Source organism: Nuphar pumila, chromosome 14 (genome assembly GCF_984573655.1).
Source record: "Nuphar pumila chromosome 14, dmNupPumi1.hap1.1, whole genome shotgun sequence".
NCBI classification, from domain to species: Eukaryota; Viridiplantae; Streptophyta; class Magnoliopsida; order Nymphaeales; family Nymphaeaceae; genus Nuphar; species Nuphar pumila.
In genome coordinates, this window is record NC_143262.1 from 70924334 (window position 1) to 71068512 (window position 144179).

A 144179-nucleotide genomic window follows, 5' to 3' on the forward strand; every position below is an offset into this window, starting at 1 on the left:
GGTTGTTGACTTGAAAGGATCACTCAATCACAAGTTTAGCGTAGTATCACTCAATCCCTTTCCTGTATTTCTTATTGTGCTAAGCTGCTAAAAGTCTTTTTTCATCTAAGAGATCCAGTTTCTAAGGTTGCGACTATACTAAGGGAAGGTAATTGCACTTGCAAAGGCAAGAGACGTGGGTTTCATATACTAACTCAAATGAGATTGAGTTGGTAGGGATATGAATGGTGGTGTGATACTCAAGCAATGCATCATGCAATTTTTAATGCCAATCATGACCTCTTTTGATTGTTCTCTCAATGATGCAAATGATAGTCTATTGGTGGTTTTGGCTTGACCGTTATCCTGATGGTAATAAGAAATCGAAAAATGTTGGGTGATGCCAAACCTTTTACGCATCCTCTTAATCTTTTTTATTTTAAATGAGAGTCACTATTGCTTACTTGGTTCTTAGGTACACCAAAAAAACATGCGATATTTTCATAGAAGAATGCTCCTACCTTAGATTCTAGCCAATGAGATGCTTCCACCCACTTGGTAAAATACTCAGTGACACCTAAGATGTACACATCTACATGGTTGGATTTGAAAAAAAATGTTGGAAATGCCCAATTCACACGTTTCTAGTTCTCATATTTTAGTGAATATATATATGGTTGATATTTGCTACCCTCATGTGTAAGGAACTCTTAGTAAAAAAACATAACATTTCTAACTTTTTAATGTTTTTTACACATCAGACCCGGATGTGATCTACATGTTTGAATTAATAGAAATCAGTGTTTTGATCATGTTATTCCAACATTTATATTAGATTTTGCATGGTTTAAAAAATCAACAGTTTATAATATACCAATTTTTTAACCCTCAAAAAATATATTTTTGCATCTAAAAATGCGATACTAGAGTCAATTCCTACTATATTTGGTCAAAACAACCTCTCACTATAAGTTTTAACAAGCTGCTTCCTTACCCACGAGGTTACGTGTGTGTGTCACTAGTATTCTCCTCAATAATCCATACAAGCAGCTTGTTTTGTGAGCTTAGATGAGCTCTTTATGTCCCCAATCACAAACTGCTTGGTTGATTTTCCCAACTTTTAACTACCTGCATCACATGGTATGTTTTGGATCAGGTTCAGATTAAGATCTGGATCCGACTCACTTGCACCCCTCAATTCCGAAAGACAAAAAAAAAAAAAAGGAAAAGAAGAAAGAAAAGTCAAAAGTTTTGGCTGGGTACCCCTACGTGGACCAGATGCCCGAACTCAACCAGGCGGTCATAAGAGTCCGAGGAAGTAAACCCCCCGGTCCACCGAGAGAGAGAGAGAGAGAGAGAGAGAGAGAGACGGCCACCGTCGGCCTCCCCCTCGTCTATTTAACGACCCGCACCAATCGTGGGCGTCCGCGCAGCCACCGAATATTCGGCGATCTCACTCCTACAATCCCTCGCCGTCCGACCCTCCCGATCGCGGCCAATTACGGTACGCCTCTCCCCCTTCCGACCTCCCCCCCCCTCCCTTCTTCCCCATCCTCCCACCTAGGGTTTCGTGATCCCGTCGGTTCTCCCCCTTTCCCCGAAACTCTAATACTCTCTCCGCGCTAGGGTTTCAGCGTCCAGGTTTTTCTCCGAGCTCTTCGGCCGGAATTCGACCGATTTCCGGTGAGTTTGATCCTTCCGCGAAGAAATACTCGTTTCCCGATTAATTCTCCATCTCCGCGTCGGGCCTTTTTAGGGTTTTCGCGTGCCAATTTAGTTGAACGTGTTTGTGTTAGTGCTTGGTTGTTTGATTGTTTTCCTTTTTTCAGTTGTTATCTGCTTTTGTTGAAATAGTGTGTGAAGTATGTTATTCTCTTAATTCCCTTCCTTCCTTGGAAAATCTCACTAGTTAAGATTCTCGCGGTTGCTGCTCGTTTCTTTCCTTCGAAGTGTAATTCTAGCTCTTTGTTGTTTTTCTTCTCATTTGATTGCAGTGACTGTTAAGTTTCGGGCTGAATTTTGTACTCTTTAACGAAACCTTGTTTCCTTGTGTGGCTAGAAGTTTTCCCGTAGGCTACTTTATATCTGCTTGGATTACTATGGAAGATGAATACTTTTAGGAGATTTTTTTCGTTACCCTGAAATTTGAGGGGTTTTCACTTGATTAGTTATGAAATTGTACATCATAGGTTGCGCTTAGTGGTGGGTGGTTTTGATCGTTGCAAATGTTTTTAGAGAACGACTGTACTCATGGTCATTCTTTCAGGTGTTGCATCCCAATGCTGGTCGTGAGGGTGGATTGTTGATCATGGTAGCTTGTTGGTTTGAAATTTGGTTAGCTGTCATGCGGTTCGAGGAATACTGGGAGTGTCTAAGACGGTGTCTAGTAGAGAAGCAGTAAGAAGTGACGCTAATGGCATCCGCTACTCGATTTGATCCCACTTCTGGTAGTCCAGAAGGTTCAACTCTTGCCACGAGCTACTCCAATGGGCAACGTGGATCGTTTTCTTCCGGGTCGTTGGACAGATCAGGCAGCTTCCGTGAGGGGAGTGACAATCGCACGGTGAACACTGGTTCTACATTAGCAAGAGGAGATGTCTCCCCCTATGCGGATATGCCACCAATGACCCAGTGTTTGAACCTTGATTCAATTTCCACAGCTGAACAAAAGAGTACTCGATTAGGAGAGTTGAAGAGAGTCCTGGGTGTTTCATCTAATGTCACAACAGAAGACAGTTCATTTGGTGCTGTTCTGCATGCAAAGCCTCTCCCTCCAGCGGTGATGGAAGAATTGAAGCGTTTTAAATCTAACATTATGGAAAGTTCTGCAAGAGCAAAGTATTTACTTCTGTTCCTTGTTAATATGTCTTACTGATAAGGCCTTTAGTGTATATTACTACCCTAAGCTTACTATAAAAGAAAGGAAAGAAAGGAAGAAAGAAAAAGAAGTATAGATACAGTTCATTTTTGAGACAAGTTGTTGTAGTTATTTTAGTAATATTAGGTTTCTGGACAATGTGAGTGTTTCTAACTTACAATATCTCATTGATCAGGGATAGAGCAAAGTTGTTGAGTGAATCCATGGCAAAGTTGGATAGATATCGACATGCTCTTTTGTCTCGGAAGCGGCCACGGAGTGAGGCACTGCCAAATGAAAGGTCTAGTAGTTTACTCCCTGGAGATCGCACTACTTCAGGGACAAACATGATGAAGATGGGGTCACAGAATCATCAATTATTAGGCAGTATGGACCTTATATCTCAACGATCTGATGATAGGGCTAAGAACATGATTCCTAATAGACGTATTCGCACATCAATGGTGGATGTACGGGTTTGTATTTTTTATATTTATAATGGAAGTGAACTTATCTCTCTTTTTTTCTTATTTGTTACTTTATTAACATGGTTGATGACCATTGCCACTTGATGCCTATTTTCTGCTCACAGCTTTCCTGTATCTGAAATCAATTTTGTTTCCTGTTCGTTGTAGCTTGGAATGCATATGTTCCCTTTTGCTTTCCCTTTGAGCTTATGATGCTAGGGGTCTAATGTACTTTCTAGGGATTCAATTTTCAGGTTTCCTCATTTGCGGAGTTCCATTATTTATGGGAGTGCGGTGTTCTTGTTTAGTTGTATTGCTTGATTTTATTCTTCTTTGCCATTTTGGCAGTTTGATGATCTCATTTGTCAATTGTGAACTTGTATTAATGGGATTACCAAGCTTCCTTTGGTGCAAGACATTCTTTGGATAAAGTTGTTTTGATGTAGAAGTATTCCTTTCAACATACCATATAGGTGTAATATAGATCTTCACTTTCGTCATTCTTGATCAAACCTTCAGCTCAAAATTTGTCATAATAATGCAGCATTGTACTAATGAACTATGATGACCTCATTTGTCTTGTCCATTCTACAAGACCTCCACAAGCTTCATGTGATTTACTAGATCATAACTTAGCAGATATATTTGGAACATATTTCTTCAATTTTCTCTTTCTTTTATACCCTGGTTTCAACAGACTGAGGGACGTAACAATGCATTGTCTCGGCCATCTGGTTTTGTTGAAAAAGATCGAGAACTTGTGAGGTCTGCAAATGGAGCACCAATTCAGGCTGAAGAAAAAGCTCGGGGTCCGGCATCTGGTGGTGATGCCTGGGAAAAGAAGATGAAAAGAAAGCGTTCCATGGGCATTGTAGCTAATAGGACTTTAGATGGTGATCAAGATCATAAGCGTAATATTCAACAAAGGCTTAGCAATGAAAATAGGCCACGGTTGAGTGATGCCCATGGTTTCAGGTAATTACATATCTGTCCCCATTGGAAAGTGCGTTATTGGATTTAAAGATGTTTTCTGCATGTTTGTTTGCATTTCAGTGGCTTTCAGCCCACCATTTTATTGTTGATTTTTACGCATTGGTGGTAAAAGATTATGCATTTGTGTAGTTTTCCTTATTTGTTCTTGTTTGTAACGTGTTAATGATCTTTCTTGTTGGCCTATTGCTTACTATATATACATTGTTTTTGTTTTGGTAACAAAACTTGGAAAGAAAGCTGGTTTCGTGAGAGAGTCAGTGAAAAGGAGAGACATAATTGAGCATATCTTTTTGTGACATTTTATCAATTATTGGTCCAAAAAGCTACTATTGAGGTCTTCTTATTTAATTCTTCAACCTTGTGTGTTTCATCTAACAATTCAAGGAGGAATATTGGATGATATTATGCACACAGGTATGTGTTAGTTGTTTCATCATATTGGTGAATATCAAGTGATGTAGATATATTTTATTTTTGTTCTTTGTGGGTAGTTTAATTCTATTCATTCTTGATATGGAAGGAATGAGGGAAAGAAGCTTCTCTACATGAAATATTCCTTTCATCTTGCCCAATCCCTCCCTTAGTGAGCATCTGTCTTTACAGCCCAAGCCTTGGAGCCCCAATGGGGCGTAGAAACTAGAAATTAATGGCAGAAGACGGGGAGAGTGGGATAGGCATCTGACCTAGGCCAATTCCATAACCAGTTCCATATCATGAAAGATGATCCCTTTCCAGTCTAGTGGGGGGAAAGGGTGCGGAGGCAAAGGTTTATTAATACTAGAATACTATAGCAGTCCATTGTTGGGCTCCAGGTGATATTAAAATTTGTATCATTAAGAAAAAAATAAATGATACATGATGAAGTCCTATAAAATTTTTTGTTGTGATACACAATAAATAACTATAACAAAATTAAGGCAAATAAATACCATTTTTAGTTTTTTTGGGTTTGAAAATGCCAATTGAAAAAAGGTCAACCCAAGCATTTTGTTTATGTTTTACCCATCCTATAAAGAGTGATAGAGAAGGAAAATATGTTTTAAATCTTTACATAGTTAAAAAGTATAAAGATAAGAATGATCATGTTGTTTCATGTTTTGCAAGGGTTAATGCAAAATTTTAGTGAAAAATAGGAAAAACAGGACCATGCCTTCTAGAATATTTTAACTAGAGCAAATCATTTATAAACAGTAATTTAGGCACTGTTTGATAGAGTTGTTTGGCCAAAAATAGGGAAAAGGAGGACAAGGGATGTGCTTTTAAATACTAAAATATTCTATATTGAGTATAAAAATAATAATGATAGCATAGACATTGTTTGTTTCGGAGCAATTTTTTTGCCATAATGATGAGGTTTAAACAAAATCTAAGATTCCTTCAGACGTCCTTTGAAGCATCATGCCATTTTGAAAAAGATAAAAGGGTAATAACTTTTTTGTCACCCCTTTCCTTGCTTTTATTATTGGTCAATCCCTCAAATGTTACATTGGTCAATCCTTCATATGTTTTCCTGCCTTTCTTCTGTATCTTTGATTTTGCTCATGGTGTTGGTAAATGTATCAGATCCTGGAGAATCTCCTTTTGTTTTCCTGCACGTGGTTACCTTGTTGACACCATTTTTATGCTTTACTTTCTTTGTTGCATCTCTTGAACTTTCTGCACCTATTGCAGATCAGGATCTGCCAATGCAGTTGCTGGAGTTAATAAGTTGGATAATGCTACTCAACCAAGTGGATTAAATATTCGCCCTATACCAAGGACGGACCTGGATAATATTTCCATGGACAGAAGGGATCGAATTGTTGGATCAGATAAAGAGAAGGTTACTGTAAAGGGGATCACCAAGTATGAACCACCTTTAAAACTTGTCGAGCTAGTAATGCAGTAGATTTGATCATGTTATTTGTCTTTGAGATACATCTTTTATTTCTTATACACATATTTATGTTTATGATGATATGCAGGCAAAATGTCCGTGAGGGAAATCAGGCAGGAAGTCCTACCCCAGTTGCAAAACTAAAGGCCTCCAGGGCACCACGCAGTGGATCTGGTGCATTATTTAATTCATCCACTAACTTCTCACGAACGGCTGGAGCTCTTGAAGGATGGGAGCAGTCTTCAAGCTTGAATAAGGCACAGGGAATAAGCGGAGTTAACAACCGCAAGCGTCCTCTATCTACTCGGTCATCGTCACCGAGGTCATCTTCACCTCCTGTTGCTCAGTGGGTTGGTCAACGACCACAGAAGATTTCACGTGTTGCTAGAAGAACAAATTTAGTTCCTCCTGTCCCAAACAGAGATGAAGCTCAGCTACTGTCCGATGGGTTCCCCAATTCTGATACAGGGGCTAGATTGATTTCTGTAGAGGCTAATGGGTCTGGGCCTTTAAGACGTGTCTCTAATACTTCTCAGCAATTTAAACTGAAAGTTGAAAACGTTCCATCCCCAGCTGGATTCTCAGAGAGTGAGGATTCGGGAGCTGTTGACAAGTCTAAAGATAAGAGAAAGATAAGCAGTGAAGCAGAAGATAGGGCTGTGAATTCAGTTCAAAAGGCTACTAATTTTGCAGTGCACTCAAAGAAGAACAAGGTTCTTGCAAAAGAAGAAATTGGAGATGGTGTGCGGAGACAAGGAAGGAGTGGAAGAGGTTTGGCTTCTTCAAGAAGCTGTTTGCCTCTTTCTAGAGAAAAATTGGATAGTGCATCTATCCCAAAGCATAGAAGCACCAGACCTGTCTCAGATAAGATTGAAAGGTTTTTAACATTCACCTGACTGGATATACTGGCATATCTTTTAAACCTTTTCATTCTCTGCTTTGGTTTGACTTCTTTGTTACATATGATGGTTTCAGTAAGTCAGGACGCCCTCCTACCAAAAAGTTTTCAGACTGCAAGGCATCTACTCGTCCTGGGCATGTCATGAATGCTGCTTCATATTTTACTGGTGAACTGCAATTATTTTGCAATAACTTCTTGGCATTATTATTTAACTTATCTCATTGAACTAGCTGAGAGCTTTCTTTTCTTTTTATTTTATCTGCCAAAATTTCTTCAGGTGAAGCAGACGATGATCATGACGAACTTCTAGCAGCTATTACCTTTGCTCGCAAGGCCAGCTGTATGCGTTTCTCTTTTTATCTGATCAGTGTCTATTGCTGAAACATATTAATGGAAGTTTCATTATTTATGTTCAGTTTATCGATGTAGGCAATAAATTAAATTGCTTGTGCAGATCAAGCATGTTCGAGCTCTTTTTGGCAGCAAATCGAACCTATTTTTGCCTTTGTGACACCAGATGATATAGCCTGCTTGCAGGAACAGGTTAACTTATGCACACACACATAAAATATGTCCCTCAATATTTTTATATAATTTGTGTAGTTTTCTGAAATTTTGTTCATATTGGAGCAGAAGAGACTCACAGAGGAGTTGGAGAATAATTTGTGCCTCCAAGCTGGCATTAATCAGAACAGAAAGGTGTGTGATGTTCTTTTGTGCTTATATTGCACCTACTTAATGAAGACATCACTGCAAATATCAGCATATTTTTAATTTGATGTTTCTTGATAAATATATTAACTGATATACACATTTATTAAAATGTGATATTCAATGTATCACTGTAATTTGGTCCATCTTAGTTTTATGACATCTTTTTATGAAGCCGTTATAAAATAAAATGTCATAAGCTTATTCTTATTTTTAGAACAAAACAATTAAATATTTTAATTTCAAAACGAAATTTAAAATTGTAGAAGTTGAACTTACACATAGCCTTTTGAAAGGAGGTCCTATCTATATGAGACTAACTAGAAAGCAAAAATATGAGCTACAGGACTAAGTCTTGCCATCTTAGAGGAACAAGGTACTACCCCATTCAAATTCCATTCAGCAAACAGTTCCCTCACTCGTTTTCTCTCTTTCTCTGGTTGGTTTTGGGCAAGGTTTTGAAAGGAGTGAGACATCTTCAAGCATTTTTGAAAAATATAAACAAGATGTAAGCCTCAATGTCTTTTGATATGTAAAGGTTTAAAAGTTTCTTAAACACTAAAAAATATTGTTATTATCAAACATAAATAAATAATAACAAATGATATAGTCACATAAACAATTTTAGACTCCAATTCCTTAATGTTTTGAAGAACCAATTACTTGTAGAGAACTGAATTGCTAACATCTATGTCGCAAAGATTCGTGGACATGAGGATGCATGACGCAAGTCTGTCTCGCAAGTTCAATTTTTTTTTAAATTTTAATCAGTAAAAAACCATTTTGATATTTTAATATAAAAATGCATTTTTATTGAAATACTTTTAAAAAGCATTAAAAATTATTAAAATAATGCCGTACATGCTAGTGTTTGTGTCACCAGGGACACATTGTCAAAATGGCATGTCCTTGTGACATAAGCTAATGTTTATCATATAAATGCAATTGCAATTGTAGATCCTAGTATATGTTATTATTTGAATTGAAAATAATTTCTGCTGGAACTTTGTCCCATTATTAGTGGATTCTTTTAAGATGTATCAATTCAATCATGTCATATTGAGATTAGCAGCTAAATACCTGGAGAAAGCTTTCTGTCATTCATCATTTGTGCACCTTTTGCAGTTACTTATTCAGCCAGGGGACTAGATATCATATACACCCTCAAAATAAGGAGCTTTGAACACGGGAGAAAATCATCTAGATCTAACATGACCTCATCTTCTTTTATTCCTCTTTTAATTTTTTAAACATTACATAATGTTATAAAGCTAAATATCTGCACATTTGATATAATTGTGATGAAAATGAAAAGAAATTTTGCCTTTTGCCATTTGACAATACTTGATGTGAAATTAATAATTTCTCAGGATTATCCTTATGTGTTTGCTTCTTCACTCTAGGCTCTTGTTAGTGATTTAGGAAAATTCTTTTTCTTCTCATATTTATGCTTAGTTTTTAAATATTTTTAATACTTTTCAAGTAAAGAAAATCTTTTTAAGTAACTAGATTATAAGATCGAAACCCACGGATGGCGTCTCTTGCTGTAAGGTGGAAGCTGTGGACCTCTGCAATGGAACTACTAGAATGTGCACAAACAAGAAAACCCACTAAGGGTTATGCACATAAGACACTAAGGGCAAAACAAGAGGTCTCAAGAGCACACACACATGCCACTAATGGGCTGAAAACACAAAGTAAAAAATATTATTTTTATTGATAATAAAATGCTCTAGAGAAGCATAACCAATACAGGGGTTTTTACCCCATATATATATATACTGCAAAGAGAGAGAGAGAGGACTAGTTGTTGGGCTTGCGGTTAGCCTAGTTTAATGGCTCACTAGCCACCATTAGCCGTTAGAGCTAGCCTAACGGCTAGTTAACAATAACAAAAATACCCCTATAAAGGGGATAAAAATACAAGAAATGAAGAAAATAAAAAAAATACAAGCTATAAAATTCAAAAGTATATATATATATATATATATATATATATATACTACAAAGGTATACATATATACATTATATGTATATACGCAAATATATTTCCCCCCGAAATTGATAGTGAGATCACCAAAAATTTGCTAAGGAAAATTGAGGTGAGGACAACTCTTTTGTAAAGAAATCTGCAATATGCTATTCTAACATAACATAAGGAAGTTCAATCGTTCATTTAAGAAATTCTTTACGAACTTAGTGGCAATCCATCTCTATGTGCTTGGTTCGTTCATGAAAGGTGTGATTGCTTGCAATATAAATGTCACTTTTGTTGTTGCAATACATATTTGATCGGGTAGAGATGCCAACTTCTATGCCTTTTAATAGACTCTTCAGCCACACAATTTCGGTAGTTGTTGTAGATGTAGCTCGATATTTAGGTTTAGTTGATGACAACGACACCTTCAACTACTTCTTGCACTTTCTGGAGATCAAAGACCTGTAGTGAAAATTCTATCATTAGGATTTCTTCTCCAATCAAAATTAGTATAAACAATTGAATTTAAATATGAGGAAGATGAGAGGAATAGCCCTTTTATTATGGTGCCCTTCAAGTATCGAATGATACACATTACAACACTCATGTGAACCATTGTTGGCGCATATTAAAACTGGGTTGCACTGTGCACTGCATGTGCTATGTCGAGTCGAGTGATGAACAAGAGATCCAATTAGCTGACGATAAGGAGTGAGATCTTCTAATGGAGTTTCGTCATTGGCCCTTATTGTAGCATTCATAACTTTAGGAGTATCTACTACCTTTTCATCTGTCAAGCTTGTCCTAGCAATAATTTTAGCTGCGAATTTCATTTGAGACAAAACATATCCTTTAGGCAGTGAGCAACCTTAATACCTAGAAAATACCTTAGAAAATCAAGGTCAGATATATCAAAGTTTTCTTTAAGAATATTTTTAATAAATTCTATTTCTTTCTTATAACTACCAGTAATGATCATGTCCTCAACATGTAAAAGTAGTATACCTACCTGCCCCTATATTTTTAACAAAGAGAGCAGTGTCATTATAACAAGAGATAAAATCGAGATTGATTATTACTTTACTAAAACAATCATTATAAGCTTTAGGAGGTTGCTTAAGACAATATAAGGCTTTCTTTAGTTGAAGTACCTTACTTTTTTCAATATAAAATCCGGGAGGAGGGTCCATTTATATTTCCTCACTAAGGTCGCCAATTAGGAAGGTATTTTGACATCTAATTGATAAATGAGCCATTTTTTAATAAAGATTACTGTTGTAAGGGTTTTGATGCTAGTCATCCTAGCCATAGGAGCAAAAGTTTCTTCATAATCAATACCATATTCTTAGGAATACCCCTTAGCTACTAATTTAGCATTGTATCTTTCTAAGGTATCATAACTTTTTGTATTAACCTTGAATACCCATTTACATCATATTATTTTCTTTACGAAAAGTAAGGTTGCAATTTCCCATGTTTTGGCTCTATAAAAGGCATCTAACTCTATTTTCATGACTTCTACCCATTGAGATTGATCTTTAGCTTCCTTAAAGGTGAGGGTTCATGATAAAAGTGAATGGTGATGGGACAAGCTCTATACTTATTGAAAAAAATCATAAGATACAAACCTACTAAGGGCTCTAGATATCGGACATCCTAAGACTAGGTTCTCCTAAAGTTTAACTTTCCAAGAATTTATCAAGTGCACATGAATGATCCTCATTTTCTTGTTGAGAGTAAACATTAAGTTCTTGAATATTATTAGTTTCAACATGATTATGATTAGGAGAACCACCATTATCAATATCATTATTACAAGAATCATGGACAGAGGTGCAATCATTATTGCAAAAATTAGGAAAACCATCATCATTAGAAGCTACATTCTTATTTTTGGGCAATAGGTCAAACAAGAGTAATCAACGTCTTCCTTAGGCTTATTTTTATCAAATCAATTTTCTAGATACATAAAGTTTATCTTTTTTTATATCAAAACATCTATAGCCTTTTTGGTTTTCCCCGTAACCAAGAAAAACACACTCAATAGCTTTTGGTGAAAGTTTATCATTTTTATAAAAAAACACAAAGCATAGAACATTTGCATCAAAAAATCCTTAGCCTTTTGAAATCGAGAAAGACCTTGAATAGCTTTTCTATGGGTGAGACATTATTCAAGGAGAAATAAGATATCCTATTTATAAAGTAGATGATGGTAAGCATGACTTCGACCCAAAAGTTCCTGGGGACATTTTTAGAAATAAGCAATGTCCTAGTTGTTTCAATAATATGTCTATTATTTCGTTTGGCAAGTCTATTTTGTTGATGAATATTTGAGGAAGACCTTTGATGGGAAATCCCATTTTCTTTTAAATAGTCTCTAAATTCATTGGATATAAATTCTCCTCTCGAGTTGGACCGAAATATGGTGATATTTGTTTGAAATTGATTTTTGATTAAATTATGGAATTATTTTAAAACATGCAAAACTTCATATTTAAGCCTAAGGAAGTAAATCTATATATATCTAGTAAAATCATTTATAAACATCACATAATAAGAATATCCTCCTTTTGACATGACGGAAGCAAGTCCCCGCACATCAGAATGTATCAACTCGAACAATTTTTTGGAAACAAATGTTCTATTAGAAAAGAGTAAAGATGTCATCTTGCCAAGAATACAATCATTGCATATAAACTCTTTCTCATTACAATATTTTTCCAAAAAGGAAAAAAATGTTAGTTTAGATCAAGGTTGCCAGACTAGGAATAGGAAGCAAAAGCGGGAAACGATACGAGAAGCAAAAGCGAGAAGCTAGGCATTTTAAAATTTATAGGAAGCGAGAAGCGTGGTATCAATTTGAAAGCAAAACATGAATAAAAATGAAAGAAAACTGAATAGAAATCAAACAAAAAAACAAATAAAAACTAAACTAAAATTGATTATTCTTATATTTCATGATTTTTCAGTACAACAACAACAACAACAACAACAACTACGCCTTCATCCCAAAACAATTGGGGTCAGCGATATGAACCAAAAAAGAAATTCATTTTGGGTCTTCCACATGAATCCTTTTCCTCCAATCATTTCTATCCAACGCCATGTCCTCGGTGAGGTTCAAAGCATTCATATCCTTTCCTATCATCTCCATCCAAGTCTTCCTAGGCCTACCCCGACCTCTTTTAACTAATATATTTTCCCATTTCTCCAACCTTCTAACTGGAGCATCATTAGGCCTTCGCCGAATATGTCCAAACCACCGTAAACGATTCTCTCGCATCTTATTTTCAATGGGTGCAACACCTACCTTCTTACGTATCTCTTCGTTCCGAATCTTATCTTTTATTGTATTTCCACACATCCATCTAAGCATCCGCATCTCAGCTACACTCATTTTTTGAATATGATGTCTCTTGGCAGCCCAACATTCCGTACCATATAGTAAAGCGGGTCTAATAGTCGTCCTATAAAACTTTCCCTTCAACCGCAATGGCATTCTACGATCGCACAACACTCCAGTAGCACTTTTCCATTTCATCCACCCAACCTTTATCCTATGATTTACATCTCCATCAATTTCTCCATACTTTTGAATGATGGATCCCAAATATTTGAAATAATCATTCACCGGTATATCTTGCTCACCAAGCTTCACTACACTCCCATCCCTACTTCGTTGCTTACTAAACCGACATTCCATATATTCAGTCTTACTCTTTCTCAACTTAAAACCTCTAGCTTCCAATGTCTGTCTCCATAATTCTAACTCACATCTTCATGATTTTTCAGTAAAAGAATTAATTTTTTTGTTAAAGTCTAACAATGATGGTTACCAATTTATAGAAAGCACATGGGAAGTGAGTGGAAGCACGAGAGGAAGCACATGAAAGACATAAAAAGAAACGTGAGAAAAGCATATATGAAGCATGTAGGAAAGCATGGACAATGCGTGTAGGAAGCATAAAAGAAGCATGTGGGAATTAAGATTCTCATGAAGTTTTGGAAGTGAGTAGTATTGGGAAGCACTCTTCCCACTTGCTTAAGAAGCTTATGGTAATTTTGGTTGAGATACACTTGGATGTCCTAATCTTTGATGCCATATTTGGATATCCTTTTCTTTGGCAAAATTATAAAAAGAATTTCTAAGAATAGATAAAAAATCCATGTACTATAGATCTCTTCTATAGCCTTGACAATCCTTAGATGAGAAGGATATCTCCTCCATGGTTGGAAATTTGAGAGACTAAGAGTAAATTCAAATTTAATTCAGAAATAATTTGAACTTTTGGAATAAAGAAATTTTTAGAATCATCTTCCAAATTTCCAATAACCTTAATTTCCAAAGATGTGCAATCGACGGTAGAAACCCAAGAAAAATAGGAGTTGGTGCATGTGTTAGAAAGAAGGGACTCATTTGGAGTAATGTGAAAAGAACTCGAATCCAAAATCTAAGGACATACCGAGTGCAGACGAAGAAGAGACTGCAACACCGGTAGAAGAAGAAGATGAATTTACGTATTGTGTTGGAGTGTGACTTTGCAAATTGAGTAATCGATAAAACTTTGAGATTTCCACTTCTATTGCTTGGATCATCGTTCTTTTTGGTGGTGGTGTCTCCAATGGATGCTACTTTCTTTAACTTTGGGCATTCTGACTTAATATGCTCTTACTTATTACAAAAATGACAAATAATTTTTCTATTTCACCATTATTTTGCCTCAAAAAATTTGGAGGCGTGTATGTCTTTGTATTGATTCCCGGTCTAGAAACTACAAACACTTCATCTCCTCTCTTAGCCATGCCAAACCTAGTTTCACAAAAATCTCATTCAAAGGAGGTGAAGACGAACGATGAAGAAGAGAAGCCCGAACTTGTCCAAATTTTGGGCAAAGACCACGAAGGAATTGAAAAAAGTGTCCTATCTCCATTTGCTTTTGTCTTAGTTCAATGGCGGGCCCTTCCCAATTGGGTTCAAAAACAACAAGCTCATCCCACAAAGGAGATAGAGCATTATAATAATCACAAACACTCATATCTCCTTGCTTTGTAGATCTAACATTATCTTGCAAAAAATATTGACGAGCAAGGTCTTTTTGAGTGAAGAAGACCCATGCTTCGTTAGCCTTATTGAACTTGGCAAGATTTGCACAAATTTTTAGCTCCACATTATTCATGAACCATATGCCAATATCTTAGTATGTTTACTTTCCAAATCATCCATTTTAGCTTGATAATCTTGAATGACTTTTTCTCTTTCATCTCCAACAAGAGCTTTATCTTGATCTCCTTCCTTCTTTGTGAGCTTGAGTTGGAGCTCAAAAATTGTGCCACAAACATAACCCTAAAGTTTCCTCTCTTTGAGGTGAATTTGTATAGCAACGACCCACATCAAATAGTTCGACCCATTTAATTTGAAGGAGAGCTCAACATTTGATTCAGGCTTGGCCATGATGAAGAAAGAGAATACGAAGGATGATGTGGACGGAAGACAAAAAGAAACGAGCACTCGATCACCACGATCTCACGAGGAAGAAGGTGGAAGGAAGAGAGAAGGCAACACGCACTTGATTACCATGAACCTCGATCTCATATGAGACCCGATCAAAGGTCTAAGAATCAAGAGTCTATAGGCTCTGAAACCATGTAATGGAACAATAAGAATATGCACAAACAAGAAAACTCACTAAGGGCCCTAAGGGCAAAACAAGAGGTCTCAAGAGCACACACACAAGCCACTAATGGGCTGAAAACACAAAGTAAAAAAATATTAATTTTATTGATAATAAAATGCTCTAGAGAAGCATAACCAATACAAGGGGTTTTACCCCATATATATACAGCAAAGAGAGAGGACTGGCCGTTGGGCTACTTGCCTAGTCTAATGGCTAACTAGCTAGCCGTTAAACCGAGCCTAATGGCTAGCTAACAATGACAAAAATACCCCTATGAAAGGATAAAAATACAAGAAATAAAGAAAATAAAAAACAAAAGAAAAACAACGGATAAAATTCTAAAATACATTTATATATATATATACTACAAAGGTATATATATATATATACATTATATGTATATACACAAATATATTTAACAACCTCAAGGATTTTACCAACCGGAGGTCAACCAATGTGCGGTCGGTGATGGTTTTTTTTCCTTGAATTATCGAAAAAAAAATGACTACATTGCACCATGACTTTTAAATATGAAATCTATTTTTGTGAGGCTTAAGCCTTTTGATCAAGGATTAATCCTCATGCAGAGGCTTGCACCTCTTTAAGTAAGAAGTGTAGGCCTCAAAGGCTTAAGGCTGGTAAACCAATGCGGCATGAAAGATATAAGTCTTTAAAGCTTCAACTATAGCATTTTAAAATCATGATTTTTGGAAGGGAGGTCTGGTCACTTTCCCTTCCCTCTGTTGTTCTCTGGCCAGCTGGAAATATCTTATCTGTCTCTTTTCCTCAATATTTTTCCTTCTATTCTTCTCTGTTTTGCCTGGAAATTGAGGGTTTCCTCATTCTTGATTGCAAACTCTTATTTTATTTGTATTTTTATGTTAATTGTCTTTTAATATTTAAATTTTATATATTGTGAACTTCTGATATTTGCTGAGAACTTTTTTTTTTCAATTGAATCTCATGAGTTTTTTGCTTGTTAGGAAAAACCTGAGTATGAGTTTTTGTGGCACTGAAGGAAACTGATAAAGATCCCCCCTATAATACTATAGATTGGCCAATAACTAGAGCATTAATTGGAAACAGATCATCTGAAATTCCTATGACCTTTCAGGGTCTACTAAGATCTCTCTGCAGTTCAGTGATGTCATCGCTACATGATATCTTGACCTTGCTGCAGAAAGCTCTGTTTTGTGCTTTTTCTTGCTTAATTCTTTGCATTGGTCATTTTTGCTCCTCCATGAGAATGCTTGCACCATCCTTTTGCCTGCTGGTTGTAACCCTGTTTTTGCTTTTTATTATCCCCAGGATCAGTCTGTCTGTGAAACATTCACATCATTTCCTGCTGTTGTGCATGAAGAGAAACAAACAGTTCAGACAAATGTAGTGGGGTTGAATGAGTTGGGCAGGACGTGGAGTTCTGTTGATGAATCTCATGATGTAGAAACTGGGAAAATAGGAACCAACATGTTGCTTGAAAAGATTTTACCTCTTTCACAGAGGCTTCTTGCAGCTTTGATTGTTGAAGATGATGTGGGTGAAGTGGATGGTATACGTGGAATTGAAAGAGAGATGTATCAGTATACAAGTGATGATTCTCCTTGTGGTGCTTGTAGCCACATTGGCAGTGAGTGCAAAGATGTGGACAGAAATGAATCTGAAATTGAATCAGAGGGAGAGCTAAAGGATCGATATCATTCCCTTGACAACTTCTCATGTGACGGAAGTACTGTGTCAAATGGTTTTAGAAGCCCAAAAACTAGGAATCTGACATATAAAGAGGAAGTGGTGCAGGAAGATGGTATCGTACTACATTCAGAGGTTGGTGAACAGCATAGAGTTAATGGATCACAACCCATTCAGATGAAAGTTTCTGGTGTCAGTTCAGTTGATTGCTGTTATCAGCAAATGTCGCTGGATGACAGGATACTGTTGGAGCTTCAAAGTATCGAATTATTCCCGGAAGTAGTGGTAGGTGCCAATTTGAGCACTCATTTACCCCATTTCTTATTTTGTATGCACAATTTTATTTGAACAACTATGTTTTACAAAGAATTCATTGCAGTTGTATGATAGATATTCTCTGACAGTTGATGTTATAGTTTCTTCTTGGTCAATGTCATGATTGTTATTGTTCTAGAGCTATGCACTGTGCTTCTAGATTTGGCAAGCTTTATATGTATTTCTACAAATGACTCTTTAATTTTTAGAGATGTGGGCATGATCATGAAGGTTATATGGATTTTTTTATTTAAAATCATTTTTAAAGAAAATTTCTTCTTGTAATTGACTCATAGCAAGGTGTGAGTAAGCATATTTCATCTAAGCCTGCATATATGATAGTTTGGCTTGTGCAGTCAAATCTTTTGCATTTTGTGCATCTTCTGTTATTCTGTAAATGAAATTTTTTCATTTCTTCATATGAGATATCTGGATATTGCGTGTAAGCATCACATTATGATAGATTATCTTGCGTAGTCAAATCTTTTGCAATGTATTGAGAGCTAAAAATAGTGACAACAGCAGCTGTAATAAGTGTTATTTTGTGTATCTTATGTTATTCTATAAATGAATTTTTTACGCTTCTTTGTATCCGATATCTAGATATGTATCTGTTGTTTATGTTACTGGTTTCTTTTTCAATCCATTTGTCTGACAGTCTTTAGAATATTGCACTTATGGTTTGCATAGAGTTTTCAATTTCTAAGATGTTAATGTTTGAAGGTTCAAATAGTTGACATTACATCTTCACATATCCTTTGTTCTCAGCCTGATTTGGCGCAAGGGGAAGATGATGAGATTAACAGAGACATCTCCAAACTTAAGGAGGGGTTGTTTCAACAGGTTAGTTATACTTTATCTCTGTTTGCTGTATACTTGGTTTGGCAATATCAGCATGGCTGTTTCACATTTTCAATTCTTAGACAAGCAATTTTCTTTTCATTGTTTCTATTATTGATTTATCAACCAATTAATCTTTGCCCTCAGTATGTACTGCATCCTGAGTCTTCTTTTAGTGTTATTAACAAAAAGTATAGAACAAGAAAATGAAAACCTAGCTGGTCACATAAAGGGCTAACGTCAAACTCTTTTCCAGCTATAGATGAATGTGCTCTTGTATTCTGCTCGAATCACAGTTTATGGATGACAGATATTACTGGCCTTTTGATTAATGTATAGTTTATGTTTCTCATTTGGCAGGTGAAAAAAAAGAAAATTCAGCTGTGCAAGTTGGAGAAGGCCGTTCTCAGAGCAAGAGAGCTTGAAGAAAGGTGAAACGTGTGTATATTTGTGACACTGTCTGTTGAATGTCTTTTTGACACTCGTTATGGTTTACTCTGCAGGGATCTTGAACGTCTGTCACTGAACACGCTTGTGGAGATAGCATACAAAAAGAATATGGTGATTTGTCATGTCTCTTTGTTATTTGTAGTCTTTTGATAGCTCTTACTTTAATAACTAAAATTTCCAGATTTAAATATTTGCATTGTTTTGTGTTGTATGTTAAAAACTATATTGTCCTTTTATCACATGACTAAAAATTACTCTCATTTTAGGAAAGTTAATTGCATCTTTATCTATTGCCTAAGGGTGCCGCACCCGCGTCGACGCGACTCTACGTGGGTGCGAGTGCGGTCAACCCGACCCTGGGTGCGTTGACCGCACCAAGGGTCATTTTGGTCCATTTTTTTTGTTTAAAAAAAAAATTCCCTATGAAATGGGCTGCGGAATTTAAAAAAAATCCTGGACCCCCGCCCGCTGACCGCGCAGCGAGACCCGCGCCGGGGGGAACCCCCGGACCCCCCTTTTATATATATATATATATTTTACATTTTTGCCCCTGCTGCACCCCCGCACCCGGGTTTTTTGGAAGTGCCGAATCCCCGCACCCGCACCCATGTGACAGTCTATTGCTTATTGGATATGCACGAATTGCCACAATGATACAGGTTCTATTAACATGTCTTGAATATTTGGTACAACAACAACAACAACACAACAACTACGCCTTCATCCCAAAACAATTGGGGTCGGCGATATGAATCCTTATCCTCCAATCATTTCTATCCAATGCCATGTCCTCGGTGAGGTTCAAGGCATTCATATCTTTTCCTATCATCTCCATCCAAGTCTTCTTAGGCCTACCCCGACCTCTTTTAACTAATATATTTTCCCATTTCTCCATCCTTCTAATTGGAGCATCATTAGGCCTTCGCCGAATATGTCCAAACCACCGTAAATGATTCTCTCTCATCTTATTTTCAATGGATGCAACACCTACCTTCTTATGTATCTCCTAATTTCGAATCTTATCTTTTATTGTATTTCCACACATCCATCTAAGCATACGCTTCTCAACTACACTCATTTTTTGAATATGATGTCTCTTGGCAGCCCAACATTCCGTACCATATAGTAAAGCGGGCCTAATTGTCGTCCTATAAAACTTTCCCTTCAACCACAATGGCATTCTACGATCGCACAACACTCCAGTTGTACTTTTCTATTTCATCCACCCAACCTTTATCCTATGATTTACATCTCCATCAATTTCTCCATACTTTTGAATGATAGATCCCAAATATTTGAAACAGTCATCTACCGATATTTCTTGCTCACCAAGCTTCACTATACTCCCATCACTACTTCGTTGCTTACTAAACCGACATTCCATATATTTTGTCTTACTCTTACTCAACTTAAAACCTCTTGCTTCCAATGTCTGTCTCCATAATTCTAACTTAGCATTAACCCCAGCTCTAGACTCATCAATCAAAACAATATTATCAACAAACAAAATACACCACGACACATTTTCTTGAATTGATCTCGTAAGCTTATCCATCACTATAGCAAATAAGAAAGGGCTTAAAGCAGATCCTTGATGTAACCCAACCGTTATAGGAAAATTGGTTGTCACCCCTCCACAAGTGCGGACATTGGTTACTACTCCATCATACATATCTTTAATTATATTAATGTACTTTAGAGAAACACCTTCTTCATCATTGTCCACCAGAGAACGTCCCTAGGTACTCTATCGTATGCCTTCTCCAAATCAATAAAAACCATATGCAAATATTTGTTCCTCTCTCTATATCTCTCAATAAGTTGTCTAAGAAGATGTATAGCTTCCATAGTTGATCTTCTAGGCATAAAACCAAATTGATTCTCCGATATCATGACAACCTTCCTCAACCTAGACTCAATCACCCTCTCCCAAAGTTTCATAGTATGAGTCATGAGTTTTATACCACGATAGTTTGTGCAATCTTGTTTATCACCCTTATTTTTATATAGAGGCACCAAAGTACTATTCCTCCACTCATTAGGCATCTTATTTGTCCGCCAAATCTTGTTAAAAAGATTTGTCAACCATTCTAAACCTTTCTCTCCCACGCATTTTCAAGCCTCAATAGGTATACCATCTGGGCCAACTGCCCTTCTTGATTTCATTTTCTTCAAAGCCCTTGCAATTTCTTTCTTTTGAATCTTGCGCATGAAGTCACGATTCATCTCATGAAAAGGAATGGACAAGTCTCCAAGATCCTGAGCATGACTTCCATTAAATAGCTTATCAAAATAATATTTTCATCTCTCCTTAATCTCCTCATCTTTAACTAAAACCCTTTGCGTTTCATCTTTGATACATCTAACCATACCCAGATCCCTAGATTTTTTATCTCTCATCTTTGCAAGCCTATAAATATCCTTCTCGCCCTCTTTGGTATCCAACTTGTCATAAACCTTCTTATATACCTTATCCCTCGCATTTCGAACTACTTTTTAGCTTCCTTCTTTGCTATCGTATACTTCTTCAAATTCTCATTATCACGACTCTTACTTAGATTTTTATAACACTCTTTTTTAACCTTAATAGCTAATTTGACATCCTCGTTCCACCATGATGTATCCTTACCTAGCGGTGCACCGCCTTTAGACTCACCCAATACCTCCTTAGCCACCTTTTTCATGCCACCCGCTATCTTATTCCACATTGATTCTGAATCCTCCTCGAGACACCAATCAACTTCCTTAACTACCTGCTCTACAAACATTCCTTGTTTAGCTCTTTTCAGTGCCCACCACTTAATTCTAGGATCTATCCTATGTCTATCCTTTTTGCGGCATTGTCTAATTCTAAGATCTAAAATTAAGACTCTATGTTGTGTAGCCACACTTTCTCCCGGTATAACCTTACACTCGATGCAACAACCCCTATCTCTCTTTCTAAGTAGGAAAAAATCTATCTAACTCGTATTAACCCCACTTTTAAATGTTACTAGGTGAGACTCCCTCTTCCTAAACTAAGTGTTTGCTAAGATCATATCATAGAACAAACCAAAATCTAAAATCCTTTCTCCACTTTCGTTTCTTTCTCCTATACCATAGCCTCCATGGATACTCTCAAATCCATCCCTACTAATGTAATATCCGTATATAATACTAATTTAATAAGTAAAATCCTATCACCCTTCCTACGGACCTCAACTACATTATATATAAACTCACGACTCATAACAATCCCTACTCCATTCCTATTCCTATTTATTCCTGTATACCAAATCTTATATCCCCAAAGTTCTATCACTTTTGCTTTCTCACCTACCTATTTGGTCTCTTGTAGACATAAAAAATCAATCTTTCTCCTACACATAACATCTACTAACTCTACCAACTTACCAGATAAAGACCCTATGTTCCAAGTGGCTAACCTAATTTTATGGTCTTGGACTAACTTCTTTACCTCCACCCGTCCAACAAAGTGAGGGAACCCTTGCCTATTTGACACCACACCCGGGCGCCGGTGTGATGCGTCGCTTCTGAGCGACGACCTATCAACCCTTGCCCATTTATCACTGTCTCCGGGCCTATAGAGTACAATGCGTCGCTCGGTAGGGAACGCCCCAACGAAATTCTCATATTGGTTCATATTCATAGGGTATGACTAAGTTTTTATGCTGGCTGTCACTGGCCTACCGCAACCCTCCTCCTTGCAGTGTATAACTAAACAGTTATACTCAGGCAGAGTTGTCTTGAATATTTGGTCAATAATTATAATGGAAAATTATCAAGAAAGAATGCATAATTGAGTATTTTGCTCAGGGGATATCCTTGGATGGTTTGGGTGATGCTGTAGCGATGAAAAACTGAACTGAAGAACACATCCACTATGTCACAGGGACTCGGCAAAACAGATGCCGCACCCGCGTCGACGCGACGCGACGCGGGATCGCGTGCGGGTGCGGCACCGGGTGCGGTCAACACGACCCTGGGTGCGGTCAACACACCCAGGGTCATTTTTGTCTACAATTTTGGGCGAAAAAAAAAATTTTCCCCCCTATGAAAAGGAGGAGGATTAGGGCAAAAATTTTTTTTTGCCCTAATCTCTCCTCTCTCTCCCTCTGAGCTCGAGCTCTCCCATCAACGCCCCAGCTCCGCCGCCCCCAGCTCCGCCTCCCAGACTCCTCCTCTCGGCTCCTCCTCTCCTTTCGCAGGTATGTCTCTCACTGTCTTCTTGGGTCGGCCGGGGAGGGGCCGAGCCCCCCCCCCCCCCCCCCCCTCTCGGTCTCTTGTTGGGTCGGCAAGGGAGGGGCTGAGCCTCCCCTGCTCCCTCGTTTTTCGGCACAGGAGGGGCCGAGCCCCTCCCCCATCTACCTCTTTTTTTGGGTCGATTGGGTCGACAGGGGAGGGGCCGAGCCCCTCCCTTTTATGTTTTCCTTTTTTGGGTCGACAGGGGAGTGGCCGAGCCCCTCCCCTTTATGTTTTTCGTTTTTGGGTCGACAGGGGAGGGGCCGAGCCCCTCCCCTTTATGTTTTTCGTTTTTGGGTCGACAGGGGAGGGGCCGAGCCCCTCCCCTTTATGTTTTTCTTTTTTGGGTCGACAGGGGAGGGGCCGAGGTGGCTTGGTCTACCTACTTGACCATCTCAAGACAAACCATGTATGGGATGTGCCTCTTTGTGTTCCCTTCATCGCCATCTTGATTGGGTCCAGCTCATCCGCCCTTGGGATAGCTTATGGGACCCTTTCTACATGTTGGTACCCAGACAAGGAAGGGACACTCATGGGGTGGGAAGAGGACCAGAAGAATTGGAGTATGCTTTGGAGGGAGGGTGAGGGCACCACCAATAGATGATCCTCCTGCATGCTTTCTACACATAAGAGATCACACTTTTCCTAATAAATTGTTGTGTTTTCCTTGCTGTTCATTGTTTGCCGCTGCATTCAGCCTCCCTATAGGGTCTGGCAAAACCAAGTAGGTTGAGAAGGGTGTCTTTCAGATAAGGAACTGCAGTTGCCTCTTTTATATGGGCAATATTTTTAATATGTTTTTAATGAGTTTTTTTTAAAGGCAAGCTGGGGTTAGACAGAACCTTACGAGTTATACAACTATACCATTGGGTTTTCAACCTTTCAACACAAGATTAAGTGTACTAGCCCCTCCCCTTACGAGTTAGTTCTTTTATGCATATTATGAGTTTATGACAATGTTTACTGTTAAATGTTAAACTGTTAAAACTTCAAAATTATATATATATATATATATATAATTTTTTTTTTTACATTTTTGCCCCTGCCGCACCCCCGCACCCGGGTTTTTTGGAAGTGCCGAATCCCCGCACCCGCTCCCGCACCCGCTCCCGCACCCGCACCCGCACCCGCACCCGCACCCATGTGACATAGCACATCCACTATGTTGTCTTTTATGGTGGCACATTCCAATTAATCTACCATAGAGATAACATTTTTGGCACCTGAAGTCACCTGAAATTGCTCTTTCGGCAACTGAAGTGCACATGGTCCACTATCCAATGGTTTCTGGCACCTGAAAGCCCTGAAATTGGTGGGGATGGAACTGTTAGATAGGGATGCAAACAGACTGGATCCAGTATGAAGTTTTTATGAATTTTAGCTATTCCGACCCGATCCGGATCTGAATTTCCTATGTATTTAGCTGATCCGGATCCGATCTGCTTGCATCCCTACTGTTTGGACAGCTTATTATCCATTCTTCCCATGGCCTGGAAAACTGTCACCCAACTGTTCTTCAATGTTCTAGGTAAGCATTGGTGGCTTATGTTTTTGGATTAGGGTTAAATTTGCCAAACCATAGATTTTTCACATAAATTTTAGCTTTCATAAGGTAGCAGCCAACTTAGATTTACAAGCCTAGAGGCTTGTCATAACCTTGCAAATCTTTCATCTTGCTATGCTTCAACATCTGCCGAGGCTGAACCTTCTCAGAGTATTCATGCTAAAAAAATATCATTGGTAGAAATATTGGAACAGATAAAAACATTATTTACTCATGGGGAGACTTAATGGATTGTGACCTATGTCACAGGGATTCGGCTAGGAGGGTGCCGCACCCGCGTCGACGCGACTCGACGCGGGTGCGGGTGCCACACCGGGTGCGGTCAACTCGATCCTGGGTGCGTTGACCGCACCCAGGATCATTAATGTCCATTTTTAAAAAAAAAAAAATTGCCCAAATGGGCTTCGAATTTTTTTTTTAAAAACTTTATGCTAGTCTGTCAGCTGCCTAGCATAAAGTAAGTTTTTCAGTTTTCACGCACAGCTGCTGACAGCAGCTGTCAGCTGTGCTGTCAGCACAGCTGCTGACAGCAGCTGTCAGCACAGCTGCAGCAGCTGTCAGCACAGCTGCAGCAGCTGTCTGTCAGCTGCTGTCAGCAGCTGCCTGTCAGCTGCTGACAGCAGCTGCCTGACAGCTGCAAAGTTTAAAAAAAAAACCCCGCCTATTCCCCCACCCCCTTTTTAAAAAAAAACCCCGCCTATTCCCCAACCCCCTTTTTAAAAAAAAACCCCGCCTATTCCCCAACCCCCTTTATTTATATATATATATATATATTACTTATTACATTTTTGCCCCTGCCGCACCCCCGCACCCGGGTTTTTTGGAAGTGCCGAATCCCCGCACCCGCACCCGCACCCGCGCCCGCACCCGCACCCGCACCCATGTGACATAGATTGTGACCCTTGAGAGATGGGGTTCTGGTGCTTGAAGTTTCCCAAGGACGGGGTTCCCCGAGGACTCCTCTGCCTTTTGTACACTATTTGGAGCTTTGACCTGGAAAGCTTTGTAAGTTCTGGCAGCTTACATTTTAAAAGTTATTGATAATTTTAACCTTCTCTATGTGTTGGATGCCCGATAAGTAATATTGTAGCCTGTAGCATTTTAGATGTACTCTAGCTTGTTTCTATGACGTTTTTTTCTCAATCATATATATCATGGTGCTTCCATTGTTTATGCTTCATTCTTGTTATCATTTAAACAGGCTTGTCGAGGTGGTAATGCGTCACATAACAAAAGTGGAGGCAGTAAGATATCAAAACAAGCTACCCTATCGTTTGTTAAGCGGACACTTGCCAGGTGTAGGAAATTTGAAGAGACAGGTACAAGCTGCTTTAGTGAGCATCTCTCCAAGGATGGATTTCTATCTGCAACCATCTGCAACCCTGATGCAAAATGCACTGATACTAGTAGAGAGGGTCTTGCTGTAAAACCATGCCCTGAGGCTTTTACAAGTCAACATGATTCCAAGGCAACAGGCATGTGCTTCATTATGTATTGTTCTTATTCTGTATGTTGAATTGCATACAGTTGCTTGTTCCTTTTCTTGAGACAACTTTTCCAAGCGTTTCTTTCTCTAGTTTTTTGTTTTTTGCCTTATGTTTGTGCATCTTTTGCTGCAGGCGTTTTGGCTTCTGGTCTTGTCACAAATCCTGTTGAACATAGCCTCAACAAGGATTTATCTGATGCACTTCAGCCTCTTGCTCATTCATCAGACCTAAGTTTTGTAAAAGATGAACCATGGCCAAACCGAGGGAAGAAGAGGGAATTATTGCTTGATGATGTTGTAAGCAATGTGGCAAGAGGTGCACTCTTGGGTGGAACTAAGGGAAAGAGGAGTGAGAGGGATCGTGATCACAACAGAGAGGGAACCATAAGAAACTCTGTGCCAAAAGCTGGTAGGCCAACAATAGGCACTGTCAGGGGTGACCGCAAAACTAAGACAAAACCTAGACAGAAAACAGCTCAGTTGTCAACTTCTGTCAGTGGTCTTCTTGGTAGGTCTTCAGAAACGCCTGATTCCATGTTGAATTCAATGAGGGAATCCAGTGAAACAGCTACACATGGGAGCACTAAAGTAAAAAATGTACTATCCAACCCTAGTATTGTCGCTCAAGATTCTCTCGATCCTGAGGGAGCCATTGACCTTACACATTTGCCTTTACCTGGAATGGAAGAATTGGATGTTTCTGATGATCTTGTTGGCCAGAGCCACGATCTTGGTACTTGGTTGAGCTTTCCAGATGATGGCATGCAAGACCATGATCATGATTTTGATGGCCTCCTAATTCCCATGGATGATCTGTCAGACGTTGTCTAACTAATTCCCATGGATGATCCTGTCAGATGCCTGATTCTCTGCTGTACATCCTCCTGCATTGCTTTTAGGGTCCAGAAAAGTGTATGTAATGTTGTAGTTTATTTAACCATCTGGTCAAGTTATCCATCTCACCCACACCTGATCTTGTAATTAGCAGAGGCCATTCTTTTGTATGCATTTATAAAATATACTGTCAAAGGCAAGTGTGCTATTTGTCATCATGATAATTTTTCTCTTTTTCCTTACATTGAAATCCTGCCTGGTTTGAGAAGATTGCTTCTTAGTACCAGTTTCTGCTAGCGTTCTAGCTTATCTGTAAGCTGACTGCCCTGTATTGTAGCTTTTCACTTTTCTGTTTGGTCCCATGTCGGTTGTACATTCATTTTTCTTACTGAATAATGAGATATTTTCTCTATCTTTAGATGTCTTCTTGTTGTAACTCTCTCTCTCTCTCTCTCTCTCTCTCTCTCTCTCTCTCTCTCTCTCTCTCTCTCTCTCTCTCTCTCTCTCTCTCTCTCCGTGATGCCATGGCCTTAGGGCCACAACTTCCCCTAAATGTTTCAAATTCATGCTTTACAACTCAAATGATATGCTGATTGAGATGCAGTAAAGATATAATTGGCCACTATGATGCTACACTTTCTTTTGAGATTGATTATGGTAAAGTGTATTACCATTTCACTTTATGCCAACTAAAGAGAACTGTTTCTAATTGCTCTTTTAATTGTTACATTTTATATTATTTTATTATATATTTGATAGTTCTCCAGGTTTTGACCGACGGCAACTAATTTGGAGTAGAGAAAAGGTGATCTCTATTATGTTTCCTTTGAAGTTTTATATTTTTGTTATGAATGTGGGATTTTCTTGTTCCATCCTCTTCATTTTTTCTGATGTTATTTTATGCATTTGTTCTTCCGTTCTGCAAACCCATGAATTACTGAAAAAATGATAAGTTGAGTTGCTTTCCATTATTTTCCAAAAAGATACATAGTCCTGATAAAAAAAAGAGAGAAATGTTGGTTTCAAGTATATACAGAGTTCTATGAGACGTAAAATAAAAAGTGAATAAATGTACAGAAACAAGGGGATCAACAAGGGGATCATATATAATGGTGATGAAAACATGCTAACCAGTGTTATCAAAAACGCGCCTTGAGACGCAAAAGGCACGCCTTGCCTTGAGGCACGGCCCTCTGTGCCTCAAGGCACAAGCCTGAGACACAATAAAAAATATATATATATATATATATATATATATATATATATATATATATATATATATATATTTTAAAGATTTCTAAGACATAATCAATAAGATTTTTGTAGGTTAATCTCATATATTTTTCAGTTATTACAGTTATGTAATCAGTTTCTTAGTATATTTTAACTTTTGTTGGTTAATCTCATATATTTTCCAGTTATATAATCAGTTTTTATATGTTACTTAAAGTAACATATAAAAGTAACTTTTATATGTTCATCTCATATTTATTAGAATAATCTTATATATTTTAACTTTTGTAGGTTAATCTCATATATTTTTCAGTTATTTCAGTTATGTAATCAGTTTCTTAGTATATTTTAACTTTTGTTGGTTAATCTCATATATTTTTCATTTATGTAATCAGTTTTTAGTTACTTTTATATGTTAATCTCATATTTTTAGTACTTATTTGAGATTTTCTATTTCTTATTGATTGTTATTTCATTAATAAAGCATTTCTTTATTATTTGTATTTTTAGATATTTTTTAAAAGTTTTCAAAAAAAAATTGAGGCTTACGCTTTACGCCTCGCCTCGGTTTTTGGTGGAGCGCCTGGCTACGCCTCAATGCTTTTCACAACACCGATGCTAACCATTATTTTCACTTATTAACTATTCTATTGCATCCATCTATTTTAGGAACTTTTACACAAACATGATAATTTGCCCTTTGGAGAGTGAATGAGTGATACTGAATTAGGCTTTTTGACTAAGTTTTAGCATCTCAATGCATGCTTATCTGTTTGGAGTATAATCTTTTTACATATCATATTATACCCTTCTTGTGGTAATTGAAATTCCGAAAGCCTTTTTTTGACCTGGTGTTTGATTCTGGGTGAAGTTTTAGTTTTAGCTCCATGCTTCTTGTTCATATTTATTCTTTATATGCTAAAAATTAACTTGAAGTTTAACGTGCGTTGTAGTTCCAGTTTTGCTTAGGCTGCTCTCCTCGTGGAGGAACCAAAAGCCAGGTGCATATGTTCTATCATGATCTTGTCCACCTAAGAAGCAAGCTTGCAAATCGAGCATTTGAGCTATTGAGGATATTTGGTTTTATGGTTTGTTGTATCTACACAAGATTTAAATCAGCATTATATGCCAATTTACATGTATACTTTGCTGCATGCTAAGAATAATGCACTTGCTTCGTCAATATAAACGGTCTCGTTGAATGACAAATGTAGTGCCCAAGTTTGACACCTGCATATGAAAACAGATTTTATGAAGAAAAGATGTTTAAGCCTCGAAATTGTGCATTACTAGAGAACATCAAAATGCATGCTTCCAAAATGTCCAATTAGGTATTTGATGCAGCGAGAGGAAGAGAACAACTAACCTCGTGGATGCCGACGCTGAAGGCTGAGTTGCAATGAAGAGATCAACACTGACGAGCTGATGTTGGCTGCTTCTTCAATGTATAGTCGGGCAACAAGCAATAACACAGAATCTACGTGAAACCAAGAAAGGCTCGGAACAATGGGTCCGAACAACACTTTATTTGATGATTGACAATGCTTACAATTAAAGAAATGAAGAAGACAAAACTCAAAAAGAAAGTCGCTGGACTGCAAGGAATAAACTAATTAAAAAAAGATCAGAGAAAGGCAGTTGAGCAAAACAGAAAGGAAAAACCCAAAAGCTGTGGTAGAGTCAATAAATTTTTGTGTTGTCGCACGCAACCCTAGGATGATCTTTTAAAGGCTTCAGCTGGATTTGAGTCTCGGGTCCGGTCAGACCTGAGACCACTTCTGTGTGCTGCTGGATCTGGGGCATCTCGGCCTGTACTTTTGTACTCGTCCGGTGTAGGTACGCAGCGGGATCTCTCCTCCGCGTCTTGGTATGGGAATTTGGATCCGGTCCACTACTTGGGTCCGATCCCCAATCCCATGGTGTGAATCTGATCCATTGCCTGGGTCAGGCTGTATAGATTTGGGTCTTCCATCCTGCTCTGCATCATTCTCCCTAGTTGGGAAGAAGTCGGTTCTGACGATTTGTTGTCTTTACAGTAAGCATTTAGATCAGACACATTGAATGTAGGAGAAAGATGTCAATTTTCGGGCAGCCCAAAGAGGTAAGATCGGTCAAATAGGCTCACTAGCCGGAGAAACTCGGTCTCTTTGGTGAGAAGGAGAACTATCTTATGACCCTTAAAGACAAATGTGTACGTGTTCCTACGGCCATCATGGATGGTCTTACGATCAAACTGTCAGGGACGTCCCAAAAGGATGTGACATGCGCTCATAGGGACTACATCACACCACACTTCATCGTGGTAATGCTCATCCATGAAGAACCAAACTAGACAACGCAGGGTGATGGGTATCTCGTTCCCTTTCTTGAACCATGTCATTTTATAAGGTTGGGATACTTTTTCTATTTTTAAATTCAAGGTGGATACAACACTCTCAGACACCATATTCTTGCATGCCCCGATATCAATGATAACATCACACACGCACCCCTCACAGTTGCACCAAGTTCTAAAAATATTATTCTGCAACCATTTTGTCTGTACCGACTCTCAGGATGTGGTCAAAACATGACGGATGATTAACAAATTTTTGATGCTGCCATCAAACTCTATGACTTTCATCTTGTTATCTCCCTCGACAGGTGACTCACCCTCGCTCTCACTATCGGACGCAGACTCAACAATGACCTCTGCCAGATGGGTGTTCTTACTCATGGTGGGACACTTGGACGCAATATGACCTAACTCTTGACACCTAAAACAATGAACGATGGACTCAGTGGGCTTACCTTTAAATCAGGTGTGGTACATGGGTCCAGACTGATCGGGTTTGCTAGGATCGACTCCAGGGGTGGACTTTGAGTCTTCTTTCCTAGGGGAGCTCGCTCTTCTGGTTGATAAACTTGACTTAGGTTGAATGAACTGATCACTACGAGGTGTCCTATGTTCCTGCCTCCTTTTTAATTTCTCCTCCACATTCATGGCATAACTACTTGCTTGATCTAATGACTCGACTGTGAAACAACTAAAATCGTCAGAAATAGCAGGATGGAGTCCAGAAATATACCTCATGACCTGCTGGCGGGCGGTCTCTTCGATCTGCACTCGTAGGGAAAGACGATGGAACTCAACAGTGTACTCCGCCACAATACTAGTGCCTTCCCGCAAGGTGAGGTACTCTTTGTAGGCTCCCTCAGCGTGATCTGACGACACGAACTTAGACTGCATCAACCTCTGCATCTCCACCCAAGTCTTTACGCGTTGTAGTCCTTGTCGCTCCCTCAACCTCTGCAGCTCAACCCACCATGTCTGCGCTAGGCCTCTCAATTGAGTAGAGGCTAGGGAGACACGATGGTGTTCAACGACATCGTGGTAGTCAAAGAAGAACTGGACGACATAAGACTAGTCGAAGAACTGGTCCGTATTAAACCGACCTGCGAACTCTGGAAGTTCCAGCTTCACCCCGTACGTGGAGGGGCGCTTTGGTGCTCTCTGCTGACGAGCCTCAACCATGCCTGTGGGGTACTTGTTTCAGAAGGCATCATCATCCATCATGATCTCATCTCCTTCACCACGATACTGCCCTCCTGGTAATTGATGTTGGCGAACTTCGACGACATGTGGTCGGCACTCTGGCCGCGTTGGTCCTTACTAAATCTGCATAGGAATCTATCTCTTCCTAGCTCACCCGTGAGGGGGCGCCATCTGCAGCCGGCGTTGTGGTACCAGTAGGACAAGAGGTCCTGCTATAGGTGGAAGGACTGGTCAGGTCTTGGGCTCTAGGTGGGTAGGAATGGGATAATATGGGTTTGGGTTATGGGTCAGGCTAGGGTAGTGGTATTGTGTCGGATACAGTATTGGGTTATGGATCGTGATTTGGTTAATGGGTTGGTTCGGGTTCAAGTATTGAGTCTGATTGGTATAATATTGGGTTGATTCGCCAGATTGGATGTGGGTCGGGTCTCCCCTTAAACTATTCGTCGGACCCAGATTTGGATAGGTTGGATCGAGGATCGAGTTGTGGGGATAAATGACTTGGTTTGAACTCGACCCACGATCCATATGATTATGGGTCTGGTTTTGACCAGGCTCAAATTCAAACGGGAGTTCTGTTTGGGTTTGATATGGGTTTGGATCGGCATTGGAACCATTTTGGGGTTGAAACATAACAGGTTGGGTCTGGTTCAGGGCGAACCACAAGCCAAACCCAACTGGGTTGGTCGGGTAAGGTGGTTCGAGACTCGGACCCGCCCCTAGGGACCCAAAGGATGACCCACGGGAACCGGGTCTGAGCCCAAATAATCCCGAATCCTGACTGGACTCGGTCGGATTCGGTTTGACCCATGGGGGATGATCCCCTGTTGCTTGTTGGTGGGCTGCGATCGAGCCCCCGTGCACAGAAGTCAGGAGGGTCAACAGGCCCGTGCTGGCCCGGGCTGGCGCAGGCGTGCCTGCGACTCGACCCTGCGTCAAGCTCGGGCCCTGCAGGTCACGTCTAGCCTGCGGCCCATGGGTCATGGTTCAGTACCCAACCTGCGTACCCAGGCTCACGACGGAAGGGTCTCCCATGGGTTCGAGGGTCGGGTGGACAACCACTACCCTCGATTGGTAGTCGAGCTCTAGTTCATGAACGATACCTCTGACTGGGGTGCCTCGCGATTGGCAGTCCGACGCGGATCCCCCCCGAAGTCCCCAGGCTGCACGGTAAATGGTCGGTTCAATTGGCTTGGGTCGTTCGTTGCTGCGTTGATGAGATCGACTGCGCCATCTCTCACCGCTGTACCCATTTTTTGGGTTGTCGTAGGGCACGATTTCGCTGACGATTCTAGGGCGACGAGTCGGCCCTCGATTCCGTCCAGCCGTTTCGATACCCCTGCAACCTCTTTACTCATGCACAACATGTTTTCTTGCAGTTTTGTCATCATTTCCATCATGCGCATCATTGGATCCTTGGTACTGATCTCCTCCAGTTCATCGCCACTTCCCGGATCAGTCTTCAGTTCATGAGACATCACGTTGATGAAGGTGGACGTCGGTGCTCTGATACCACTTTGATGCAGCGAGAGGGAGAGAACAACTAACCTCGTGGATGCCAACACTGAAGGTTGAGTTGCAATGAAGGGATTAACATTGTGCTGCTAACGGGCAACTGTTGGCTGCTTCTTCAATGTAAAGTCGGGCAACAAGCAATAACACAAAATCGATGTGAAACCAAGAAAGGCTCGGAACAATGGGTCCGAACAACACTTTATTTGATGATTGACAATGCTTATAATTAAAGAAATGAAGAAGACAAAACTCAAATAGAAAGTGGCTGGACTGCAAGGAATAAACGAATTAAAAAAACATCAGAGAAAGGCAATTGAGCAAAGCAGAAAGGAAAAACCCAAAAGTTGCGGTAGAGTCAATAAATTTTTGTGTCGCCGCACACAACCCTAGGATGATCTTTTAAAGGCTTCAGTTGGATTTGGGTCTCAGGTCCGGTATGGACCCGAGACCACTTCTGTGTGCTACTGGATCTGGGGCATCCCAGCCTATACTCTCTGTACTCGTCTGGTGTAGGTACTCAGCAGGACCTCTCCTCCGCGTCTCGGTACAGGAATCTGGATTCGGTCTACTACTTGGGTCCGATCTCCAATCCCATGGTGTAGATCTGGTCCACTGCCTGAGTCAGGCTGTATGGATCTGGGTCCTCCATCCTGCTCTGCATCAGTATTCTGCCAACCATTTGTGATTGTGTAACAATATGTATTATTGGTTATTATTAAAAAAAAAAACTGATGAAACTGTTTTAATATACTGCAAGGAACTAAAGCTTCATGTCCTTGATCTGGTTTTGCATATGCTTTCGTCCTGTAATTTGAACAATTTTGAGAGGCCATTTGTGAGGTGTACATGGGCATTGACCTGTTATACTAATTTGCTCCCGGCTGAATTGCACCATCAGTTCCTTTTAAGCATATGAACAAATTTTGTGTGAATTTCGCTTTTGGTCATATTAACTCAATTTACATATTAATTGTTTTAGATGTCATGACATTGGTAGCAAAAATTTGTGGTTTGTTCTGACTCACAAGTGGTGGCTCCTAGAGGCACATGTAATAAGTATGCCATAGTTGTCGAAAGCTTCTTGCTACATGGGAAGCTTGCATTAACATAAATATGCTTTGAAAGCGGGAAGGTCCTCTCTTTCTCAAAATGAGAGAAAAATTTAGGAAGCTTATTTCCCTTTTATGAGAAGCTCGCTTCTCTCCTGTCTTCCCAAATTAATTCTTCCTTGCTTTCTTAGGGTTTCTCTAGTTTTTTGTTGCTTTCCACACAAGTTTGGGAAGTGTTAGGTCCTCTGAAAATTTTGAATTTGATGGTTCTGAGAAGGTAGATTCAAATTCTCGATGGACGAGTATTTTAATTTGAGCCTGATTGACTCAAGATGATCAAACTTGAGACTCTTTGATCGTGAGACTTGTTGTACATGTGTTGGTAGTACAGAACCTTGCTGGGCACAGTGGGGAAGAGGTATAAGGGTAATTGTGGTTGCAGATTGGGAGAAATGACAAAAACAAGGTTAATCGGCTAAATCAGGTAGCTATAGTTTAGATTGGGTAAACGTTTCGGGTGTAGTTTTGATCCAGAACTAAGATGCTCTGGTCCAAGGGTTATAGGGTCACCTAGGGATGTGTGTGAAGGTCTGAGATATGACCTAAACTTAAGAAAAGATTGTTGATAATAAGAATGTATCGGTATAGCAATTTTGAGTGTTTTGAGCACTCGATGAGATGTGGTTTTGGGTTTCAAGATATAGGTAGTTAACTAAAGTTATACTAAAGCTAAGAAGAACTAATATAAGTATCTAGGAGGGTTGTAACAGTCTGGTATAAGGTCTCACATGTTCTGAAATACAGACACATGATCTATAATATGGAGATGTCATTCGACTCGTCGAAAGAGCAAAACACACGATCCATGCATTTAAAAAAGCTCAAGCTTCAATGAAGGGTTGGACATCCAACCCTTAGGGATCTGATATGTAGAGGGGTCCAAAGAGAATCTGAGGTCGTAAGAGAAGAAGGAGAGTAGAGAGAGAGAAGAAGAAGAAAGACATATATATAGAGAGAGAGTTAGAGAAAGAGATGTGAGACTTCACTAATTCAATTCATTTATTCAATGAGTTACCCTAGACCTCTTTATATAGAGGGGACTGGGGTTGAGTCTCGATTAAGTCATGTTTTATCTAATTAAAAAAGTCAATAACTCATCTAAAGTAGGACGCCTATTTTATTAAGACTCTACATTAATCAACTTAACTAATTAAGAACTCTTAATTAAAAAGCTATCTAATTATCTTCTAGAAGGAAGGACGTTCTCTGAGACTCTTTAGATTTACGCTTCTACTGGTGGGGAGCCAATTAGCTAATTGACTTGCTATCTAGTGGTGCCATGTGTCTGGCTTTTCCTCTGTTGATTGAGATTCTGAATCAATTAGTCTTCTCTTAATTAAAGAAGCCACCTCAGCTTTCACATCACCATCCTGGGAACCACACCCTATCGGTATAGGTGGTTGGCGTTTGGATCCCCTATTATATTCTGGACTGTAACATGTGGCTTGGCTCATGCTCGGCTTGTAAAGAACTTATTTGAACTCGTAAAATATGATGGACAAGCTCGAGCTTGAACAATCAATGTTTGTCTCGGTTTGGCTCGTATAAGTTCATTTATTAACAATAAATATATTTTACATCTGTTTGGCCTGTTAGCAATAAGTTTAGAGTTCAAATCCTATTGCTTACAAGTTTGAAACAATTATTTTTTTCATAAATGAGCCAGTTTGAACTTGACTTAGCAGGTTTAGGGTCCAAATACTATTGTTTTCAACTTTAAATTTTTTTTAGATGAGCAAGCTTGGCTCATTTAGCTTAGTTTTTTCATGAGCTCAAGCTCGGCTCGGCTCAACACAAGAAATGAGCCCAGCCTTAACACCCTTTGTTCGGTTCATTCAGCATTGTTTACCAGCTCTATTTCCACACCCCCTCACTTTTTATGTTTTTCGTATTAAAGAGTGCATTTGATTTTCTATTGTTTATTCATTTTCATGTCATTTCTTATTCACAAATGCCCCCGTTTCATATTGCTTGAAATGTGCTTCTTTTCATTTCTCATGGATTTTCATAATCACTCCGCACTGGTACACAGATTCTTGCTTTGCACTACCTTTTAATACTCACTTCCTTGCTTCTGCTTCATGAGCCTCTCACATCTATTTTGTTTTTTTGGTAACTATTGGAGTATACTATCTTTTTTCAGATTGTCAGGTCTTAGTAGTTCCCATCCTTATATAAAGTGCTTATTGACTTTGAGACGACTGCATAATCTGAACTTCGTTATGGGGTTCCTTTTATTTGATGTGTTAGTTTTCTGCGAAACCATGAGTTCATTCAATAGAATATATCATAAATAACCACGAGTTCATTCAACAGAATATATCATAAATAACACCTTTGTGGCTATTCCCTATTTCCTTTAGTCTTCTCTACTGGAATTTGTATATCACTTCGTTTAACTTTCATTGATCAGAGTCCAGACTTTAGGGGGTGTTTGATTCAAGGACAGGAGAAGACAATAAGACCATGTCCTGTCTTGTCCACTCCACGGACTACCCTGGACAAGAACACTCAATGACACTTTTTTTTTTTTTTCAAAGGCGTCCAGTGGTGTCCTGTCCTCCCTTGTTTCAAGGAGGAGAATGGAATTCCTCTGGACACCGAAACACGTCTCAAAAGGATTCAGGAATGAAACCTTGATCAAACCCCACCTTACTCACTTCAAGGTTTGCTCATTCTACAGGTTCCTAATGAAAAATTATATCTCTATTGAACCGCGATCTTTATGGATCCTTACCGGATCCATATCGAACCAGATCCCAAGGGCTCTCACCAAATCCCATCAAACTAATTGTGTTGGATCTGATAACAGATCCAAACCGCACCATTGCCATTCACGGTCAAACCTTTGATTCATTCAGTGGCCGATAAGTTTGCGAAAAGACAGGCTTAGATGAGGCCATCATCTGGATCATCCATTCCAAAAACCAACGGTCTAGAGCTATTCTCCACTAGACACCCACACAGTCACGCACGTCGAGAGAGAGAGGGAGAGAGATCTGCGGTTGGTTGGATGTTAGAAGAGAACCCAAGAGGAAGGACAAAACCCAAGTTGGGTGTCTGAGAAACCGAAGGGAAGATGTGGAAATCGGGCAGAAATTGATGGGCATCTCTCTGTTGGTAGGATTGAAGGCGACCATCCTGCTGGTCGCCTTTATCGGTTTCAGAGGCATCGGTCTCGCCCTCTCTTCCATGCCTCTCCTGCACGCTTCCTTCGTGTCATTCCTCGTTTCCATCGCTTCTCATCCATCGCTCAACCTTCCCTTGCTCCTGGGGAAGAATCCCGATGGTACCTTCCCTCTGTGGTCGTTGATTCTGTTCGGCCCATACCTGTTTTTCATCCGGATATATGCCTACTTGAGGAGGTTGAAGAGGAGGGAGCCTCTCTACAATGAGATAATTGACGGTATCTACGTTGGGGGATGGCCTTCCCCCTTTGATTCTGCGCCACCCGGTGACCCAGCTGTTGTAGATTGCACTTGTGAGCTCCCCAGAAGCGTTTTATTCTCCAAGAATGCTTATATATGCATACCAACTTGGGATACGAGGGCGCCCCAGCCGTCCGAGATAGAATTGGCCGTTCGATGGGCGTGCAGGAAGAGGGCTCAAAGTAAGCCTGTGTACATCCATTGTGCATTTGGTGAGTGTTTCTTTTGTGTTTGTATTGCATTTGGTTGATTTTGATTTGAGTTAAGCATCATGATGTCAAATATGCAGAAGCTAACTTGTTTCTCTTGTTCTAAATCGTTTATTTACTTCAATTTTGAGTATGCTGCTTTAAGTCGGTGATTTGTTAGGTTGGTGGTCGACTTATTGGGATTGCTGTATCCATATCTCCATGTTGGTTTTGATTGTTTCAAGGCGTGTAACTTTTCGGATTTGATTATCTTTTGTATATTTCTGGTAGGTTATTGATAGTATAAAGCATCAACAGGGTTATTGATGGTTTGAATATATCTGAGAAATATCTCCACGAGACATGGGAATTTAGGTCTCACTTTAAGAGTGAGAACATTGTCCTCTGTTTAGAATTGGTCGAGAGTGGGTAGTGATTGTGCAGGGCTTCCTCAAGGAAAAACCAGCTGCAATTTAGCCACCCTGTTAAGGAACCAAAATACTCTTCGCATGTTGAAAATTGGTCCTTGTCCTTCTGATGTTTCACCATAACTTGAAGCATCAATCAAGTTTGATCCTCTTCTCTTACAACTTCAAAAGATGATATCTAACTTTTGTGGTCACCAGATACCTTGTGCTTTCTCAGTTGTAAAAAATTTGGTCGGAATAATTAGACGATGGTATTCCTTTCTTCTTCTTACCTTCGAGGGGGTCTGAAGTTTTAGTCAATGTTTCCTTGCCTATGAATCAACATTTTCTTTCTGCAGATCATTTCTTAGGGGAAGCAGATCAGGTCATGCTGAACATGAGCGTTTTTGCTCATGCTAACATCGTGGCCGTCTGTTTGCATTTTGGATGAATGCCACTTAGTTTTGTTGATTTTTTAGCTTTTCAAAATACAAATCGGACGGCCACGATGTTGGCATGAGCAAAAACGCTCATGTTCAGCATGACCTGATCTGCTTCCTTTCTTAGGTGGTGCTTCTATTTTCCTTTTCCTTTTAGGGTTCATTTCACATTTGATGTGCAGGATGTAGGTAATATATGTGGCAATTGGATCTCTTCGTGGTCACCTGGCCTTCTAAGCTCCTCTCTAGCGTCAAAAGGGATGTGACCCAATGTAGACATGCTGAGTTGATATGGCGGATAAAGAATCATATGAGATTCAGTAATTTAGGTGGATGTGATTTGTATTTTCTGAGAGGCCTTCCATTTTGATGTTCCCTGGACGCAACAGGAGATATTAGTGGTGATCTATGGTGCACAGGTACAGGTGTTAGAATGTAGTATGACTTTGGTACTGCTGTTACCACACAGATGTGATGGTGTGGCTCAACAAATGCATGGATTGTCACACAAATATGTAGGAAGTATAAAAGTTGCATAGAAATATATAATATATCTAGATATGGCACCATCCAAGACACCAAGGACCAGCACTTAAGCGTACCACCTTTGACATGGTCTTGTTGTTCATTCTGAAACACCTCTCTTAGTTTAGATTGAAGGGAAGATGTAGATAGATGCCTCTCGACTAATAGGTGGAATGCTCTTTTGGCTATCTGTGGGGTGTAGTTCCATTGTGGAAGCTTCTGGTGGAATGGGTAGGCCATGAAATTAAGGTTCCAAAATTCAAGCTGCTACACTGTACAAGGTTTGATCACGTTGAGAGTGAGGTGGTGGTGTCCTTTTACCATTGCATTTTTTGAAGCAGCTTTTCATCTTCTAGGAGTCTTGTTGGGACCTTCAAGCTTTTTACCATTCTTACATGTCAATTGTGGAAGGGTATGTGGTATGTGAGATGTTACTTTGTTCGCTTGAGGTGAAGCTGAGATTTGCAAAGGTAGCACTTGGCATTAGCATGGATGGTTCTTATGGATCATCCAATTGTATGTACCCTTCTTGTTGCTCACAATTTCATAGGTTGTCTTTCTTTTCCTTTTCATAGGTTGTTTGTGTCAGATGGCTTTCCTAGTTCCACAACATGGCTGATGCTGTGGGTACAACTGCTTCAACTGAAAGGCACAGTGCTGATAGGGTCATTTCAAGAGGCCCTTTGGTTACAAGGGTAATTAGTATAGGGTAGGGTTACCGAAAGCGCCATAGGACATGGGGAAGCGCACTTCTGCGAAGCGCTTTTCAGAAGCATGAAACGTAGTGCTTCCGAAACATGCTGGGAAGCGCCAAAAAAGATTGGGAAGCGCGCTTCCCCCTCGCTTTCCCTCCTTTTTTCATTTTTTGTGTTTTCATTTTTATTTTTTTTTCGCTTCCTCTTCGTTTCCCCCTCGCTTCCTAGGTCACTTCCGGTTCGCTTCTCTTCTTGCTTCCGAGACGATTCTTGATTCGCTTCTAAGTCGTCCCGCGCTTCCCGCTTCCTAAAAATTGGATGTGCCTCGCTTCCCGCTTCCGCTTCCCGCTCCCGCTTCCCCAACTGGCAACTCTGGTATAGAATGTCTCTTGCCCATTTGCAGACTCCTTTTTTCACCCTTTTCCCAAAGCTGCAGCATATTCTGCAATGTTTTGCTAGTGATTAAGTGCTTGAAAGGATGCAGTATCTATTGTTCATTGTAATAAAAATGGATCGTTATTCTTGAAATGATTTATAAGCTAGAATTAAAGGAACACAGATTTGAGATACAAGTGATCACCTCTTTAGTTGATGCAAAGAAACACATAATGTTGAAGAGAAATCCAGAATCAAATTGAGAACATCATTTGAGCACTATTCATGACTGAAGCAGGGAGTGAATAATTCACACTTGCTGGTATGCACTGTCGAACTGCTATAATAAGTGAAATTTCTGAATACCCGATGTCAAGAGAGGATGAGACTAGCTCTTGGGGGATTTCTCTGTGCAAACTGACTTTAGGTTTTAAAAGTGAACCTATATAGGAAAAAGAGACTGGTGGATGTTCATATCATTGTTTCTTTTTTTGTTTCACTATTTTCTTGCATGAAGCAAGGCTTTACTGCACAACAAGAGAAAAAGCAGGAAGCAAGGCTTTCCATATTGTAGCTAGGGTTCACTCTCAACAGCGTCACTTCTTCCGTGTATGTTCATATCATTGTTTCTTTTCTTGTTTCACTATTTTCTTGCATGAAGCAAGGCTTTACTGCACAGCAAGAGAAAAAGAAGAAAAGAAGAAAGAAGCAAGGAGGAGGAAGAAGAAATGAAGGGGGGAAAAAACCATACTAGGGTCTATTGACCCTTTCTTTTATTAAGCATGTGCTGTAGGTAAAAAAATTGGGGAAAGACAAAAATACTCCCATAATATGTGTGTAACTATGCATTAAGAAAATCAACAAAACATAGTCAATGGTTTTGGACAACTATATTCTCTTCAACATGATAAATTTGCTTATGAACCGACATGTTCTACTGAAAGTATGAGAAAGAGTAAAGGGAAAGGAGAGAGCTTTCAGAAATTGGCAGCCAGTGTTAACTTGATGGCTGCAGTAATGCTTCATTAGTCTTAATAGGGTTACAATAATTTTTACAAGGACAAAAGTGCCCTGTATTAGTAACACATGTTACATTAGAATACAAAACAAAACACGTGAATGAATATGGATCCTTTATCGGATCCATATCCAATCCATATTCCATATTCCATATTCTAATACCCTCCCTCAAGTTGTGCATGGGAGTGAACCATGTGCAACTTGTTCTTCAGATACCAGAAACGATGACTTGTAAGACCTTTTGTAAACATATCGGCAACTTGATCTTCTGAAGGCACATAAACTGGTTCAATCTCTGTGTCTGCTATCTTTTGTCTGATGAAATGTTGATCAATCTCAATATGCTTAGTCCGACTGTGATGAATAGGATTGAATGCAATTTGTATAGCACTTTTATTATCACACATAAGTGTCAAATTTGAGATATCGTCTCCCATCTCTGTAAGTAGATGCCTAATCCAGGTCACTTCTGTTGTGGCAGCTGCTATAGATCTATACTCTGCCTCTGTGCTAGATCTTGCCACAGCCTTCTGTTTTCTGCTACTCCATGAGACAAGATTTCTCCCAATGAAAACACAGTATCCTGAAACAGACCTTCTCTCATCTGGATCCCCTGCCTAGTCTGCATCTGTATAGGTCAGTATGTCATGTTTTGGTGACTTCCATGAAGATTGAATATATGTGAGTCCATCACCCACCGTTCCTTTTAGATAGTGAATGATGCGTTTGACAACATCCATGTGACCAGTCTTTGGTTCATGCATGAACTTAGATACTTAATTAACATAATATACAATGTCTGGTCTAGTAAAAGTAAGGTATTGTAGCATACCCACTAAACTGCGATACTTGACTGCATCAGGATATAACTCACCATCACAAATACTGAGCTTTTGGTTGACAACACTAGGTGTGGGTAGAGGTTTATAATCTGTCATTCCTGCTTTAGCCAGAAGATCAAGAGTGTATTTGTGTTGAGTTAATGACATTTTTTCATCTTGTCAGTCCACCTTTACACCAAGAAAATATCTCAGTTCCCTAAGGTCTTTCATTTTGAACCGCATACTCAATAAAACTTTAATTCGTTGAATGTGGTCTGGAGCATTACCAGTGATCACAATATCATCAACATATATGAGTAAGAAAACCATAGTGGTACCATTCCTATATATAAACAGAGAATGGTCAAGTTGGGAACGAAAGAAACCATGTTTCTGAATTTCTAAGGAGAAACTTTCAAACCATGACCTAGAAGCTTGCTTCAAACCATACAAAGCTCTGGTTAATTTGCATACATATTCTTTTGGGTCTCCCTCTGCATAACCTTGAGGCTGCTCCATGTAAACCTTTTCCTTTAAATCCCCATGAAGGAATGCATTCTTAACATCAAGCTGACTAAGAATTCAGCCATGTTCAATTGCCAAGCCAAGTATAATGCAAATAGTTCCCATTTTCACCACTGGACTGAATGTCTCATCATAATCCTGACCATATTCTTGAGTGAAGCCCTTGGCTACAAGACGTGCCTTGTACCGTTCAATGCTACCATCCGGTTTATATTTAATTTTATAAACCCATTTGGAACCAACAACATTTTTATCTGGAGGACGACCAACTATCTCCCATATTTGACACTCATGAAGTGGCTCGATTTCCTCATTCATCGCTTCAATCTATTTATTGGATTGGATAGCTTGATGAAAACCAAGTGGTTCATCGTGTTTTTCAATCTTGGATAGAAAAATCTGAAAGTCCAAAGAAAAGTTGTCATAACTAACCCACTTTTCAATAAGGATGCCTTATCCTGCCTGATCTTCTTGGTGCTTCTCTGTTATTAGACAATGCTATGTGTTCTTTAGCAGGTACATTTGTTTGCTCTCTGGGTCTCCTGGTATACATGTTACCTTTGTATCTCAGACATTCTGTTTGTGATGCATCATCTGAAACGGTCTCACCATGTATGCTTTCAGGGGTCAAGATAGTATGCTCGACAGCATGTGAAATAAGTTCAGCACTAAGCCATAGATCATACCAATTAGCAACTGCACTAATATGTTCACGATTGACCTCTGCTTCTTTTCCCAGAAAACTATTTTCATCAAAAACAACATTTCTGGAAATTCTAATCTTCTTATTGGCGGGATCATAGCACCTGTAACCCTTGTGTTCATCTGCATAACCTACAAATTGGCATATAGAGGCTTTGTCCTGAAATTTAGTCCTCATGGATTTGTCGATATGTACATAACATGTGCATCCAAAAACTCGTAACTCATCATAATTGGGATATGCACCAAAGAGAACATAATAGGGAGATTGATTTTCAAGAATAGGCATAGGAAGACGATTTATCACATGAGTGGCAGTGTGAAAAGCTTCAGTCCAAAGACTAATAGGTAAGTTACTCTCATGCATCATACTCATTGCACTTTCCACAATATGTCTGTGTTTATGTTCAGCAATTCCATTTTGTCGTGGAGTGTACGGGCAAGAAACTCTACGATGCATCCCATTATCTTGGAGAAAATCTAAAAATTCTTTGTAGGAATACTCACTACCTCCATCACATTGGAGAATTTGAATATTTTGAGAGAATTGATTTTTAACATAGGCATGAAAGTGGTGGAAAATGAGAAAAACCTCTGATTTGTGTTTCATAAAGAATATCCAGGTAAAATGAGAGAATCTGTCAATGAAAGATACATAATATTTACTTCCAGAAGAGGAAGGATTGGGGGCTGGGCCCCAAACATCAGAACATATTATCTCAAAGGGCATGGAGGCTCTTTTATTTATTTGATGAAAAGGGAGTACATGACTTTTGAAGACCTGACAAATGTGACATATTTTATCCTTCAATGAAGATGAAACAGACTCTGAAAGAAAACCATTGGACACTAACTTTTCAATAAGGACTTGACTACAATGACCAAGACGAGAATGCCAGAGATCTGATTTATTATATTTGGATGTACTTAGGACGCTTTTAGAGACGAGATCAAACTTGGGCTTCAGGACACTGGAGGCTGGATCTTCATTAAAGACATACATGTCTCCACGTTGCTCTCCTTTAGCGAACATCTCTTTCGTTTGAAGATCCTTGACAAAGACAAAAGTAGGAGTAAATTCCACAGATGAATTGGTAGAATCAATAAGCTTAGAAACAGAGACAATATTTTTCTTTATATTCGATGCATGAACAACATCAGATAAAGGGATAGATGACTCAGACAAAGGAATGTGGACATTGCCTATGTTTGGAATAGGGTGGTGAGTCCCATCTCTGGTTACAATATTAGATTTACCAAAATAGGGAGTCAAAGTAGAGAACTTACCTGCATTGCCAGTGACATGGGTTGCTGCACCAGAGTCAACATACCATATTCCATCATCATTCTGCTTCAGATTCAAGTTGGCCATTGCAGATAGTAAAAGATCCTTAGCATCATCACTGACCTGAAATGTACTTGCAGTTCTTGATGTACCAACATTTCTAGTATTTTGCATTCTATTCTGATTTTGTGGGTTGAACCAAGGTTTTAAAACCCGTGACTCGGAACTCGACTCGTTCTTTATTGACTCATGACTCGGCGGGTCAACTCGGTGACTCAGACCGTGTTTTGTTAACTTTTGATTTTAAAAGAAAAACAATATATAATTTGTCTGAAACCATGTTTTTGAGTAAACATAGTCTCCAAATGTCTGTAAGAATATAAAAACAACTGCAAAGAGCTATAGAGGTTTGCTTGAATAATTGAATTTGATATCTATACAAGCACTTTGACTAATTCATGACTTGAATTAGAGGATTTGGTCACCATGAGTTCAGTCTGCTACTACCTAAGGTTCCTAAAATGGCCAATCATATATGCTAGCTTGTTTTAAAAGTTTTAATTCCCTCTCTAACAAATCCATAAATGTAAAACAGGGATATATGTGCATATTGAAAGTTTACAGAATGCCCAATATCAACATAAATAAGCAATTTTCTCATGTATAAAACTATGCAGGAAATATATTAATGGCACAACTATAAAAAGACTACTAATATTTGAATATGTACAATGCTTGTTCACATAACAAATGGATGATGAAACCTAAATATGACTTCCCATAGGCACAATTGACCTGCCATATATAGTGAGAATCATTTCTTTAAAATATTTTGCTAGAATAAGTTGATAACACAGTGTGAACAGTAGTTCGAACAACATGGCAATTTTATTCTATGGATTTAAATGTTTTTTTATCTTTAAATGATTTTTATTTTCTTTTTTATACAAAATCTGGGGGTAACCCTTGTTAAAATATATGTACTTATATATTTCGAAACTGTAATTTGAAACTCAAAAAACAAATTTCAAACATCCCAAAACTCGCCCGAGTCAAGCCGAGTCAGGCCGAGTCAAGCCGAGTCAGGCCGAGTCAAGCCCGAGTTTTGGCAAACCGAGTTTGCCTTGCCGGGTTGACTCGCTGGAGGGGCGAGCCGAGCCGAGCCGAGTCAGCCGAGTCAACGAGTTGACTTGGCGAGTTTTAAAACGCTGGGTTGAACCAGCAGTTGGTTTTGATATGACCTCGTTTGTTACACTGATAGCATGTGGGAACATTCTTTGAAAAGTTGACAGTGGAATTTGGTGTAGGTAGTAACCCTCGTCCACCCTGGATTGGATTTCCCTTGCCTCTGCCATGTCCTCCTCGTGCACAATCAGCTATCACCCCTGTGGCAAGGACCTCATGCGTAGATGATTGTCCTGTTAAAGCTTCAGACATGCTTTTCAGTATCATCTCGTACTGAAAGAGTTTGGCGCGTAATTCCTCAAAACTGAGCAACGTAGGCAAACATAATAAGGATGTAACAAGAACATGATGTTCTGATCCCAGGGCATTCAGTGTCTGCTGCACCTTTTCTTTATCTGAGACTGGATACCCAACCATGACTAATTGATCTGTGATGCTTTTGACTTGATTTAAGAATTCAATAATGCTCATTGCACCCTTTCTTAACATCTGAAATTCGCGTTTAAGAAACAACACTTTAGCCTCTGATATCTGAGAGTAGGTCTGAGCTAAAGTCTCACAAAACCTTAGATGTGCAATCATCAGGAATGGAAATCAAGACTTCTTGTGACAATGTGGAAGTGATGTACGCGACGAGGGCCTGATCGCGCTTCATCCAAGTGATAAATGCAGGGTTGCGAATAATATTCGACAATCTTCCATCCTCTTTGGCTTCTGTTGTGATAAATTCTGGAGGCATTGGAGTGAATCCATCCAAGTAGCTTGAAAGATCTTGACTCCAAATAAAAGGGGCAATCTGCCTTTTCCAAGTCAAATAGTTGTTGCTAGTTAGCTTTTCTGAAACTAATTGCCCCAGGAAGCTGGAAGAGAGACCCGAGTTGGCTGAAGTATCCATTTGTAGATTTGTTGACAAAACGAAAGATACTAATGACTGATGCTGGCCTGTTTTATCATAAACTGACACGGTTGACAGAATATGTTGGGACAGGCGTGACATAATATGTTGGGACAGCAGTAACGTGGATCTGGTCTTTCGCAGGAGAGAATGAAACCAAATCAATAATTCGGTGTTCAGAAACAAAGGAAATTTTAGGGTGTGTAACAGAAACGAAAGAATATTTTAGGGTAGGCGTGACAGACAAAATCCAGATCAGCAGTAATGTGAATCTGGTCTTTCGCAGGAAAGAATGGAACCAGATTCATACAGACAGGGACTCGGGTTTATGAAATTAGAAGAACTCGACTTTTGCATGAAACGAACGACAACAGATCTGAATATGTTTCAGATCTGCGACAGCGAGGTTCAGCAAGTGAAAGTAAAGAAGTAGAAGAAGGAAAATGGATGCTGAAATAGCAGATCTGAAATATTTCCAGATCTGCGATAAGAGTATGTCTGAAGATAAGGGAGCGACAACCGATCTGAATTTTATTTCAGATCTGTTAAAAACAGACAGCAGATATGAAAATATTTCAGATCTGTGACAGAAATCCAAAGCAGACGAAGATAAAAGAATAAGTAGAAGGCAATAAGGAGATGATGACGACAGAAAGGAAATAGGATAAAGAAGAAGGAAGAAGAACGAGACCTGTTGATAGCAAGGAGAAGTTGACTTTCACATCGACTGAGCAAGCCTGTCACAGCCAGAAGTTCTGCTGCTTGTTGACGGCAGGGAGAAGTCGATTTTCACGTGAACTGAGCAAAGCCTTTCACGCCCAGAAGATCCGCTGCTCTGATACCATGATAAATTTGCTTATGAACCGACGTGTTCTACTGAAAGTATGAGAAAGAGTAAAGGGAAAGGAGAGAGCTTTCAGAAATCGACAGCCACTGTTAACTTGATGGCTGCAGTAATGCTTCATTAGTCTTAATAGGGTTATAATAATTTTTACAAGGACAAAAGTGCCCTGTATTAGTAACACATGTTACATTAGAATACAAAACAAAACACATGAATGGATATGGATCCTTTATCGGATCCATATCCAATCCATATTCCATATTCTAATACAACACTCCCCTACAAGTTGGGGATGAATATGTCTAACATCCCTAACTTGCTTGACATTTCTCTATGTTTTCCTCTATTTGTTGCAAGAGTAAGGATATCTGCTAGTTGCTCTGTTTTCTTATAAAATGCTTTAAATGTTCCATCTTCAATTTCTACCAAATGAAATGACAATCTACCCCAATATGTTTTGTTCTTTCATGATACACAATATTTGTAGCGACCTGAATTGCAAATTTGTTGTCACAATGGAATGTCATGGGAAGAGGATCACAGATACATCTCATTTATCACTGATCTTATCCACATTCCTTAACTTATGCCCAAGGCATAGCTTTGTATTCAGACTCTGCACTATGCCGAGATACAACCATTTTTGTTTGCTCTTCCATGACCAAGTTGCCTCCAACAAAGGCACAAAACCTGGTGGTGGACCTTTTGTCCTTGGGAGATCCAACCCAATCAGTATCTGTATAAATGTTCACTTCACAATGCTCATGGTTAACATACAAAATTCCCTTTCCAGGGTTCCCTTTCAAGTACCTCAACACTCTAGTAACACCTTTCTTGTGAAGATGACTAGGAGCATGCATATATGTAATAACCCCAATTCATACCCCTTGAAAATGCAAATTTTTTTTTATTCAGTGCGGAAAACTTCCTTGAGACCCGGGGTCCTCATAGTTCCAATTCTAATTGGATAACCAAACACCATAAAGGGACTTACATTTATCATCCACAAAGAACCAAACCAAACATTTTTATTCATGAATCAATGTCAGTCTCACATTCAACTGAAAGTAAAATAGCAACTAACTGAAACAAAAGAACTGAAAGAAACAAAAAGAAGAGTCACTCTATCCATAGGTGAAGCCGTCTAAAATCAAGCGTGACCCTTGTGCCCTCTCAGGGGCTAGCCGACTTCACTGATCACCTGTGGGGAAGAAGACACATTAAGATGTGTATTGAAAACGCAGAACACATTCAGATGTGTATTGAAACGCAGAATACCTTCAGATGCATCTTGAAAACGCAGAGCACCACATCCTCGAACATTAAACAAAACATAGAATAGAAATCCTACCTTTTTTTTTTGCTATTTTTCCTCCTGCTGCCGTGATCTCGTGAAGCCTTTCACTGGACGTGTAAGAGAGAGAGAGAGAGAGAGAGAGAGAGAGAGAGAGAGAGAGAGAGAGAGAGAGAGAGAGAGAGGGGTTCACGCCTGTTGGGGTTTCTCCTTTAAGTATTTTCGTGAGAGGAGGTTGGAGAAAAAATGGGGAAGAAGACTTATGGGTGAGAGGTGGGGGTCGGTTTTCCCCCTTTTCTCCCCCACTTTGTGTGAATAAGGGGGTTTCACGTCCCTCCTCCCCCCCCCCCACTTCTTCCTTTCCTTTTTGATGTTTCATGTTTATTTATTTATTTTGAGTATCACGTTATTAGGATTCAATAATGAACCCTTCCACGTATAACACCCCATTCTTATTTTTTTTTCAATTTTGCCTCACGCGTGATAGTGTGAGCTTTTAAAAAAAGATTGAGAGTTTGGATCCTCTACATGGGGACCCGCAATCAATTACATTTTTGGATTCATGTATGGACTATCCGGGTCCATCCAAAGATCAAAATCTTCTAATATTAAATTAAAAGGATTCAAAACTTCTCTCTCTCTCTCTCTCTCTGTGTGTGTGTGTGTCTTGTTTGGTGCTGCGTAATGTGTTGCTTAATGATTTCCTCTTTGACAATCATGTATACGAGAATAGAGCTCTAGCTAATCAATGGAATTTTTTTATTTATTGGATTCTTTTGCGTACATAATTTTAGTTCCATGATTTGCACTTGAAATATTTGTTTCTACTATTAAACAATGGAGCTATTGTTTAAGATGACATTGGTTGAAGTTTTTTTTTTTAAAATTATTTTTTATATATATTTTTGTTTTTGTTTTAGATTTTCATGTTATCTACCAACATTGATTGTTTGTGGATTTAGTAATTCATTGATTTGTTTATCTACCTCCTTATTTGTGCTTTATATATACTTATGATTGATTATTTATTTTTATAACTCTTTATAACACAAATTGTGCTTTATATGTAAATGGTAATTGATTCTTTGTTTCTAGAACTCTTCTCTTATGAGTTATGATTACTATATATAATTTTCATTTGCATTGTTGTAGTTGAACAATGAGAAAAGATGTAGGATGGGATCATGAAACTAAAGTTTCAAATGCCACAAAGGATAAGAAATTTGAGGCATATAATATGCAACTATTGTCAGAGAGACTACAAGTGGTATTTCAAGGTTGAAATATCATTTAGCTGGCATAAGAAATAGTGTAATGCCATGCGACAGGGTTCCACCTGAAGTGAAAAAGTTTTTTCAGAATTATTGAAGGAACCATAAGGAAAGAAAACAAGAGGAGGAACAAAGTTAGTGGACGGGATAGCGGAACGTGCTGGGAGAGAACTGATTTCTTCGAAGAGGTTATGGAGTGACCCTATGAATAAAGCCGATGGATGTCAACTATGCTCCAACCTCAGATTGTTGGCGAAGAACATTAAGAAACTGCACAAAGAGTTGAGCAAAATTAGTAAGAGTGTTTATTTTGGTTCAACATCATTAGCGGTCGATAATGTGAATGTTAGTGGATCAAGTAGTATGGCAAAAAAAGCACAACTGGTCTCATAGACCAATTTATACATAAAGAAGCACAACATACCATAATTAATAGTGCATTTAAAAGGGATGATAAAAAATACGTATGTCTTGCCATCAGAGGTTTTTTTATGCCAATGCCCTCTCATGCAATCTTTGTAACAGTCCATATTTTGGTCTAATACTAGAAGTTGTTACAAATTATGAGGGTTCAAACCATGGTTGTACGTATATCGTTACTTTTGGGTTTTGTGATACAATACACACTTGTATCGTGATACGAGTGTGTATCGTACTCATATCGGGTGTATCACACGATACAATATCATCGCATTTAAAAAAGGCCGAAAGTTGTTTTTTTTTTCATTTTGGATTTAAAAGGCCTCTTGAGAGTCGAGTTCTCAATATGTCTAGAGTTCGTTAGAAGGGAACCCACACACCCTAGGTTTCGTGAAATCGATTTGGGGACCTATTCGTGCGCAAGAGAGAGAGAGAGAGAGAGAGAGAGAGAGAGAGAGAGAGAGAGAGAGAGAGAGAGAGAGAGAGAGAGAGAGAGAGAGAGAGAGAGAGCATTTCCACCATTTTTTCAATCAAGGAAGTGAGTTAATGTATAAAATCCTTATTCTTTGCTTATTGAGTGTTTTTGATAAAAGTGTGTCTGGTGCTTCTTATTCTTTGCTTATTGAGTTTTTTAATTGGTTATATTTTATTTTAGATCCTTCGATGTCATCTTCACATTCATGTCATAGAGATGATCCTACATGGCAATATTGCAGAAGCATTGATGTTGTGCCATGACTAGGGTCACCATTGAATTTGAGATCTGTTTTGTGATGCTATTATTAAAGGTGAACTTCATAGATTTAAGCAACATATTGCAGGTCAAGATCAAAATGTACGTCCATGTGATTCTACATCTATTCCTACCACTTTTTGTGCTGGTGTTATTGCTGAACTAGAAGAAATTCGAAGAATTTTGCAAAAATGCAAAGATGAACTTCCAACCATTGTTCCAAATTCTGAAGATGATGACGATGACCCAATTGCCAAAAAAAAAAAATCGAAGATAAAGAGATCATTGCGCGGCAGGTTGATACAACACTGAGGAAATACTGTCGTAATGTTTGGCAAATAGGCTCTAGCAGATAGTTTAGTTTTAGGATCTTTATAGTTTAAAACTTTAGGGATGAAGATTGGCATGTAAGACGTTGGTTAAATGCTATGTCACATGGGTGCGGGTGCGGGTGCGACACGGGTGCGGCGCAATTTCAAAAATTTTGGACACGGGGACTCGGCTATATATATATATATATATATATATATATATATATATATATATATATATATATATATATATATATATATATATAGAAGCAACAACATAGCAACAGAAAAAATTTATTAGCAATTTCATTGTCATTTATCAGTACATGAATATATAAAAATATCAAGTTTTTCAGTAGAGAAAATATGACTTGCATATGAAAATATACATCTTACAGGAAGAGGGCACATTCATGTTTCAGTTACCTTTGCTCTGGCTAAATCCTGGTTGTATTGTATTTATATTCCTTTAAATTGATAAATTGAAAGATATTTCAAAGTATTGGTCCTGAACACTGAGAAGCAACTTTCTAGTAGGCAGCTCACCCTTCGTTGGAGGAATCACGCTTCCCCTTAAAGATCACACATCCCCAATCAAATGGACTGCAGTTGCATAGACTGTGCAATGCAGTCTGTGACTGTGCACAGTCACAGACTGTGCACAGTCACAGTGCACAGTCACAGACTGTGCAGTTGCACAGACTGTGCACAGTCACAGACTGTGCACAGTCAGACTGTGCAGTTGCAGTTGCACAGTCTGTGACTGTGCAACTGCATTGCAGTCTGGTTATATATATATTTTTAAAAAAAAATTATATAAAAATTGATTTTTTTTTGTTTTTCGTCTTAAAAATGGACATTTTTGGACTCGGTCAAAATTGACCGAGTCCAAAATGTGGACGGACTCGGCCTCGACTCTTTGACCGAGTCCGACTCGGCGTTGACCGAGTCTGGGCCGAGTCCGAAGTCGCAACCGTGTCCGCACCCGTGTCGGGGCGTGTCGACTCGGGTGCGGCACCTCCCTAGCCGAGTCCGTGTGACATAGGTTAAATGTAATATTTTTAGTTATCATGAACTCTTAGTAGTTTAGTTATGACTTGTGAAATTTTAGTATGACTTTGATGTGAATTTAATATTGTTAGTTAAGGTTTTAATTGTGTTTAAAATTTAAATTATATAGTTGCCTTTATATGCGATTTTTGTAATGAAGTGCCAAATGAGTGAGGCGATATCTCCAAGTGCAAGCACAAGAGCACGCATATACACAAGAAGCTACTAATGAGCAAGATTGCAATAAACCACAAAAGTGGTAAAACACACAAAATAAGGTGAAAAAATATATTTCACTCACATGAGGCTTCACAAGAAGCTTAGCTTACAATGGGGAAAACCCCTTTATTTATAGACAAAAGAGGAGGCCTTGGAAGGGCTCCTAGAGGGACGTTGGAGCCCTTCCAATGGTCATAAATATGACCGTTGGATGCTCCAACGTCCTTCTAGGGGGGGCCTTTCCAAGGTGAAAAAGAAAGAAAATAAGAAAAGAAAAAGAAAAAGGGAAAAAGGAAGAAAAGAGAAAAAGTAGAAAAAGAAAAGGAAAAATACAAGTTGCGTGAAAATGTATAAGGACTATTTTACCCCCAGTGGGTATTTACAAAAGAAATATATATTTATATATGTAGATAGACACATAGACATATATATGTAATATATATATATATAACATATTTTAAAAATTTTATGGTTGTATTTTGTGTAATTCATCATTGTTTTATGTGATATGATTTTTTTAGAATTTTTGGTAAATTTTTTTTCTAATTTTTCTAGATTTTTTTTGGATATTTTAGAAATTTTTTATTACAAATTTACGATACGATGTTACTTTGAGCCCGACCAATATGGGTAACAATACAAAACTTACAACCTTGGTTCAAACCACCTTCTTACCACGATATCAGAACGTGGATTTTGAAGTATAAGGTAGAGTCTACTCATGAAATGTTAAAAGAGTTAAACACATAATAACCCAAAGTTGGTTGCAACATTATGACATATGGTTGGACAAATATCAAGGGAGGCAATTTAATAAATTTTCTTATGAATAGCTCATCAGGGACAATATTTTTGAAGTATATTATGATATGAAAAAAACTGCTGAAAATTTGTGTAAGTTGATTGAAGAAGTTAAAGAAGTTTGTGAAGAGAATTTGGTGCAATTCATTACAAGATAATGCACAAATTATGTGGCAGCTGAGAATATGTTAACAAAACATTTTTTTTGACACCATGTACGGCACATTGCTTGGATTTGATGTTAGAAGATATTGAAAAGATATCAATATTTAAAGATACAATAGAAAATGCAAAAAAAATCACAAGATACATCTATAGTCATGCATGTCAGAAATATCGACATGCAAGTGTTAAAGGTGAGGTAAAGAGAGATGAGAGAGAAAGGAGGAGAGAGGAGATAGAAGAGAGAAGTCAGCGGCAATAGGGTTTTCCCTCTTTTACTTATATTTATAAGTGTTGTACAGGGTATGACTTTACACAAGAAATAAAAATAAATTACAAGCATGCCACCGCCCACGCATCCCAAGATGGATCCTTGGAATGTGGTGCGGGTCGGATCCATGATCCAAAACTAACAACCTCCCTTAAGTTGAGTATGGTCTTTGATCATGCTCAACTTGTCTTTGAGTGCCCAAAACTGATGAGTGGATAATCCCTTGGTAAAGATGTCAGCAACTTGCATATCTGACTGAACATATGCAGGTTCAATTTCTTTTTCTTCCACCTTTTGCCTAACAAAGTGTTGATCGATCTCGATATGCTTCGTGCGACAATGAAGGATGGGATTGAAGGCAATATTAATAGCACTCTGATTATCGCAAAGAAGCATAGAGGACGAGATCGGTTCTTGTAAATCTTGCAGTAGATGTCTCACCCATGTAACATCGGCTGTTCCTGCTGCCATTGCACGATACTCTGCTTCAGTACTAGATCGCGCCACTGCCTTTTGCTTCTTGCTACTCCATGTTACAATATTATTGCCGATAAGAATATAATACCCTGAAACTGATCTGCGTTCGTCAGGATCACCAGCCCAGTCCGCGTCTGTGTAGGTGAATAGTCGATGCCCTGACATATAAGCTGTGTCCTTGGTGTACATCAAGCCATCTCCAATCGTACCCTTTAAATACCGAAGGATCCTTTTTACTCCTTCCATATGTACATCTGTAGGAGCATGCATAAACTGTGAAGCCTGATTGACAGAGTATGCTATGTCAGGCCTAGTGAATGTTAAGTATTGTAACATCCCTACAACTCGACGATACAAAGTAGGATCATGATAAGTAGTGCCTTCCTTAGCACTTAGCTTATGATTTAGAAGGCAAGGTGTGCTAATTGGTTTACAATTCTCCATCCCTGTCGCAAGTAAAATATCAATGGTGTACTTATGTTGGCTTAATGTAATAGTCTCATGTCGACTATCAACTTCCACACCCAAAAAATATCGCAAGGGACCCAAGTCTTTCATCTTGAATTTAGCCATCAACATAGACTTAACCCAAGATATGAGAACCTCATCATTCCCGGTGATAATGATGTCATCAACATATATAAGTACCCAAACATTAGCTGAATCACTTTTGAATATGAACAATGAATGATCTAGAACACTTTTAGTGAACCCATGATGCTGGATCTCCGTGGAAAAACTCTCAAACCAAGATCAAGAATCTTGTTTCAAGCCATAAAGAGAGCGTCAAAGTTTACATACCCAATTGGATGAATCATGCATACTATAACCAGGTGGCTGCTCCATATAAACTTCTTCCTTTAGTTCACCATGTAGAAAAGCATTTTTAACATCAAGTTGACTGAGTGACCATCCATGTTGTAATGCCAATGCAATGATAATCCTGACGGTGCCCAATTTTACTACTGGGCTGAACATTTTATCGTAGTCCTGCCCATACTGTTGTGTGAAGCCTCGTACGACCAGACGAGCCTTATAGCGCTCAACACTGCCATCCGGTTTATGCTTGATCTTGTACACCCATTTGGATCCTACAACATTCTTGTTATCTGGCCTTGGTACAATTTCCCATGTATTGCATTCATGTAATGCTTCCATTTCCTCATTCATCGCCTCTACCCAGGCACGGGAATGTACAATCTCATGAAAAGAGGAAGGTTTTGTTTCTTTGGACACTCTGGTTAGAAATGTTTGAAAATCCAAAGAGAAATTGTTATAACTTACCCAACGATCTATAAGATGTCTAATCCGAGTGGAACGTCGTAGAGGAGTCTCATCATTGACTGGATGAGCTCTACGAGAATAAACAAGACCAGAAAAACATGTGGATGTTGTTGTAGGAGGAATGTCTTCCATATGCGGTTCCACATCGGAAGTATAGAGTTCGTTGTCTGTCAATGAAGATGAATCCTCATAAGGCAACGAGTCATATAAAAGTGAGTCATTGAGCCAAGGATCATAACTGTCCTGTGTATCTGTGGAAGACGAACCCAGAATGTCAAAATTTTCATCATAAAAAACAACATTTCTAGATACCCGAATTTTGCCTGTATGAGGATCATAACACCTGTATCCCTTATAATCATCTGCATACCCAAGAAACTTGCACTGTACAGCTCTGTCTTGAAACTTATTTCTCAATGAATGATCAATGTGAACATAACATACACAACCAAAAGGATGTAGTTCTTCATATGATGGATGACAATTATAAAGAACAAAATACAGAGAATTATCTTCAAGGATGGTCATGGGCAACCTGTTGATAACGTAAACAACTGTATGGAAAGCTTCGGTCCAAAGAGAGAAGGGAATACCCACAGTGTGCATCATGCGCAAGGCTGTCTCAACAATATGCCTGTGTTTTCTCTCAGCTACTCCATTTTGTTGAGGGGTATGAGGGCAAGAAATGTTACGTGTAATGCCATGCTCCTTCAAATATTCACTAAAATCATGGGATATGTATTCTCCCCCCATCACACTTGAAATATACAACATTGGTATTGAATTGGTTTTGGACTAGTGCATGAAACTGTTTGAACAACTTGAAAACTTCATGTTTGTTTTTCATGAAGTAAATCCAACTAAAACGAGTGTAAGAATCAAGAAAGAGTACATTGTATCGAGATCCAGAAAGAGAGGCAATGGGCGTAGGACCCCAAACATCTGAGCATATAATCTCAAAATGCTTTGTTGCTCTTTTATTGATACTATGAAAAGGAAGTACATGACTTTTGCATAAATGACAACTTGGACATTTTGACTCTAAACTGACTGCGGGTATTAGACCTTTAGCAGACAACTTGTCAAGAAAAACTTGACTACAATGACCCAAACGAAGATGCCATAAGTCTGACTTATTAAGTTTCAAGACTCTAGATGAAGAACTATGATCTGTGGATCGACTCAAAAATGTTGGAAAGGAAGAAGCTGAAGAAGCCATGGCTACGGAAGACGACATCTTCAAAGGCACATGAGATTCTCCAAAGACGTACATGTTCCCGCGCCGTTCACCTTTAGCGAGCGTCTTCTTGGTGTGAAGATCCTTAAGATAAACAGAAGGAGTAAATTCAACAGAAGAATTTGTTTCATCAACTAATTTAGACACAGATAGAATATTCTTTTGAATAGCAGGTGTGAGTAAGACATTTGACAAGGGTAATTGAGATTCAGGCAAAGAAAGGGAGACATTTCCAGTGTGAGAGATGGGGTGGTGAGATCCATCTCCTATGACTATAGTGCCATTTCCAGTGTAAGGAGTCAAGTGAGAAAATTTACCTGCATCAGAAGTAACATGTGCTGCTGCCCCTGAATCAATATACCATATACCTTCATCATTTTGGCGCAAGTTCATCTGATTGAAAGTAGTCATAAGGATATTTTGTACGTCTTGTGGAAGAACTTGTCCCTGAGGAGTGCGTGCAAACGTCTGAGTTGCCTTCTGCCCTGGCCTCCCTGTTTTGTTCCGGTTCTGAGGATTGTACCAGCAATTTGCTTTAACATGTCCCCGCTTATTGCATAGAAAACAAGTAGGAACACGTCCCCCTCGTGGTACACTGCCTGAGCCAAGGCCTCCTCCACTTGGTGTAGGTAGTAATCCTCCTTTGTTTATAGTTGTTCCATTTGGACGAGGAGGAGTAAAAGAAACTCCTGTTTGAATAGGCGTATGTGCCATCATCACAGGATGAGTATCATCTGACGCGTGTTCCTGATTTAAACCGACCTCATATTGCAAAAGCTTAGATTGAAGATCATCAAAACATGGAAGAACTGAGACAACCTGGAGTGCTGTGCAAAACATGCGATATTCAGGTCCAAGGCTACCTAATACCTGTTGTACCATGTCCTTATCTGATACAGGACTTCCAATGGCAGCTAACTGATCTGTAATAACCCTGACATCCCCCATGAACTCTGTAATAGATTTGTTTCCTTTTCGCATGGATTGGAATTGCCACTTAAGTTGCAAAGCCCGAGATTCGGAAACTTGAGAAAAAGAATGAGCTAGTCCATTCCACAACTCGGCAACAGATTGATCATCAGAAATAGTTTGTAAAACACGATCAGAAAGTGTGGAAGTTATGTAAGCAACTAATATCTGATTACGTTGTACCCATGTGTCATAAGCAGGATTGGTGGTTCGAAGTTGACTCGCCTTCCCATCTTCACCTGTTATTTCTTGCATGATATGTGTAGGTGGAGCGAGTGATCGCCCATCTAGATGCCCATAAAGACCATGACTGCGAATAAAAGGTATAATCTGACGTTTCCAAAGTAAGTAGTTATCATGAGATAACTTGTGGGTCATGAGGTGAGTAAGAAAATTAGGGTTCAACTTGGAATCCATGGATTATATAAAGAATGAGAAGCCAAACTGTTTTAACAGTGTATTGAAGAGTAAACAACAATGTTGTGTGCTGAAAATAATATCAGCACACACGTTACACAGAGAAAAAGGAAACAACAATGTTGCTGTGTGCTGAAAATGATATCAGCACACACGTTACACAGAGAAAAGTAACGTGCGAACCAGAAATAAAGAGAGGATCAAAAATATTTTGGGTTACTCAGAGAAAAGGAAACAACAATGTTGCTGTGTGCTGAAAATAATATCAGTACACACGTTACACAGAGAAAAGTAACGTGCGAACCAGAAATAAAAGAAAAGATCAGAAATATTTTGGGAAGAAAAACGAAAACTCGGCAGACTGAAACAGGATGTTAAGACGTGCGTACCAGAAATATTGAAAATGAGAAGAATAAAAAAGGGAAACTAGAATGACGTGAAATCAGGTTAAGAAAATGAAAAAAAGAAATCTGATTAAGGTAAACAAGACAAAAATAAAGCCTACGTCCTTTTGACGCACGTGCTGGTCCTTATAGGTCTTCTAGATGATTGACGCCACACCTGTGCTCTGATACCATGTCAGAAATATCGACCTGCAAGTGTTAAAGGTGAGGTAAAGAGAGAGGAGAGAGAAAGGAGGAGAGAGGAGATAGAAGAGAGAAGTCGGCGGCAATAGGGTTTTCCCTCTTTTACTTATATTTATAAGTGTTGTACAGGGTATGACTTTACACAAGAAATAAAAATAAATTACAAACATGCCACCGCCCACGCATCCCAAGATGGATCCTTGGAATGTGTTGCGGGTCGGATCCATGATCTAAAACTAACAATGCATAGATATTAAATTTGATGCTAAAGTTCACAAGGAAGAGATAACTTCTACGTCCAGCCATTACTCGTTTTTCCATATCATATTGCACGCTTCATAGTATTGAATATCATAAAAAAAATTGAAGGCGATGTTCTTCAAATTTTAGATCATCTAATTATTATAAGAAGCCCAATGCTAAGAACATTGCTCATATTGTTATTAATGATTATAATTTTTGAGATACCATATCATAAGCAATTAAAACTACAATGCCTCTCGTGAAAGTGTTGTGGTTAGTGGATGTGGCATGCTATGAGTTTTTTATATGAGACAATAGATAGAATAAATGAGAAAATTGCTTTGAACCTTGGTAATGTTGAAAGAAAATATAAACCTATTTGGGACATCATTGATAAATGATAGGACTTGCAACTCCATAAGCCTTTTCATGCAACTGCCTATTATTTAAATCCTCAATTTCATTATGTTGAAAGCTTCACTCCAACTAGAGAAGTTATGAGTGATTTTTATGCTTGTGTTAAAAAAATGGTGTCTGATGCAAATGTTCAATTGAGAATTATGGCACAAATAGATACATTTAAAAAGGCAAAGGCGTTATTTGATAGAGAGATAACTGTTACAACAAGGAAACTAAAAAGTCTTGGTAAGTTTGCAATTATATTGTTATTTGTTAATAAATATAATACTATTTTTATAAACAAACAACAACTACGCCTTCATCCCAAAACAATTGGGGTCGGTGATATGAACCAACAACAACAACTACGCCTTCATCCCAAAACAATTGGGGTCGGCGATATGAACCAACAAAGAAAATCATTCTGGGTCTTCCACATGAATCCACCCAACCACAATGACATTCTACGGTAATACTATTTTAATGTTTTATTTTTTTGTTAATTGTGAGATTCTTATTGTTTTTATCATATTTTTGTTGTTTTATTAGAATATAGCTAATTGGAATTCATTTGGGCATGAAAATCTTGAACTCGTGAATTTTGTAATTCAAATTCTAAGTTTGACGTGTAGTGCATTAGGTTGTGAGTAAAATTGGGGTACCTTCTCACTTGTATTTTGTTTTTGAAATACATTTCTATAAGTTTAATTATTTTATAAGTAATTATCAATGATTTAAAATTATAAGTGTATTTAAAACAGATGAATAGACTTGAACAAGAGAAGATGGATGCCCTTTCGAGAAGTGAGTTAAGATCCAACTCAAGCTGTTTCGGGTCTAATAAAAAAAGAAACAGATCCAAATCTTACGCCCTTTCGTAAAGTGGGTGAAGATCAAATTCAAGTTGTTTTGGGTTCAAAAAGTAAAATAGATTCAAACCTCACACCCTTTCAGAAAGTGTGTAAAGATTCAATCCAAATATCACGGCCAATCCCAAACCCGAACCAAAGGTCATAACCAATAAATTTTCAATTGCAAATTTTCGGTCTCTAAGATAACAAAGAGGGCGACTTAATCACGGAAAAAAAATTATGGATACAATGACTGCTACTCAACCAACATCTACGGTTGAGAAAGAAAGAAATACAAAAAAAGAGAAAAAAGGGGCGCACATATACCTGTGTTGCTTGGCTTTTCCATAAAAAAATGAGAAGAAAGCAAAGAAATAAAAAAAAGTAAAAGAAAAAAAATGGTTCCCATATATACCTACGTGGGCCTGTTCAGCGTCCTTCGTTGATCAACTCAACACTGGACCGTAGCGTCGAATTATGAATCAAAATTTGACTTAAGGAAGGCTTCTGCTATTTGGTGTTAACAGATGCTTATTTATAGATGACTTTCTAAGAGATAAGTGAGTCCTTGTGATAATGTTAATCTGAAAAAAAACTCTCAATTAATTGGGTTTCTAACCAGCTCAAAAGATGAGAATCTTACAAAAAAATGTTGGGTCTCATATTTTCTAATTCTAAACATGGTAACCTAAATTACCAAAGTTATGGATAAACATATAATTAAAAATAAATAAATAAATACAAAAAATATAAAACGTTAGGCACTAAAAGAAGCCCTAAAAAATAGGAAAACACACCTAAAAAAAAGATGTTGTGAATCCTATAAAATGTTTGGAGATTTCTCATTAAAAAAAAGGGAAGAGTCCAAAAAGTGAGAGTTGATTTCGCACGGTAAAAAAAAATTTACGAACCCAGATCTAACAAATTATATCCAAATTATGGATCAAAATTCAAACGCAAATAAAATGGGGATTTAAATCTGAATGGATCATGTGTCAACTCCACGATCCAAATGAATAAAATTTATTTATAAAAAGAAAGGGCTAAATAAATGAAGGCGATTTCTTTACATTTGAAATTACATTCAAACATAAAGAAATCGAGTGGCAAACTGTTTGCACAATATATATAATAATAAATAAAAAAATAAATAATTTAAATACATGTGTAAGTGTGTTAAAATTATCAAATATACATTCATTTATATATGATAAGATAAATATGTAGGTTATGGTAAACCTCTCTTAACTGTGCTTGCGGGTTATGGTAAAATAGGGTAACTTGTACCACCCTAACTCCCAAGCATCTACCCATGTCGTGGATGGTACTGATAAAGTAGGAAGGCAATGAGCATAGGGGTGGTTACAAATACAGATGGCATCCATCCAGCAAAAATAGTATCTATCATGGAATAACTTTCATTGTGGGATGCTAAACTTAAGGGAACAACTCTATAAAAGAGAGAAGTTACGTACGTTTGGAGAGAAGAAAAGAGAGAATAAAGAAAAGGAAAAAGTAAATTGCCAAAGTGACAGTGTATTCAAGAAACTCAAGAAGACACAAGGATCCGATCTACTCACAAACCCTCATCTTCTTCTCCATTTATCTCTCTTTTCTTCTTCTCACTTGTAATCTAAGCTCTGGAAATCAGAGGCTACTGTAAAGGTGAAGAGATCCCAAAATAAAGTTCAAAGTTTCTATATCTCAATTTGAGCATTAAAAAAAAAGCTATGCTTTTCACACGCTTCATCTATTCTTCTTATATGTTTTCTCACTCTACTTTTCATGTTTTTTATGTGTTTTCTCTCACACTTCTCACACACTTCCATGTGTTTTCTCTAAATTGGCAATCATCATTTTTAGATTTTGTTAAAAAAATATTTTTTATAGTAAAAGAATATGAAATTTAAGGATAGTCACTTTTATTTTAGTTTTTATTTGTGTTCCATTTTGATTTTCATTCAATTCTTATATTGTTTTTTATTTTATTCCCCGCTTCTCGCTTCCTATACATTTTAAAATGCATCACTTCTCGCTTCTGCTTCCCGTATCATTTCCCGCTTCCGCGTCTTAATCTGGTAAACTTGCTTTGAAGTGTACATTTATGACACATGACCAAAAGAAAAGGAAAATTATATTATACAAAGATGCCTAGCATACAACCTAAGATGAAAAATAAAAAAAATACAAAAATATATATATTTTAACAGTGTGGTTGAAGCTCTCCGTTCTCATGCCATTACCTCTGATACCATATCAACAGCCTCACTTTTTCCCTGTCACACAGTAAGAGAAAACGAAGAAAAGAAGCAAGGAGGAGAGAAGAGAAGGAAGAAGAAAAGAAGAGGGGGGGGGGAGGGGGGTGCGCGGGGGACCAGGGTCTATCAACCCTTACTTTTAATAGGCATGGGCTGTAGGTACAAAAATTGGGGAAAGACAAAATACCCCCATAATGTGTGACTATACATTAAGAAAATCAGCAAAACATGGTCAATGGTTTTGGAAAACCATATCCTCTTGAATATTCAGTCCTATCAAAGTTGCACCCTCCTCCAATCGATAACCTTAGTTATGGAGACTAATGTTGCACTCTCATAACCGATGGGTCTTGATTCAAATCCCACGATGGTTATTCCCCAGCTTGCCCATTGAAAAAAGGAAGAAAATAGACTACTGTTAAACTATTCTTCTTATTGTGGTTGTGGTTGCTGTTTTTGTTATTGAAACAATCTTAATTGCGTATATCATTATGTTTAATATGTCTATTAATAATTTCAGAGCTTTTGGTTTCACATTGTTCATTTAATTCGTTTGCAAATTTTTGTTCTTCGATATAGGGATAGTTCTTTAAATTAGGGCCGTGTCCATAGCACAATCTTTGTAATCTCCATACAGCATCTTGTGATTTCTGGAGTGCACATCAGTTCCTTTATTCAATGCTTTCATTCTTATACTTCCTCTTGTATCCGAGTTTGTGATATTGTTGACTTCCAGATTTAGATTATGGTATTTTTCAAGTTTCAATGCTGTGATTCTACATTTTGGAGGCACCTTCCCTGTCATGCTAGAAGAGTACCAGCTAAATGATAAAGTTATAAAACTGCTCTTTTACATTTGGAAAATTGTCATCCATACTTTTTCCATTTTATGATTTGGACCTGTTTCCATGCACTGGACATTAATGGTAATAAATATGATCTGACTGAGTGTATATATATATATATATATATATAAAATGGGTGTAAACATCGAACACCCAAAGTGTTTGGTGCATTTTGGACACGCATGCACCGTTGATCGCACAAAAAATACACTTTTTGGATCTTTAGCGGTGGTCGTATGTGCCGCTAAAGGCCTATATATATATATATATATATATATATATATATATACAACAACAACAACAACTACGCCTTCATCCCAAAACAATTGGGGTCGGCGATATGAACCAAAAAAGAAAATCATTCTGCGTCTTCCACATGAATCCTTCTCCTCCAATCATTTCTATCCAATGCCATGTCCTCGGTGAGGTTCAAAGCATTCATATCCTTTCCTATCATCTCCATCCAAGTCTTCGTAGGCCTACTCCGACCTCTTTTAACTAATATATTTTCCCATTTCTCCATCCTTCTAACTGGAGCATCATTAGGCCTTCGCCGAATATGTCCAAACCACCGTAAACGATTCTCTCTCATCTTATTTTCAATAGATGCAACGCCTACCTTCTTACGTATCTCCTCGTTTCGAATCTTATCTTTTATTGTATTTCCACACATCCATCTAAGCATACACATCTCAACTACACTCATTTTTTGAATATGATGTCTCTTGGCAGCCCAACATTCCGTACCATATAGTAAAGCGGGCCTAATTGTCGTCCTATAAAACTTTCCCTTCAACCGCAATGTCATTCTACGATCGCACAACACTCTAGTTGCACTTTTCGATTTCATCCACCCAACCTTTATCCTATGATTTACATCTCCATCAATTTCTCCATACTTTTGAATGATAGATCCCAAATATTTGAAATAGTCATCCACCGGTATTTCTTGCTCACCAAGCTTCACTACACTCCCATCACTACTTCGTTGCTTACTAAACCGACATTCCATATATTTTGTCTTACTCTTACTCAACTTAAAACCTCTTGCTTCCAATGTCTGTAATTCTAACTTAGCATTAACCCCAGCTCTAGACTCATCAATCAAAACAATATCATCAGCAAACAACATACACCACGACACATTTTCTTGAATTTATCTCGTAAGCTCATCCATCACTATAGCAAATAGGAAAGGACTTAATGCAGATCCTTGATGTAACCCAACCGTTATAGGAAAATTGGTTGTCACCCCTCCACAAGTGCGGACATTGGTTACTACTCCTTCGTGCATATCTTTAATTATACTAATGTACTTGAGAGAAAAACCTTTTTTCATCATTGTCTACCAGAGAACATCCCTAGGTACTCTATCGTATGCCTTCTCCAAATCAATAAAAACCATATGCAAATCTTTGTTCCTCTCTCTATATCTCTCAATAAGTTGTCTAAGAAGATGTATAGCTTCCATAGTTGATCTTCCAAGCATAAAACCAAATTGATTCTCCGATATCATGACAACCTTCCTCAACCTATAATCAATCACCCTTTCCCAAAGTTTCATAGTATGACTCATGAATTTTATACCACAATAGTTTGTGCAATCTTGTATATCACCCTTATTCTTATATAGAGGCACCAAAATACTCTTCCTCTACTCATTAGGCATCTTATTTGTCCGCCAAATCTTGTTAAAAAGATTTGTCAACCATTCTAAACCTTTCTCACCCAAGCATTTCTAAGCCTCGATATGTATACCATCTGGGCCAACTGCCTTTCTTGATTTCATTTTTTTCAAAGCCTCTGCAATTTCTTTCTTTTGAATTTTGCGCATGAAATCACGATTCATCTCATGAAAAGGAATGGAGAAGTCTCAAAGATCCTGAGCATGACTTCCATTAAATAGCTTATCAAAATAATCTTTTCATCTCTCCTTAATCTCCTCATCTTTGACTAAAACCCTTTGCGTTTCATCTTTGATACATCTAACCATACCCAGATCCCTCGATTTCCTATCTCTCATCTTTGCAAGCCTATAAATATCATTCTCGCCCTCTTTGGTATTCAACTTGTCATAAACCTCCTTATATACCCTATCCCTCGCGTTTCAAACTACTTTTTTAGCTTCCTTCTTTGCTATCATATACTTCTCGAAATTCTCATTATCACGACTCTTAGATTTTTATAACACTCTTTTTTAACCTTAATAGCTAATTTGACATCCTCGTTCCACCATGATGTATCCTTACCTAGCGGTGCACCACCTTTAGACTCACCCAATACCTCCTTAGCCACCTTTCTCATGCCACCCGCTATCTTATTCCACATTGATTCTAAATCCTCTTCGAGACACCAATCAACTTCCTTAACTATCTGCTCTACAAACATTTCTTGTTTAGCTCCTTTCAGTGCCCACCACTTAATTCTAGGATCTATCCTATGTCTATCTCTTTTGCAACATTTTCTAATTCTAAGATCTAAAATTAAGACTCTCTGTTGTGTAGCTACACTTTCTCTCGGTATAACCTTACAATCGATGCAACAACCCCTATCTCTCTTTCTAAGTAGGAAAAAATCTATTTGACTCGTATTAACCCCACTTTTAAATGTTACTAAGTGAGACTCTATCTTCCTAAACCAAGTGTTTGCTAAGATCATATCATAGGACAAACCAAAATCTAAAATCCTTTCTCCACTTTTGTTTCTTTCTCCTATACTCTCAAATCCATCCCTACTAATGCCTACATGTCCATTAAGGTCACCGCCGATGAAAAGGTTTTCTCCATAAGATATCCCTTGTACTACTCCATCTAAATCTTCCCAAAATTGACGCTTAATGGAATCATCTAAACCTACTTGAGGTGCATAAACACTAATAATATTAATAATATTCGTACTTAATACTAATTTAATAAGTAAAATCCTATCACCCTTCCTACGGACCTCAACTACATTACGACTAATAACTATCCCTACTCCATTCCTATTTCTATTTATTCCTGTATACCAAATCTTATATTTTCAATGTTCTATCACTTTTGCTTTCTCACCTACCCATTTGGTCTCTTGTAGACATAAAATATCCATCTTTCTCCTACACATAACATCTACTAACTCTACCAACTTATCAGTTAAAGACCCTATGTTTTAAGTGGCTAACCTAATTTTATGGTCTTGAACTATCTTCTTTACTCCCATCCGTCCAACAAAGTGAGGGAACCCTTGCCTATTTGACACCACACCTGGGTGCCGGTGTGACACGTCGCTTCTGGGCGACGACCTAGCAACCCTTGCCCATTTATCACTGCCTCCGGGCCTATAGAGTACAACGCGTCGCTCAGTAGGGAACGCCCCAACGAAATTCTCATATTGGTTCATATTCATAAGGTGTAACTAAGTTTTTATGTTGGCTGTCACTGGCCTACCGCAACCCTCCTCCTTTATCCGGGCTTGGGACCGGCAGGCGGAGTTGCCTATATATATATATATATATATATATATATATATATATAGAGAGAGAGAGAGAGAGAGAGAGAGAGAGATGTGTTAAATTATGTATATATAAATATATATATATATATATATATATATACATATACTTATATATATACATTCGTATATATATAAGTATATATACGTATATATATATACATAATATAGCTTTTTCTGTTTTGTATAAACCAAAAACCCGACAGGGGTGTTTTGGTAATTTCACCTGTACTTTTTTCTTTTTTACCTTTTTTCTTTTTTCTTTTTTTTTCCCCTTTTTCTTTTTACTTTTTCCTTTTTCAGTTTTTGACTTTTAGGACCATAAGGGGCCCCACCTATCTAGTCGTTGGGGCACCAACAGTCATATTTATGACCGTTGGGGCTCCCAACGACTAGAAGGGAGCCCCCTTTATGGTCCTCCTTTATGCTCTCCTCCTCTATATAAAGAGGAGGCTCCCCCTTGTAAATGTATGGGTTTTTCACCCTTCTCTTTCCTTCTTCAATAATATCCAACTTATGACTTTAAGTCATTTTCACTTTTGAGAGTTTTGTGTGTGGACTTTTAGTGCTTGTGTTCTTGACTCTTGTGGTCACTCTTTAAGAGTGCCTTTTGCTCTATTGGTGCTTTCGCCTCTTTTCATTACATGGTATTAGAGCTCGGTTGGTGATTGGGCTTCTCTTTTGCTATCTTGGGATGCATGCCTCTCAAAGTTTTGAAGAAAGGAAGTATATTTGGTGCCGATGGAACGTGATTCTAAAATGGAGCTTTCTTTTAAGCTAAATGGGTCCAACTATCTCATGTGGGCCTCCGCTATGGAAAATCATCTAAGAGGTAAGAAACTTTGGGGTTTTGTTATGGGAACTACTCCCGAACCCTCTCTTGTTCTCACTAAAATCGAAAATGAGATTGAAAAAGCTTTAGATGGCGATGAGCGCATCAAAGCTATCAATGACCATCAATCCAAAGTTGAGGATTGGGAAAGTAACCATGCCAAAATTTTGACATGGTTTATGAACAATGTTGACCTTAAAAATTGTGCTAATATTGCCAAATTTAGAAGGGTCAATGAGGCTTGGTTTTTCCTTAAGGGTATGTATACCCAAAAGGATCTTGCTCGACAATTTTTTTGTCAAGAAAAAATCCGTTCCACCAAACAAATGGATATGAGTGTCCGGGACTATTTTAGCTCTCTAACCCCTCTTTGGGATGAACTTGCCCTTCTTGAGCCTAAATGGGTAGCTCCACAAGATATTGAGTTAAGAAGGGAACAAATTGAAAATGAGCACTTTTTTCAATTTCTTCATGGACTTCGCCCGAAATTTGAACAAGTTAGGGCATCTCTTCTCCATAGAAGCAAAGCCCTACCTATTGAAGATGCCCTTGCCGAGATATGTCAAGAAGAAACTCGACTTGGCTTGAGCATTAAGAGTGATGAAGTGTTGGCTGTTACTAGGCCCGGATCGAATGTTAAAGCATATAGACCTTCCCATTTTAACAAAAATAGTAATGGGCCTATAAAGGGAATAATATGCCATTATTGTAATGAACCGGGACACATTAGACCGGTTTGTCCAAAACTTAAAGGAAAGGTAGCCGCGGTTGGAGAAAATTCTCCAAAGAAGGAAGAAGGTACCAAAGAGGGAGATATCAAAGAAACTCTAAATCACATCTCCGAAGTTCTCCAACATCTTCTCAAGACTTCTCCTTCAACATCCGGAGCCGCCATCGCCTACTCTTCATCACCTCCAGGTATGTGGATACTAGACTCCGGTGCTTTTTTTCATATGACATCTCGTAAAAACTCTCTTTCAAATGTTTTTTCCGAACCCATGTCCTCCTATGTTTCAACGGCCGATGGAACATCATTGAAAATTGAAAGTATTGGAACACTTGACTTCAAAAATTCTCAAAACTTTTTTGTTCCTAAAGTAAGAATCGTTCCAAAAATTAATTTAAATCTTTTTTCCGTTTCCCAAATCACCGATCATGGATGCCAAGTCTCTTTCTCACCTAAAGATTGCACCGTGCAGGATCTCCAGTCAGGGAAGCTGATTGGGCAAGGCCATAGAAGGGGTGATCTCTATTTTATGGACTTTTTGACGCTTCCATCTAAGTCATCTTGCAATCTTGTAAAAGACAAAAGTATTGGAATTTGGCATGAGAGACTTGGTCATCCAAATTTTGTAAAAATGTCTCTTTTTCCGTTTTTGAACAATACTTGTAAAGACAATCACATGACTTGTAAAGATTGCATTTTTGGGAAATCTAAAGCTACTCCATTTCCTCAAAGAAGTTACTTTACCACTCGACCATTTGAGCTTGTTCATTCCGATGTGTGGGGACCCTCCCCTATTTTGTCTAAAGGAGGTTTTTTGTATTATGTGGTCTTTATTGATGACTTCACTCGATTTACGTGGATATACTTCCTAAGTCGCAAATCCGAAGTCTTCTTCTTCTTTAAAGAATTTCATGCAATGGTTAAAAATCAATTTTTGGGAAATCTATCTATTCTTAGATCTGATTCGGGAGGTGAATATATGTCTAATGATTTTCAAAGTTATTTAAAAGAAAATGGAATTTGTCATCAATGTTCTTGTCCTAACACTCCGCAACAAAATGGTCTTGCGGAAAGAAAGCATAGGCACATAATAGAAACTACAAGAACGTTATTGATTTCAAAAAATATCCCAAAATCCTTTTGGGCCGAAGCGGTTCTAACCTCCACATATCTCATCAATAGAACCCCCTCATCCTCTTTGAAAAATCTTTCTCCATTTGAAAAACTTTACAATATGTCTCCCGATTATAAAAGATTAAGAATTTTTGGATGTAAATGCTTTGTTCTAACTCGCAAAAATGATAAACTTTCTCCTAGGACTGTTGAATGTATTTTCTTATGATATGGCGAAAAACAAAAAGGATATCGATGTTTTGACATGCTTAAGAACAAACTTTATATCTCAAAATATATCACATTCCTCGAAGAAGAAAATGGTTTTTCGCACCAACCAAATGAAAATATTGACTATTCCTTCTTATTTGACTTGTTACCTCAAGAAAACATCATAGATGATCATGTTGATCCTAGTGAACCTCTTAATGAAGATCTTTTTGAACATCCAAATAATGATCAAAACTTAGAAGAAAATGTTTCAAGACAAATACAAGTCTACTTTAGAAGGAATGAAAGAAATCCCCCTTGTGCCCTTGAAAAATTCTCTCAAAGTGAGTCGATCGAAGAAACCTCTCAAAGAAGATCAAATCGTATTCCCAAGATATCAAATAGATTTGTTTCTTATGACTCTTTTTCTCCTAATTTTCGAGCATGCCTACTTGTTGTTCACTTCTTTCATGAACCATCTCATTACAATGATGCTAAACAATATGCTCATTGGAATGAAGCTATGGGACTTGAACTTAATGCTCTTAAAAAGACGCAAACTTGGGAAATCATTGATCCTCCCAATGGCAAGAAACCCATTGGATGTAGATGGGTTTTTAAGGTAAAAACTAAGAGTGATGGTTCATTAGAAAGATATAAGGCTAGGTTGGTAGCCAAGGGATATGCCCAAGAGTATGGGGTAGATTATGATGAAACTTTTGCCCCAGTTGCTCGAATGACTAGTGTTCGAGCCCTTATTGCTATAGCCTCTGTTAAAAAATGGCCAATCTTTCAACTTGATGTCAAAAATGCCTTTTTGAATGATAATTTAAATGAAGAAGTTTATATGGAACCGCCTCCAGGTATGAATTTAGATGAAAAAATTTTGAAATTAAAAAAGGCCTTATATGGACTTAAGCAAGCTCATAAAGCTTGGTATGACAGGTTTAGTAATGTACTAATCAATTTAGGTTTTTCTTCTTGCTATACTGACACTGCTCTTTTTGTTAAAAGGACAGGTGACTCCATTATTATGCTTCTGCTGTATGTTGATGATATGATCATCACTTTTGATATGTCTGATCTTGGTTTTTTGAGATATTTTTTAGGAATTGAAGTGGCTTATTCCGCGCGTCGATACATCTTATCTCAAATGAAATTAGTTGCAGAAATTTGTACCAAATCAAGAATATCCGATGAAAAGAAAGTTGAGACTCCCGAAGTTATCAATTCGAAATTAAGACTTGAAGATGGTGTTCTCCTTGAAGATCCAACCCCCTATCGTCAATTAATCGGATCCCTCACCTATCTATCCATCACACGTCCAGACATAGCTCATGCGGTTCATGCAGCGAGCCAGTTTCAGCATGCACCTACTTCGGTTCATATGGCTGCCGTAATGAGAATTGTGCGATATATCAAACATACCATCTCCAAGAGACTCTTCTAATCCTCTTCCTCATCTCTTGAATTGACTGCTTTTACTGATGCTGACTGATGAGGAAATCTCAATGATCGTATCTCAATTACGGGTCTTTGCATTTTTTTAGGTGAATCTCTCATCTCGTGGAGATGCAAGAAGCAACAGAAGGTCTCATTATCATCTACTGAAGCTGAATATCGGGCTATGGCGATGACAACCATGGAAATTGTGTGGCTCAGAAGTCTCCTTGGTGACATGGGCGTTCTCATTTCCACTCTCACCAAGCTCTGTTGTGATAACAAAAGTGCGATATACATTGCCAGCAATCACACCTTTCATGAGCGGACCAAGCATATCGAAATGGATTGCCATTATGTTCGAGACGAATATTTCAAAGGAACCATCACATTGCCATATGTCACTTCAGAGTATCAACTGACTGACTTCTTCACCAAGGCGCTCCCAACTCCACGATTCATGTTTCTTCTTGGCAAACTTTCGGTCTTCTCCTCGTAAAGTTTGAGGGGGCATGTTAAATTATGTATATATAAATATATATATATACATATACTTATATATATATACATTCGTATATATATAAGTATATATATATATATATACATAATATAGCTTTTTCTGTTTTGTATAAACCAAAAACCCGATAGGGGTGTTTTGGTAATTTCACCTGTACTTTTTCTTTTTTACCTTTTTTCTTTTTTCTTTCTTTTCCCCATTTTTCTTTTTACTTTTATCTTTTTCAGTTTTTGACTTTTAGGACCATAAGGGGCCCCACCTATCTAGTCGTTGGGGCCCCAACAGTCATATATATGACCGTTGGGGCTCCCAACGACTAGAAGGGAACCCCCTTTATGGTCCTCCTTTATGCTCTCCTCCTTTATATAAAGAGGAGGCTCCCCCTTGTAAATTTATGGGGTTTTCACCCTTCTTTTTCCTTCTTCAATAATATCCAACTTATGACTTTAAGTCATTTTCACTTTTGAGAGTTTTGTGTGTGCACTTTTAGTGTTTGTGTTCTTGACTCTTGTGGTCACTCTTTAAGAGTGCCTTTTTCTCTATTGGTGCTTCCGCCTCTTTTCATTACAAGATGCTGCCTACACCGTTAGATACCATTGGCAGCCTCCACCCGCGTGCCGTCCACTGCGTGTGATGGACGGCATGCTCTTTATTTTTTCTGCTGAAACGGTCTTTAGTGGCGGATAGCGTCTGCCACTAAAGCCTATATATGGTGGAGTCCTCAGTCAGATTATATTTATTACCATTAACACCAGTGCATGGAAAGAGGTCCAAATGATAAAATGGAAAAAGTACGGATGACAAATTGGCAAATGTAAAATAGCTGCTTTATAACTTTGTCGTTTAGCCGGTATATGAGAAAATATATTCTTCAGTGTGCATGTATGGGTAATTATTTGGTGAAGATGTGTGCATCATAAATGTTGTATATAATGAGTAATATCTCGCTATTCACACATTGTTAGGTAAACCTGACCATGCTGATTGATTTATCATGGTTCACTTACTTCATAACATATCTTGAACCAATAACTTGAGAAATTAAATTATATTTTAAATAAGGATAAAAATAATGCCGCAGATTACACGGATATAACAATCCAATACAAGCTTTTTAAATTCAAATTGCTAGACTGCAAACCTGTTTTGTATTAAATAAACCATGCTAAACCCATCTTGTCAGGCTGATGTACTTGAAAATACATTAGTTGAGACTGAATTCATTGTTATGGTATGCACATCTGCGTTAGAGAGAGACCGCACACAACATGCAGAATCTCTCTCTTTCTCTCTCTCTTGCATACATTGAATTGTCTGGGAGCATTGTACTGTCATGGCATGCCTAATTCTGTGCTCTTCTTTAATCTGTTATAGGTCATGGGAGAAGCGTATGTGTCCTCTGTGCTTTCTTAGTTGCCTTAGGTGTGGCTGACGATTGGAAAGACGTAGAGAAGATTGTAAAAAAACAAAGGCCTTCAATAAGAATGAACGCTCTTCACCGCAAGGCTTTGGAGGAATGGTCAAAGTGTCGCATTTCATCTGAAAGGAAGGATGAATCAGCAACGAGCTCCCTACTTGTTTCGGAGAAATCCAGGGATTGATACCTCATGCATGGATGGAATCTGGTAAAAGTTTCCTGTTTCACAACTTTGCTCTTTCCTCATCAGCTATATGTCTCAGTTATTATTCCGAGTCTTAGATGGCATGTTGCTACATATTGCTCTTTCTGCAGTGGCTTAGAACTTCTTGATTCCGCAACTTATTCTTTTATTGTAATACTTGTACTTACTGGGAAAAGAATGGATGGCAATCCGATTCTCTCCATTTGTTCAGCATGCCTTTTGTATTTTCTGGCAAGGCTTGGTGAAAGGCGGCAAGTTGTAAGACCCATTTTGAAGATAATAAAAAAGCAAAATCGATGTCACACTGACATAATCACAGTTGAAAACTATAGCCAACTTGTCATATTGTACATAATCTTGCAGTTTGAAAGTACGTAGGTCACACCAAACATCTCCCAAAGTCTCAATGAGAGTATGTCATGAGATTTGAAGTCCCAAATGAAAGTCCACCGGCCAGAATAAGAACACTTTTCGGGGTTAAGTTTCTCCACAAAACATGGGGCCCTTTAAATCTCTCTCTCTCTCTTAGTAATGGGTACATGCTAAATGAAATATGCTACATGAATCATGCTAAATGGGTTGTTTTTGCTCTTCAGGTATTTTCTTTGCAGTTCCGACCCCATAAATGTATTGGGCATGGTCGATTTACGAGAAATCCACACCTGGATCATGTGTTTTGGATGAAAAAAATGATATTTAGAGCCTAAAAAATTTATAAAGATTTTGGACCGTTCAAAAACCCACCCATGTGTCAGAATCGAACACTTCGAGAGCTGATCCCTATAAAATCAAGTACATACATCACATCTATATGGTCAGAATTTAAAAATAAAATTAAAAAACCCTCAAAAACTCATTTAGCATGTTTTATTTATCAGGTACCCATTACTCTCTCTCTCTATTATATAGGGTTAATAATTGTACTATTGAAGCACCTAAATTATATGAAACTAGTGAGCTGAAAATCATAGATTGCAAGTTTTATCAACTCAAATAACCCTGGTTGGAAAGGTTTGTTTGCTAATGTTGTTCAAACCTTGGATCATGATATTTCAATCCAAAAATATGTTTTTTAAGTCATGAAATTTTAGTGCATTGTGGAATGTTAATTTTTGAAGCCCTTAAAAAACCTGCTTATGTATTGTGGGGGACTCTAAACAAACATTGTATGTCACATCTATAAGATTTAATTTACAAAAAAAGTTCTAAAACCTATGATTTTCAGCTCAATGGTTCAATATACTTTGGTGCCTTCAATATCACCAAATATTAACCCATATATATATATATATATATATATATATATATATATATAGAGAGAGAGAGAGAGAGAGAGAGAGAGAGAGAGAGAGAGAGAGAGAGAGAGGCGTAGCTGCCTACCCTCAATCAGGCGAACATGCCACCATGTCCTTTTTCTGGTGCAAAATGGTTTTCGCTGTCGCTAAATGCCAATTCAGTGGCACAAAGTACACAACGTCCATCGTGCGTGCACATTCATTACAGTTCGCCCAATGGGTTATATTAGTGTTAGCAATGTTCGGTTCTTCGAAATGGCTACATTTTTATAAGTGATGATGATTTTTTAAGTACATTGTTAATTTTAAGGTAAAGTGGGTCTTTTATTTTGGAGAAAAACTAAAAACCTAACACATTTTTCAAAAAGTTGCAAGTGCATTTTTTTTATTGGCAAGCAGGGGCAGACCCCTAATGTTTATTAATAAATTTATTATTTTAAATTTTTTTTATTATTTCAATCAGTTGAATGTTGCTAAAATTAATATGAAAAATCAAATGCTCGTACCTTTTAGAATAATATGGACTTTTTTCATTTTTATCTTTTACTTTTAAATTTTCTGATTTGATTTCTGTGAAAAAAGGCTTCCCTAAAATGGAATGAGGTAGCTGGAGAGTCAGGTGTCACCTATCATAATAAAGAGGTCTCGACCTAGCTAGAGTTGTCTCTCATCTTGCTTATTAGAAAAAAGGAAAAAGACTTGCAACCAAGGTCGTAAGTAGCTCATGGGTCCCGCCAAGTAAAATTTTAATAAAAAAATTTTAAAAATAAAAAACTAAGAAAAAAATATAAAAAAATTATATTACATCAAATAATGATGAATGGCACAAAATATAACTATAAAATCACATATGAAGCATTTATGTCTATATGAGTTGCATAAGACATCATCAAACATCAATTATCTCGTAAGAACAATACAAAATATTAAATATCTTGCAATTAAAAACATGCCATAAGACTCATACTTTCATACTATATAAACAAAAATATTATGATAATATTTATACTTGATTTTCAATCGGTTTTCACTCATTACTTGAGTGCTTTATTGGAGGGATGTGGAGCTTGATTTTCTACTTTAATATAAATATTTAAATTTAGCAGATCAAACTTTGCCGTGAGTTGGTGGATGATTGTAAGGGGTAGCATCCCCCAAGGCAAATTTATTTTAGAAAGTAACTTTGTAATTTTACTTGTAATAAAGAGTTTTTTACCTTAACTCATTTTTTTAGTAAAAAAAAATTATATAATATACATATTTTTATCTTCACTCATTTCTTTGAGAGAAAAAACTGTAAAAATAAGCTTGTAATGGCCTCTAGACAAATGGAGAAATTGGCCTTCAAAGGGTATTTAAGACTCAAAATAGAAAAAATAAATTTTAACTTTTTTAAAGTGCATTGAAAGTGTATCGTACTATATGCCCTGTATCGTGTACGGATAGATGCACACTCATGTTGTTGCGATAAAAATAACGATACATATCGTGCTAAGAACCTTGATTGCAACAATGATGATTCATGTGATAAAGGAATGAGCCTCAGAGGAGTTAGTGTAGGAGAAGCCTTCTGCCATAATGGCAGTCAGGGTTCGATTCTAGCGGGCACTACACCTTTCATAGGCGGAAGCCCAGCATAGGCCCTGAGGTGACCGTCCTAGCCACAACATTTTATGCCCCTGAGAATGGCAACTAAGTGTCTGGGCCCAGGATGGTGGTTTCCCTGTTTAAAACATGGACAAAAATGTGATAAAAGGAATGCCAATAATGAACTTTTACTGCCAGTGTTGACTTAGTACCAGATTAAGAGTTTGTTCGTGCCCATGTATTGACTTGCGGATCACAGGCGCCAATGGATCAGTCGGTTGAGAGGGTTGTGTATGTTCGCCCCCGATGATTCACTGAATCCCACGTCCGTGTTCGGGGGATCGAATGAGCGCCACGTATTCATGCATATGGGGCTCGTATTCCCGTGTATGTTGACATAACTTTGCATCGGACTCTGGTGATGTTGCAAAGACTTAATCACCCTTACTTGCTTTTCTTGCCCTGAAATGACGGTTCGAGGAAATAACAAAAATATCCTCCATTCAAAAGTTGTGAAACGACGGGTGGGGAAAAGGACAAAAAAGCAGAAATTCCAGAAAGTTCGATGTTAACCATTTAAAGTGGAGACGTTCGCCTGCGCCATCTGCTGTAACGGTGCTCCCATTATCAACGTTCCAGTGTTACAAAACATTCCAGTGTCTTCTCTTCATTACTGCTGTCGTTAGGCATCATGGAAGAAAGCAATGATTCACAAACATTCCAACCAGTGCCATCAAGGCATAGTGAGTAGCTTTTCATCTCATCATGCTATCGATGAAGAAGTCACGTCGTCTTGTGTGCCATTAAGGCATTGTTTGGTTATTGCAGGTAGATCTTGTTATTACGAAGGTTGGAAACTTATCGATATTTGTAAGACGCTGGGACCTGTTGACAAGAACGCTTGTTTGCAGATTCTAGGAAGGGCCTCTACCCCATCAGGTATCCTACAGTCACTCATCATATGCATTGTATCTCAAACCGCTGTATTAGTAAGACTCTCATTTTTGTGAGATACATTTTTGTTAGTTAATATCGATTTGTTTGCTATTATGTTCAAGTTCTTCCTTATCGATTTGTAATTTATTGTGCGATATATTTATCGACCTTTTAGATAGTATGTTTTTGTATCGTCGAGTTATAAGTTATAAAAACTGAACTGCTGTATCGATTTTTAATATCTGAAAAATCGCTATACATATCGTTTTGTAAGATATTATATGTTTTGTAATATGTATTTGTAAGATATTTGTACACAGACTTTGAAAACGTTTGGGTGCAGAAACACATCTTGACACGCATGGCGGGGCGATTTTCGCATGCATATCGTTGCTCTCTCAGCGACTTCTATTGAACTCGCTTTAGAGCCTCGTGGATATTATGAGAGCGTTATCGTCAACACACATGTACGACATGTTTATTTTATTGGCATGGTAAGCGACACGTCGATGCTCAGCACAAGCAAACATCAAACCGCACTTGCTTTGATACTTTCATTCATTAAATTGTTGCTTTGACTTGCGTAACCCTAGTGGTATCCGTTCTTATATGCATCCTGATTAAATCGTAGTAAACCTATGCCGCTTGCTAACGGAAATTGATATATTGCTTACAAAACATTCCACTGTCTTCTTTTATTTGTCGTTGTTGTTAGGCATTAAGGAAGAAAGCAATGATGCACAAACATTCCAACCAGTTCCATCAAGGCAGCGTGAGTAGCTTCCCAGCATCATGCTATCGATGAAGAAGGCATGTCGTCTTGTGTGTCATTAAGGCTTTGTTTGGTTATTGCAGGTAGATCTTGTTCTTACGAAAGTTGGAAACTTATCGATATTTGTAAGACGCTGGGACCTGTTGACAGGAATGCTTGTTTGCAGATGCTAGGAAGGGCCTCTACCCCATCATGTATCCTACATTCACTCATCATATGCATTGTATCTCAAATCGCTGTATTAGTAACAGACTCTCGTTTTTGTGAGATAATATCGACTTGTTTGCCATGTTACTGCAAACACAAATTGATATATTGCTTAAAACATTATTGAGCTTATCATCAGGTTGTAATAAAGACGATGTAGCTCAATCAATAGAAAGATCTGGAGAATTGAATATCTATACTTATGACCCAACTGAAGAATTGAACATCTGCACTAATGATGCACATGAAAAGAAAGGTGCAGGCATTAGACCCACTATTGACTTGAATGTTCCAGTGGAAGAAATGCAATTCAATGATGAGGTAGACTACCATGACAGCACACATAATAAAAGTGTATGCACCGGGAATGTACACGGAAGTACACCTGACTTCAATGTTCCAGGAGAAGAAATGCAATTCAGTAATGATCCTGATTTTGATGTCAGTACACTTAAGAAAACCGTAGGAACTGGGAATGTACATGGAATTGCACTTGACTATGTTCCTGTAGAAGGAATGCATTTTAATAACGAAGAAGATGCATATAAATTTTACAATGATTATGCCTTAAAAGTTGGCTTCAGTGTGAGAAGGTTTTCTTGGTCAAAAAATGCACAGGGTGTCTTGGTTAGAAAGACATATGTCTGTTCCAAGCAAGGTTGGAAGAAATCAATGGGAAATCCAACTAGGAGCACGCCAGAATCAAGATGTGGATGTCAGGCGAGATTGGTTTTGAGAAGACATCCGAATGGGAAATTTGTCGTGCGTACTTTAATCAGTGATCATAATCATGATTTATCTGCATCATTTATGACTCCTATGCTAAGGTCACATCGTAAAGTAACTGTAGCTCATGCTGCAATGGCTGAAATAGCCGATAGCGCCGGCATTGCACCAAGGAAGACATACAATTTGTTTACCCACATAGATGGTGGTCGCGAAAATGTGCCATTCACACCTTTGGATCTTAGAAACCACTTGAGCAGGAAGAGGACAGATAACATGAAGAACGAAGAAATATGTTGTTTGGTTCGTTACTTACAGAATAAATCAAGCAATGAACATGGTTTCTTTAGTGCAATGCAAGTGGACGCAGATGGATATGCCGTGAATATGTTTTGGTCAGATTCAAGGTCTAGATTAGATTATGAATGCTTCAATGATGTGCTTGTGTTTGATACTACAGTAAAGATTAACACTGAACAATGGCCATTTGCGCAGTTTGTGGGAGTGAACCATCACGCACAGAGTTGTATATTAGGCGGTGCTTTTGTGTATGACCAGACTAAGGAAACCTTTGAGTGGTTGTTCAGAGTATTTACACAGGCAATGAACGGGAAGCATCCTGAAACTGTACTCACAGATGGTGATCACGCAATTGCGGCTGCAGTGCTTCATGTGTGGCCAGATGCACATCATCGCCTGTGTTTGTGGCATATCTTTCAAAATGCAGCAAAGAACATAGGACACATATTTAATCAGAATACAGGGTTTGACAAACATTTTACAAGGTGTGTACTTCATAGCGTAGACAAGGTCACCTTTAAGTCAGATTGGGACAAAATGATTAAGACATACGACCTTGCTGACTGTCTGTGGTTACAAAATTTATATACAGAAAAGAGAAGTGGGCATTGGCATATTGAAGACAATACTTTTGTGCAGGTATGATAAGCACACAAAGAGCCGAATCTATGCATGCCATGCTGAAGAAAACCCTGTATTCATGTTTAACAATGTTTCGTTTCATGGAACAATATGAATTATTTGTAGACGGTCTAAGACAGAATGAGCTTGAACAAGACGTGAAATGCTGCAATACACGACCTCTAACTTTTGGCATGAAAATATTGATGCGACCTGCAGCTCTGTATACACTAACTGTATTTGAATGGATCAAGAAAGAGGTGTTTCATGTCATGAATTGCAGAATAGAAGAACTGGTGCAAACCGAGAATATGCACAAATACCATATTTTTTGTCAGGGCGAAAAGCATCAGGAAAGGCAAGAAGCGCATGTCACGTACAATGTCGACAACGGAAGGGTAGAATGTTCGTGCAAAATGTATGAATTCAAAGGTATCCTATGCTGTCATGCATTAAAGGCACTCAATCAAGAGAAGATACAAGAAATACCTGAGTCTTACGTAATGCGAAGATGGACGAGACGCGCGAAGATTGAAATGCTCGTTATGGACAATGCGAGTAAATCTGGTGTTGACGAGAAGTGCCACATAGCCTCCCGTTACCAACAACTGTGTAGGTCATTCATGCATGTTGCTGATTTGGCATCGAGAAGCGAAGAAGGCTATGCATGTGCGAGAAAAGCTGCAACGGAGTTACTTGAAAACGTGGAGTTAATTCACATTAAGTCTTTTGCAGCGAATGAATACCAGCCGAAGAAAATGGGATCGAACAACGTAGGTCAAAATCATGTCTCGCTTGACACTCCCGAGAAGTTGCGCCGAAGCGTAAACATTATCTTCAACAAGTCAGTAGTGAACGTTGTTGATTATGATGGACATATTCATGAAGCAAAGGGTATCAAAAGAAAACCTGCCTCTGATCGCAGTCGTCGGAGGGCAAAGGGTGCACTAGAATTGGTTGGCAAGAAAAGGACTAAGAAACAACCAACCTGTAATAAAAAACAACAAAGCCCTTCGAATGAACAGGTATGTAAAACATTATATTGCTCCCCATTGCGTGAAGCTTGTCAAATAGCTAAGTCGTGTAATGTCCATCATGCAGCAATACCCTGCAGAAGTACCCACAAACATTCAAACCTACATTCCTCCCGACCAGATTTCCGGCAACGATCGCTACAGTTTTACAAGGCTTTTGGTATGTTATCGATGTTGCGAGGAGGTAGGCATTTCTTGCGAAACTTAATTCAGTGTCTAATATTTTCTCTTTCATGACAGGCTATGATGCAGTCGACCGATTGGATTGGGACACAGGAATCTCGTGTGGGCTATTAACTTAGTTGGCATGCCTCTTTGCATGACCCGATCTCCACAATGCCGGGTTTTTGGAGAGTTTATAGTCGTTTGTCATTGACCACTTGCGGTTCGTGGTTGAATTTGTTAAAATCGATAGATAGCGGGTTTTTGCTTCTAGTTGTTCTAGTTGTTTCAATAATATACCTATGTTTTCTTTCAGCTAGACTGTTTTGTTGTGGTGTTTTTGGACAAGATCTATGATGAACTATTCTATAGTTTTCAAGATAGTTTTTAAAATCATTTGAAAGATACTCTCCTCCGGAATCAACTCTAAAGATTTTTAAATTATTATTAAATTGATTTTTAATCATCATATGATATGTCTTAAACGATGCAAAGACTTCATGCTTATGTTTAAGGTAGTATATCCAACAAAATCGCCTCGAAAGAATAACGCGCAAAGTATTGGCGAAGACAAATACAGCGATTGTTTGCCATCGCTGACTACAGCGATGCAAATAATCAATAGATAAGGAAAGGATTTGTTGTCATCGCTGGATACTTCGTGCTTTGAGTCGGACAGCGATCTGTGGCATCGCAGCATAAATCCGAGTGCACAAGTTGAAAAGATCTGTTTGTAAACGTAGATCTTTGTTTGGAAGTCAAGCTTCTCATTTTTCCAAAAATGCAATGATTACAATTGAAATTATTATTACAGAGATCTTTGTCTTCGCAATCGCTGTATTTGTCTTCGCCTCGAAAGAATAGCGCGCAAAGTATTGGCGAAGACAAATACAACGATTGTTTGCCATCGCTGACTACAGCGATGCAAATAATCAATAGATAAGGAAAGGATTTGTTGCCATCGCTGGATACTTCGTGCTTTCAGTCGGACAGCGATCTGTGGCATCGCAGCATAAATCCGAGTGCACAAGTTGAAAAGATCTGTTTGTAAACGTAGATCTTTGTTCGAAAGTCAAGCTTCTCATTTTTCCAAAAATGCAATGATTACAATTGAAATTACTATTACAGAGATCTTTGTCTTCGCAATCGCTGTATTTGTCTTCACCTCGAAAGAATAACGCACAAAGTATTGGCGAAGACAAATACAGCGATTGTTTGCCATCGCTGACTACAGCGATGCAAATAATCAATAGATAAGGAAAGGATTTGTTGCCATGGCTGGATACTTCGTGCTTTGAGTCGGACAACGATCTGTGGCATCACAGCATAAATCCGAGTGCACAAGTTGAAAAGATCAGTTTGTAAACGTAGATCTTTGTTCAGAAGTCAAGGTTCTCATTTTTCCAAAATGCAATGATTACAATTGAAATTACTATTACAAAATCGATGTATTTGTCTTCGCCTCGAAAGAATAGCGCGCAAAGTATTGGCGAAGACAAATACAACGATTGTTTGCCATCGCTGACTACAGCGATGCAAATAATCAATAGATAAGGAAAGGATTTGTTGCCATCGCTGGATACTTCGTGCTTTCAGTCGGACAGCGATCTGTGGCATCGCAGCATAAATCCGAGTGCACAAGTTGAAAAGATCTGTTTGTAAACGTAGATCTTTGTTCGGAAGTCAAGCTTCTCATTTTTCCAAAAATGCAATGATTACAATTGAAATTACTATTACAGAGATCTTTGTCTTCGCAATCGTTGTATTTGTCTTCGCCTCGAAAGAATAGCGCGCAAAGTATTGGCGAAGACAAATACAACGATTGTTTGCCATCACTGACTACAGCGATGCAAATAATCAATAGATAAGGAAAGGATTTGTTGCCATCGCTGGATACTTCGTGCTTTGAGTCGGACAACGATCTGTGGCATCGCAGCATAAATCCGAGTGCACAAGTTGAAAAGATCTGTTTGTAAACGTAGATCTTTGTTCGGAAGTCAAGCTTCTCATTTTTCCAAAAATGCAATGATTACAATTGAAATTACTATTACAGAGATCTTTGTCTTCGCAATCGCTGTATTTGTCTTCGCCTCGAAAGAATAACGTGCAAAGTATTGGCGAAGACAAATACAGCGATTGTTTGCCATCGCTGACTACAGCGATGCAAATAATCAATAGATAAGGAAAAGATTTGTTGCCATCGCTGGATACTTCGTGCTTTGAGTCGGACAGCGATCTGTGGCATCGCAGCATAAATCCGAGTGCACAAGTTGAAAAGATCTGTTTGTAAACGTAGATCTTTGTTCGGAAGTCAAGCTTCTCATTTTTCCAAAAATGCAATGATTACAATTGAAATTATTATTACAGAGATCTTTGTCCTCGCAATCGCTGTATTTGTCTTCGCCTCGAAAGAATAGCGCGCAAAGTATTGGCGAAGACAAATACAACGATTGTTTGCCATCGCTGACTACAGCGATGCAAATAATCAATAGATAAGGAAAGGATTTGTTGCCATCGCTGGATACTTCGTGCTTTCAGTCGGACAGCGATCTGTGGCATTGCAGCATAAATCCGAGTGCACAAGTTGAAAAGATCTGTTTGTAAACGTAGATCTTTGTTCCGAAGTCAAGCTTCTCATTTTTCCAAAAATGCAATTATTACAATTGAAATTACTATTAAAGAGATCTTTGTCCTCGCAATCGCTGTATTTGTCTTCGCCTCGAAAGAATAACGCGCAAAGTATTGGCGAAGACAAATACAACGATTGTTTGCCATCGCTGACTACAGCGATGCAAATAATCAATAGATAAGGAAAGGATTTGTTGCCATCGCTGGATACTTCGTGCTTTGAGTCAGACAGCGATCTGTGGCATCGCAGCATAAATCCTAGTGCACAAGTTGAAAAGATCTGTTTGTAAACGTAGATCTTTGTTCGGAAGTCAAGCTTCTCATTTTTTCAAAAATGCAATGATTACAATTGAAATTACTATTACAGAGATCTTTGTCCTCGCAATCGCTGTATTTGTCTTCGCCTCGAAAGAATAGCGCGCAAAGTATTGGCGAAGACAAATACAGCGATTGTTTGCCATCGCTGACTACAGCGATGCAAATAATCAATAGATAAGGAAAGGATTTGTTGCCATCGCTGGATACTTCGTGCTTTGAGTCGGACTGCGATCTGTGGCATCGCAGCATAAATTCGAGTGCACAAGTTGAAAAGATCTGTTTGTAAACGTAGATCTTTGTTCGGAAGTCAAGCTTCTCATTTTTCCAAAAATGCTATGATTACAATTGAAATTACTATTACAGAGATCTTTGTCCTCGCAATCGCTGTATTTGTCTTCGCCTCAAAAGAATAGCGCGCAAAGTATTGACGAAGACAAATACAGCGATTGTTTGCCATCGCTGACTACAGCGATGCAAATAATCAATAGATAAGGAAAGGATTTGTTGCCATCGCTGGATACTTCGTGCTTTGAGTCGGACAGCGATCTCTGGGTATTGTTCGAATGTCAAATCACACGTGGAAAACGTATTTTTGAATATTTAAAACTTAATGAGCAGCATGGAAAGACGTATTTTTGAATGCTTCGAACACAAGCATTTAATTTGGCAGCGGTTATAAAAAAAGGGCGGCATGCGAAAAGCCGTATTTATATTTTTTTTAAACGCAATCAATTAATTAGCTTCGTGCTTTGAGTCTGAGAGTGATCTGTGGCATCGCAGCATGGTAATTTTTGGGTATTGTTCGAATGTCTAATCACACGTGGATAGCGATATGTAGCATCACAGCGTAGAACGTTGTTGATTATTGTTGGACTGTCAATCTTAGCGTGATGCGAAGGATTGTTCAAGTGTGCTGTGATGTGTGGCATCACAGCGTAGGACTGTCAATCACTGTGCTGCGATGCCACAGATCGCTATTCAACGATAACCACAAATCGCCATACACCTCCAGTGAACTTCTTCTCCAGCAAATCTTTCGCGTTCCCGACACCTCCACTTGCCTTTTGAAATCATTATTGTCAGTTCTCTTGTGAAAAGTTGTATCCATATATTATAAATAAAAGACTACTCAATGTGTATTTTCCAACGGATACCCATAAATGTTTGAGTTGTCGTACAGTAGCCATTGATCATGTTGGTTGAGCAGTACATCTTTTAGGTCATAAATAGTCGCACAAGCACTGGAAGGTGTATTTTTCTTCTACTTCGTGAACCAGCAACAACCAAACCGACGGTTCCTTCATAAACCTGGAGATCCACCCTCGAACATGGAAAATTATAGTTCGTGAGGCAGACGAAGACAGCTACACGACCAACAATGGCGAATCATGGGTATATTGTCTACACATAGTCTACATGTTCAGCAAAATCCGTCTCTTTCATGCGTTTTTTGCGATTTGTTTTTGTGTACTATATAATGTAATTTAAATATCGGTCGTTGCAATGTCCGCATTCATTTCAGTCGAACATCCACCGACGAAGTTGGGCGAAAACTTAGTCAATCACTCCTGGAGGACATCAACCGAATGCGCAGTGAATTCGCACAATGCAACATGATCAGCAATTTTGTTAGTATTAAACTAGTAGTAGTTGTCTATAAACGTAAGCCATGTGTACGTATGATCAATACAACACCATATTTGCTGCAAACAGACTATATCCGATTTCGTAAATTATATTAAAAGCAACGCACCAAGCCAGACTGTGAGCGGCGTCAGCCCATATTTCATGGTATATCGGTTGTATTTTATGTTGCTTTTCATTATTGATTTAGTCCAATTGATTCGTATGTTAACGTTGGTGTTAGCAATGTTTCTTTCGGTTTGCAGACTATATTACGCCGTTTGCCATATTCTAGTGGATTTCAAGACGGAAAACCTTATTGGGTTAACGGTAATCACTGCAGAGACCTTATGACAAGTGAAAAGGTAAGCAAACAAACCTACAGTGCAATATTACAGCTTGACAGTGGTAACAACATTTTTTCGATCTATTTGCAGATACTAATTCCTACACTCTGGCAGTCTGAAAAGCATTGGGTCTTATACGTGATGGATTTACGCAAAAAACAACTATGGTGTTACAATTCGTTGGAAGTTGACAGTGGTTTACGGCTAGACATTTCTCATCTCATAAGATTCCATCTATATGAGTATCGTGTAGTGTACTGGGGTCATGAATTTACTTTCGGTCGCATTATTCTCAGATCGGTTTCCTCATAGCCATTTTGGGAGTCGATGTCAGCGAGTGGATCTTTCGCACGGCATACCATGCTCCTTTACAAGATAATGGCGTTGATTGCGGCATATTTGTAATGAAGTACATTGAAGCGATATACAATGGTGCAGAACCCTGTTTCAACGCTGTATGCCATTCCTTGGCCTTTCTTATTGGCAATTAAGGGCATGTCTATTGCTTCTAGTTTACAATCTGTTTATGCAGGTTGATATACCCGGATTCCGCGAAGAACTCTGCAAAAAGTTGACGTCGTTTCTCATTTCGGAGGAGAAACTGACGGAGGCGAGGTCTAAAAGGCTTGTAATTGATAAAAGATGTGCGCTCAACCCGCGTGATTGACAGTCACAGGGTGAGACTGCGATGTGTGCAATGAACAAAGACTTCTAATGTTCGAAATGATAATATTCAACATCGCTATGAAATGTTGTATGCTTAAACATCGCTTCAATGTCGCGTTCTTATTTTACGAATAAAATAAAGCGATACGCTTGGTGGTCTAACGTCAAACTACACTGCTCAAAGCACCATTTCATTTTCAATAGAGCTCTGATACCATATTGAAATCGGGAAACCAGCAAGAACAAAAGGAAATGTCTGGAGAATAGAGAGGGAAGACAACTTAAGCTTCATTAGCGCAAAACCCTGAAAAGGTTACAACATATAGCGGTCGACCCTCTTTTACACTACATGACAAAAATTTAGATACCCACTAACACCTTGAAACATTACAGTTATACACTACATGACTTGGCGGAGCTCCTGCTGGCCACCCTCAGCGCGACTGCACCACTGGGTTACTGTCGAGGACGGCGAGAACGGTGATGGAGGGCCTCGTTAGGTTGTACAGACAGAGCAATCGATAGGTTTCACTTTATACTATTCTATCTGCCGTTCATTTTAAACTCAATCAATTTTCCGCATATTTCATCGCGTATTACCGGAATATGTTCCTGCAACAAAACAGGTAATGTGAAATCCAATATATAACAGGAATACCCAATAACATCGGATACGAAGCTCATACAGCGTGGAAACAAGGTTGTTCTCCATTGTATATTGCTTCAATATGCTTCATTACGAATATGCCACAATCGACCCCATTACTTTGTAACGGAGCATCGTCAGCACAGAGCAACATCCACTCACCAATGTCGACACCCATTTGCCCGTTAAGGAATCCCGCCTGTGAAAAAGGGATAATATATTACAGTCCGGTCCACCGCGAATAGCTACTTCACCTTTGGGTACAAGCTTACCAAATGCATAGCATCGCGTTCAACGCCACTGTGGCAGTCCAATGAGTTGTAGCACCATAGTTGTTTTAGCTGAAAATTCATCTCGTATAGGACCCAATGGTCTGGATGTTGCCAGAGTGTAGGGAGTAAAATCTGCGAATCGATAAAATCATTTTTCGTTCCAGAGACTTATCGTGTTGGGGATGTTACGAATAAACCTTGGATAAGAGGTTTGTTCACTTACCTTTCCAAATTTCGAAATGTCTATGCACTCATCATCGTTGTTCCAACAAGGTAGTGCATCGTCGAATCCTATGCCGTATGGCTTTCGCCGGACGTACATCTGTTGCACGAAATAGCAAGGTTTAACCACCAAGAAACGTGAGTACGTCATGAAAGAAAATAGAACAATAGCGGCACATACATACCATGAAATACGGGCTGAGGATGCGTACTGTATTGCTCGTTGGGTTGCTCTGAATGTAATTGACAAAATCACACATTGTCTGGTTGCACAAAGTTACGAACTTCAGAACATGCAAACCGATGACCTAGAAATTGATAGTGGACAAATACTTACAAAATTACTGATAGTGTTCCCATCTGCAAATTCATCTTGCATCTGCTCGATGTCATCTACGAACTCGTCAGGGCGTTGCCGCCCACCCGAGACTGTGGATGTGGTTGTCTTCTTGTTCAGAGCCGTGCGTGGCCGTTTTGCTGCCATCGTCCACTCCATTGGCAACGTGCCTGGTCGTTTAGATCCCATCCTCCTATCCGTTTGCTCCATGCCTGATCGTTTTTCTCCCCTCGTCCACTCCTCTGGCGCTGTGCCTGGTCGTTTTGCTACCATCGTCCTCTCCGTTGGCGCCGTGCCCGGTCGTATGGCTCCCATCGTCTTTGGCGTCGTGCCGGGTCGTATTGCTCCACTAGTCCTCTTCTTGTCCGCCATGGCTGGTCGTACTTCTCCGATTGTCCCCTTCTTCGGCGCCATGCCTGGACGGAGATATCGATGGCACCTTTGCAACGGAGATACTGAAACGCCGTCCAAAGGTAAAGTCCTTTAACGTGCAGCCATTTGTTGAAAACAGCCCGCTAATTAATTGATTGCGTTTAAAAAAAATATAAATACGGCTTTTTGTATGCCGCCTTTTTTTTATAACCGCGCCAAATTAAATGCTTTCGTTCGAAGTATTCAAAAATACGTCTTTCTATGCCGCTCATTAGGTTTTAAATATTCAAAAATAAGTTTTCCACGTGTGATTTGACATTCGAACAATACCCACAAATCACTATGCTGCGATGCCACAGATCGCTCTCCGACTCAAAGCACGAAGCTAATTAATTGATTGCGTTTAAAAAAAATATAAATACGGCTTTTGGCCAATAACATGTAACCTGTATGTTCTATTCGGTAAATTGTAACCTGAGTATGATAAATCTATGTTGGCCAATAACATGTGTTTTCTTCTGAAAAATATAACCTGATTATGTTAATTTTCATTAGCCTATTTCGACTGTTTCATTTTTGTAAAACATAGCCTGATGGGTATGTTCTATTCGGTAAATTGTAACCTGAGTATGATAAATCGATGTGGCCAATTAGTGATTCAATCATGCATATGTGTTCTAAGGTTGTAAAAAAAAGTTCATTTAGAAGCAATCATGCATATATGTGTTCTAAGTTTGACAAAAAAATCATAGTGATTCAATCATGCATATGTGTTCTAAGGCTGTAAAAAAAAGTTCATTTAGAAGCAATCATGCATATATGTGTTCTAAGTTTGACACAAAATTCATAGTGATTCAATCATGCATATGTGTTCTAAGGCTGTAAAAAAAAGTTCATTTAGAAGCAATCATGCATATATGTGTTCTAAGGCTGTAAAAAAAAGTTCATTTAGAATCAATCATGCATATATGTGTTCTAAGTTTGACAAAAAAAATTCATAGAGATTTAATCATGCATATATGTGTTCTAAGGCTGTAAAAAAAAGTTCATTTAGAAGCAATCATGCATATATGTGTTCTAAGTTTGACACAAAATTCATAGTGATTCAATCATGCATATGTGCTCTAAGGCTGTAAAAAAAAGTTCATTTAGAATCAATCATGCATATATGTGTTCTAAGTTTGACAAAAAAATTTCATAGTGATTTAATCATGCATATATGTGTTCTAAGGCTGTTAATTTTTTTTTTAGTGATTCGATCATGCATATATGTGTTCCAAGGCTTTCAAAAAAAATTCAAACTTGCACATATGTATTCTAAGGCCCTAAAAAAATCATAGTGATTCAATCTTGCATATATATGTTCGTAGGTTGTAAAAAAAAACTCATAGTGATTCAATCATGCATATATGTGTTGTAAGTCGGTCAAAAAAAAAATTTATGTTGATTCAATCATGCATATATGGGTTGTAATGTTGCCAAATAATTTTATAGTGAGTCAATCATGCATATATGTGTTCTAACGCTGTCAATATTTTTTTATATTGATTCAATCATGAATATATGTGTTCTAAGCTTGTCAAAAAACATTATAGTGATTCACTCATGCATATATGTGCTCTATTGCTGTCAAAAAAAATATCTTAGACATTGAATCATGCATATATTTGTGATTAAATATATGTGTTCTAAGGTTGTGAAAAAAAATCATAGTGATTCAATCATGCATATATGTGTTCTAAGGCTACCAAAAAAAATTTCATAGTGACTCAATCTTGCATATATGTATTCTAAGGCTCTCATAAAAAAAAATCATAGTGATTCAATCATGCAAAAAAGTGTTATAAGGCTGTCAAAAAAATATCATAGTGGTTCAATATTGAATATATGTGTTCTGAGGTTGTAAAAAAAAAAAAAATAGTGATTCTATCATGCATAAATATGTTCTAAGCTTTTGAAGAAAAAAAATTATAGTGATTCAATCATGCATATATGTTTTTATCGCTGTAGAAAAATGTTATAGTGATTTAATTATGCATATATGTGTTCTAAGTTTGTAAAAAAAAATTATAGTGATTGAATCATGCATATATGTGTTCTACGGTTGTCAAAAAAATTCTAGTGATTCAATCTTGCATATATTTGTTCTAATGTTGTCAGCGATGGCAAACAATCGCTGTATTTGTCTTCGCCAATACTTTGTGCGCTATTCTTTCGAGGCGAAGACAAATACAGCGATTGCGAGGACAAAGATCTCTGTAATAGTAATTTCAATTATAATCATTGCATTTTTGGAAAAATGAGAAGCTTGACTTCCGAACAAAGATCTACGTTTACAAACAAATCTTTTCAATTTGTGCACTCGGATTTATGCTGCGATGCCACAGATCGCTGTCTGACTCAAAGCACGAAGTATCCAGCGATGGCAACAAATCCTTTCCTTATCTATTGATTACTTGCATCGCTGTAGTCAGCGATGACAAACAATCGCTGTATTTGTCTTCGCCAATACTTTGCGCGCTATTCTTTCGAGGCGAAGACAAATACAGCGATTGCGAGGACAAAGATCTCTGTAATAGTAATTTCAATTGTAATCATTGCATTTTTGGAAAAATGAGAAGCTTGACTTCCGAACAAAGATCTACGTTTACAAACAGATCTTTTCAACTTGTGCACTCGGATTTATGCTGCGATGCCACAGATCGCTGTTCGACTCAAAGCACGAAGTATCCAGCGATGGCAACAAATCCTTTCCTTATCTATTGATTACTTGCATCGTTGTAGTCAGTGATGGCAAACAATCGCTGTATTTGTCTTCGCCAATACTTTGCGCGCTATTCTTTCGAGGCGAAGACACCCGTAGTATCTAAGGGAGGATTAGCTTACTATGTTATTTTTTTTATGATTATTCAAGATTTTGTTGGATATACTACCTTAAACATAAGCATGAAGTCTTTGCATCGTTTAAGACATATCATATGATGATTAAAAATCAATTTAATAATAATTTAAAAATCTTTAGAGTTGATTCCGGAGGAGAGTATCTTTCAAATGATTTTAAAAACTATTTTGAAAACCATAGAATAGTTCATCATAGATCTTGTCCAAAAACACCACAACAAAACAGTCTAGCTGAAAGAAAACACAGGTATATTATTGAAACAATTAGAACTTTACTCATTTCTCAAAACATTCCAAAAAAGTTTTTGGGCTGAGGCGGCTCTTACATCCGTTTATCTTATAAATCACATTTCTTCAAAAAATCTAAACAAAACTTCAGCTTTTAAAATTTATACCAAAAGGAACCCGACTAAAATAGGTTAAGAATCTTTGGATGTAAATGTTTTGTCCTTACCGACAAAAATGACAAACTCTCACCAAAAGTCATTCCTAATGCATTTCTTGGATATTCTGAAACTCAAAAAAGATTTAGATGCTATGATGTTAAGAACGACAAACTATACGTTTCTAGGAATGTGACTTTCTTAGATAACGTTAGTGGTTTTGAGAAGGATGAATCCCATAAAGAGAATATGGATTATTGTTTCTTGTTTAAGTTACTATCTAGAAATGATGATATTTTTATTGATGATGAACTCAATTAGCTTAGTAAAAAAGAAAATATAGATGAAGACAACCATCCTTCTTATCAACCTACTAATCCTCCCATAGAGGAAAGTTTATTTATTACCAAGACCCAAAGTCGGAAAGATGTAATAATAAAGAATTAAAAAGTAAAAGAATTTCACGTTACCGCAACTCATTATACAATTACAACAAATGTATAGCGTGATAAAAAATAAAATCTAGGATTTATTCTGAGTCACTGGACGAATCAGATGAAATTTCATAGACTTGTCTCTCACTTTTTATTGGTGGACCGTCTATCCTGGGTGGCCTCCACGTTGCGACAACTTGCCTAAGAAGACTGATCATCATGTCCACCACTGCATTCAATTGGGTCCCCATAGTGCTTACTTCTGTCCTTAATTTCTTATTCTCCCTCTCAATAAGTTCGAACCTTGCGGCAGAGACAATCTTCTCTTTTGGAGCAAGAGTTCGGTCTTCCTCGTGATTTGTTACTGATGGACTAGTCGTATTAACCTGACCGAGGCGACGTTTTGGTTGTAGAGGCTGGGCTACAACATGAGAAGGGACAGTTGGGAGGCATGGGTTGACAATTTTCTCAATCTTCCGATTTTGCCGCATTGGTTCCCAATAGCTTTCGAAATAGAAGGGATCAAATTGTCGTCCTTCATGATCATACGGTACGGCACGGACACCACCTGAGTTCCAATTCAATAATTCATCCCTGTACCGATCGCTCCAATTCACGTGCCTGCCCCCACCATTATTCATCTTCCTTCTCACCTCCAAAGGCTTATTTGGGATAGACTGCCCCAAGCCAGATTGTAGGAGAACTCGACTACCTTGCTGCATCTCGGCTTCAAAATTGCAGAATACCCACAAATCGCGGCCAGACAATCTGGCAGCCTCCGCAACAACGTCTTCATCATCGTCCTCCCCATCTCCATAAGGTCTCCACAAAACCTGTACATTGGTAATTCTTTTTAATAACGAATGACAAATATATTAAAATTTATTTACGCATGATATGGAAACAACGATATGCACTACGGAAGACAATCCTGCAGCGATGTATACTTAAGAATGCTGAACATTACAACGACTTATAATACTCAATGGTAAATGCTGACGCGATTGTAAACAATTTTAGAACGTTTACCTCATTTAATTGCAGCCCATCTAAAATGGACTTAGCATTATAAACTGCGACGTTTATTCTGGCCCAGCGACCGATCTTTGGAAAACCACAAATCGGAGGGCCACACTGTGGACGCAATGGGATAATACGTTCCAACGCCCAGGCCTAACAAAAAAAATATTATTAGCAACGCCACAGACTGCAATGAGATTTGTCTACAAATACTAAGTATGTAATCAACAAATACCTGAACAAATGGCCAAAATCCGCCAACTGTTTTCGTACCATTACTCGCACGGTGGAGTTGACTGTACAGGTGTGCGAGCATAGCGGCACCCAGGCATAGTTGTCGACTTCGTCTAAGTCTGCCAGGTACTGCAGCCACATGGAACTTATTCTCGAACCAGAACAATCGAAAAATAATGTAAGAGCAAAAAAATATAGAAGGAAGCCGCGCGACTCTTGGTCAGCTGTTTCAGATGCACAAGTAGCAGAGTGGCCTTCCCATTTATTACGGAAAACTGAGACCTTCATTGATGTGGAATTGCTTCCACCAGAAATACATTGACTCCATTCGTCCATCGACATTCCTTGAAGGGCAGTGCAGTTTCCCTTGCGTTATAGTTTGAATGCCGTAATAGGACAGCACTGCCAGCGCACTTAAGGCCAGTGATCCTCGCCACATCTTCTAGAGTCATGGTGATCTCAAAAGAATCAAACTGGAATGTGTTAGTCTTATCATTCCACTTATTTACCAGGTGAGTTATGGTATTCTAGCAAGTTTCAAAATATTGCTGGTCCAAAAGGCCACCGAAGTGCATATTTCGTAGTCGGTCCTTCTGATATGCACTCAGTTGACCATACCAAGACAGAACTACAGGCCATTGTCAGCGACCTCCGAGCTTTTCACCTGGTGCTCTACTCCTGTGACCTCCCTGTAACACAAAATAACATATTATTCCTACAAATTATAAATTACTTCAATTTGTACTTATAAATACTATTCTACTAACCGCTATAAATAATATCGGTTGCAGACATACTATCGCAGTAATCGCTATAAATATCAATACCTAACACAGTAATCGCTATACCAAAATCGCTAAACATATTATTAAATCTTCGCAGACAGGACAAATATATTTACCTTGGTCGCTATTTTCTGCTGTTCTCGCTCCAACCTGGGACTTTCTGGTGGGTCCACTGCCTCGAACTGGCTTTCAATCTCCATCTCTACCGGCTCCACCGTCGCTTTCCTTTCTCTCGCCTTCCTTTTCTCATCCTCCTTCTGCTTCCTTTCTCTGTCCCTATTCTCCTCCTCCTCCTTCTGCTTCCTTTCTCTCTCCTTTTCCGCTTGCTCCTTCTGATTCCTTTCTCTCTCGCATTTCTCCTCTTCCTTCTCCTTCCTTTCTCTCTCCCTTTTGTCCTCCTCCTCCTTCCTTTCTCTCTCCCTTTTGTCCTCCTCCTCCTTCTGCTTCCTTTCTCTCTCCCTTTTCTCCTCCTCCTCCTTCTCCTTCCTTTCTCTCTGCCTTTTCTCCTCCTCCTCCTTCTGCTTCCTTTCTCTCTGCCTTTTCTCCTCCTCCTCCTTCCTTTCTCTCTCCCTTTTCTCCTCCTACATCCTTTCTCTCTCTTTTTTCGCACCCTCCTCCTTCTCCTTCCTTTCTCTCTCCTTTATCTCCTCCTCCTTCTGCTTCCTTTCTCTCTCCCTTTTCTCCTCCTCCTCCTTCTCTTTCCTTTCTCTCTCCCTTTTCTCCTCCTCCTCCTTCTGCTTCCTTTCTCTCTGCCTTTTCTCCTCCTCCTTCTCCTTCCTTTCTCTCTCCCTTTTCTCCTCCTCCTCCTTCTGCTTCCTTTCTCTCTGCCTTTTCTCCTTCTCCTTCTCCTTTCTTTCTCTCTCCCTTTTCTCCTTCTGCATCCTTTCTCTCTCCTTTTTCGCATCCTCCTCCTTCTCCTTCCTTTCTCTCTCCTTCCTTTCTCTCTGCCTTTTCTCCTCCTCCTTCTGCTTCCTTTGTCTCTCCCTTTTCGCCTCTTCCTCCTGCTTCTTCCTTTCCCTTTCCTTTTCTTCCTCCTCCTTCTCCTTCAGCCGCCTTTCTTTCTCCTCGATTTCTTGTTTCCTTCTTTGCAGCAGTTCTTCCACCTGCTTCTTCCTTTCCCTTTCCTTTTCTTCCTCCTTCTCCTTCCGCCGCCTTTCTTTCTCTTGCAGTTGTTGTTTCCTTCTTTCCTGCAATTCTTCCTCCTGCTTCTTCCTTTCTCTTTCCTTCTCTACCTCCTCCTCCATCTCCTTCCGTTGCCTTTCCTTCTTTTCCTCATTCTCCTTCTGCTGCCTTTGCATTTCCTTAGCTTCCTCGAACTCCAACTCCCTCCTTCGCCTTTCCTTTTCTTCCTCAAACTGAGGAATATTCTGTTCCCTCTCTTCCTCCTTATTCATTTGCCTTTGCCTCTCCTCCGCCTCCTTCTGTCGCATTGCTCTACTCTCCAAGTTTCTCCTATGAGCCTCCGCCATCATATTGCTAACATCCCTTTCCCACTCCTCCGCATTCTTCTTCCTCTTTTCCCTCGCATGTGCATCAATCCTCAGCCTTCTTCTCAAATTCTCAGCAATATTTCTTGCCTTTGCCTTCTCTTCGTCATCCTTGTTCTGCATCTTCTGTTCTTCAGAGTTCTTCCTTTGGTCTGCAGCCTCGATATCTGATGGATAATCCTCCGCAAAATACGATTCTAAGGCTTTTTCCCTGTCTTCATCGTTCTCAATCTTAAGTATATTTTGGTATCTTTCAAAAACTTTAGATAGATGGGACTGGCGGATCACTTCTCTAATAGACAACCCATAGAACGACGGGGTATCTCTAATCTGATGAGGCGCAGACATTGCTAACCTGCACAACACAATACACGATCATCATCATTAGAAATCGTCGGAATATTTGGGTTCATAATACAAATCCTTGTATAAGAACCAATCTTCAGATTGAAAAAAGAAAACTTACACGAAACTCACCGAAACGATGGGAATTTGGATATTCCAACTGTAGAGTAAGCAACAGTAACAACTAATACGCAACAGAAGGTGGCAACGATGCTGCGACTGCGCGTAAGACGGAAACATATGCTCTAGTAAAAAGGAAATGATGCTCCGGCAACTCGAGATGAAAGCAAAGAATCTCCGGTAGAGTGCTTAGAGCGGAAAAGGATTTTTTTGAACTATTTGTATCATACAACATAACGCTTGCTACATACGCAAACTCTGCGGAACGTTTTCCCGCGATATCGATGGAGGGCAGTTTTGTCATTTTCACAAACCGACGATTCAGTTTTCTAGAAGGAGGGCATTAATGTCCGTCCGAGGAAGAGGAACCGACGATTCAGTTTTCTAGAAGGAGGGCATTTATTTCTGTAAATTTTCAGCGATATCTATTGTAATTTCATTCCCCATTTTAACTTCAACGATACATTACAACCACCTGCGGAACGTTTTCCCGCGATATCGATGGAGGGCAGTTTGTCATTTTCATGAACCGACGATTCAGTTTTCTAGAAGGAGGGCATTTATTTCTGTAAATTTTCAGCGATATCTATTGTAATTTCATTCCCCATTTTAACTTCAACGATACATTACAACTACCTGCAGAACGTTTTCCCGCGATATCGATGGAGGGCAGTTTTGTCATTTTCACAAACCGACGATTCAGTTTTCTAGAAGGAGGGCATTTATGTCCGTCCGAGGAAGAGGAACCAACGATTCAGTTTTCTAGAAGGAGGGCATTTATTTCTGTAAATTTTCAGCGATATCTATTGTAATTTCATTCCCCATTTTAACTTCAACGATACATTACAACCACCTGCGGAACGTTTTCCCGCGATATCGATGGAGGGCAGTTTTGTCATTTTCACGAACCGACGATTCAGTTTTCTAGAAGGAGGGCATTTATTTCTGTAAATTTTCAACGATATCTATTGTAATTTCATTCCCCATTTTAACTTCAACGATACATTACAACCACCTGCGGAACGTTTTCCCGCGATATCGATGGAGGGCAGTTTTGTCATTTTCACAAACCGACGATTCAGTTTTCTAGAAGGAGGGCATTTATGTCCGTCCGAGGAAGAGGAACAGACGATTCAGTTTTCTAGAAGGAGGGCATTTATTTCTGTAAATTTTCAGTGATATCTATTATAATTTCATTCCCAATTTTAACTTCAACGATACATTACAACCACCTGCGGAACGTTTTCCCGCGATATCGATGAAGGGCAGTTTTGTCATTTTCACGAACCGACGATTCAGTTTTCTAGAGGGAGGGCATTTATGTCCGTCCGAGGAAGAGGAAGCGAATGGCGGTAAAGGTTACTTGAGTTTTTGCTGCGGCACCAAATTACGATGCAATATGATGGCGACCCACATGGGGATACATGCCGGTCTGCATCTTATACGTGGCCCGGTTTGGAACCCCGAACATTAGATCTCAGTACCGGCTCTGTAAATAATTCCGCAAATCGCTATAGCGATTTGTAGTGTCTTCCGCACATCGCTATAGCGATTTGTAGTGTTATTCAGTAAGCAAATCGCTGTAAATCCCGACCCGAATTAGGACCAACTTGTCAGGGTCATATCTCCCTAACCAGAGGTCATATTCCAAATCCGTAAAAAGTGGTGTCTTCGTTATTGAGTCTAGTTTATTTCTGTAAATTTTCAGCGATTTCTATTGTCAGTTCATTCCCCATTTTAACTTCAACGATACATTACAACCACAATCATCAAAAGAAAGATTGCCCAAGCCTTGCCGGATTCTGCACTGTTGCTTTAGAAATTGTTGGGGTCCTCTCGAGCGAGCTCTCCAAGCAATGGGAGTCCCATCATCGCCAAATCTTCCAAGGTGATCATCATCTCTCCCCACAGAAACACAAAGGTGTTGGTCTCCCAGCACCATGCTTCAAACAGAGCCCTTATCACGTTGGCCTGGCACTTTATGTTCCCTAAGGATGCCTTCAAAGCCCCGTAGATCCCAACCTTGTTCCAACCTCCTCCGAACTTGGGTTCCAGTCGCCGGAACCAGTCGGACAGCCCGGGCAGCGGCCTCATTGAACCTTCTAACCTGCAATTTCCAGACCAATCTGCCCTGCCGGACTTGATTTCGGCTTCGAGGGGTGGCATTTCCATCGACGTCTCAAACGCCGCAACCTCCTCTTCTTCTTCTTCCACCTCTCCAACGATTGGCTGCAACAGTTGGGCTTCACCCTTCCAAACAGCTATGCTCAGAGCAACATGTCAACATCCCACTGATAGGCAAAACAACATTTCAAAGGTTATTTATCATAATGCCAGCTTTAGTTGAATCTGTTTTGATTGCAATGTTTGAAGCATCTCTTTCTTGCTTTGATTGTTTGTGTTTGTTGCTTGCTGCTTAAGTGCTTCTCAGTAAGCAGAATCTGGCCCTCATGCTCATCTCGATTGGATTACTGAGATTCCACCAGTAAGATCCGTAGTCCTTCTTGCTGCTAACTCTTTACATTTGCAGGTTGTTTCTTCAAATGATTATAATAATGACAAATATGCGAAGGAGTTCAGTATCAGTGTTTCTAATGCGCTTGCTACTTGTCCTGCTCGGGTTTTGCCAACTCCTCGTGTGAGTTGATCATATATAATTTATTGTTTTGTTCATTATTCTGATCAACTCACATGAGGAGTTGGCAAAACCCGAGCAAGACAAGTAGCAAGCGCATTAGAAACACTGATACTGAACTCCTTCGCATATTTGTCATTATTATAATCATTTGAAGAAACAACCTGCAAATGTAAAGAGTTAGCAGCAAGAAGGACTACGGATCTTACTGGTGGAATCTCAACCCTCTAACTCGCTCTCTCCCTTCTATTTATGCTTCTGTGCACATCCATCAGAAGATCCTACATTGCTCCATCAAGCACCGACTGACCTGCACATTGACTGTTGTGGGTCCTTACTGATGAGCTGCCTCTAAATTTATTCGACTCTGAGTCCTTACTGCACTTGAAGTTGAGTCGTTGTATTTTTTGTTATTCGGTGGGTGGTGAGGCCCTCCTCTACTCTCTCAAGACTCTTAGCTTGGGCAATCTTTCTTTTGATGATTGTGGATACATTACAACCACAATCATGGTAGTCTATCAAAAGAAAGATTGCCCAAGCTAAGAGTCTTGGGAGAGTAGAGGAGGGCCTCACCACCCACCGAATAACAAAAAATACAACGACTCAACTTCAAGTGCAGTAAGGACCCAGAGTCGAATAAATTTAGAGGCAGCTCATCAGTAAGGACCCACAATAGTCAATGTGCAGGTCAGTCGGTGCTTGATGGAGCAATGTAGGATCTTCTGATGGATGTGCACAGAAGCATAAATAGAAGGGAGAGAGCGAGAGAGGGTTGATGAGCCCCCGGACCCCCCTCCTGTAAGGGCAAAAGGCCATGAACACGCTGGGAGGAGCCCTCAGACCCCCCTTCTGTAAGGGTAAAAGCTCTGAATCAGACTCCATAACTCTTCAAGTTGAATGATGCTACCCACACTGGGAGGAGCTCTCAGACCCCACTTTCTGTAAGGGTAAAAACTCTAAATCAGACTCCACAACTCTTCAAGTTGAATGATGCTACCCATGCTGAGAGGAGCCCCCAGACCCTCCTCCTGTAAGGGTAAAAACTCTGAATCAGGCTCCACAACAGTAAATGTGCAGGTCAGTCGGTGCTTGATGGAGCAATGTATGATCTTCTAATGGATGTGCACAAAAGCAAAAATAGAAGGGAGAGAGAGAGAGAGAGAGTTGAATGATGCTACCCACGCTGGGATGAGCCCCCAAACCCTCCTCCTGTAAGGGTAAAAACTTTGAATCAGGCTCCACAACAGTCAATGTGCAGGTCAGTCGGTGCTTGATGGAGCAATGTATGATCTTCTAATGGATGTGCACAGAAGCAGAAATAGAAGGGAGAGTGAGAGGGTTGATGGCACTGGTTGGAATGTTTGTGAATCATTGCTTTCTTCCATGATGCCTAACGACAACAGTAATGAAGAGAAGACACTGGAATGTTTTGTAACACTGGAACGTTGATAATGGGAGCACCGTTACAGCAGATGGCGCAGGCGAACGTCTCCACTTTAAATGGTTAACATCGAACTTTCTGGAATTTCTGCTTTTTTGTCCTTTTCCCCACCCGTCGTTTCACAACTTTTGAATGGAGGATATTTTTGTCATTTCCTCGAACCGTCATTTCAGGGCAAGAAAAGCAAGTAAGGGTGATTAAGTCTTTGCAACATCACCAGAGTCCGATGCAAAGTTATGTCAACATACACGGGAATACGAGCCCCATGTGCTTGTATACGTGGTGCTCATTCAAAGCCCCGAACACGGACGTGGGATTCAGTGAATCATCGGGGGGGGGAACATATAACCTGCTTCGCAGTTGGTTGAAAGGTAAAACAAAAATGTTTCTAATTGATGCATGACTTGGCTGCTGGCTACCAGCTGAAATGATTGCATTTTACAAATTTTTTAAGGTTACTTTTCCATCTTAGTTTCTTTATTCCTTCCACATTTTTAAGTATAACTTGCTATTAATCTTTCTGAAAATCTGTTGGGAACGATGCCCATCTTAAACTAGTGGCCTAGTGGTTGATGATCATGAGAGAGAATGCATTCAAATTTTATATAATGAATGAATAAAACTTTCAAGTTTTTTTATATATATATATATATTTAACAAAGGAAAACCCTGTTTTGACAATGAAGACAATGGCTCCAATATCCTTTGGATCAAGCCACTGTTTCTGTGGGTTTCCTACAATTAATTAATTAATTCCCTAGGGAATGGTAAAGCAGTGCTGGTCCCGGATTAAATCATTAGTGCTAAAGCCGTCTGATCTAAGAATATGCACATACAGTGGTCAAGATGGAATATTTTAAATGTTAATCAGCTTCCTAAAGAGTTTTAATATACTGTTGGTTCCAATACAAATTATTAATTAGTTTAAGCAACTACTGGATAAATACCAACGGGGGGCTCCCCTTGTCTGGCAGGAGAGGTTAGTGCACGTCACCTTGTGTTGGGACGTTGCAAGTTCGAATCCCAATGGTATATAGTTGTATAACTGATAGGGGTCTGCCTAACCCCAGCTTTCTCAGCCAAAAAAAAAAAAACCTACTGGATAAAGGTAAAAAATATGCATTATGAAGTGACTAGCAGGTTTAATTACACTTGGTGGATGACTAGTGATCCAAAAGCTGGCTCCAGTAGAGTCTCGGACGTCCATTACATATTCCATTTTAAAGATTGATTATGGTCTTGTAGCCACTCGACCACTGTTGGAGATCTGGAGATGAAAGACTTATTGAAAATACCACTTGGTGGATGAAGCCGTATAGACTTTACATTTGAAGAAACCAACTTTATTTGTCTCTGTTGGTTGTAATTTGGATTGAGACAACTGATACTTTAAAAGATTGGAATGTTGTAAGAGAATATCAATCAAGCTCATTAAATAGTTTCTCTTTTTGAAATTCAAAGGCAACAGATGATTCCATGCAGAAGCCACTGTCACAAACTGAACCTAGAACCAATCATTTTTATTAATTCCCTACTTGAAGCCACTACAAAGTACAAACTATCTCATTCCCTCAGTTCTGCTTATAGAGAAAAGTCAGTTCTGCTTATAGAGAAAAGTAGAAACAATCTTTTAAAATTTGGTTTGGAAACTGTTTGACTTCATGAACATCATGATTAGGTTTCGCTCGAAGCCAAACATAGCCTGAGCCTTGATCTGATTTTGCACCAAAGGTTCAATAATTAAACTAATTGTTGGTTTTTTGTATTTGAAATAGCTTTCCATGCATGTTCCACTTATCGCACGCCACCTGGCAACTAATGATCAAGCAAATTCACGTGATTTTAACCTTGGCTAGAATATGGTTCATTTTTGTCTTTAAATTTAGTTTATGGTCATAAGCTTATACACCATATGCTACCTTTTAGGCTTGTCTATCAATGGTCCACTTTTTGTCTTACTGATTACACGTCTTCATAACATGTAAGTCCAATGACTCTCTCTCTCTCTCTCTCTCTCTCTGTGTGTGTGTGTGTGTTTATTCATGATCCATGTTGACAAATAATAATACATCCATTAGACTTCTAGACCCCAAAAGTCCATGTATTCTTTCTTCCATTCTCCAAAGAATGAAAACCTACCAATGAAAAAAAAAATACAGTTTTTTCTGCTCTCTATCCCTCCTACTAAGGCTGTCACCCTATTGCCTATTTATTTTATAACCATTTTCCTTTTTCGTGGATCTTGGCCTTCCTAACCCCAAAACAAAGGATTGGAGCGAGCCATTCCGGTTCATCATCATCGTCACCGTCATCATTGTCAGAAGGAGGTGGTGAAATAACTCTCCGAGTGTTGAACCATCTGAAGATCAGTTGTAGTCCGGACTGAGTGGGCTTCTGCAACCATTGTCCTACATCACAAATCCAATATATGAATGAACATAACATAAAACAAAAATGTTATATTTTGATTTTTTTTAAATAAGCTTTTATTTTATTTTTGTAACTGTCACGTTTTGGTTGGTGCCTTTGGAATCCATATTATAATTTGTCTGGCTTTGCATGTAGTGTACGAGTCTTTCATTGGTTTCTGCGTCTACATCATGAAGTCATTTATTATAGTTCAATACCACATCATTCGCCTGGGTCTGTTGGCCATTCTTGGCATATCAAATCCTCACACCCACAGGATGGTTGGACAGAAAGACAAACGTTCCTACTCTTATAGGAAAAAGGTGGCACAAGGGCAACAACCCTTCCACTACGTACTTTCTAGAATTTACTCTCTCTCTCTCTCTCTCTCTCTCTCTCTCAGACACATGTGCATAAGCGTCCACGGAGATTTCTTTTTAAATTGAGGGTTTGCGTGGAAAAGCTCACAAAGAGGGTGCAATTGAGCTGAGTTGCCCACGCCTAAACAATAATATTATTGCATAACAGTGAAATTGGATGCTACAGTAGGTGCATTAAATGCAGATATAAAAGAATGTATATTTTATTATATTCAATAATGAGAATGGTATTACTGTGTTCAATATGTTTAATAACCGAAATTCTATTACATTATTTAACTAGCTCTGCTTCAAGATTAATTAGTTAATGGGATACCACAAAAAAAAAACGATTAATTGATTAAGGGGATACGAAGATAAGTATATATGACGTATCTTATAGCACATTGTAACACAGTAACTAGTGCATCTCTTTACCAGTACAGACTAGGCATTGAAAATGAATATAAATAATTGTGCATGAAGAAGAAAGTTTTTCAGTTGCCATTGGCAATAACTATAGGCAGCCAGAGTCTAGAGGGGCAAATGGGTACTTCAACTGTTTCCAGGTGCAAAAAAAAAAAAGAAATGGAAAACCTTGGATGCATGTTACAAGATGGCCTGCATCCATTTTACATAATACCCATTGAAAATGATCATGAATATATTATAGGTCGTAAGCAATAAAGGTGCTCTATGAGATTCTCAACAAAAGGTTATCACTGCCAAGGAGGTAGTATGAGTGTTGAAAACAACCTTGAATATGATGAACAACAATGATACCCTTCTTTCATGCATTGATATAAAATATATGAGATATAATACCATACCTCGACTCTCTTATCAATCATTCTAAGTGTATTTCTGTCATCAATCAAAGTTCATTATTTTTTTTATGATGAGGAATCCTTGAGGAAGCGAGGAAAAGCCTGGGTGAGGCCCTACGACCATCCTGCCTTATATGGCTCACCTCTGAAAGCTATAGAGAGACATGTGGCCGGCGGGGTTTGATCCGGTGCCTTCATCTCAGCACTCTCACAACCACCCTGCCGGCGATGCCGGCCACCCCGTCGGTGGTAACCAAAGTTAGTATTCATGTTTCTATATGTCAAGAGAAGTATCCAACACACAAGGCTGTACAAAGACTTAAATTCCTAATATATCCCTGAAAGACAAGGGCAGCAACTTGACACAAAACATGCACCTTGAGTAACCATGGCTGCAGGATTCTAACATGTATGCCCCCCAAGATCAATGACAAAAAAGAAATTCTCCAAGGTCAATATCATGGAGGGCATTTTTCTCATTTACGGGAATGGTTATGTAACAACACCCAAAAATCCAATTCATATGAGAGCACCTGATCTCCTAAAATTAAAGATTTCAACATGTATATGGTAGTGTAGAAAGAGAAAAAGAAAGAGCAGTTTGGTCATTTGATTTTAAACGGTGGTCAATTTGTGGGCAGAAGTTTTGTGATTCTAGAATTTAAGCAAGTGTCGAATTAATGAGGTTTAGTGGTTTTCCTTATTGTGGTTTCAGGGTCAAGGAACGATGTTTTCGAAGGGGCAAAAGAGGCAACGGATGAAGATGACTTACTCCCTTGGGCGAGAGGCCCAAAGAGAGCTGAGAGCTCTTAGCCGGCTGTAGTATTCACCAATCGCCAGAAAGCACCGGCCGGCCTGCCGGATTGTCAGAATCCGGCGAAGTTGGTGCAACATCTGCTGCCTCAAGTTGTCAGCCTGCCACCGAAAAAAAAAACTTAATCAATAAAAAAAAAAGTAGGAGAAGAATTGTTTTTTTTCGAGAGCATGAAGTAGGAGAAAAATCAAAGCAGAAAAGTTCATAAATTTACTGAGCGAAATGACAAAAACGACTTTATTGTATTTCATTGGTAGTCATTCATCCTGACCTTAGATCGTGGACCCAGGATTTGAATTGGATAGAGGGATAAGGGTTTGATTGACACGATTATTCTTTATATTTTCAATTTATTGTTATCACTTTATCGCAAATAGATTCACAGAATGACAAAATCTCAATAATATCTTGATAAACTGAAAAAAAAAAACTCTTTAGCGTAGCATATCGTGAAAATTATTATGATTTAAACAAGTTTTTAACATTTTTTAACTTGTGTCTGTGTGTGTGTGTGATTTAATCTAACTTTAAACTCTTTATACTAAAGTTAGCAGCATTCAATTGATTGAAATATAAAACACCCTCAAAATGAGATAACAGGTTTCTAAAACACGTGAAGCTTTCTTAGGGATACAACAGGTCATTTGTCTGAGAAGAACAAGAAAAAATCATTTTTTAAAAAGATAACATGAGATACTTTTGTCTTTTGTTTTTTTTTTTTTGGAAAAAGTGAAAGTGACTTTTTTAACCTTTAGATGTAAGGTCAAATTTTTAAAAAATTGCAACTCATTTTAAGAGTACTTTAGTAATTTCAATACGTTGATTGCTTCTAATGTTAATATAAAAAGTTTTTTATTTTTTTATGGACAGGGAAACCACCTTCGGTATCAGAGATCCAGTCACGCTGGCTAAACCTGCTATGGTCGTTGTCCTGATGGTGTAAACATGTGGCACACCTAGGGTTGTCAACGGATCGGGTTCGGTTTTGACCCAGGTGAAACCAAACCCAAACTAGATTTGATATGGTGGTATCAGGTCAGAGTCAGGTCCAATCAAACCCACCATAAGAGAAACCATACCTGGATCCTATAAGAATTACATGAACCAGATTGAGACCATACCTGATAAAATGATATTTTTTATCATTTCTACATTGAAAAATTATAGATCTTAGTTGAAACTAGGGTCCAGCCTAGGTCTGATATGAAATTTCACAAACCATACCTGGCTTTATATATATATATATATATATATATATATATATATATATATATATATATATATATATATATATATATATATATATATATATATATATATATATATATATATATATATATATATATATATATATTAATCGAACCCTTCGAGTTTGACCCCAATTCTAATTGGACCTTATTAATTACCAAACCCTGACCCTATAGGATTTGGTATGAATCAGGTTCGGGTAAAACCAGACCCATTAACACCCCTAGGCACACCCCTTGCCCTCTTTAAAGTTAAAGTAACACACACATATAATGAAGGGAACATGCAACCAACACTACAAGAAAACCGTGGATTAGCGACGGCCTCTATCCATCGCTAATCCGTCACTAAGCCGTCGCTAAACTGTTTAGCGACGGCTTAGCGACGGATTAGCGATGGATAGAGGCCATCGCGATTTTTTGCTCGCTAATTAGCGAAAAAAATTATCTGTCGTTAATTCCGTCGCTAATTTGCGACAGATTAGCGACGGACATTATCCGTCGCTAATCTGTCGCTAAATTTTAAAAAAAAAATAAAAAAAAAATTGATCCTTGTCGGGCGGTATTCCGGCAGCACTAAGCCGGACTTATACCGCACCCGACAGCCATTGCATGCACATAACGATCGTTCTGCCTCATCGCGAACCGGCGTTGCCGTCCTTCATGAACCGGTGCTCTCCGGCGTCGCCGTCCTCCATGAACTGGCACCGTCATCTTCCGTGAACCGGCGTCGCCGTCATCCTCCGTGGACCGGCGTCATCGTCCTCCATGAACCGGCGCCAACGTCCTCCAGCGATCGCCGACCGTCCTCCGTGAATCGACGTTGTTGTCCTCCGTGAACCGGCGCCGACATCATCCAGCGATTGCCGACCGTCCTCCGGCGTCGCCGTCCTCCGTGAATCGGCATTGTCGTCCTCCGTCAACCGGCGCCGACGTCCTCCAGCGATCGCCGACTGTCCTCCGGCGTCACCGTCCTCCACTCTCATGTACATGCTCTCCAATAAGCTCTCCGACGTCGCTCGGTTTAAATCGAGCGCGGTCGATTTAAATCGAGCGCGGTCGATTTAAATTTCAAACAGGGAGAGAGGGAAAATTTCGCGCTTGGTTTAAATCGAAAATTAGCGACGGATTAGCGACGGAAAATTTCCGTCGCTAATCCGTCGCTAATTAGCGACGGAAAAATTCCCTCGCTAAATCCCTCGCTAAAATGTTTTTTTTGTATTGAGAATTAGCGACGAAATACTTGTTGTCGTTAATTCGTCGCTAATTAGCAACGGATTAGCGATGAAACAACTTTCATCGCTAATTCGTCGCTACTTAGCGACGGATTCATTAAGAAAGTTTTCTCTAGCTAATCTGTCGCTAATTTGCGACGGAAAAAATCCGTCGCAAATTTCCGTCGCTAATTAACATTTTTCTTGTAGTGCAAACTAAGGTCCAACATTTATAACCAATGATGATCGGGTTGCATTCTTCTCTAAATGTCGAGTTTTTTTATTGATCAGGCTCTATATTTTACATTTTTGTCATTTATTTAGTAAGAAACATATTTCAGATTAAAATTTTTTGATATTTAGATGCATTTTTAAAGCACTAAAGATCAATAACCGACAATACTTTGTACCATAAAATTGCAAGCCATCCATTTTTCATATTTCAGAAAACATGCCTTGATGTTGTAAAAATCTTCATGTAAACATATTTCTTATTGAAAACATTATAAAAAATAATTATATGAGGTCCAATTTAATGAAATGCTCAAACACCGGAGGAGAGTGGTCCGATCATCATTGGTTATAGATGTTACATCTTTCTTTGTTTGCATGGTAGAGAACTATAAATATGAGAAGTACTGGTATTTTCAATACTTTTTTTTTTTGTAAATCCAATCATGTAGATGTGTTTGACATGGTGAATTTGCTAAGAATCATTTATTGCATATAATTTTTGGATGCTTGAATATTTATGAAGATTATGAGTAATTGATTTTAAAGCCTTTAAATGCCTCATTTATGCATCATAATTGCATGATTCAAGAGTTGGTCTTTATAAAGCCAAGCATGTAGATCATATCCGTACGATTAGATTTAAGAGAAGAAAAAAATCCATGGAAATCACGGTTCACTATACATATGAGTAATGTGTTCCTTAGGCCCCCTTTTTTGTTAGATCTAGTTAGGCGCCTTCAAAAATGCATAGTTTTAAGTATTTTTTCTCAAGTCTAACACCTTAAATGTGATCTATAGGTTTTGTTTAGTGGAAAATGACTTTTGGATTGCCAAAAATCTCACATGTATACAGGTTTTTCCGGTGATCTAAAATCAATGGCTATGAAGGTACTCGCTTTTTTGGATCATGAAAACATATTTTTTCATAAAAAAAACATGATCCAAGAGTCAATTCTCACTAAATCAAGCATGCTAAACACATCTAACGGTTTAGATCTATCATAAGCACTTAAAACCTATGGGGCATAATAGAGCAAAATGGGACAGAATGAAAAATGTGGCCTAATATGTTCAGTAATATATATATATATATATATATATATATATATATATATATATAGAGAGAGAGAGAGAGAGAGAGAGAGAGAGAGATGAAAACCTACCAGTTAGAAAAAATATCAACCCTACCCACTAAGAATTTTTTTTGGTGTTTTTTAGAAATTCTGACCTTACAAATGTGTTCAACATGATTGATTTACTAGAAATTGACACTTGGATCATGTATTTTGGATGAAAAAGTGGTATTTGAAGCCTAAAAAAGTTATGAAAATTATAGATTGTTGATTTTTGAACCTTATAAAACCTATCCATGCATGCATTTAAATCAAATGATCCAAGTGTCATTTTTTAGTAAATCAATCATTCTGAACACATTTGTAAGGACATAATTTTGAGAAAACACAAAAAATTAAAGGTCCCTATATATATATATATATATATATATATATATATATATATATATATATATATATATATATATATTACAACCTTTTCTAATTTTTCTGGAAAACAAAGAAACGCCCAATGCGATCCCAGGTCTTTCGAGAGTGATAATCCTAAAATCCTCTCGGACAAAATCATTGAAGGATAATTTACATATAAGCGCCTAACATATAACAAATTTATGTTTAACGACCTTAAGTTTGAAATATTTACGATAGAGACATAACCTTTTAAAAAATTGCTCAGAGCTTGAGCTATTTTTTTTATGAAATTACTTATTTAATTGGCCTTAAGTATAACTATAAAAGTAGATGGCTACAAAAGTGACATGCAATAATTAAAAATAAAAGGAAAGGTTAGAATTATCATTTTCAAGAGTTAGCTGAATAAAAAGCAACTCGCAGGTGGTTTATTCGAGCAATTTTTTTATCAGGTTAACAGTTTATCTTAAATATTTGAAACCTGAGGTAGCTAAACATAAATTTGCATATGGAGTAGCCAATATACATAATGATGGAATTACCCCACCGAGAAATGAATACGAGAAACATGGTTTTACGAGGAACTGTATGGTATTTGAAATGACTAAAGTACCCTTTTTTTCGAAATTGTGAATGAGAGCAAAAAGAGGGCAGACCTGTCGGACGAATCCCTCATAATTGGCAAGCTTGCCAAGTGCTATGGCCATCTGACCCATGTAGTTCCCGGCATCCGGTCCTTGGCTAAGCGAACCGGAGACAATGGCTCCGGCGAGTGCCTGTTGCAACGAGTCAAGTCCCTGTGATAGCGCCTCCTCAGCTTGTTGTGAAGACTGCTGGAGGTCACAGATCCCCAAGAATTGCTGCTCCGTCAATGGCTCCAATTGGGGTACCAGTATCTGTGTAGGTCCAGTATCCATTGGGGAAAAAACAAAAGTTTAAGGCTAAATTGGTCATTCAAAGAATACAAACCCCAAAAAAGAGAACAAAACAAGTAGACGAGAGTTTATGATTTACATAAGGACAATATAGTCATTTAAAAGCGTTATCGAAAAAACTTTGGGACTCACTAATAGGTTGTATATTGGAAGATTCATGAGAAATTGAGCGAAATATGTAAAAACTCAGTTTGGCATCATATGAATCATTTACCAAGTCAACCCAAATATTCAATGTTGAGTTTGGTCTGATATATCAACTTCATAAAAATCCATAGTTTCACGAACTTTGTCACTGGATGAGTTCAAGCTTTGACAAAGTTGGTGAACTTGGTCATGTTTCACCTGTGATACCAGATGTAGAAGTTTTGGAGTTCATGAACTTGTTCATATTTGTCAAAAGCATACTCAGTTTCCCAAAGGTATTTTCTTTGCAAGGAGAAAATTAGCTAGGGTTAGGCAGACCCCCTACCAGTTACACAACCATACCATTGGGATTCGAACTTGCAACGTCCCAACACAAGGTGACGGGTGAAACTCATCCAGTGATAGACACTCCAGATTTGAAGACCCAAATTAACCAGATGCAAATTATGATAGACACTCCATCCTTAATAATTAAGGCCTTTGTTGAACTCACTACACATTCTGATATTGGCCAACCTATCCGAAACCAAGATCAACATACTATTGACAAACCACACCATTGAATAATCCCACTGGGTTTTAGTCTTTACTTTCATATATAAAAGTAGCGTTCCGGTTCCAATCTTAGCATAACTAAGTCTATATATTAAGAATAATTTACTTGCAATGGTTTTCAAACAATTAAAACCATACTTGTAGCAAAATTTATTGAATACACCTACTTATTGCAATTTCCTTCACGCCTAATGAACTTATCCCACCGTTAATTATCTGTACGCCCCCACGCCATGATAACTAAAACTTCTTAATTTGTGGCTTAACTACAGCTAGAACTTGAATGTTGGTTTTTTTTTTTTTTATTTCAACAATGACCTTAGAGGCGTTCCCCGCAAGCTGGTTTTGTCCAAAATCCACTGATTTTGAGTGCAGCCCACACATATACAGTACATGGATGATGGATCTGACGCTTTCAATTTACACATTTCCTTTTTCTTTTTCTAGAGAAATATTCCAACTTTCAAATACAAGGATTTGAGAAACTCAAGTATATGAAGTCCTCCATATCGATTTCAGATACTTATGAAACAAATAAACACTTATTCTATAGTGATCCCCAAAGGTTTTTGGAGTAGTGGGATGGGGCTTAGGCAGCTAAGGCGGTCTAGGTTCAAATCTCATGGGCGCCTAGGCCGCTAGGCGGTCTAGGTTCAAATCTCATGGGCGTCACCCCTTGAAGAAGCTGAAGCCTGGTGACTCCCTGGGCGCAAGGGGTAGGCCCATGAAGTTTTACATTGCCAGGACAGTGATCTTAAGTAGGGCAGGCAGAGACCTGAGAGTGGTTTCTCTGGGTAAATATTAAAAAAAGTGTCTATAGCGACATGTCTGAGCTATAAAGGTAGGGATGGCAGTGGACCGGGGGAAAGCGGGGCCCCGCCCCGCCTTGCCCCGTTTGGACCGGGGATGAAGGGTATGAAACGGGGATGGAGGCGGGGACGAAGGTTAAAATCCATCCCCGTCCGGGGGTGGAGGCGGGGATGGACGTGCATTTTTCCCCGCCCCGTCCCGTCCCCGCCCCACCCCGCCCCACCCCACCCCCGCCACGATCCCCGCCTCATCCCCACCCCGACCACTTTTCCCCGCAATATCCCCGCCCCACCCCGCCTCATCCACGTTTGAACCGGGGATGGAGGACATGAAACGGGGATGAAGGCGGAGGTGGAGGATAAAATCCATCCCCGCCGGGGAGGCGGGGCGGGGGTGGAGGATAAAATCTTGAGGCGGGGCGGGGGTGGAGACCTTGTCCCCCGCCCCGCCCCACTGCCATCCCTATATAAAGGTCATATTTTAAGATGAAATTTTGTGGTGTCATTGTGGTCGATGTATATATAGTGCATAAGTGCATCATCAACTCTAAGGTGATTTATTATGTAGGTATACGAACTAATTTAAAGTGGAGTGTGTATATGTTTGAAGTTTATGTGTAATCTTCGAAATAACTTCAATCCAAATGATGGCAGTAATAAACTAGGGACACATTGGTCAATATTGAGGCGCAAAGAAGGACAGATTAATCATTTTGTGGTTAGGTAAATGTATGACGGGTCCATCTCACTTACCTTGAGGAGTTCAGACGGCCGGAATCCACCCATCCAAAGGAAGCAGCGCTCCGCTGGAGTCTTCCACATGCCTGAAAAGAGATGGAAGACGTCCGACTTGGCAGCGATGCCTTTGAGGTGGAAGATCTGGTCGTAGTGAGCGACACAGCTATCGACAATCACCCGGAGCTCACCGTCTGGAAGGTGAGCATGAAGCCCAGCCCGGAGCTCAGACATGTGCCTCTGATCCTCTTCTAGCCATCTTGCATGTTCCATGTCAAAGATTGCCGCACCTGAACAAGAAAATTGCATGGGAATTAATTACCATTAGGTCCCTCATTGTTTAAAAAATAACCTACACCCCACACATAACCCCCCAAATTGCTAACTTATATGCCATCCAAGCCCCTGATTGTTTTCAAGTTTCTCACCTGGAGCCCTTCATAATAGAACAAACCCCTGATGAAGTGAAATTAGGGATGGCAGTGGACCGGGGGAAAGCGGGGCCCCGCCCCGTTTGGACCGGGGATGGAGGCGGGGACAAAGGTTAAAATCCATCCCTGTCCGGGGGTGGAGGCGGGGATGGACGTGCACTTTTCCCCGCCCCGCCCCGTCCCCGCCACGATCCCCGCCTCATCCCTGCCCCGACCACTTTTCCCCGCAATATCCCTGCCCCGCCCCGCCTCATCCCCGTTTGAACCGGGGATGGAGGACATGAAATGGGGATGAAGGCGGGGATGGAGGATAAAATCCATTCCCCGCCGGGGATGGAGGCGGGGGTGGAGGATAAAATCTTGAGGCTGGGCGGGGGTGGAGACCTTGTCCCCCACCCCGCCCCACTGCCATCCCTAAGTGAAATGCAATGTGAATCACACTAGTTAATTACTTTAGCACAGGGGTCCTACGAGTTAATCAAATTCCTGATTAACTTTTAAAAATAATTGTATCCAACATTCCTTTGTTTGTTCCAAATGAATGACCTATATACATACATGCCGACAATAATTCAAAAAAAAAAAAATTAGAGAGAAAACCTACAAATTCCTTGTAATTTAGGAATATCACACGTGACTCTGATTGTGAAAATTATCATAAAAATCAATGTTGTTAATAGCAAACTGGAGCTTTTTGAAAACGATTCAGGTGAAAAAAGATCATGATTCCAAAAATACTGTCATCCTTGGTTTTATAGAAGAGTTATAATTAACCTACATGTCGCTTGTTGATCCTAAAATAGTTTACATGTTCAAGAACTGGATCCCCTCCCACACCCATCTTTGCATGAATACCAAACAGTAAAACAACCAAGAAGATCATAAGGTCAGTAGGAGCCGAATCTCAGGTCGGTTTTGTGGTCACCTCAGGTTCACGATAGGGATAAGAGAGATAGTAGTCAATGGCATATTGCCAATAAGTGCACTTGTCTCAGAGTCTGAATTTGCTAAATCATGACCAACACATGTCTCATGCCATGTCCAAAACCGCCATAGTATTTTGTCAAGTGAGTTGTAGAGATTTATATTAGACTTTACCCTTGATGTTTATCATTTTTCTCGATAAATGTTAAGAAGGTAAAGGTACTCTTTTCCAACTATGGCAACCCCAAGTAATGCATTTTAATTGATTAGTTCAAAGCTCAGGCGTCTTTGGGTTTGGGAAAGCCAAAACTAGGTGCTTTAATTTCTCTAAAAACTTCTTCCATAATTAGTATAAAATACAGCTGCCTTTAAAGAAATTTTCTTTACATTTAAAAAATGTAAAGAAACTCGGATGATGCAAGGGGGAAAGTTTTGGGCCTGACAATTCTTAAATAGGTGGATGGCTCAAGTCATGATTCACTTAGAAGGACTTGCTTTCTTTGCTTTTTTTTTTCTTTCTAAGTTGGTCTCCCAGCATCTCTTTTTTGCTTTTTACATCTTACCCTATGTTGGAAAATTACAACACACACAAAATGACAGCAATTCTAAGAAGATATATATAAAACATGGTCTAAAAGGTTCTACAAATTTTTGGAATTTTAGATCAGGTCAAGGCTCAGTAGGCAGCATTTTTATCGAGCCAGGCAGGCAGACACACTGAGCCTCTCCAATCAACTTCTTTTTATGTTGGTTTGTGCTCTTATTTCTCCACAAGTAGAGCTTGAATATTTCACTATTTTTTTTTTAAAATAATGCTTATTATAGTCCTCATTATTGCAGTTGATGACGACCATGATGATGATAACTATTATTATTATTATTATTATATAGAAGGATTGACCTAAGTGAGATAGACGGTCCCTTTCATAAATCATAACCATTACTTTCAATGCCAATAGAAAAATAATATGGTTGAAGTTTGTTGCACACGTTATATGTTTGTCAAAGGGGAAGGACATTTTTCAAAAGAAGAGAGGTGGTATCTCTAATTGATATATCCTACTATTGAAGGCATATATAAAAGAAAATTGTACCTGAGGAAAGGTTGGCGCCACCACCCCCTGCTATGAGAAGACCCTACACATATCCAATATCAAAATCTATGAGACAAACAAGGAAGAAGGAAATTCTTAAAAAAAAACCAAAAACCAAAAACTATGAGCTTGAAACCTGTGATCTTGCTCGCTGGAGTTCTTGCTCTAGCTGGTTCAGCTTGATCCTACTATTTTCTAATTGCTGTACATAAGCCTTCAAAAACAAAACAAAAAAATAAATAAATAACTGAAAGAAGAAATAGATCAAAACAAACTATTTCGTGGATTATATCACATATCTCAATGATCTTTTTGTTTTTTTATAGGATATATCATTGATTTTTAAAGAAACCCGTTTATGAGATTTTATTATTAATCATGCTAGTGGGTATTGAATAATTGAACGAAGTGATATCAACAGATTTTCAATGAAATCAATAAATGATAAACAAAAAAGAAGTTAAGCTTTTGATTTTAATAATATGTGCATAGATTTCATGATTCTAATGGAAACTGACTCGTATCATACATGATATTATCATTATTTATTCTGCTATTATTTATTTATTACTGAATGATAGGACTACAGGTTTTAATGTACCATCCTAGTATCTATTTTTATTTATTTATTTATATCTTTGGTGGCACAAAAATTTCATCATTTCACCGAAAGCTTATCAGAAAAAGAGTTTTTTTTTTACTTTTTGGTCTTTTCTGCAGAAATGGAGCTATGCGCATCCTAGAAACAGAAAAGAATAAAAGCGTACCTTCTTTCTTAGTCGGCTTTTTCTTGCAGCCTCCCTATTCTGAGCTAACCGTCTCAAGGTCTGAAGACAAAAACGAGTCAAAAAGTTGCACTTTATATCTGAACAATTATTATGAAATTGATCAAACACATATAAAGAAAGACACCATCAAAACAAACAGACAAATAAGTGAATGAACAATTTATTAATAAAAATGATTTCTGCATATTCGTTATCACCTTGGCATCCAATATCTTGGAACCATCTTTCTCTGAACTTGAGGACGCTCCCTTCTTCTACAAAAATATGTAAATATAAGTACCATAAACAAACTAGCCATCAAGAAAAGCGCAAACATAAATTAATGCATGCATAAAAAGAAACTTTCAACATGAATTTTCAGGGTTTTTGGTGTTGAGATTTGGATAGCAATAGCAATAACGATGCAGATGGGTTGGTGGAAGTGATCATGGGTGTTTTACCATTCCCCCAAGTGGAAGGCTTGATTAAATGAGGTGAGGTGAGGCAGCAACATACTCAACTTCAAATATGTGGTGTTTTGGGACTTGGGTCATACCATAGTTTTATAACGGGGGATATATTGATGACGATGACCCATCACCACCACCATATATTAAAATAGTTGTAATATTATTAACAATAATAATAAGTATTATTATTTTTATAATAACACAAAAAAGTCATTGAGAAAGTGTGCTGCATACATCATCTGAAATTTCCTGCCATAAAAAAGTAATTGAGAGTCGGCTCATGAAAATAAGCAAAAGAATAAAAATATAGTAGTGATATAATAAAATGTAAACGACGTCGCTTTTGGCAATATATCTTTCTTAAAAGGCTATAGGCTTTGAAACTCGGATGGATGGTGGTCACTTGGTTATGCAGTTGATAAATTGTAATAACAATTCTTTTGTTTGATTTGCCAATAGGAAATGGATTCTTAAGAATGCACAAATCTTTTTGCTGAGAGAAAAAAGAAAAAGAAAAATTAATTGGAAAGGATAAAAGAAAAGAACCTTTTCTGGGGGCTTCAATTGATTGTTGGGAGCTGTTGGGGTCCTGGAAGGGTCGAAGGCCATCTGATGATCTGCTGCTGGTGCTTGGGGGTTGTGTTGGTATTGAGGTTGAGGGTGGTCCGTCGCTTTTCTACTGAATAGTACAGGAGACTCCGGTTCAAACGGCGCATCTGCTGCTCTGCAGGAGGCCGTATTCTGAGCAGATCCCGAATCTGTACTCTCTGCTGACCGAGAATTCGTCTGTCAAATATATTCCAACCTCTTTCTTGATCACAACATTCACACCCTCTCAAAAGATGGTCTCTCCTATTATCCATTGCTCATCAAATATTTGATGAAATAGAAAAAGTTGACAGATTCTTTGGAAAGAAAAAGAAAAACTGAGAGAGAGAGAGAGAGAGAGAGAGAGAGAGAGAGAGAGAGAGAGAGAGAGAGAGAGAGGTTTAATGAGAGATTACTAACCCTTGCTGGTGGTTGAAATCTCATTGGCCATGAGGGGAAGATTTCCAGAGTTGGTCTAACGCCAAAAAATGCTGCAGAAAAGAAACATATATCCAGGTTCTTCAATCAAAAATATAAAAGGAGGATGCAAGAAAAAAAGTGAAAATTATAAGGTGTATTCAGTAATTTGTGATGGAGAGAGAGAGAGAGAGACCCGTAACAAGATTGAAAATGGTACACAGGGTCAGTATGCCTCTTTGAACATGGTAATCATTCCGTGTCAGAGAATTTAAATAGCATGATACAACAAATATGGAAAAATACCAGCCTTCTCTCTCTCTCTCATGCACACAACGGGCAGTTACAGGAAACGTCATGAGATGGAAAAAGGAGAAGAAAGGGGGGGGGGGAGAATTGGACACCCACCCTTTGTTTCTCCGTCAGCTCCTATCCCTACACCATGAGGAATCTTTGGCATGAGCGCCTCCTCCAGTTCTCCAAAATCATAAGCGGATCCATGTTGATCACTATCAGAAGCAACCGGAGCAACATCAATAAAAAGAAGAAATAAGAAAGAGAATGATTCAGATGGAACAAAAAAAAAAACCCAACCCCATGTTAGTATAAAAGAAAAAAAACAAAAACATACAACACAAAAAAAAGGATAAAATCTCAAATTGGATTTTTTAGACATTTTTTTTGTTAGAGAAATATCACAAAATCTGCCAATCTGAATTGCCAATTCAATCAAAATTGAAATTGAAAATCTTTTCAGGAGTACATGAAGTTTGGTTGGGAAGGATTGATCCCATGAAGAACTCCACATATCAGATGCTGATTTGAAGGCTCTGGTTGTGAGTCTTGTGACAAACCAGGCTGTGCAACTCTATTACTACTCCCCATGAAATAACTACAAACTCAGCATCTCTTTGTCTTCAGCGACTCTATTCTCCTTTCTCTCCTCTTCTCCTACAAATCCTTAAATTAATATCAGCTCATTAAAACCTCTCTCTTTCTTGACCTCATCAAACTGTTCAAAGGAAAGAAAACTAGGCCTCCTTATTTATGATGACGACGATGATGTTGGTGTGTCTCCTTTTTATCCTTCCTTTTGATATTTTGTACCCTGATTCTCTCTTCCTATGCCAGGATGGGACTCTTTCTGCAAAAAAACTGATTATTCTGTTGGCCTTTTAACCTCATGCCATAATGTCAGCCTGCCATTCATCTTTGACAACAGAAACGTATCATATCCGTAGGTTCCATCCGGCTTTGTCTCAATTCTCAAGGAGGGGAATCCGGATCGGATGCAATCAATGGCACAAAATTTCTGCATTAAGCATCTGATTGCCCTCCATCAGACCTTGGGCCCCACAACTGACAAGCGTTGTCCCCCAAGATGGAGGGTGATCAGGTGCTTAATGCACAAATATTTGTGCAATCGTATTGAACCTGATCTTTTCACGAGGTGAAGTGGGGCCACACTAAAACTAATAATAAAGAGGTGGGGCCCATCTCAGTCAGCCGCTAACATCACTGACTCCTACTCCACTCTTTAATTAACCGACTGTATTCCCTCACTGGTTATTTCTTGTGAAAATTTCATTCAAGACCCAAATTTTTGCCCCTCATCTCAAAAAACGGGCCTCACTTTTTTTCGAGATTCCTGATATGAACCATATGTTTCGTGAAAACTATCAAATAAGGACCTCATGATCACATCCATAATCTCTAAAAACATGTTTTTTTTTCCTATATTATTCTTTGAAACTGAAAAATACTCATTCATGAACCCAGGAAAGAAAAAAGGTAAATATTTTGAACATTTGAAATTGAAGTTAACTTGTAATTTAACTTGAGCTAATATTTAATAATAAAGGTTAAGTCTTTGCTTGGCAACTTTGAGGAAAACAGAGGCTAATATCAAAAAATTCCGAAATGTGAAACTGATCATATCGAAAGTAATGATAAAATGTTAGTTCCTAAGTATTATTTTCCATTATTTTTTAAGGGCTCACGTAGCGGCAAGTACTCAACAAAAGTGAGCATTTAATATGGATAGGCCAATTTAATACCAATAAACTAAAGTATGAGGGGTTCTTGTCATGTTGGTCCAATCCCTTTTTATACGTTTTAGATGAGTTTTACCTGACAGTTCATTGGTTCATTTAACAAATGCACACACCCTTCAACCAAACCTTAGAAAATGCCCCACAAACAAACCCACTTCTATTTTAAATCCTTTCCCTTGAAATGGACATGTTTGGTATTATCTAATGGTTGATGAGTCTCCATCAATGCGCTTATCAACACCTAAAACAAGAGGGCACGCCGAGATTCCCTTCTATTATTAGAAAAATTTTCCTTCAAGGGTTTGGAGCTCTTGTAAATCCCATGGGATAATGTTCACTCTTGGGCTTTTCTTGAAGGTTTTCCCTCTTCCTTTTGTTTGTTGCAATCTTTGTCACAAAGATATGGGTGTCAATATGTGACACGAATTCCAAGGTTTTTTTTTTTTTTGCAATCTAAAACACAGATGCAGTTTTTTTTTTGTTAATGAGTAAAAATCTAGTCTTTGATGTTTTAGTGTATGAAAATACATTTTGTGTTTGAATATATATATATATATATAATTGTGTCAGCGTGTCATAGCATGTCTAATTTGTCCCCAGACACACAGTTAAAATGGCGTATCCCTCTCGCATAGGTTGCAATATTTTGAGATGATTGATATGTCAAGGTCATGAACCAATGTTGTCAGTATCCGTTTGGCCACCGATTCAGCTGAATCAACCGATACCAATACTCAAGTGAATCGTTCTAAATCGGCCAAAAAATAACACGCGTTAAAGCTATTAAAATAATATTTAAAAATAGTTTTAAGTCATTTTTAAAATTTATTAAAAATAACCGATTCAAGGGTGATGTGTATCGATTTTCTGCCTTTACGATATGATACGTATATGCCGATACAGGTCGATAAGCATCGATACTGACAACATTGGTCTGAACTGCAATGTTCCCTTAATCCTGGTACCACGGATTGGACCTTCTAGGCTTTACATGTACAACCTTTTTGGCTCGGTGGTACCATCCGTCATCTCCATTCCCCACAATGCAAGCTCTCTCTCTCTCTCTCTCTCTCTATATATATATATATATATATATATATATTATAATGTTAACCAATTACAACCTACTTAGCTAGGTGGCACAACCCTATGACAAATATTCGTGTTCAGGGCAATGATTGGCTTATGGTAGTTTGTTTGCAACAGAACAGCTACATTTGAACATGCAAGATGTACCTAAGATTCATTGCAACGTGTTTCCGAGAGAAGAATATTATGGATTTTAAAAGTTTGGTGGTGGTAAGAATTATTGAATGACTTCTGCTCACGACCAATTTTCCTTCAAGGGGTGGGCACCATATCTCTTCATTCTATAGAGGGAGTTCTCTGATTGGCCTTTGGCCTGCACAAGATCTTGCATATATATATATATATATATATATATATATATATATATATATATATATATATATATATATATCCTATACTTCTCTTTTGCTATTATTTTTTAGCATGTTCCCAAAGAATATGGCATAAGGCACATACAATTCAACATTTTGTCCAAGGAAATGAACTAATTCGCAAAGTCTTTCTTGAATTGCAGCATATGCCTCACCTTGAAGAAGCTTTTGAAATATGGTCTATTGGTTTTTAATTAGCTTTCATAGTGAAGTTCATTGCCCTATATATAGAATGAATATGTTATGAAGCTCAAAGATCTTCTGGATTTCAACAAGATTTTGCAAGGAACTGGAGGCACTTTCTTAGTTCCACTTGTATAATGGGCTTACTCTGAGTGCTAGTTTCCACCCATTCTGAAACTCAAAATTTCGAGAACTCAAATTCTTCTTGAATGAGATGAATTTTTTTACCAAAAGCTGGCTTTTAATGCTCCCCTGAATGGGGTTGATATCCAAAAGATGCTCTTCAGATGCTTTTTCTTCCAAATTCTATCTTCTCAACTTCGATTAAGGAACCAACTAACTTTGACAGAGTTGACATTCAATGAACTCGATCGTTTTATTTTCCATTTCTTCCTATGAAGATCTCCCAACTTGTTTTAGTTTATTCAGCTTTCATGTATTTTGATTAGGTAGATTAGTTGGCCTACTTTTCTTTGTCAAAAGATTCCTCAATAACTTTCAGAAAACTTTTTGTTTTCACCTTTGGTAATAAATATCAAACAGTATTTTCAAAACCCATGAGAGGCATCCCTTGCCACAAGGTCAAAGCTGGGTATACTCCCCAGGTGAGCACGGGGGACGCCAAGGGTTTTACCAACTGGTGTCCAGCCAATGTGTGGTCAGTGATAAGGGGTTTTCCCTTGCATTATATACATATTATGAGAGGGTTGATGTGAAACACACTACAAGGATGAGGGTTAATAACGGCAAATTTTCTTGCCGCTATTGGCCTATAATGGCGATATTACTCATCGATAAGTCGTCATTAAGAAATAACCTTTGTTGACCAATAGCGGTGATATTTATAGGTCGCCGTTAAAGAGTGATCCAACACCAATGAAGAATCTCGTTGGAATTGGGAACACTAATAGTGGCTAGGTAGCCTATAACAGCGAGGTTGCGTATAACGATGAGATCTTATCTCATCATTATAGGCTATAATTGCAAGACAGGATTCTCGCCTATAACAGCGAGACAAGGATCTCGCCGTTATAGGCTATAAACCTGCAAAAAAAATAAAAAATTCAGGATTTTGTTAATCGATTATTTAACCGTTATTTATTTATACCTAACAGTTAATACTCTACAAAACAACATAGACATCAATGGATTTTAAATAGCATCCATCAAACAATAGAAACTACTGACTAGCAAAATGCCTATTATATTTGTTCTTGAAAATTGTCTGTACACTATTTCTTATTTGATCAATTATGCACCACGTTGGGCCTCTCTTCTCACCTATTATGTATCCCAGCAGGTTCAAAATATTCAACCACCGGCATCAAACAAAAAATATTAAATATAGAAGTATATATGTGTCAAGGTCGTTTGCCGTGAACAAATCTAATACTGAATTTAATTTATTAAAAAGAAAGAACCCTTGGCAACATTGAATTTGTAACAAATCAAGATCAGTTGTGGTAACAACACAAGCAATTGAACAACAACAAAATCACAATCACAGCATATCGTGTCAGTCTCGAAATAGGTTGCGTGGTGAAAAAAAAGGTTAGATCTGTGAGTACCCACACAGAAACCGATCATAAAGCTGTGATATTTTAGCTTATGAGATGAAAGCAATCTCAGAAACCCTAAGATTACCCAAGGATGACAATGTAAAGAGAAGAACAAAAATAAAAAAAAACAAAAATGTTGACACTAAACCCTAAATTCATAATCAATGTGTACTTACTCAATTTGTAGTAAGCCCGAATTTATTCATCTAGTAACAAGGCAAGCACCACAAAACAAACATGAAAAATAGCAAATCACGATAATGCGAGATAACCAAAGCCCCAAAATCCATGGTGTTTAAACACTAGTTTTTGAGCTGAGGTTTTGTTTCAGACTTTTATCTAGTTTTTGACCTACGGGGAGAGAGAGAGAGAGAGAGAGAGAGAGAGAGAGAGAGAGAGATGCACCATTTTTGGGCTTCAGAGGAAGAACTCTGCACTCCCTCCTTTCTCCTCTTGGCAACAGGTCCACATTCCCCATGCCGTCCTCCTTCATGTGGTCATCCTCCTCTAGCTCGAAGTCCACCACTTTCAAAAAATAGGAGAGGAGGCATGAGCGTGAGGTAGAGATAAAAAGGGCTCATTGGACCCTTTTTATAGACATCACTCTATAATGACAACATAATTATTATCATTATATATTAAAACCCTATAACGACAAGACTTAGCTCTCGCCATTATTGATCTATTCAGATCGCCGTTATTGATGAAGCTAATTGCAATGACATTCATAGCTGTAGTAGGGTAATAGCGGCAAGATTTATAGCTCACTGTTATTAATGAAGCTAATAGAGGGGACAAAAATCTCGTTGTTATTGCTTTATCAATAACAACGAGATTTTTTCTCATTGGAAAAGAGTCGCTGCTATTGACCCTCATCCTTGTAGTGGTCACTTTATAACGGAGACATAACTGTCACCATTGTAGAGTAAAACCTATAATGTCGAGATGTATGTAGGGGCAATGCATTCTAGGGGATATCTAGCTCGCCGTTATTGATGAAGCTATAGTGGTGAGATTTATGACCGTAGTAGAGTAATAGCAGAGAGATTCATGCCTCAACGTTATTGATCAAGCTAATAGCGGAGACAAATATCTCGCCATTATTGCTCGATCAATAGCGGCAAGTTTTTTTCTCACAGTGGCCGCTATTGACCTCATCATTGTAGTGGCATAAAGCGGAGTGTTTAAGAAATGCTTGGATGCATGATGTGTGGAGCTAGCATCATAAAGAGAAGAAAGTAAGAAACAACAATAGAAACAAGGAGAAATGACACCAAATATAGTTAAAATATTTATTTTTTACTTAAATAAATTTTAAGTTCTTTTATCATTAATATTTATTGCATATGTATATTTTAAATGAAAATAAATAAAAGTATAAATTTTCTAACGTAAAGCGACATACAATATTAAGAGAATTTACTTTCATATTAGAAGAAACAAGCTTTCCATTTTTCAAAAGTGAGTTTCTTAAAAATTTCACAAGCATGAATCTGAAGCAATCTTCAAGGTTTTAAGAAGCTTTCAGTAACTATGTGTATGAAGCTGATTTTTCATAGCCACTTTCGTAACATGTACATGGACCTCGTAAAATTCTGACATAAAAACAACATAGAAAACATAGAAAAAAGGGAAGTCAGGCTGTTTTTTTCTTTTGGGATAGCTATGAAAAAACTCTCACAAAGTTCATTGGCATAAAACCCCAAGAATCCATTGCCCACCGTGGAATACACCTAGCTTCTTCGGCTTTGGCACAAAGGATGCACAGCCGTTGGGTTTCAAACTCATAACATCCCATCAACTTGGTGATGTTCACAAGTCACTTCTACCACATGAAAGGAGCCTTCACCCATGGGCATGGCTTCTGTTTTTTTTTTTTGGACAAAAGATCATGGGCAAGGCTGAATTAAGTGGTTGAAACATAAAAATAAAATCAACAATGTCGTTTGACAAGTTAGCACTTATGCTCCACGGGTAGTAGCGATGCAACAAGACAAAAGAAACTCAACTCCACATCCATCCAACATCTTGGTGAACAATTTAACATCCAACTGTCTGTTGCAATTCATCTACTATGCATAGAAAGCACAACTAAAACAATAAAATCTTAACAAAATCTCTCTCTCTCTCTCTCTCTCTCTCTCTCTCTCTCTCTCTCTCTCTGTGTGTGTGTGTGTGTGTGTGGTCTCTCTACACGCTTTTCTGCTAATGAGAAGGTATTTCATTGATGACTGCTCTCTCTCTCTTACCCTCTTCAGACTCTCCTGCATTATGATCTTTGGATCGTTGGTGGTCATGGGAAGATAGGCAAAGAGCAAAGCAAGGTACCGCTCTAGGTTGATCACCAGTTGCAGCTGTCCACCGCACCTCCGACAGCCAGTTATTTGAAGATTTGGGGGTTTCATGACTGCTGAAGAGGGCCATCAATAGCAGATCCTCAGTTCTTTAGAAATTTGGGGGTTGCATCGCCCTCGCTCACACGCCATGCTCTAGCCCTAGGTCGACCACTGGCTGCAATCGTCCACCGCACCTCCGACAGCCAGGTGCTCTCTCTCTCTCTCTCTCTCTCTCTCTCTTTCTCTCTCTCTCTCTCTTGATACAATGGAAACCTACCCACAACCTAAAACCCACCAGAAAATCGCTCCACCCATGACCTGAAACCCACCAAAAATTTGCCGAAATACAATCTGGCATCGTGGCACCCTCCGGTAGCATCCAGTCTTGTTCTGCCATGCCCATCATGGATTCTCTGTCAATGACTCTGCGTTTTACATGACTAGCATCCCTTCCCGAGGTGGATTGATAGCACAGTTGTATAGTCATGCAAAAGGTGGGAAAATGTCATTTTTTCCCTTGTCCTTCATTATTTTTTCAATCAGGTGTTTTGATTATATGGTGGTTTACATTATAACGTTTAATGCTCGCTCCACTGAGGCTCACAGATGCATGATTATTGGCCTATCAGTTTATTTTCCTTTCTCACATGTCGTCTTTGAGGCCACTACTACTGCCCCTGTCGTCACTGATTCTGCGTGTAGTTCTTGGAAGGGTATGGCTTTCCCAAGTGTGGCTCTCCCTTCCATTCTACCCCTTCCTCGATAGCGCCCCCTATGTCGCCTTTGGGTGTTGAGGTTGAAAAGACAGCCTGGATGCTTGATATCTCTCTCTTCTTGTCCCAACTGCTTCATATAACTGTCGATATGGTATCTACCATTTCGGCAGTCTCTACTATCGTGTGTGGCTCCCTAGGCCCTTCACTTGATATTGTCATCGGTCTGAGGAATGATTCTCTCTGTTCTTCGACGGCAACTGAGCGTGCAGAGGTTGTTCGACATCGACACGTTAGCAATGGTAGTAGAAGTAGGAGGAGCAACCCCTTAAATGTTACAACTTTCGATGGTAGGTCTTCACGAAGGTCGGTGATGCCACACATTCCCCGGATTTTCCCTGATTGTGTGTCATGAAATCTCTTTGTTGGAATATCAGGGGCTTGAATTATCGTGTCAAGTGCATGTTTCTGGCTAATTGGGTTAGACAAGAGAAGCCTGACCTGATTGTTATTTATAAAACCAAGATGGATGTTGTTTCTCATTCTATTGCCTCTGGTATATAAAAGAGTGATGACTATTTTTTTAAGTTTGTGGTCAGTCATGCGGGTGGTATCTTTATTTTGGGAAAGCAGTCTTCACAAAATTTTCAGCTGAACATGGGTCTTTTTTCATTATTTGTTCTCTTTACTTTACAAGATAGTGGCAGGAGAGTCGTGGTCACTATTGTGTATGACTCCAATCACGCCGTCATGAGGCCTACTTTCTGGAATGACTTAAATAAGATCGTCATCTCAAATGGAGAGTACCATTTTTTAATAGGGAATTTTAATTGCCTTTTGTCTATTCATGATTCTAATAACCTCATTCTTCTTAATCCATCTATGCGAGGTTTCCAAGATTTTGTTCATCGACATCACCTTTACCCTATTCCTTTTATCGAGGAGCGTTTCTCTTGGTCAAATAGGCAGATTCGCCCATGCAACAGAGTTCTTGACAAGGTTTTTGTCACTCTAAATTTGTTGGATCTCATTCCCGATGTCAGGTGTGTCTTGCTAGCTCCTTCTATCTCAGATCATGGTCAGTTAATCACTCTTTAGGAGAATGGTTTTAAATCCGGCAGGAGTTTTGTGTTTGAACAATAGTGGCTCCACGAGCCAAACTTTTACACGGTTATTTCTAACTCTTGGAACAAGCCCTCAAATGAGCAGTGGGCTGCTATCCGGTGTCACGAGAAGTTGTCTCGTCTCACTAAGGATATCAAGGCTTGGCTCCATAATCGAGATATGGTTAAATTTCAACAAATGACTGATTGGGAGCAAAAGATTTCAGCATTGTATCAAAGTATGTCTTCCTCGGAGTCTCTCTCTGATTTGCACATGTAGAGTTTGCAGGCCAGATCTATTGAGTTATCAACACTTTTGAAAAACTGGAGGGTCAAGGAGGAAATTATATGGAAGCAGCGGGCTAGGGTGAAATGGCTTGCGGCTGGAGATGGTAATACTAAATTTTTTCACTCATATGCTTCTCATCATCATAAGAGGAATGTCATTTCATCAATCACCATTGGGAGTGTTTCATACTTTAATCAACACATTATTTCAGCTGTCACTCAGTATTTTAAAGATTTATACTCTGTTTCGCTTACCATGGAGGATGTCATTGGTTATGTTTCTATTGGGTCGATTCAACAAGATCAAGCCAGATCTATGCAAATGAAGTTCTCTAAAGACGAGATTTTTAGGGTCATCAAAGATTTGTCGAGATGGAAAGCTTCAAATTCTGATGGGTTTCATGTGAATTTCTTCAGAAATTTTTGGTCTTGTGTCAAGCCTAACATTATTAACATGTTTGATAAGTTCTATCGCAACTCCAGATTGCCTATTCAAACCCACTTGACAATTATATCTTTAATTTTGAAAGATGATGCCACTAATATCTCTAGGTTTTGCCCAATTTCTATTATGAATGCCCTCTATCAGATGATCACCAAGGTATTGGCTAATAAGTTGAAGGATGTGGCTCACCAAATATTTTTGAGCTCTCAGTTTGCTTTTATCCACAATAAGAGGATTCACCATTCTTTCATCTTGGCCTCTGAAGTCATTCACTCCTTACATCTTAGTGGTCAACCCTATTTTTCTCTTAAATTAGTTTTTCATAAAGCATTTGATTTTGTGCATTGACCCTTCTTATTTTAAATGTTATTCAATTTTGGCATTGGTCATCATTTTTCTGGGTGGGTGAGAGGGAATAATTGGTCTCTAATGCTTAGGCCATGATTAAGATTAACGACATTAGAGGTAGTTAGATCAAGTTGGGGCATGGATTACGACAAGGCTGCCCTCTCTCACCTTTGATGTTCAATGTCATTGTTGAGGGTCTCGTGGTGTTGCTTAAGCGTGCTGCAGAGAAGCGCCTGATAGATCCTTTATATGTTTCATTTTTTTTTACCATATTCTTATTTATGCTGATAATATGATTATTTTGGGGCGAGCAAATGTGCAACAGATGCTTAGATTCAAACTTATTCTCCAGTTCTTTCTCTCTCTTTCTAGGCTTTCTCTAAATGATAGCAAATGCTCTCTTACTATGTTCAATGTTGAGTCTTTTATGCTTTTAGCGGGGCAATGGATTTTTAATTGCGCGATCTTTGAGTTGTCGATGACGTATTTGGGCCTGCCATTACAAGTGAAGCGCCTCTTCTCTGCTGCTTGGGCTCCAACTATTTAAAAAGTGAACAACAAGTTTTTCTCATGGCAGGCATCTTATCTCTCCATCACTGGCCGTCTGACTTTAATCAGACATGTTCTTTCTTCTATCTCTGAATTTTTCATGTCAATGTTCGTGATGTCTGTGGGTGTGGAGAAGCAAATTTGTTGTTTAATGGCGGATTTCCTTTGGTCTGGGTATCAACTTCAGGGTAAGTGCCATTTGGTTGGTTGGCGAACAGTGGTGTTACCTAGGCGTATGGTTGGCTTAGGTGTTTTTGCACCCAGACAATGGAGTATTGCTCTTGTGGCCAAGCAATGTTAGATGACCCATCAACTAGGTTCTCCATGTGATCGTTTGCTTCATGCTAAATATGGTGCTCCTAATTTATTTTCTCTTCGTCATGGAACCCGGGGGTTGGCGATCTTGCACTTGCAAAGCATGTGGCTGAGAGCCTTATCGTTCTTCAGAGATCAAATTGGGGGTGCAGGAAATTACGATCAGTGGTCGCAATGGGCGATTGCGCCAAATGGTGCATTTCACACCCACAAAGTGTATAGATCATCGCTTCCCCTGGGGGCTGATTGGTTCTCTGACTGCATGTTATGGGCTAAGGGCCCTTCCCCAAGATCTTGGGTCTTGGCTTGGTTAATTTTGCATGATAGGGTTCAAACTCGGTTATTTAAAGAAGTTGGGTTTTCAGTTTTCTAGCTTGTGTGTACTTTGTCAAGCTGTCGAAGAATCTAACTTTCATTTATTCTGGTTCGGCCCAATCTTTGTGGTGTTTTTTAATAGGACGTGGAGATCTCCAGACGTAATTGTCAAAGAGGAGTCTTTCATGCTTGATATGTTTCTCGACCCTGTTCAGATTAAACGATGCAAGCAGTGGAGGCTGATCTGGAAGACGTGGTTGCTTACTACTTGGTGGTTTGTTTGGATGGTGTGCAATGATGCTATTTTCCAAAAAATTCCAGTCGTCCTTAATAATCTTGTCCATAAAATCCTGGTTGATGTATATGTGATTCTACGTATTCATCTTAGAGACCTCCCCTTCCCGCTGATCAACGTTCACTCATCGGTGGTGCCTTCTAGTATAGCGGATCCTGGTTGAGTTTGGCTTTGTTGTTTGTTGTTACGTGTCTGTAGTTTCTTTTTCTTTAGCTTCTTATTTTTCTATATTTCTATTTTTATTTTCTATCCTTTTTGGTTCATGGATTCAACATTTTGTTGATCTTCATGAGTGGTAATGTTGACCTTCTTTTGGTTCTCTCTCTCTCTCTCTCTCATAATTAGGGTTGGGAAACACGCTGAGCCGCTGGTAGCTTGGCTCATGTTTGGCTAGTAAAGAGCTTATTCAAACTCGTAAAATAGGCTCAGCAAGTTTAATGCGAACAATAGACACTCCAGTCGATCGGCTCAACTCGTATAATTAGCTCATTAGATAGTAATAATTATATTCTAGATATATTTGAGAAATATTTTACACGTAATTTTTTGTAATCCTATTTTTTATAGCTCTAATACTATATTTTTTCTATAAACAAGCCTTGTCTTACGAGCTCGAACTCGGCTTGGCTTACCAGCCCTACACATAATACCCAAATTTGTCACTGCAATCCCTCAGGGATTGTCCTCTCAAACAAATAATGATTAATCAAGACAAAGATCAGTCAACCTCTGCAAGGAAACTCCTCATCAAAATCGTCATTAATCAGTAAAATCATATGTTTCCACTAATAACTAGGAACAGCTGAAGTTAAAAGAATATAAATAAATAACAACTTATCTAACTATGGTCTTAAAATTAATAACATGTTATTCTGTCAAAAATTTGCTACCTCTAAAATACACATTAACTAAAAGTAGTAAATTTTCAAAGTGTAGAAATTAGGATTGCAAAATGCTGAAATTAATAAAATTGGATGAGAATATATGGTCCACTTATTATATATAAAAAAAAGTTCAGTTTTTGTTTATTGGGATAACCAAGCTGGGGTTAGGCAGGACACTAGCGATAATTTTAAATAATCAGCACATTACAAATCAAAACATTCACATACCAATTGGGAAGTTTGTCTTTCCAATTTTGGCAATTGTTAATCACCGCCAAATTAACAATTGGACCATATGAAATTGAGACATCACATCAAGAACAGCTCTATCAACCAAACCATGACAACCACGTCCTTTCAATTGGTCGTTTGCAACCCAAACTACATCCCTTCTACACGCTATAAACATTGGCCTTGGAGGCAGCAAATGATTAGCACTGCGTTATCAAACAATCTGCTGTCCAATATGAACAATCATCTCTCCAACCAAGTTGAGACAAAGAGCTATGATCTCATTCACTTTTCCACCTTGTGCTCTCAATTATGATTTTGTTCAATACCCACCATAATCTCCAAATGATATTTCGAAAGGACACCAGCCAGCACCATTGAATTGTTCTATTCTGTAAAGGCATATTTGTTGCCCGTTGTCATGAAAACCACCTGTAAACTCATTTAACCATCTTCCGGCCCCTTCCTGTTTTGGGCCCTGCAAGTAGGAAGTAGGGCTGGTAAAAGAGCTGAAGGATATGAGCTTGAGCTTGAGATTGGTTGTGGCCCTGCAAGCCAAGCCAAGTTTGAGCTGGCTGGTTTGTAGAAAAAATGCATTGTTTTAGAGCTGGAATATATAGGATTACAAAAAGATAAATATATTTCTTACTTTTCTTTCAAAAACAAGTATATTTCTTACTACCTAACGTGGTTATAAGAGTCGAGCCGAGCCGAGCCGAGCCGAGCCGAGTACCAATTGCTCATCCTTCATATTCACCTTGCCAAGCCTATTTTACGAGTTTGATCTACCTCTTTGCAAGGCATGCATGACCAATTGTTTCCCTGCCCTACCTGCAAGCCAATCAGGTGCACCTCTCTCTCTCTCTCTCTCTCTCTCTCTCTCTCTCTCTCTCTCTCTCTCACACACACACACACACACACATCTTGCTCTAGAAGATTTTTTAAGACTTATCGGAAAATGGCCTCAATGAACCCATCGATATATCAATGAAAAGCAAACCATGTCATACCTTGTCATTGTTCAATAATGTGTTTGGTATGCTTTGCTTGTAAAGTGTGATCTTTTAGGTTTTTTTTTATGTAAATAAAATAATCAACATTTCTTGCTTGCGTCATGATTTCCAGAGTCAAATTTTGTAAATACGAAGGCTTTAAAGGATCAGATAGCCTTAAAGTACATCTGGAATTGGCTCTGACCTCAAAAAGCTGGAAGCTACTACGAACCCATTTATCAAAACGTTGAGCATCGAGATGTCATTGGAAAGCAATTCGCATACAATCTGCACGATGTGTTTGGCTTTGTTCTATTACGTGTTTTTGCTATGTTCGGCTTGAAGAATATTAGATGCTAAAATTATGGTAACAATACAGACTATATACCCTATATATATATATATATATATATATATATATATATATATATATATATATATATATATATATATATATATATATATATATATATATATATATATATATATATATATATATATATATATATATATATATATATATATATATATATATATATCACCATTTGCTTTAGAACTTGTAAATTCCTTAAAAAAACAGCCAAAAAATAGGTATCGTGATATATCACAATAAGTTTTGAATAAATACCACAATATTTTATTTTCTTTTGTTCCTTTTTGAGATTTTATCTTCCAAAATGATGTGGGTTTAGGAAGAAACCAATTTTTAAGGTATTTATTTGTGAGAGTTCATGATTCCTCAAATTATTTATATTGTCACCTATTTTTATAGAAGATAATTATTTTTTATTTTCACTCTATTATCTTTCTTTTTTTTGTTCTTTATTTTTTCTTTCACTTTGTGGGTTTCTTGGAGGTCTAATCATATTAATTTTGTATAAATCTTTGCAGATTTACTATATTTACACTATAAGAAAATTGTGTATTAGTGACAACTCTATCCGTCGTTAATCTATTGCAAAATCTGTCGCTAACGTGTTTAGCAACGGATTAGCGACAGATAGCGTCCATCGCATAACCCTAGTCGCTAAACTATGACATAATTTATTTGTCGCCAATCCATCACTACTTAGCGATGGATTAGCGGTGAATCATGTCTATCGCTAAATAGAGACTGATTTGGTTATGCGGCAAAATTTAATCTGTCGCTAAGCTATAACGAGGGATACATATCCGTCACTAATGTCCATCGCCAATTTGGTGATGGACATTAGCGACAGCTTAAATTTCGTGGCAAACCAACGACTGATTTAAATTGGCAACGGAGTAGTGACGGATAATATCCATCGCTAATTTTAAAAAAAAATGCAAATTTTTTTTGAAATATGAAACTCAAGAAAAATTTCTCGTTATACAATTCATATAACCTCTTATAAAAAACAAAGTACACATAAAAAATACATATGCAGGTGAAACAAATTTAACACAAGTTCTAACTTAAACAACTTTAACAACCAAATACAGTCCTTGCCAAGTTATAATTAGTTACAAGTACGTCAAACAAATTAAACACATGAATCTAATCCTTGCCAAGATTCTGGGCATCATCCTCTTCATTTTCTCGATCTGCCCCTCCCTCCATGCCTCCATCAGCTCCTCTACGTTGATCATCTCCAGCATCCTATAAGAGAACTAAAATGTTAGTATTTATAAACAAAATATAATGAAATAAATTATATGTAATGCACCTAATCTAATGCAACAAAGTAAATGGTTGAATGACACATAGACTAGCAATAAAGTGAAGGACATTAACAGAATTCAGATATGTGTTCTAAGACTGGAAAAAAAATTTATATTGATTCAATCATGCAGATATGTGTTCTAAGGTTGTCAAAGAATGCCATAGTGATTCACACATGCATATATGGTTTATAAGGCTATCAAATAAATGTGTTATGTATCACAATCATGCATATATGTGTTACAAGGCGGTAAAAAAACTTCCATAGTGATGAAATCATGCTTATATGTGTTCTAAGGTTGTCAAAAAACTTTCATAGTGATTCAATCATGCTCATATGTATTCTAAGGCAGTAAAAAAACTTTCATATTGATTCAATCATGCATATATGTGCTTTATGAAAAATTGTATAGTAATTCAATCATACATATGTGTGTTCTAAGGCAGTAAAACAATTTCATAGTGATGAAAGCATGCTTGTATGTGTTCTAAGGTTGTCAAAAAAACTTTCATAGTGATTCAATCGTGTATATATGTGTTCTAAGGTTGTCAAAAAACTTTCATATTGATTCAATCATGCATATATGTGTTCTAAGGTTGTCAAAAAAACTTTCATAGTGATTCAATCGTGTATATATGTGTTCTAAGGTTGTCAAAAAACTTTCATATTGATTCAATCATGCATATATGTGTTCTAAGGTTGTCAAAAAACTTTCATATTAATTCAATCATGCATATATGTGTTATAAGGCAATAAAAAAACTTTCATATATACTAATATCATGCTCATATATGTTATAAGGCAGTCAAAAAACTTTCATAGTGATTCAATCATGCTCATATGTGTTATAAGGTAGTCAAAAAACTTTATATATGATTCAATCATGCATATCATGTTCTAAGGCAGTCAAAAAAATTTATAGTGATTCAATCGTGCATATATGTGTTATAAGGCATTAAAAAACTTTCATATATGCTAATATCAGGCTCATATGTGTTCTAAGGTTGTCATAGTGATTAAAGCATGCTTGTATGCATTCTAAGGTTGTCAAAAAACTTTCATAGTGATTCAATCATGCATATATGTGTTATAAGGCACTAAGAAAATTTTATAGTGATGAAATCATGCATATATGTGTTGTAAGGTTGTAAAAAACCTTTCATAGTGATTCAATCATGCGTATATATGTTATAAGGGTGTCATAAAAATTATATAGTGAATCAATCATGCATATATGTGTTCTAAAGGTATCAAAAAAAATCATAGTGATGCAATCATGCATATATGTATTCAATCATGCATATACTACCTTGAAATCTAACGACATGAAACAAATGACATGAATCTTTATACCTGACGGGCACCAGAGCTCATGCTGAATGCAGATGAAAATCCCCTGTCCCAAAAAAAGTTGCACAACTCATTATGGACAATATTGAGAATGACTTCATTTAAAAGTATTGTATTTTATTCTCAAGACGCCGACAGACACCATCCCAAGACATAGCAGGGTCAATCGAATATTGGGAGTTGATGCTGGCGGGAGAACTCTGAGAGTCATGGCTATAGGAGGCAACAACTACTGTGGTGTTCATGTTACTCCCAAACCCGAACACACAACCCTTTTTTGGTTCACCGATTACAGTCACCCATGCTGCAGGACCAAAAGACGGATGCTGAGTGGAGTCATCGCTATATCGCTCTACCATTTACTGCTCGTATGACTCCTATAAAGTAATGATTACAATATGAATTAATAATTAAGAATTACAATGCTTATAATAACGTAATTCATAGTAACTTGTATATTGCAATGTTTATTAATACAATAAATACATACCGATGTCGCTCTTGCCTTCTTTGATATAAAATCTCTCATGCTCTTACGTTTATGTGTTTCAACAAACACATCCTTGTAAGGCACAATGTCTCATTTTTCTGCTTCCTATAATGTTAAATGATAAAAAAATCAATCAATAAGTATGCAGAAATACTTACAAATTTGACTATATATATATATATATTGATATATATATTGATGAGTTACCATTTTCTTCTGGTGGCTCCTAAAAGTCCTAGATCCACCTGTGTGTAGATGGGCATCGTGCATCTTCGCTCGGTTTTGTGCAGTCTTTGCTGAGCAGTTTCAAAATTCATTACTCGCCCACTTGTTACACATGCCCTCCCAATAATCTCTCATGATAGTAGAAGGTTCATGTCCCTTCCACTATAGTGGATCATCTACCCCACCAGCTGCCTTTTTTGTTGTAGTCTTCATATTGTGTAGCATGTCGGCAAATCGATTGACAACATGTCGGCAAATTGATTGGTAAACACCTTCTGCTACACTACCCTCGCGTCTTTCTTCTCGTTCGTAGTCGTGAAGCGATGGAAAGCCTATAAATACTTTCAGAAAGTTAGCACACATGAGTATAACAAAAAAATAAATATGAAACATATTAGTTATGATAAACGATTACATACCATGAATGAGGATATTAATTTGTCGAACACCTTCATCGAGTACTCTTTTCATTGCGCGATCGGTCTTGAAAGATGCTGCAGTAGTGACTTCCTAATTTCTCGTATTACTTCTTGCTGCTCGAACCTCCCTCTGTACATGAATTGATACACATTAATAATGGACTATCGATATACATTATTTATAAGATAAGTATTGGACAAGTGATAATGAAATACTCACAGTCGACTATCGATATACACTATTTCAATGAGTCATCGTATGTCACACTGAGAAAACCCTGCATCCGGCGTTGTCTCGTGATGTGTATGAGTAGCTAGTATATGTGGGTCATGTGTAGGCGAAACATCACCTACAGAACAATGAGTTAGAAATTCACACAATGCACATTTAAACTAATCAAGTATACAATTATTTAAATGATATATCTATCGAAGCATTGCGTGAAGACGAAGGCTGAGTTTGCTTATCACTGAGCTGGGATCCTATAAAGATGATTAACAAGTAACAATTTTTATATCAACATATAAGCAAAAACATAATAAATGCCTATATTTAAATATAATACAAAGACATTTACCTAATGATGTCCCATAGCTTCCACTTGGTCCTTGACCACTGTGACCTCCACGAACCATATTCTAATAAATAAAAATGTTATTTGGATCAGTTACATAATATGCAATTTCATGGATACATATTTAAATCGAAAATAACTTCATACAAGCATGGATACAGTCACATTAAATGTGGCAATATATTTAAATTATTTATAGCATATCAATGTCAAACATGTACCTGCAACAAACACACTCCAATATTCCGCTAACTACTACTTCATAACTAATACATCATCAAACATGACAATACATTTAAATCATTCATAGCACTCAAATATGTATTTCACTAGATCGAGTATGCTTCATCATCACTTGTTTTACTTTCATATTCTTCTTCTTCCTCCTTCTCTTTGTACTCTTCGTCTTCTTCTACATTGGGCATTCATCCACTTGGTATATCATTTGGATCACATTCTTCTATATGCGTATCATCGGACAATGGAGAAGTGACATGCAGACCATGTGTGGCATCGTGACCATAAGAGAAGTCATACATATCATCTGATTGATAGTAATCACTCTCTTCAGTTAACTTGTCTTCCTCTAACTGATCATACTCGGGGTATAGTTTAGACTTCACCTTGCAAAACCCACCATTTATTTCTATCTGACTTCCTTATACTCAGATATGAAGTATAGTAAACATGTTGAGCTTGTGAGGCTAATATGAATGGTTCATATGTTCCAAACCTTGATTTATGATTCACCTTCACAATGCCTAGGCTTTGTCGACTCTTGTTGTTGTGGGATCAAACCAATGACACTTGAATAAAATTAACCTTTTATTTATGTCTAAGTAAGTGGACTCCATTATTTCTTCTATAACATTGTAGTAGTCAAGTTCATTTTCACCTTAACTGCTACCTTTGACACACATGCTACTATTCATCATTGACTTGTTTACATCATAGTCTTTTGTATGAAATCGATAACCATCTACGATATATCTGTTGTAATGTTGCACAACTTTGGTCAGACCATTTTATAAATCACATATTCTTTGGTCATTAACACCACCATGGCAGACCTACAAGCATAAACAATGATTGTAAACACGACCAATTAAGTAACATGTTGTTCACACAGAAAGAATGCATGTCATCGTTCTTACCAACTCTTTCATCTATGCCACAAACTTATTTTCATGTTCTTTTTGTAATTTTGAATCAGTTAGATATGGAAGTTTCCTTCGCAACTCCAGATCAAATCGTCTGCATTTAACAAATAATTATATTACAAAAACATGTACATAGAGAACTAAGTATAACATATTATGTATACTTACTCGATGTAGGGGTTGATCTCTGAGCAATTAAAAAGGATATAGATTTGTGATGCGTCTTGCTCTCGATCTTCCAAGAGTCTTGATCGGTAGCTACCAAAGGCCTTCCCAAGTGGTTTAAATATTGATAGTTTGACAGTCACAATAACTTGTTGTTCATCATCATTATGAGGTGAGCAAGTGTAACATGTTGGAATGTGAGGCTCAAAATACATAGATAAGAAATTTGAAATCTCTTCTAAAGTGTATGCCTCACAAATTGAACCCTCCACTCTTGCTTTATTCTGATTCTTTTTTTTAAGCCAAACATGCACATGTCAACAATATACATCTCGTAATACAATAAATTCCCAATAGCATTAGGGAGAAAAATATAAAATAAATTTTACCTTTCAAATGGGTACATCCATCGATATTGCACATGACCACCAACCCTAAGTTCATATGGCAAGTGTATAATCACATATTCTATAACGTCAAAAAATGCTGGAGAAAATATCTTCTCTGGCTGATAAATAGTAGTGACGACAGAATCCTCAAGATTTTTTACCTCAACTACTACAACTTCTAATGCACACAATGTTCTAAAAAATTGACTCAACTCTGATAATACCCCTCATATAGGTTTATCTAACAAATCATGAAATGTTAGGGGAATCAATCATTTCATGATAACATGACAATCATGACTCTTCAACCCATATAATTGGCCCTCATCTATCTTTACTGTTCAAGCAATGTTAGAGACGTATCCATCCGAAAATATAAATTGTCTCAACCACTGGCATATCTGCTTTACTTGATTTGGTCCAAGTACGTACCTTGACTTTGGTTTCAATAATTTGCCATTGTACTCTTGGAGTTCCAATTCTGGTCTTTTACATATTACTTTTAAATCCATACGAACCTTCAAATTATCCTCCATTTTTCCTTCGACATTCATTACTGTATTGAACACATTATCAAACACATTTTTCTCCACATGCATCACATCCAGATTATGTCGTATCAATAAGGTCAGCCAATATGGTAGTTCTCAAAATATAGATTTCTTTGTCTAATTGTGATCCTTTCTAAATCCAAGAAAGGCCCTCACACTATAGGCATCTGTCAGTCTATATGAAAAGTATCACAATCGTCTTAAAATCTCTATGCCTGACAACCATACAGGTGGACCTTCTATTTCAACTGTGCCTGCTCGGAATGCATTCCTTTGTGGTTGAAATGCATGATCACTAGGTAAAAATCGATGGTGACAATCAAACCAACATGGCTTCCTTCCATGCGTCAATCTAAAAGATTTTGTATCCTCCATGCAGTACGGACATGCCAACCTCTCATGTGTGCTTCAACCAGATAACATACCATATGCAGAGAAGTCACTAATTTTTCATAGAATAACAGCCTTCATATTGAAGTTTTATTTTTTATAGGCATCGTACGTGAGAACACCGTCATCCTACAGTATTTTCAGCTCATCAATCAATGGCCTTAAATATACATCAAGATTTTAGCTCGGAGAAGTCAGACCAGGGATCAATAGAGACAAGAAAAGATTTTGACGCTTCATACACAAGCTTGAAGGAAGGTTGTATGGGGTGACAAATATCGGCCAACACAAGTATGGAGTTGATCTACCTCCAATTGGATTAAATCCATCTGTACATAACCCTAGCCTAACATTTTTCACTTCCATTGCGAATTCTGATGAGTATGATCAGTGCCTTCAAGCTTCCGAGTCAACAGGATGTGTGATTTTGTCTTCATCGTGTCAAACTTTATTTGCATGTCATATCATGTGTTTAGCTATCCTCGAAGACATATACGGTCGTTGCAATCTAGGGGTGAGAGGAAAGTAGCAGAGTGACTTGTATAACACTTCTTTTGACCTCGTACTACCATTTTCCCTTGTCTTTGGCTTGAACCGAGGATGCCCACATGACAGACATGATCTGTTATTTTCTTGATCTTTGAAATACATGCAGTGATTTGGACAAGCATTTATCTTTTGATACCCCATACGTAGAGCGTTGACCATAACCTTCGCACAGTAGAGATTTTCTGGCAATTTCTTATCTTTGGGCAACATACTCTTCACAATAGAGCACAGACAATCAAAACATGATTGACTCAAATTATACTCTGACTTCAAATTTAGTAGTTGAAGAACTGCAGACAAGATATTGTGACTCTCGCAACCACATATGGAACTCATTTCTGGTCCTGCGGCATCAAATATCAAATCCACATATGGATTATCGTGCACCACATCCATCTGTGCATCAAAATTATTCCAAAATGAAACATTCAATTTTGATAACCATTAACAAAACTCTTTCTGTATAAGTGATGTATAACGCCATGAGGTTCTACAAATCGATTGTTCTTACACATCGTGTAGGGGCATCTGATCTGATCGGTGGGATCCACTATACTGACACTTGTTGTTGCAAATTCAATAAAATGGTCAACACCAACCATATATTCATGTGATACCTCATTATCAACTATCCTACGGTACATCCATTCACGGTTTGCAACCATTTTGTCCTATAATGTTATGGATATTACCATCACCAGTTACAAGATAATCATAATAATGCTATGATGAAAAAAAATATCTAATTAATCTATTAATTCTTCTTTGGTGATTATTTATGAGCAATTTTTTTGTTTCAGTTAATGTATAAATTTTCTTCCTCTCTATATCACAAACATGCTTAACATAAAATGCAATTTCATAAACTATTATGCATGCATTGATAATTTAATATTTTTGTGTGTAACACCATCACATCATATTTATACACATCACGAAATTATTTAGAAATATGAAATCACATTCCATAAAATGATACATTCATTTGAATCATGTTTTCATGATATAATTTCACATAAAAGGCATAATCAAATGGAAAATAACTTCATGCATGCATGGATACAGACACATCAAACATTGTAATATATTCAAATCATTCATATCAAAATAATGTCAAACATGTACCTGCAGCAAACACACTCTAATATCCCGCTAACTACTACCATGCCTAGCATGGAATTCAAACTCCAAAAATAAGAACACTTCTATTTTCATACATTAAAATCATGCTCAGCATGATCTCCAAACTCCATCAAAGCAGTCCTATATATTCACAACTAAGTGAGTGTGTGAACAGAAAAGTGTTGCATCTAAGAAATTAAATAACATGTGATGCGCTTGCATTACTTACTCACTACGGGTATTTACCCGATTTGTATTGCTTTTGCCTTTGCATTTTTTTTAAATTTTTTTTGCATTGTATTTTTAGTCGCATGCGATGCTTAGTACTATGCATCGCACAATTAGCTCAACAATGTACCTGTAAAGCACAAATATATAAAACAATACATGGAGGAGGCTCAACCCCTTCCTGGTGAAAAAGGAAACAGGAAGGTGTCAGAGTCCCTCCCTCGCATCTCGTAAGACAGGAAGGGGGCTCGGCCCCTCCTTGGCAGAAAAAAAAATAAGGAGGGTGCTCAGCCTCTCCCTCTCATCCTGTAAGACAGGGAGACAGGGAGGGGGCTCGACCCCTCCCTGGCGAAAACAAAAATAGGGAGGGGGCTCGGCGCCTCCCTGGCAAAAAAAAAATAGGGAGGTTGCTCGACCCCTCCCTGGCAAAAAAACAAAATAGAGGAGGGGGCTGAGCCCCTCCCGCGCATCCCGTAAGACAGGCAGATAGGGAGGGGGCTCAGCCCCTTCCTGGCGAAAAAAAAGGGAGGGGGCTTTGCCCCCTGTCGGAAAAAACAAAAGGAGTAGGGGGAGCTTCTTCTTCTGCCGGAAGACAAAACTAAAGGCAGGGCGCTCACCCGCTGCCAGATAAAACAAAAAGAGACAGAGGGGCGACAGGGCTCGACCCCTGCCCACATGCCAAGAAAAAGAAGGGGAGGCAACAAGAGCTTTGCCCCTGCCAGCCTACCAACCAGAGGCAGGCAGGGGGGACCTGCCACCCTTCCAACCAAAACACAAGGGCCCCTCGGGTGCCCTTCCCCAAGTCGGACGAAGAAAATGGAGGCATGGGCCGAGGCCCCTGCCAATGGAAAAGAGAGGGGGCAGTAGGGGCTTGGCCTTTGTCGACCATTCGACCCAATGCAGACGGCAACCCTGCCACCTACCGGTGGAAGAAGGTCGAAGAAGAAGAAGAAGAAGAAGAAGAAGAAGAAGAAGGTCGAAGAAAAAAGGGAGAAGGAGTTACCCGAGGAGAGGAACAAAATGAGAGGCATGGTGATGCTCGTCAGAGCAACATCGGCAACAGTTGGAATTCAGATGAGGCTCGAAGTTATATCGACAGCAACCAGGAGGGTTTGAGGGAGGTGTCGCCAGGGAAAAGAGGTCACCAGCCGAGGGAGGCTCCTGAAGAGTGAGGTCAAAGAGGGACAGTGACAAGGAGATCGTCGGTGCAGTCGCCGGTGGCTCTAGTTGTCGGTGGCTGCTGGGGAAATGAGAGGAGACACAGAGAGGGGGGGGGGGGTCTCGGGGTCGTCAAGGTGTCTGCCAGACACAGGGAGTAGGAGGTGGCTGAGTTGGTCGCCAAAGAGCGGTAGGTGGTCGGGGCGAGCAACGCGGGTGAGAGAGAGAGAGAGCAGAGTTAATTTTGTGCCCTAGATGGGTGTTTTACATCAAAACTTAGTGACAGATTCATGATGGAACAATGTTGTCGCCAACACCGACACTACTGAGCGACAGATTCGCGATGGAAACATTCCATCGCAAACACCATCGCTAATTAGCAACGAGAAAAAGTCATCGCTAATCTGTTGCTAAGTTGCGACAGATGTAATTTCATCGATAATCCGTCGCTAATTAGCGATGGATTTGGAGACAGAATTGTTCTGTCGTAAATTTTGCAACTAAATCAAATTTTAGGGACGGCTTATTTTCTCTCGCTAATCTATCGCAAAATTGCAACGGATTATTTCCATCGCAAATTTCTGTCACTAATTGACATTTTTCTTATAGTGTTACCTTCATTTTTTTTATTTTTTCTCATACCATTCCTTTTTGTTTAAGACAAAATTCTTCTAATTCATGGTATAATCTAAGTTTTCTTTTGTGTGTTTTATTTTTCATTTCTGCTCCACTCACTACAAGGATGGATCTCAATTGCTGTAATGCCCAAAAAATTCTAACTAGGAAAATTTAAGCATATTTTTTTTTGTTTACGTTTCAGAGTCAAATCGATCATACAATGAAAAATTATTCAAAAGAATGAAGTTAGCAAACCTTGGGTGGGTTACAGACGAGTACCCAAACACATCAATGGATCGAGCTCAATCCTTAATTGGGACTTGGATTTTGATCCATCATAGCAGCTGATTTAGAATTTGTATATACAAACCATTCAAAGCAGTTAAATATTATGAAGAATATTTAAAAATAAGGGGTTCCTAAACACCTTCTACATATTTCATAAACATTTGCAAAGTTAATAAGTTCTAATAACAAAAAATCATGACACAAAATAAGATTAAGAATTGGTTCCAAGCCACCATCCCTCATATGCCCATGGCAATTATAGTTATCATTGCCTGGAAATGTTATAATTAATGAGGTTTGACTATATCCAGACTGATAGGTCTACACCAAATGACAAGAAATCATACAACAATAAAACATACATTTTGATTCATGAGAATACATTACATTAAATAAGATATCCGTGAAATATGACAAATATGAAATTTCTAAAATTTTCAAATGCAACACCATATGCTATTTTAGATGCATGATATTCCATTCTCGTAATTTGGATAACCAATAATCATGTTGGATAAAGGATGTTCAAAAGCAATAGAAATCACCTCTCATTAGTCCAAGTATTCATGAAACTAATCATGATAAACATGGGATTGACATGATATTTGATGCAATAGAACATGCTATTATCAACTAAGATCTCACATATCTTACGTAAAACTTATGATTGCTAAGCAATAATGTCCAAAATCATGTAATGTATGTGACATTCAAGCACACAATGTAAATGCCTACTCTTACTTGCAGTATAATTCAAATCATGTTGATAATCTTACTTATGTGTTCGGATTAACAAGGCATATTTTCATTACAATTTGTGTGAGTAAGAATGCCTGTGTTTTACTTATTATCACTCATCCCAGGCACGTGGGGGATGATCTCCATAAACAGTCATGACCTCCTAAGAGTATATTATTCTCATGAGTTGTATTTTACCCGTGTTTGACTGAAGCAGACCCAAAGCGAGATTTAAGTGACAAAGATAAACCCTACTAAGGCGTATAGTAAAGTATAAGATGTATCTAGGACTAACTGCAGTAGTTGGAGATTTATCACATAGAACATATTTGATAGCCTCGGTTTCCTAACCTATGAGTGACTGGAGACCATTGAGATACCTTTCTCCCACAAAAATTATAACAGAAGGTCACTCAAGGTTGTACCCTTACCCTCTCTAAGGTAAAACACTGGATGAGTTATTGGGTTTTGTTAAATTAAGGTTTTTTTATTAATATATTGATGTCTGCTATACCTAGGCATCCTAGGGCTCATCAACCCAAGTACCTTTACAGGGTATGAACAAGTCTCAAGCTTTTATAACTCATTCAGTATGCTCAAGTAGAAACATGAATAAGCATCTCGCTTGTGAGGGCGACAACATTATTAATTATGCATGCATGTTTTGGTTTATGAATTGGTGTACCTCACATACTCAGTTAGGTTCTAAGCAACTCCTTTCTCTTTAAGAGCGAACCCTCATACATACATGCTATTGTACACCATATAGTATCATACCACAATCAATAATTCATAACTAGTTTCTTGAACCATAGGCTCCAACACAAGCCATAGACATTTCATGCATAATATCTATCTTTTCATAAAGTAGCATCATACATCATTTCATACATGTAAAGATCCACAAGTAAACAAACGTTTACGATCATGTTGGTGCATTTTTCAAGTACAGATCCTTAAATTATCATGCATGCAAACCATTTCACATAAAACCTTATTGAAAGATGTACATGCAAGTTATCATACATAGAATATCATTGACAAGTATATATGCATATTATCA

At 38.4% G+C, this 144179-nt stretch overlaps 3 protein-coding genes across 6 annotated transcripts; 2 read left to right on the forward strand and 1 right to left on the reverse strand.

Moving 5' to 3' along the window:
- The first annotated feature begins 1313 nt into the window (after positions 1-1313).
- LOC149816943 (uncharacterized) lies at positions 1314-27266 on the forward strand. Of its 4 annotated transcripts, none has more exons than XM_089988124.1 (16): positions 1314-1483; positions 2246-2817; positions 3033-3312; positions 4001-4278; positions 5968-6141; positions 6261-7049; positions 7148-7239; positions 7351-7413; positions 7528-7616; positions 7707-7772; positions 16746-17408; positions 18207-18281; positions 18639-18709; positions 18782-18839; positions 25736-26009; positions 26154-27266. In XM_089988124.1, the coding sequence occupies exons 2-16, from the start codon at positions 2393-2395 to the stop codon at positions 26849-26851; spliced, it is 4095 nt and encodes a 1364-aa protein (XP_089844250.1). In that variant the 5' UTR covers positions 1314-1483; positions 2246-2392; the 3' UTR covers positions 26852-27266. The 4 variants fall into 4 exon arrangements, with proteins under 4 accessions (XP_089844250.1, XP_089844252.1, XP_089844251.1 ...); XM_089988126.1 differs by having other exon boundaries at positions 3033-3306; XM_089988125.1 differs by having other exon boundaries at positions 1337-1662.
- A 9946-nt stretch (positions 27267-37212) lies between these two features.
- Positions 37213-73956, forward strand: LOC149816944 (uncharacterized). Its single transcript, XM_089986754.1, has 2 exons — positions 37213-37886; positions 73383-73956. Exons 1-2 carry the CDS (start codon positions 37349-37351, stop codon positions 73607-73609), a joined length of 765 nt encoding a protein of 254 aa, XP_089842880.1. The 5' UTR covers positions 37213-37348; the 3' UTR covers positions 73610-73956.
- Positions 73957-102538: 28582 nt separating this feature from the next.
- On the reverse strand, positions 102539-116721 carry LOC149816945 (transcription factor TGA9-like). The gene is made up of 9 exons (XM_089986601.1): positions 116488-116721; positions 115690-115746; positions 115472-115531; positions 114841-114918; positions 114705-114747; positions 112274-112545; positions 109731-109970; positions 104854-104996; positions 102539-102894 (listed from the first exon to the last, which is right to left on the reverse strand). Exons 1-9 carry the CDS (start codon positions 116548-116550, stop codon positions 102804-102806), a joined length of 1047 nt encoding a protein of 348 aa, XP_089842727.1. The 5' UTR covers positions 116551-116721; the 3' UTR covers positions 102539-102803.
- Between the last annotated feature and the right edge of the window lie 27458 nt (positions 116722-144179).

Coding starts and splice junctions, on each gene's coding strand:
- LOC149816945 (XM_089986601.1), bottom strand. CDS start 116,550: ATGGCCTTCGACCCTTCCAGGACCCCAACAGCTCCCAACAATCAATTG. Junction 115,532..115,689: donor CCAAGATATTGGATGCCAAG/GTGATAACGAAT, acceptor TTTTGTCTTCAG/ACCTTGAGACGGTTAGCTCA. Junction 114,919..115,471: donor AAAGCCGACTAAGAAAGAAG/GTACGCTTTTAT, acceptor TTGTTTTTGAAG/GCTTATGTACAGCAATTAGA.
- LOC149816943 (XM_089988124.1), top strand. CDS start 2,393: ATGGCATCCGCTACTCGATTTGATCCCACTTCTGGTAGTCCAGAAGGT. Junction 2,818..3,032: donor GAAAGTTCTGCAAGAGCAAA/GTATTTACTTCT, acceptor CTCATTGATCAG/GGATAGAGCAAAGTTGTTGA. Junction 6,142..6,260: donor ACTGTAAAGGGGATCACCAA/GTATGAACCACC, acceptor GATGATATGCAG/GCAAAATGTCCGTGAGGGAA.
- LOC149816944 (XM_089986754.1), top strand. CDS start 37,349: ATGGGCATCTCTCTGTTGGTAGGATTGAAGGCGACCATCCTGCTGGTC. Junction 37,887..73,382: donor GTACATCCATTGTGCATTTG/GTGAGTGTTTCT, acceptor AATCTGTTATAG/GTCATGGGAGAAGCGTATGT.